Source organism: Drosophila sechellia, chromosome 3R, assembly GCF_004382195.2.
Source record: "Drosophila sechellia strain sech25 chromosome 3R, ASM438219v1, whole genome shotgun sequence".
Taxonomy (NCBI): Eukaryota; Metazoa; Arthropoda; class Insecta; order Diptera; family Drosophilidae; genus Drosophila; species Drosophila sechellia.
In genome coordinates this window covers 1,603,291-1,730,536 of record NC_045952.1, presented here as the reverse complement: position 1 = coordinate 1,730,536, position 127,246 = coordinate 1,603,291, and the positions used below count along the sequence as shown (strand labels likewise).

At 38.8% G+C, this 127,246-nt stretch overlaps 1 protein-coding gene and 1 long non-coding RNA gene across 5 annotated transcripts; one reads left to right on the top strand and one right to left on the bottom strand.

The window, feature by feature from the left end:
* Positions 1-8,748: 8,748 nt before the first annotated feature.
* Positions 8,749-40,576, bottom strand: LOC6620772. Of its 4 annotated transcripts, none has more exons than XR_004362220.1 (2): positions 40,473-40,576; positions 8,749-9,870 (listed from the first exon to the last, which is right to left on the bottom strand). It is a non-coding gene; the product is annotated as an uncharacterized LOC6620772 (long non-coding RNA). The 4 variants fall into 4 exon arrangements; XR_004362219.1 differs by lacking the exon at positions 40,473-40,576 and adding an exon at positions 37,553-37,837; XR_004362218.1 differs by lacking the exon at positions 40,473-40,576 and adding an exon at positions 37,687-37,837.
* Positions 37,949-126,946, top strand: LOC6620331. Its single transcript, XM_032723202.1, has 7 exons — positions 37,949-38,432; positions 67,752-68,723; positions 68,777-69,077; positions 98,374-98,505; positions 98,558-98,745; positions 107,371-107,557; positions 126,594-126,946. Exons 1-7 carry the CDS (start codon positions 38,176-38,178, stop codon positions 126,783-126,785), a joined length of 2,229 nt encoding a protein of 742 aa, XP_032579093.1. The 5' UTR covers positions 37,949-38,175; the 3' UTR covers positions 126,786-126,946.
* The last annotated feature ends 300 nt before the right edge of the window (positions 126,947-127,246 follow it).

Here is a 127,246-nt window from a genome sequence, read left to right as displayed (position 1 = left end):
TTTTTTTTTGGAAAACTTATGTTTCAAATTACAGTAGTTATAATAATTTCCTTTGTATTTGCTTTAATTATTTAGTATATTTGTTAAGTCATTTGACTTAATATGATGTGTGTAAATAAAGAATTTTGTATTATTTAAAATGCACATTAGATTCAGTTGTTTTTCAGTTTCGGTTTTTCTTTTTATATTCCAATTTGATATTTTTTAACAAGCGCGCAATTTCATCATATTGCTACGAAATTGGCCAAAACTCCAAATATGTAAATTCGTTTCTTCGATCAGAATTGATTTCGGCCCGAAAATCTAGCACAACACGCACACATATACGCGTTCTCGTCTCTTGTTTTTACTCACACAAGCAAGCAAATTCTATTTTTACATTTCTTACGCTCTCAGCGTCAGCGAGCGGAAAGAGAGCAAATTTGGCCTTCACCAAAAAAGTGGCTGCATAGTGCCAAACCAATGTATGGCCGTTACGCATCTTGTTATTCTAGTGTCTTTGCACTAACCGAGTGCATCTAAGATTTTCTCACACCAATTGTTTCAGTCTTAAGGCGACATTACATCAATAAAAACGCAAAGCGGATTCAATCGAAATTTTTTCTTATATCGGCGTTGATCTTAGTTCAAATACGGAAAAAAAATACATATAAGTCAACATATAATTGAAGCAGAAAAAATCAAAACAATAACATCTAATATTGCCGCACCACAACTCGTAACCCTAAACGAAATCAACCTTAGTGAAGCGCGAAGACAACTCAAAGACATTTTCCCATTTCATGGAGATCCCTCAGCGCTTTATACGTTCATTAGTAGAGTGGATTACCTCCTAGAACTCTACCCAACTAACGACCTGCGACAACAACGCATTCTACTCGGAGATGTGGAACGAAACATTATTATTATTAAGTGGGTTTCTATGTGTACTGCCACCCATTCTGATCTATTGTACTACCCCTTCATGACTCAAAGTTCTCCCTGAAGTCCAATGTACTGTATAAATGCCAGAATTCTATTGGGGTTCAGGGCTGCAATTGTTTCCCGTGGGACTACATACATGCCCAGGAGTCTGTTCCTCCTGATAGAAAGCGCCATGCAGTCACATATAATATGTGCAGAGCTGTCCTCCTCCATTCAACAGAAGCGACAGAGTTCACTGTCTGCAATGCCAATCTTATGCAAATGACTGTGAAGTCGGCAGTGCCCTGTAAGAAGGCCAGTTAAAATGCGCACGGTGTTTTTCCCGTGTGTTATTAAGGTCTTGAATCTTTTATGGTTATATTCGCAAAAGAGAATCTTAGACTGCCTAAGTCCTGGTAGGTATTGACTTAAGTAAGCCCAGTACTCTGTGGTGACCAACACCACAGAATGGTTCGGGACCAATTAGAGGGTTCTCTGCCCCTTTCCTGGCTAGGTTGTTCGCTAGCTCATTTCCCGGGATGTTGTTGTGTCCCGGGACCCACCTTATTGTGAGTTTGTTGACAGTTGACCTTTAAGGCTGCTTGACTATCAGAAAGTATAACAATGTCCTTGCCACAAGAGTTCTTTTGCAGATTAAACTCCGCACAGCGTCCAATAGCACAGACTTCAGCTTGAAAAATGCTGGTGTATCTACCCACGGAACGAAACATAGATAGACAAGTAATAGGATCATTAGGGCCACCAAACACCGAGGACTGGCACACCTTGAGGTCAAGGTTAATTGGTGAAACCCAAACGCCAACTTACAAACTTCTGGAAAATTCCCGAGAGACACCATACAAAGGAACTTTACAAACATTCTGCGAGGAAGCTGAAAGTCGGCGTCAACTCTTAATATCTAAACTACATCTAGAAGGGACATCTAGACATCTACATGCTGACCTCATAATTTATTTGCAAGCAATTAGGGACTCTATTAAGATGCTTATTCGAAAATTACCAACTAATTTGTTCTGTACTTTGGCTAATCGTGAAATTCATGATTTAAGAACCCTAATTAACGTAGCGCAAAATTAGGGGACTTATAAAGAACACGCAAGTGCTTATACGAAGCAAAATTTCAAAAAAAATAATAATACAAAAATTTAAAATAATACTCCACTACCCACCATATAAACAACCATTGCAGCCTTTTCCTAATCCATATTAGTGTCCATTCAATTAAATATATACCCATTCAAACCCAACAACGACAAATGTTCAAAAGACCACCCATGAGACCTGGACAAAATCAATTCGGTGCAACTAGATTTGCAAACCCACAACCTACAAACTATAACTTACAACACCAATTCCAACATTAAAAAAAACTTTTAAACGTCCTAGACCAGCTGACAGCGATCAATCAAAAATGTCTATCGACAAACTTAGACTACAAGATTCACAAATTAATTGGCAGAAAATTACTAAGTGATGGGCAATCCATAATAAATTAAAAAAATTCCAGTTTCAATTTATAATAAAGTATACCCATTAGTTAAATCAGACCCAAATACATTCAAAAACAAAATATACCAATATCAGATAAGAAATTAATTCCGACTTTCATAAAAAAAAATAGATTTTAAATTGTTTCGATTAAATCATCATAAATAAGGAGGAAAGTTCTAAATTACAAATTGCGAGGAGTCTTAAAACTGCCTACAAATCTGGGTGCAGGGGAGTGGCCTAGCAACAGCGAAGACGGCTGCGATGCAGAAAGAGTCAAGGGCGGCCAGGTCAAAAGGTACCGCGCTGGACCTTGGCCCAAGGGCGAAGAGGTCGTCCAGGAACGGTGCGTGACCCACCCTGAATTAACGGAACCCGGCAAAGCGGAGAGAACTAACGGTACAGCGCTGGGACTTGAGGCGGCTAAGGGCAAGGAGGTGGACCGGTAACGGGACATAACCAACTAACGGTACATGAGTCGGACCTTGTACCCAAGCGGTCCGTGCGAAAAAGTGGAAATAACGGGATCCCTACGGCCTATAAGGGGACGGCACACGTGAAGCCCGAGGCAGTCAGTCACAACACGCGAGGAGCCGTACGTACGCGAGGATAGTCGAGGAGAGTCCGGCACGAGTCGTGCGGTCAGGACGCGGCCGGAGTCTGAAGGCGGAGGAGTGGATCAGTCAGCCAGGTCGCGCGTGAGATTAACTAGTGAGACGGAGCGTGAAAGAAGGAGTTCGGGAGTGAGAACGCGCGGACAAGTAACGAAGGAATAAACAGTGGAAGCGTCGGGCAGCAAGTGGTCCGCAGGCAGTGAAGGACGAGCGCTGCAAGGGAAGAGTGATCCTGGGAGTCGATGAGAAGTTCCTGGTGTGTCTGAAAGGGTCAGTGGAGTCAGTGGTCAGCAAAGGTGGTCTCAGGCCGAGAGTTGCCTCGCCCGTGGACGATACTCCCTGCCCCATAACATCCTAAACCCGTTCCAGCCGGCAGAAGGACCTTCGGAAGGGAAGACAAGGACCTGACTTGTTCGAAAGGGTCAGTGGAGTCAGTGGTCGGTACAGGTGGTCCCAGGTCGAGCGTTGTCTCGCCCGTGGACGATACACCCTGCCCCATAACATCCTAAACCCGGACGGGCCGACTCGTCGTCCGTTGTCAAGGAGTACACAGGACAACGGAGACAAAGCGTTGCAGGAGAAACGCCGCAGGAGCAGCGAGAACGCCGGAGGAGTTATTCATAATATTGTAGAATAAATCGACTATAATAAGAACACTCTTCTTTTCCTTGGTCGGGCAATCACACAAATCATTAATTTTGGTGGGACGAACGCACAAACCCTCTGAGCTAGCCGTTGCAATTCGTAATGAGCAAAAATAGAAAATTAGATCGTTACAAAATATTATTAAATAAATTCAAGAATCTTCAATATCAAGAAGGATATCCTTTAACACTAATACAATAAAACACGTAATAAACACAACACACAATTCTCCTATTTATTCAAAGCAATATCCACTTTCTCATATGCAAATTAAAATTGTTACTATTTTTTTTTATTTTCACTTATACTATTACCAGACACTTTATTACTAGCTTATCATTGGCTTGAAGCTGTTCACGATCTCGTCCCGATTCAGACTGATCTTCTAATTCTTTATCCTGATCCAATTAACCTCGGCTAAATGCTTTTCATTCAAACTTTTTAAACTTTCAGTTATTTGCTGACTGATGCAGTTTGGTTGAAGCGCAATAAGTTGATTATGGCTTGGTCTCCAAGTGGAAGTTGTGTTTACCTTAAGTTTGATTATTTATCGGGTGGCTAAGTGTTGTCGACAAAAACATGGACAAAGGCAAAGCTGCTGAGATTGAAGTTTGAAATTTGTTTATCAACTGGGGCAGAGTGCTATATTTACGTTGTAAATATACGTTGCTATATTAGTGTTGTCAAGAGTAAATTTAAAATTTTTGATTTTATAAAATCTGATATTTCCAGATTCGTACAGTATGTACAAGTATTATTATTGTTTTCTAAATAAGTGTATTTATTATTTTATTATTATATATTATTTAATTTAGATGTGCCGTTGAATGATAATTTATATGTATGTCCCATCTAAATGAGAATTGTTTACAATATTATTTCTATTTATTAGAATGACACTTTCTTGAATGATATCAATGTTCATATATTTTCTCGTATTTTGGTGCAAATTTATTTGGTAAAACCAGTTTCATCTTTACTTAAAATACCATAGTTATTAAAAAGTTCGTTAGTAATTTTCCATCATTTTGTGAAATGGATCTGGCACAATAAATTTCGCATCTATTTGTTAATTCAGGGTATTTGACATAAATAATTAAGAGTTCTTTATGTGGTACAATTTTGAATACGGAGATAGCCATTATATCTGCAATAATTATATGCTTTTGCTGGTGATTTAATATTTCTTTAATGTCTTCATTATTTAACATTTTTGTGGTAAATACATCAATTTTTTCCAGTGTAATAGTATCAATTATGTTTTGCAAGTCGATTGTTAACAATCGTAAACAATCTTAACGGCAATTCTTGAACAATAAAAATATTTTTAAAGTGTTTGGAAAGTGATTTTATCTCATTAAGTCGTTTATTTTATTCTGTACTGTAATGAAATCATCGTGATCCGTAGTTCCAGCTAACCATTTCCACACAGTGCCTAACTTATTTATTCCCCTTATTGATCTAGATGATTTCAGATGTGACAAAATTAATTCGATTAATTACCTTAATGACAAAGGCAAGGGCGTCGCCAAAAACAACTTCCCGTTGTTTATTTACACTGTTCTTATTCTCTTAGTCAATCTGTCTCCAATTCTATCGATATGCTTCCCATACATAAGCTGTTTGATAAGTGCTTTTACTAAGAGTTTCCAGTGTTGGAAGATGAATTCTACTATCTATCTACTATCTACTCAATCTCCGACATATATAAATATGAAAACGGTAGCTAATTCGAGCCGCGATTGTAACAAACCAATTTAAAAAACTTTAAAATTACAAGAGTCACATCATATGGCTACGAAATTGGCCAAAACGTTTCTTCGACCAGAATTGATTTCGGTCCTTCTAGCCTTCTAGCTCAAGTACGCAAACATACACACGTTCTTGTCTATTGTTTTTACTCACACAAGCAAGCAAAATCTATTTTTAAATTTCTTACGCTCTCAGCGTAAGCGAGCAAACAGAGGGCAATTCCGTCACCGAAAAACTGGCTGCATAGTGCAAACCCAATGTATGGCAGTTACGCTTCTTGTTAATTCTAGTGTCTTTGGTAGCACAGGGGACTAACCGAACGTTAGTTGAGGTGGCCCGATGCTTGCTGACGCAATCTGGCCTTATGGAATCTTTATAGGAAGAAGCTGTATGGTAAAGAGGTTTTTGTTTTAAGTCGAATAAATGATCCGTATTTGAACTAAGACCAACGCCGAAATAAATAAAAACTCCGATGAAATCCGCTTTGCGTTTTTATTGATTAAACGTCAGCTTAAGACTGAAACAATTGGTGTGAGAAAATCTTAGATGAACTGGGTTAGTGGGTTGTTTAGTTGATCTGCGTGAGAGCGCTCCTTGCTTATGCTTTTGTGCATACATATGGAAAAAGAATTATTATGTACTGCGTGGCTATGTGCCTGCCTAGTGGCTGGATTTTGGTTACGGCTTGAATGGATGCGCAATATCGAGAAATGTTTGTTTATTTAACGAGCAATCAATACTAAAACTATCAATATCTCATTTTAAAGTTTTTGGTTCTTTCGCAGTTGCATTGGATAAAGGCCACGCAAGGAGTTGGAAGCAATGAATCAAGAGTACGAGGCACTTATGAACAACCAGACTTGTTAGATAGTAGATCATCGGAGAACACAACGAACTATAGGCTGCAAATGGATATTCACTGTGAAGAGGGATGCCAACGGGCAAGTGCTGCGATGCAAAGCACGCCTAGTAGCCAAGAGCTGTTCACAGCAATATGGAATTAATTATGCAGATACTTATTCACCTGTTTGTCGGATGGAAAAGTATATTAATAACATTTTCAAAAAGCTGAAAGATAGCCGACAATTTAGAGACCCTGTATCCACCTTTTTATGGAGATCGCAAAGGACTCTTTCAATATATGGGGAAAATGTGAAAGTTCCTTAGATAAGGTAAACAGTTTCAGAAGAGCCTTACACACGGCGTCCGCACAGAATCTAAACACACAGCCAGGGATTCCGTCGGGACTTGGCGAATAGATACGCGTAAAACGCTGAAGATCGTAAAGGATCAGGGGTTTGTTTAAAGTGTGATAAAATATTAAACTCAACTTTGATATCATATATGGTGTTAACGAAAAAAATAAAAACTGTTACCGAACCTGTGCGAACTGGAACTTACAACGGCTTAGTTCTTGTAACTCTGAGCATTAGGCACTGTGAAATTTAAGCAAGCAGTTCAGCCGTGGAGACCTGATGATCATTTGGTAGTGGCTGCGGGCGTTCTTCTTAGGCAGCTTACCACCAGCGGCGTTCTTGACAGCTTAAGGCTATCAGAGCTCGACGAAAACAATCCTAGCTACATCAAAATTGTTGATCAGTCCTTTCAAGGCACCTTAGGCCTGGCGCATAAACGATTTCATCTCGTTCGCAACCTAGGTAATAGTATTTTAGATTTGGGCACTTAGCTAGGTCATCACTTTCTGCCGCTAAAAGCAGCGCACTTAGTGTGCACCATTTTATCACACAGCCAAGAAGTCATTGTTGGCTGCTCAGGTTTTATAATCTGGCTGCATTTGTTTTGAAAGCAGACAACATTAGTTTGAAGTGTTTGCGATTGCTTATATCTAATGACTACTGTACTCCAGTACGGCATTAAAGAATAGCAGCCAAAACATTGTAACACTTTCTTGCTGGACTTATATCCAAGTGTTATATGATCATCGATTTCTGAAGATTTTAATATTTCCAATGATTTTCTACCGCATGCTGAATTTACAGAAAGTAAGTTTGCAGAACTAGACGAATCACAAGCTATAATTCACACTGAATCCGACAGTGATAGTGATTTAAAGTCTATAGTCGAAGAAGACAAAATGTCTATTACACCGACGATACATCCTGCCCCATAATATCCTAAGCCTGTTCCAGCCGTCAGGAGGTCCTCCGGAGGCGACGAAAAGGACTTGGCGTGCTCCAAAAGGGTCAGTGGAGTCCGGGGTCGGCAAAGGTGGTCCCAGGCCGAGCGTTGACTCACCTGTGGACGATACGCCCTGCCCCATAACATCCTAATCCCATCCCGACCGACACGTCGTCCGTTGTCAAGCAGTACCCAGGACAACGAAGGCAAGGCGTTGCAGGAGAAACGCCGCAGGAGCAGCGAGGTCACCAGAGTAGTCAGCTACAAAACAGTAGAATAAATCGATTATAATAAGAACACTCTGCTTTTCCTTGGTCGGGCAATCACACAAGCCATAAATTTGGTAGGGCGAACGCACAAACTCTCTGCAATTCGCAGCGAGCAAAAATCAGTTCGTTTCAAATTGTTGGATTAATAATAATGTTAATTATGCCCGTTACTCGTAGAGTAAAAGGGTATACTATATTCGTTGAAAAGTGTGTAACAGGCAGAAGGAAGAGTTTCCGACCATATAAAGTATATATATATATACATATATATATATTAGTGATCCAGGATCAATAGCAGAGTCGATCTGGCCATGTCCGTCAGTCCGACTCGAGATCTCAGGAACTATAAAAGCTTGAAGGTTAAGATTAAGCAGGTTGAGATTACAGATTCTAGAGACAAAGACGCAGCGCAAGTTTGTTGACCCATTTTTTCACGACCACTCTAACTTCCTAAAGCCGCCAAACCGGTCACGCCCCCTACACTTTGTACAAATTTTTAAATTTGTTCCCATTTTATTCCCCAATATCTATTGATATCCCACACTGGATGAGAACGGGTATCTGATAGTCGGGGAACTCGACTATAGCATTCTCTCTTGGTTGAATTGTATAGTTTAGAAGACGAATTATAGTGTCAAGGCGCATTCAAGCCGTAATTCTTCCCTTTGCAGAACATTCACACGTGAACATGACTATACAATATAATATTGTTTGCCTCACACCGTAAATTTAAAAATAACAATTGTAATCTGTAACACCAAATTCCGGTGAGCGGTTGTAGCATAATTTAAAGATAAGTGCTATTCATACATTCCCACGCTGGGATCACCTTATTGCCCAGCGACGAGTTGATTTGTGGATAAGTAATTTTACGATTATGCTGTTAGCTTGTAAGGATAGGACTTATACACAATAAATTCAGTTTCAAATTATAACTCAGCAAATGCAGTCGTATTTTATTTAGACCGTTCAAACAGAGCTGTTTAATGTACAGCAAGAGCGTAATTCTTGAACATTAAAATGGTGATCATGTAATACAGGACGCACTGCATCAGGGCTATCTTCTTCCTATATTATCCATCATCCTCGTGATCGGCATGATTCTACTAATGCGCTTTTCGTGTTTTTTTCTGGTTTTCCCAAACGATCCTTTGACTTACCACCAGCGGCGTTCTTGACAGCTTAAGGCTATCAGAGCTCGACGAAAACAATCCTAGCTACATCAAAATTGTTGATCAGTCCTTTCAAGGCACCTTAGGCCTGGCGCATAAACGATTTCATCTCGTTCGCAACCTAGGTAATAGTATTTTAGATTTGGGCACTTAGCTAGGTCATCACTTTCTGCCGCTAAAAGCAGCGCACTTAGTGTGCACCATTTTATCACACAGCCAAGAAGTCATTGTTGGCTGCTCAGGTTTTATAATCTGGCTGCATTTGTTTTGAAAGCAGACAACATTAGTTTGAAGTGTTTGCGATTGCTTATATCTAATGACTACTGTACTCCAGTACGGCATTAAAGAATAGCAGCCAAAACATTGTAACACTTTCTTGCTGGACTTATATCCAAGTGTTATATGATCATCGATTTCTGAAGATTTTAATATTTCCAATGATTTTCTACCGCATGCTGAATTTACAGAAAGTAAGTTTGCAGAACTAGACGAATCACAAGCTATAATTCACACTGAATCCGACAGTGATAGTGATTTAAAGTCTATAGTCGAAGAAGACAAAATGTCTATTACACCGACGATACATCCTGCCCCATAATATCCTAAGCCTGTTCCAGCCGTCAGGAGGTCCTCCGGAGGCGACGAAAAGGACTTGGCGTGCTCCAAAAGGGTCGGTGGAGTCCGGGGTCGGCAAAGGTGGTCCCAGGCCGAGCGTTGACTCACCTGTGGACGATACGCCCTGCCCCATAACATCCTAATCCCATCCCGACCGACACGTCGTCCGTTGTCAAGCAGTACCCAGGACAACGAAGGCAAGGCGTTGCAGGAGAAACGCCGCAGGAGCAGCGAGGTCACCAGAGTAGTCAGCTACAAAACAGTAGAATAAATCGATTATAATAAGAACACTCTGCTTTTCCTTGGTCGGGCAATCACACAAGCCATAAATTTGGTAGGGCGAACGCACAAACTCTCTGCAATTCGCAGCGAGCAAAAATCAGTTCGTTTCAAATTGTTGGATTAATAATAATGTTAATTATGCCCGTTACTCGTAGAGTAAAAGGGTATACTATATTCGTTGAAAAGTGTGTAACAGGCAGAAGGAAGAGTTTCCGACCATATAAAGTATATATATATATACATATATATATATTAGTGATCCAGGATCAATAGCAGAGTCGATCTGGCCATGTCCGTCAGTCCGACTCGAGATCTCAGGAACTATAAAAGCTTGAAGGTTAAGATTAAGCAGGTTGAGATTACAGATTCTAGAGACAAAGACGCAGCGCAAGTTTGTTGACCCATTTTTTCACGACCACTCTAACTTCCTAAAGCCGCCAAACCGGTCACGCCCCCTACACTTTGTACAAATTTTTAAATTTGTTCCCATTTTATTCCCCAATATCTATTGATATCCCACACTGGATGAGAACGGGTATCTGATAGTCGGGGAACTCGACTATAGCATTCTCTCTTGGTTGAATTGTATAGTTTAGAAGACGAATTATAGTGTCAAGGCGCATTCAAGCCGTAATTCTTCCCTTTGCAGAACATTCACACGTGAACATGACTATACAATATAATATTGTTTGCCTCACACCGTAAATTTAAAAATAACAATTGTAATCTGTAACACCAAATTCCGGTGAGCGGTTGTAGCATAATTTAAAGATAAGTGCTATTCATACATTCCCACGCTGGGATCACCTTATTGCCCAGCGACGAGTTGATTTGTGGATAAGTAATTTTACGATTATGCTGTTAGCTTGTAAGGATAGGACTTATACACAATAAATTCAGTTTCAAATTATAACTCAGCAAATGCAGTCGTATTTTATTTAGACCGTTCAAACAGAGCTGTTTAATGTACAGCAAGAGCGTAATTCTTGAACATTAAAATGGTGATCATGTAATACAGGACGCACTGCATCAGGGCTATCTTCTTCCTATATTATCCATCATCCTCGTGATCGGCATGATTCTACTAATGCGCTTTTCGTGTTTTTTTCTGGTTTTCCCAAACGATCCTTTGACTCGATTGGCATTTCTGAAATACCCCGGTATCCTTTTTCACTTATAATATGTTTAATGACACGTTAACGTTGCCTATTGATCAGCTAAAAAACCCATATATATATGTATATGAATTCAAAGTTTTAATACGAAAAATATCTGAATTTCGGGACTAATTTCACAATTTGTTGACTATAAACATTGTTGGGTCATGCAGCCGCCAAAACTGCGCAGTAGACTAATCTCATATTCTTTAATATTATAAGCCAAATTAGTCAGTGGTTGCAGTTGCGATGCCCATAGTGCAAACCGCTGCTCTCGCACGCATTTATCTGTACGGCGCTCATTCCTTGTTTGTTGTTGTTAGCTACCTACGTTAAGCTTGGGCGCTGCATTTCGGCTGCCTGCCCGCCAATTGCCATTTCGTCGTGTTTCGGAAAAGACTTAGCTTAGGCCTTAGCTGCCTTAAACAATTCGCAAAATAAACAGTGTCGTAATATAAACAAACTTTCTTCGATTTTCTTTATTTTTTGCAACAGCTATTGAAAAAGCTCAATAGCTAAACATTGGTGACCCCCACGTGATAGTGTTAATTTGCATGCATTAATTAATGCACTTATCCCGTTTATAAATAAATATAAATACATTAAATCGCAATCGGTTGGACAAGTGAGTGGAGATTTCGGTGATAGTGGCTGTGTTTAAGCGAGCTAGCATTGCATATATGGTATACATACATTGCTACATATATCGTTACGTGCATTGACCCCGCTTGCATTTTCGGCATCTATTTTGTGCTCATCTTTTCGCTGAACCGAATGAAAGGCGATTTGTTGCTATGCCCGCTGAAGGTGAAAAAAAACAGGGTGACCTTTTTAAAGCGCAAAGCCAATGCGCTGTTCAGCAGGTTGCAAAGGCTACAAACGTCGCTGTCTAATGAGGCGCTAAGCGGATACGACGAACCAGATTGATGTGCTGCAAAGTGCCTTCAATGTTCTGCATACAGAACTGGAGGAATTGGACTTCGACGAAATTGGCAGTGAAATGAGCGAGTCTTTCGATGAATTCATCGTTGAATTGAAGGCTAGTCTGCGCGCGGAAATAGCCAAACGCAATGTGCAAGTTATCCAACCCATGAACATAGCTCCCTTCCACAGTTTATAAACAAATTTCAATTCTCAATCTCGTCGGCATTTCCTTTGTCTTTGTTTTTGTCATTGCCTTTGCCAGCACTCAGCTACCCGCTAACATAAGCAACCCAAACTTAACGTAAACACAGCTTCCGCTTGGAGACCAAACCACGGCCGACTTATTGCGCATCAATCAAAAACTGCATCGATCAGCATAATTGAATTTCACAATGCAGTGGAAAATTTCCAGCATAAAGCTTTTATCGAAAGTTCGGTAATTTTCCGAAAGAAAAGTTTCTGACCGAGGTTGATTGGATTAGGACTTAGAATTTGAAGATCAGTCGGAGTCGGGGTCTGAATCTGAATCGGGACGAGATCGTCAACAGCTCGAAGCTAAAGATAAGCTACCAACAAAGTGTCTCGTAATAGTATAAGTGAAAAAGTTTATCACCAAATAAATGTTAAATAATAAAAAATAAAATTTATTTTTTTTTAATAAATAAAGAGTAACAATTTTAATTGGCGCCCAACGTGGGGCGGCGTATTTAAAAGTTCTAAATAAATATTAACAATAATAAGTTAAAAATAAAACGGAGCTCGCGCCGCCAACAATCCATATTTTTAGTGGAAAAATTAAAACATCCACAACAATCCAACGACATCTAACTACTGTGAAAGTGATCGTGATAAAAACTTAATTGGAAATCAATTAATGCAATAATCCAATTAAGAATTTAACATAAAAAGGTGTACTGAATACTTAATACAAATTACGAGAACATAATAATATTAAACATAACATAAACATAACATAATAATAAAAATTCAGAACTCAACTACGAACCCAAATAAATTCAAACAAATTTAAAAAAAGGCTATATAAAATTGAAGGAAGAACCCAATAAATAATAATCAAGACGACCCATTTGAAGGAAGACTCCAACAAAGAATTATTAAGACCAACCAATTGAAAGAAGACCCCTACCCTCCACCAACTACTCTGAAGAAAGAACTCCCACGGAAAGTATCGTGAGCAGATAAAAACAACACTAAGTCTCTAAATAAAAATTAAAAAAATAAGATTAAGATACAGAGTGTACTACATTAAAATTAAATATTACAATATCAATTTAATTTAAAACAATCTGGAAGATTTGATAAATAGTTTTGATAATTTAAATTTAACAATGGCAACCGGAGGTTCAGTATCAATCCTTTCTGCGGGCGGGATATCCAGCGCCAGCAATCTGACAATGGAATTAATAAACCGATTAATAAATGTACAGTTGAGTGAAGTTAACAGAAAACTTGAAGGGTTAGAAGAGCAGTTAACCGCTAACAAAAATGAGGTAGAAGACTATAAGATCCAAACAATTGACCGAACCATAAAATGCGAAACTACATTAGAGGTAATTAAATCCTTACCAAAGTTCACAGGTGAAATAACCCAATATGTAGGCTGGAGAGAAGCGGCGGAAACCGCAATGAGTCTATATAAAATTGAAAGTGAACAATATTTTATCGCTTTAACAATTTTACGTAATAAAATCATGGGAGCAGCACACGATGCTCTAACCAACCATGGTACCGTTTTAAACTTTCAAGCAATTCTTTCCAGATTGGATTTTATTTATAACGATAAAAGACCAATCCATATACTCGAATCAGAATTAAGCATCTTAAGACAGGGACGCGTGACCATTACAGAAATCTACAACGAAGTAAACAAGAAAATGACGATACTCATAAATAAAACTATAATGACTTATGGAAAGGACATCGTTATAACCAAGGAAACAAATAAAACAATTAGGAGCAACGCTCTAAGAATTTTTATTTTTGGATTAAACGGTTCAATCTCAGAAACACTCTTCTCTCTTAACCCACCAGACTTGCCAAATGCTTTGGCAAAGTGTCAGGAATTAGAGTCTAACAACTTTAGAGCTCAATTTGCAAATAGGTATAATGGATTTAAGAATGAAAACAAAAATCAAGGAAACAACCTTAGATTTGCCTCTAGACAGATTTATAATACACCAAATAGGATAAATAATAATTGGCCGCAAAACGGGAACTTCGGAGCGAATAACAATTGGAATTTTAATAATAATTCCAAAGTTCAACCACCACCAGAACCTATGGAAGTAGACGGCTCCATAAGAGTTCAAAATCGTCCGTATAAAAATTATATTCATCCTAGGAATAATAACAACCAGTGGAATTATAATAATTACCGACACAATTTTAATAATAATTTCCAAAGAAATAATTATAATCAATACCCAGCGCAAAAACACAACACAAGCGCAGGTCATGTAAATCAGTCCGAAACACACCCCCCGATAAAACGGGAATCAACGGAAACAGTCAACCAGCCAGCTCAAAAAACAATGAGGGTAAATAATATCAACGAGAACCATTTTTTAGATCAGCACCCTACAGAGGAATGCCTCATATAACAAGGGTAGACAGAAAAACTAAAAGACAACTCAAAATATTAATAGATACAGGAGCCACCGCGTGCTATATAAAAAAGGGTGTTTATGAGAATAAAAGGGAATTATCAATACACAAAAGAGTATCTACAGTTCATGGATATTCAATCATAAAATATTATCATTTAATAAATATATTTGAAGAACAACATTTATTCTATGAAATTGAGGGTTTAGAATCTGATCTATTAATTGGATTCAATTTGTTAAGAAAGATTGGAGCTAAAGGAATCATGTAGTATAAGGGAAATAAAGAGAAACTCGAATTTTGACGAGGATAAAAACGATTTGTGTTTAATTGAGGAAAAAAATATTCTTCCATTAAAAGAATATATTATTAAAAAATATTTAGATGAGCAAAAGGTGTATAAAACCGAAACGGTAATTGCTGAAGGCAGTTTATATAGCTTGGGATCAATGAATCCTGAGCACAACGACGTTGAATTATCCGTCATTAATAAAACTAATAGTTCGGCATTTGAAAATCCTGAGCCAGCGTAGATTTATCCGCTAATAAACAATATATCAGTTTGGGATTTGAAAATCCTGAGCACGCCAGCGTAGATTTATCCGCTAATAAACAATATATCAGTTTGGGATTAAAAAATCCTGAACAAGCCGACGATGTTAATTCCGTCAGTTTTAAATCAAATAGCTTGGAATCCACAAATACCGAGCACGCAGTCGTTGAGTTTTCCGACAAAGAAAAAATTCATAACCTAAATACAATTTCAAATCAAATAAAAGAATTTGAAAATAAAGTTATGAATAAAATTGAAAAGGACCATTCTAAAATAAATACGCAAATTCCTTTTCGTACCGATATTCGAGGAGAAATAAATACAGTCAATGACAGAGCAATTTATAGCAAACAATATCCTTATGCCATGTCGGTCTCAGATTTCGTTAATAATGAAATCGATAGAATGCTAAAAGAACAAATTATAAGACCAAGTAGGAGCCCCTACAATTCACCAGTCTTAGTAGTGCCCAAAAAAGGTCAAAACGAAGATGGATCTCCAAAACATCGACTAGTTATTGACTATAAAAAATTAAATGAAAGCACAATACCTGACAGATACTCGATGCAAGATCCGTCTGTAATATTATCTAACTTAGGGAAGTCAAAATATTTCTCAAAAATTGATCTGGAATCAGGATTCCACCAAATTTTAATGAAAAATTTAGATATTGAAAAAACAGCTTTCTCTATAAATAACGGAAAATTTTAATTCTTACGTATGCCATTTGGGTTAACAAACGCCCCTAGAATATTTCAAAGAGCAATGGATGACATACTGAGAGAACAAGTCGGAAAAACTGTCATGTTTATATGGATGATATAATAATCTTTTCTAATACAATTGAACAGCATTACACAGATTTAATTCAAATAATAAATATTTTACAACAAGCAAATATGGAAATTTCTCTACAAAAATCTAAATTCTTTAAATTAGAAACAGCATTTCTAGGTTATATAGTATCTCACAATGTAATTAAAACAGATCCTGAGAAAATCTCCACTATTATGATATATCCGATTCCACAAAACATTAGAGAGCTTCGAAGTTTTCTAGGCCTCACCGGCTACTACCGTAAATTTGTCCGAAATTAAGCAAAAATTGCCAAACCTTTAACCAAATACCTAGGAGATAATGGAAAAATTTCTAGGAGAATGTCTACAAAAATTACGATACAGTTAGACGACCCAGTTGTTAAAGCTTTTAAAGAACTTAAAGATAATTTAATAGCACAAGTGGAATTAGTTCAACCAGATTATAACAAAAAATTCACTTTAACGACAGACGCATCAGATGTAGCTATCGGAGCAGTTTTATCACAGGATAATAAACCAATTACTTTCATATCCAAAACTTTAAATAAAACCGAACCGCTTTATGCCATAAATAAAAAAGAATTGTTGGCAATAGTTTGGGCTCTTAAAAATCTCAGGAATTACTTATATGGTGTAATTGGTATAGAAATACAAACAGACCATCAATCTTTATCTTTCACAATCTCAGATAAAAACCCGAACGTAGAAATGAAAAGATGGTACTCCTTTATAGAAAGTTTCACCCCGAAAATAATATATAAACCCGGAACAACTAATGTCGTAGCCGACGCATTATCTCGAATAAAAATAAATAATATTACTAACAGCGACTTAGAACAATCAAACTCAGATCAAAATACACAGCATTCTGCCGAAAGTAGTTTTGAAAATGTAATACAAGAGACCCGAAAACCGTTAAATCAGTTTCAACAACAACTGTTATTAACAAAGGGGAGGTATACAATACATGAGTCATTGAATGTTTTTGATAAGACAAGACATATAATTGAATATGATACGCCAGAAAACTTAATAGAAATATTAAGGGAGTATCTAAAACCAAACATAACGGTAGGAATTCATTGCACTTTAGAAGATCTTTTTTATATTCAATTACCATTAAAAAATAACTTTACCAACAAATTTCTTTATACTAAAATATTTCTACAAGACGTGGAAAATAATGAAGATAAGGCTATCATAAAAGAAGAAACACATAGTCGTGCTCACAGAGGACTAGACGAAAATGAACAAATCAATAGATTATCTTATTGGCCAAATTTATATACCAAATTAAAGGAATACATAAAAAATTGTACAATTTGCAACGAAAATAAATACAACCGGCATCCTATTGGGGAAGCTCCTATTCCAACTAAAGAAGGAGAGAATTTACACATCGACATTTATTACGCGCAAAGTCTTATTTTCTTAACATCCATTGACGCGTATTCATAATTACTTAAACTATTTCTCCACGCCAAAGTAATTATGACTGATAATGAACCAAGCTTGACCTCTGCTCAATTTGAATCCTTTGCACAAAGATGTGGTTTAACTCTACATTTCGCCGACCCCAGACTCAGTACCTCGAACGGACAAGTTGAAAGGGCACATTCAACATTAACAGAATTAGCTCGTTGTATAAAGGAAGAATTTAATCTCACTGACTATTCTGAAATAATTATTAGAGCCGCAAAAGAATTCAATCAAAGCATTTATTCTACAACAAACCAAAAACCTTTTGATATTCTATATAATAAAGTTGATCACGAAATCATTTCAAGAATTCTAAAGAACACACAAGAAAAAATGTTAGTAACACACAATGAAGGTCGTAAAGAAAAAGAATATCATGTAGGTCAAGTTGTTTATGAGAAGAAACACGGAGAAAGAAATAAGCTAAAAACTAGATACAAAAAACAGGTTGTTAAGGAAAACTTACCTAACAAAGTTATAATCAATAGTAGAAACAGAACAGAAAATGCATTTCTTATTACTTCTAATAACATTCGTAATGATAACCACTTCAGAAATAATTGATTACTCCAATCACGAATTTTTCCTGTTCAAGGACAAAAAGGATGTCCTTACCTATGAATCATATGCTGACTTATTCCACGTAACTAACTTAAGTTTTTATAAAGAAATAATCAATCTAGAATCAGGATATGTAAGAAAAGATAAAAATATACGGACACAATGGGAAATTACTTACGAAATGCAGATAATAGAATTAATTTTGTCACAACTGATACCAACTAGATCAAAAAGGGGAATATATGAGTTAGGCACTGTTTGGAAATGGTTAGCTGGAACTCTGGATCACGATGATTTCATTAAAATACAGAATAAAATAAATGATTTAATTGAAAACAATAACCAACAATTTATTATTAATTCCAAATTGTTTAAAGAGATAAAATCACTTTCCGATCATTTTAAAAACATTTTTATTGATCAAGTGCCATTCTAATAAATGGAAATAATATTGTGAACGATTCTCATTTAAAAGGGTCATATTTTATAACATTTAACAGCACAACTACAATAAATAATATTTCATACACCAATTCAGAAAACAAAATACTTGAGTACATAACTACCAATCACTTTAAAAACTTAGAAATATCAGACTATATAAAATCCAACAATTCAGAACTTTCTCTTGACAACATTAATATTTGAAACCCATTTATTGAAATTTACAATTGGAAAATTCCAATTTCATTTATATTATTAATTTTAATCATTTTGTATTTCATTACTATATTAATAATAAAATTCAGATATTATATATTTGTAACCATACAAAAACGGCCAGAACCAGAAAAACCTAATAATGATGTAGAATTTTTAACAGAATTAAATGAGCGTTTGAACGAAATTAATAATGAAGCGGGACGCGTCATTTTAGAAGGGGGAGAGTTATCCAACCCATGAACATACTAAGCTCCCTTCCACAGTTTATAAACAAATTTCAATTCTCAATCTCGTCGGCATTTCCTTTGTCTTTGTTTTTGTCATTGCCTTTGCCAGCACTCAGCTACCCGCTAACATAAGCAACCCAAACTTAACGTAAACACAGCTTCCGCTTGGAGACCAAACCACGGCCGACTTATTGCGCATCAATCAAAAACTGCATCGATCAGCATAATTGAATTTCACAATGCAGTGGAAAATTTCCAGCATAAAGCTTTAATCGAAAGTTCGGTAATTTTCCGAAAGAAAAGTTTCTGGCCGAGGTTGATTGGATTAGGACTTAGAATTTGAAGATCAGTCGGAGTCGGGGTCTGAATCTGAATCGGGACGAGATCGTCAACAGCTCGAAGCTAAAGATAAGCTACCAACAAAGTGTCTCGTAATAGTATAAGTGAAAAAGTTTATCACCAAATAAATGTTAAATAATAAAAAATAAAATGTATTTTTTTTTAATAAATAAAGAGTAACAATTTTAATTTGCATTTCGCGCCGCACTCAACGCTTGCGGAAGGTGTTGTGCCCCACCAATGTAGTGGTCCTCAAACGCAGCCGCGGACGAGGCCGATGCCGTTGCCGGCTGTGCAGCTGCCAACGTTTGGCGGAGGCTACGCAAACTGGGCGGATTTTTACTCCGTGTTCACGAGCATAATCGACAGCCATCCGGACCTCTCCAACATTGAGAAATTTCAACATCTGCGGTCATGTTTGAGGGATTCAGCGCTGGAAACTATCCGATCATTGGAGATTTCAAACAGCAATTACGAAGCGGCTTTAGAGTTGCTTCAAAAAAGGTTTGATAATCGGCGTCTCGTTTTTCAGGCGCACATCACCGGGATTCTGGGTTTAAGGGTAGTACGGAATGGTTCAGTGGCATCGCTTCGGGAATTATCGGACAAATTTAACGCTCACATTCGTGCGTTGAAGGGTTTGGGCACCACTGAGCAAATCGCTGGCTGCATCATAGTGCAAGTGCTGCTGCAAAAGCTGGATGCGGCGAGCCAAGCTAAGTGGGAGGAGCGCTTGGAGGATCCGGTCTTTGCCAACCTTATTCCGTCGTGGGAATCGATGGCTGCATTCCTGGAACAGCGATGTAGGACTTTGGAGGCCGTGGATTGCGCCATGGCAACCTATGCGCCAGGCGTTCAGGTGGGCAGAAATCGTTCAACGCTAGTTGCTACCACCCAAAATTCGCTTGGTTGCATGCTTTGCCATAGTGCAGAGCATGCCATATATTATTGCCCGTAGTAGCGCCAGTAGATCGTCTGCGCGAGGCAAAGAGACTAGCACTTTGCCTAAATTGCCTAAAGGCAGGTCAATAGCTACGGCAATGCAGCTCGAGCCGCTGCCGCACCTGTGGAATCAGGCATCATACGCTGCTCCATCTAGATGGTCGGCCTTCCTCGCAGCCACGTGTTCCGGTGTCTTCAAGCTCCCACACTGAGCCTTCTGCCCCGCTTTCGACTTCTTCTACTCTAATTGCCCAGGATCTCGGTAGTGACCTTGTGCTGCTAGCCACTGCAACCGTTCTAGTGCAGAATCGATTGGGACTGTTCGTTCCCTGCAGGGCCTTGTTAGATTCTGGCTCTCAACTGCACTTGATCACCTCTCGGTTTGCAAATCAACTGCAACTTAAGAGGTCGAGGTCGTCCGGCTCCGTCACTGGAATCGGGGATTCCAATTTCGCGACTGATGGATTCTCGGTAGGAATTGCGATTCGGTCTGTCACTTCGGACTTCTCAACGAGCATAACAGCAGTTATCGCTCCCAATATCACGGATCGCCAGCCAAGTTCTAATGTGGACATTGGGGACTGGAAGATTTCAGAAAACCTGCAGCTCGCCGACCCGGAATTTCATAAAGCTCAGCGTGTTGACCTGTTAATAGGAGCTAGCCTGTTTTATGAGCTGCTGTGCGTAGGTCAGATAAAGTTGTTGCCAGGACTGCCCCTGCTTCAAAAAACTCGTCTGGGCTGGGTCGTGTCTGGAGGCTGCGCGCGCCCTTGCGGTAGCGCCTTAATAGCTTCACGCGTTCCTTCTTCAGCCAGCAAGGAAAACATATTTGTGGCAAATAGGGTTGCTGCCATTCAGGAGCTGACAGATGTCACGGCTTGACGTTATGTTCAAACAGCTTTAAATCCGGCTGACATCTTATCCAGAGGATCCCTGCCGTCTGAGCCTAGCGAATCGTCACTGTGGGCGCATGAACCCTCCTATCTTAAGGAGCCTGAAAAAGATTGGCCAACAGCTGTTTATCCTGACAAAACAATTATTCCGTTCCGAGGCTCCGTTCAGAATTTTTGCCTTTCGGAGACGATTGACTGGCGGCTCATCCCTCCACGGTCGCCCCATTTCGGTGGACTTTGGGAAGCAGCGGTGAAAACGGCCAAACATCATTTCTACCGCGCTGTGGGTACGGCGGTTCTGACCTTCGACGAGCTGAGGACGCTGGTGTGCCACATCTCGGCAGTTATTAACTCCAGACCTTTAGACCCTGCCGATCTGGATGTCCTCACTCCGGCGCGTTTTCTCAATGGTGGTCCGCCTTCGTCGTTTGACGAGCCAGATATAACGGGCCTAAACTATAATCGGCTTGACTCTTGGCAGCGCATCTCCTTTCTTCAGCAAATATTTTCGTTGCGATGGAAGGAAGAGTACTTGACGTTGCTCCGTCGGCAGCGGCAGAAGAGCAGCGTATATATATATGTATAAGAGAGAGAGAGCTTATGCGCATATATGGCCCGCGGCCAGCGTGGGGATGCTGACTTAGCTTGAAGCATAAATGGGTGATCTTATATCACGCTCACTTGAGTTATTTATTTATGCAATGCAACTATTTTCTATCAACTATATTATCATTATAAAATAAAAATTACTTAAATATTATTTTTAATGAATTCACAATATTTATGATATAGAATTTTTAAATGAATAAAGAAAAAATATTTATGTATTTTGAATTAATAAAAATTCGATTATATCTATGTCTTTGTTATATTGTTTTGGCTGATCAGGCCGTTATTTAAGTTTTATTATGAAAGGTTTGGCATTGATTGCCCTTTTTTTTCATTCTATTTGTGCTTTTTTTAGCCTATCTTTATGTACTATTTGTTGTTTCTTACTTCCTGTTTTAATGGTTATATTATCATTTATTCCTATATCTACTACGTCATAAGGACCTTCGTATCTTTTCTCTAACTTATGACCTGTTTCTTTTCTAAGTAATACTTTATCTCCTATTTTTAATTCTAAATTATTTGTATTCCTATCATATCTTAATTTTCTATCCGCTTTTGCTTTTTCTAACATTCTTCTTGCTCTGTTATACGACATTTCTAGTCTGCATTTAAGCTCTTTAGAGTAGTCGTCTAAGTTGTATATTGGGTCTATTTTGTTTATCTTACTGAAATCTTTGAATTGTCTGGGTCGTCTGCCAAATACTAGTTCGTATGGGCAGTAGTCATGGACTATTGAGGGTGTTGTATTGAAGCAATAAGTGAAATATGGTAACCAAATGTCCCAATCACTTTTGTCAACCGATATGTATGAACGTATATATTCATTAAAAGTTCGGTGGCTTCTTTCTATTGTTCCTAAAGTTTGATGATGGTGAGCGCTAGATGTTAGATTTTCTATATGCATATATTTGCATAATTCATTCATAAGTGAATTTTTGTATTCCGTACCTTGATCTGTAATGAACGTCTTCATTGGACCGTACTTCAGTACAAATAATTCAAATATAGCCTTTGCAACTGTTTTAGCACTTTTATTCGGTGTTGGAATAGTGACTAAAAACTTGGTTAGATCGCATATGATTGTAACTCAAATGCTGTTGCTGGCGTTGGCATCAATGTTAATGGAGTTTCCGTATGTGTTGTAATTTTGGCTTGTTGACATTTCAAACAAGTCTTTACATACTTTGAGATTGTCTTGGTCATCTGGGGCCAATAATAAAATCTTTTGATTTTTGACTGGGTTCGCGAAATACCAGTGTGGCCTCCTTCTATAGGATCATCATGGAATTTTGTCAAAATTTCTTTAATCTGAGCTTCGTCATTTTTGTCTATAATTATCACCTTTTGTAGAATAGCTAGTTCTACTTTTTCGAGTACTCGGTTGCCCTTTATTTTAAATTCATTTAGTGATACAAATTGGAACATCTGTTCACTTGGTGATATTCGCATTTTTGTTATTTTATGCATTCCGGCTTTTGAAGTAAGCCTTTGAAAGAATTGATTTAGATCAAATGTTTCATTAGAATACAAGTCATCAACATCAAAGCGTGAAACAATTGTTTTTCCTCGTTTTAATAAACACTTGTGTTTATCTATTTTGATTAAAACATATTTCTTTGTGTCATTATTATTGACAACTTCATAGACTTTGGGCTTTTCTATTGTTTGCTCTTTTTCCTCTTGTATTTTGACTATTGCTTCGTCCTTACAGGAATTTTCCTTTTTAGCTTTTGATCTGGTGGTAACTTTTAATATTTCTCTGTTGATTGTTTTCAGATCTTTTATTGTTATGCGAGATAAGGCGTCCGCAATATGGTTATCTTTCCCCTTAAGATATTCTACAGTAAAGTCATACTCTTCTAAATCCAGCCTCATACGAGTGAGTTTTGAACTTGGATTTTTCATAGAGAATAGGTATGACAGTGGTCTATGATCGCTTTTTACCATGAAATGCTTGCCATATATGTATGGTCGAAAATGATTTATGGCCCAATGAATGGCCGTTAATTCTTGTTCTGTAGTGGACTTATTACTTTCACCTTGAGTGAACATTCTTGAAGCGTATGCCACTGGAAGTTGTTGACCATTGTGATCTTGTGTAAGTACCGCTCCGCATGCCTGTTTACTAGCATCGGTTGTTATGCAAAATTCTTTGCCGAAATCTGGGTACTGTAGTAATTTTGGTTTCATTAATTCTCTTTTAAGATATTCGAATGCATTATTGCATTCTGCTGTCCATTCGAATTGGACATTCTTCTTACAAAGCCTCGTTAAGTGGCGTGAATGATCAGAAAAATTTTTAATGAAACGTCTGTAATAATTACAGAAGGCTACGAAACGCCTAGCACTGTCGGCATCTGTTGGTATAGGATATTTTTCTATAACTTCATATTTGGTGTCATCTGGGAGTATACCTTTATCGGTACATTTGTGACCCAAATATGTTACTTCTTTCATAAAGAAAGAACATTTCCCTGGATGTAGTTTCAAATTATGTCGTCTACATAGCTCGAATACGTTAGTCAAATTTTTGAGCATATGTTTTTCTGAACAACCTATTACTACTAAGTCATCCATATATAGAAATGCTTGCGATGGTTCAAGACCAGAAAATGCAAGTGTCATCATACGTTGGAAGGAGTTTGGTGCTACTTTCAGTCCGTATGGTAGTCGCGTGAAGCGATATGAGCCATTGGCTGTTGAAAATGACGTTATATCTCTATACCTTTTTTCTAGTTCTATCTGGTGGAATCCAGACATTAGGTCGAGACATGAAAAATACTTTGCTCTTCCTAATTGATCAAGAATATCTTCTATTCTTGGAAGTGGAAATTTGTCTGATAATAGTTTCTTATTTATTTGACGATAGTCAACTGCTAATCGCCATCTTTTTTCCGTCGAATTCGGAAGTGGTTTCTTTGGAACCAAAAGTAACGGACTATTATATTCAGACATTGATGGTTCAACTATTCCATCATCTATTAATTTTTTTACCTGTCTGGCGATTTCTGGTTTTTGGCTATCTGCCATGCGATAGTTTTTTATATAGACCGGTGTTTTTTCCCCTAATCTGAGTTTTTGTTTGTAGAAATTGTTAGCCGATATTGGTTCTGTTTCTAGACCAAAAATGTCGCTAAACTCGGTGCATAACTTAGTTAGTACATTATTGAATTGTTTAGGGAATCTCAATTGTTTTAAAATTTCTTCAGTTCTATTTTCCTTTTCTACTGGTGTTGTAAAAATGTCATAGTCTTTCATTGATTCGCATTTGATCTTCGCGCCATCTATTATGGCGTCTTTATTATTTGTATTTATAATGCGAATCAATGCGTTTTTGCTATCGGCAATGGTGCTTGCTACTATTATACCCGGTTGCAGCTCCTGATTTGGTACTACCACCGTTTTTTCGTTAGTGAGTAATTTAACTTGTCTGATTACTTCACATCTAGCTGGCAATAAGAGTGTGTTGGAGTCTAAGTTATGTGTAATTGGTATACTAATCTGTCTACTGAAGTTATTGGGTCTTATTGTGAACCAGTCTTTGTTATTTTGAAACTCTAATACGCAATTGTATTTCTTGATAAAATCTATACCGATTATGCCATCGCATGGTATCGGAAAATTCTCAGGTACTACATGAAATTCATGTGGCACTAGAACATCCTGAATGCGTATGTCAAGATCTACTGTTCCTATAGACTGTATGGTTCCTTGCCCAATACCTGTAATATTTGATATATTACTGAAATTTATATTATTATATTCCTTTGCTTTGGCTTTTAGCAATGAAATTTCTGCACCTGTGTCTATTAGTAATGTAAGAACTGTGTTTGTTTCCTGGTTTTTTGTCTTAATGAAAATACTCAGATTTAGGTTTACTTTAAACACTTTTACTGTTGATCGCTTAAGGGGGTCTGGCTGTTTTCCGATTGTACGTTACGCACATTTCGGTTGTTATTATTATTCTGACTTTGGTTACCCCTTCGGTTACCTCCGTCTCTGTTATTACCGTGGCCACGGTAGCCTCCGCGACCTCTGTTGTTATTATTATAACCTTGGTTATAATTCTGGTTATAATTATTTCTGCCTCTACCGCGATAGTAGGCATTATAATTACCACGTCTATTATTCCCATTATAGAATAAGACTGTGTTTGAATTGCCGGTTATTTCTGTACTGCAACGTAGGTATTTTTCCATTGCGTCGTTGAATGTACTAAATGTACCTGCAGTTAAGATCATTTTAAGTGCCTCGTTGGCACAGTTTTTGGTCATTGCTGATATCGACTCTTTAGTCGCGAATTTGTCAGCATTATCGGCGTCTAATCCGCCGTCTATGTAAGCTGCCTCGAGCTGCTTACGCATACTGTCTATTTCTGTAACGTACTGAGACGCGGTCTTGCCTCTTTGTTGGACATTTATTAATTTGGCCTTTATAACGTCAGGCGATTCGCCTTTTACGTTTGCCTGCAATATGGTAATTATTGCCTGTATCGTTGTCGCATGTTCTACTTTATAGTTTAATGGGCCAATAATTTTGGTCTTTATGACCTCTACTGCTAATGTTTCTTGATCTCCTTTAGTTAGATCCGTCAACTTTAGTGCTGTCACAAACCTGTTTAAATGGAGTTTCTTACCATCGAATTCAGGTACTGTGGCAGATACCTTTTTAACGTATGCTCTCTGAGCTTCTAATGCGTTGGCCATGTTTCTTGTATTTGGTTGTACGGTATTAAATTTTAATTCTTCTATTGATTCGATATCGCTTTCGATATCTAAATCTTCTAGCGGCTGCGACTCGTCCAAGTCTCTTAACTGGCTTTCGTCGAATTCTGCTATTTTGGTTAGTTCTGTTGGGACTTCTATTATAATACTGTGTCTAACACTGGTATTATGTAGTCTTTTACCAAATGAACTGAGAACTTTGAAGCATTGGACTTTATGTTCTTCAGTGAGTTTGCTTTTGTTTGTTACTATTAGGTTTTGTAATGTGTTGTATTGTGTTATCAATACCTTTATGTGAAAAATAAGCGTCTGAGTTTTTATCAGCGCGGTTTTATTAATACATTTATAGGATTTATCAAAAGCATCTCTAATATTGTTTATGGATATGGTTAAGTTTAGCCATTCCATGTATGTACCTTTTAGCGATGTAATCGCACTTGTACCTTTTTGGTGTAGTTTCTATTAGATTTTGTCTAAATCATAATTTCGACTGTTTATGTCCCATTTTGATATGGGGAAAATTAGTCTTTATTTGTATATCAAAAGTACAAATAGAATTTTAACTTTGAAAATTGGTCAATTATTGTTATCTCGATCAGATATAAATATAGTTCGAAATTTTAATAGGTCTAAACTGTTGTTAAACATATTTTTACTTGATGGATGAATTCATTATACTCAGTTTACATCGGTTGCAATTTGCAATTTTACAATATTATTACTTATTTTAAGTTTAAGACTGAGTATAATGTGTTAGTTATGAAATGGGTCCCTGATAAGTTAGTAATTTTGTTGCAGCGGAAACCGCATCGACAACATTAATATAAGATTTGGGCGGTTGAGGCTATGGCGTATAAGCAGCCCGCCGCTTTACTTCGCACCACGAAGTTGTTTATTGATGGCTGCAAGGCGCTCTTGGTAGCGCTGCCGGTCTTCCTCATTAGTTGCCGTCTTCAGTAGTTCGATGTTGAGCCTCCGGGCGCTGAGCAACTTAATCCGGCGGCCACCCCTCTTCTTTTTAGGTGGCTGCTCCCTCGCTGCAGTCCGTGCCTTGTACTCCTGTATGGTCATGGGCTTTGGTCCCGCGGACGGATCTACCTCTATTACCTCTTTGAGACTTGGCAGATCCCTTTGCTCGACAGGAGCAGGGTGTTCGAACGTCTGCTTTGTAGACATTCGCTGTTGTCATGTGCGGCGCGCCGGTGGAATCCTTTATCCTTTATCCTAATCCTTTATATTTTTCCTATCCTCGCAGGATGCCGTGCTAATTGCTGTTGCGGCGTACAATGGTCGAGGGCAGTCGTTCGGGCAGACGTCGGGTCTTTTCGGCTTGGGAGATGGTGAATTTTCGGTTATTTCTTCATTGATTATTTCTATTTTTGCTGAGTGAGTTGTGGTATTCGGCTTTCTTTCAGAAAGTCTAATTCGGCAGTTAATTTCTGTGCCGTTGCCCATGGGGCGGTCTTTTATTTGTATATGATAGCCACTTAATATGTGCTATACCTTTATTTATTTTGTTTTTCTGACATCCGCGTTTGCCCATTACCACACTCTACTCACTCAGTATTTTTTTTTTGTTTCTTTTTTCCATCAGTGTCCCGTCTCTAGGTCTCCCGCACTGGTGTAAGGGGCGGCCTGCCTCTCACACTTGTTGTCGTTGTTTCGAATTCTTAAATCAAATCGGCAGTATTAGCAGCATTTCCTCAGTAGTCCTCAGGTCGCAGGCTCCTGCCTCACGGTCGCCATGTAATAAATCAGTAAACGCCATGCAAGTCCAGTTGAATGCAAGGTAGAATAGTTGTAAAAAGAGGTGCACCAATTGAAAACACGTGGTTCCCTTGCAGTTGAGTGCAGCCGTCAGGCCACCTTTTTATTTCTTCGATTGTCTTATTATCTCTTCGAGTCGGCAGAAACAGTTCTGCCAGCTCAAGGTCTACAGCGTGTTTAATCTTACCTAAATGCATAAGAAAGCTGTCGACTGCGCCGCCGTCGGCAGCGGCAGAAGAGCAGCGTATATATATATATGTATAAGAGAGAGAGAGCTTATGCGCATATATGGCCCGCGGCCAGCGTGGGGATGCTGACTTAGCTTGAAGCATAAATGGGTGATCTTATATCACGCTCACTTGAGTTATTTATTTATGCAATGCAACTAAGTGTTGCTGTGTACTTATAGGTACAGTGTACCCTCGATATATGCACATACTACAGTACAGCTGTGTTCATTAAAATAGCTGTGCTTGGGACCAGCGAGTTTAAGATAAAAAAATCTATGACTTACAGTTCTAATGGGCAAATTTTTTCTATAATATAGTTTAATCAGTGGTCTATTGATGTTAATTCCACATCACTACAAGATCATGCTGCCACGTAGTTATTTTAGAACAAATGTATTTCTGACTCCACCTCAGACTTGACATTTTGCGGATGGCAACAAACATTTTCGATGTAAGCAGAGCACCTAAAATCGAAATCGAAAGATTCTGCCCAAATCGAAATCGAAAAAATTCTGCACCATATAAAGACATTCGTTTTCTTAACTTCCTTATTAGTGAGACAATTTAGAGAATTATCTTATCGTATTTAAAATGTAGGAATTTAGTTTAAAAAATAACAACTTTTTGTTGATTCCTAAAAAATTAAGAACGCTGTTGGGTCATGCAGCCGCCAAAACTGTGCAGTAGACTAATCTCATACTTGTTAATATTTAAGCCAAATTAGTCAGTGGTAGCAGTTGCGATGCCCATAGTGCAAAACGCTGCTCTCGCACGCATTTATCTGTACGGCTCTCATCCCTTGTTTGTTGTTGTTAGCTACCTACGTTAAGCTTGGGCGCTGCATTTCGGCTGCCTGCCCGCCAATTGCCTTTTCGTCGTGTTTCGGAAAAGACTTAGCTTAGGCCTTAGCTGCCTTAAACAATTCGCAAAATAAAAACTGTCGTCATAAAAACAAACTTTCTTCGGTTTTTTATTATTCGCAACAGCTATTGAAAAAGCTCAATAGCTAAACATTTGGTGACCCCGACGTGATCGTGTTAATTTGAATGCATTAATTAATGCACTTATCCCGTTTATAAATAAATATAAATACATTAAATCGCAATCCGTTGGACAAATGAGTGGAGATTTCGGTGATAGTGGCTGTGTTTAAGCGAGCTAGCATTGCATATATACATACATTGCTACATATATCGTTGCGTGCATTGACCCCGCTTGCATTTTCGGCATCTATTTTGTGAACCGAGGAGGAATTGGAGGAGGAATTGGACTTCGACGAAATTGGCAGTGAAATGAGCGAGTCTTTCGATGAATTCATCGTTGAATTCAAGGCTAGTGTGCGCGCGGAAATAGCCAAACGCAATGTGCATTTCGCGCCGCACTCAACGCTTGCGGAAGGTATTGTGCCCCACCAGTGTAGTGGTCCTCAAACGCAGCCGCGGACGAGGCCGATGCCGTTGCCGGCTGTGCAGCTGCCAACGTTTGGCGGAGGCTACGCAAACTGGGCGGATTTTTACTCCGTGTTCACGAGCATAATCGACAGCCATCCGGACCTCTCCAACATTGAGAAATTTCAACATCTGCGGTCATGTTTGAGGGATTCAGCGCTGGAAACTATCCGATCATTGGAGATTTCAAACAGCAATTACGAAGCGGCTTTAGAGTTGCTTCAAAAAAGGTTTGATAATCGGCGTCTCGTTTTTCAGGCGCACATCACCGGGATTCTGGGTTTAAGGGTAGTACGGAATGGTTCAGTGGCATCGCTTCGGGAATTATCGGACAAATTTAACGCTCACATTCGTGCGTTGAAGGGTTTGGGCACCACTGAGCAAATCGCTGGCTGCATCATAGTGCAAGTGCTGCTGCAAAAGCTGGATGCGGCGAGCCAAGCTAAGTGGGAGGAGCGCTTGGAGGATCCGGTCTTTGCCAACCTTATTCCGTCGTGGGAATCGATGGCTGCATTCCTGGAACAGCGTATAGGACTTTGGAGGCCGTGCATTGCGCCATGGCAACCTATGCGCCAGGCGTTCAGGTGGGCAGAAATCGTTCAACGCTAGTTGCTACCACCCAAAATTCGCTTGGTTGCATGCTTTGCCATAGTGCAGAGCATGCCATATATTATTGCCCGTAGTAGCGCCAGTAGATCGTCTGCGCGAGGCAAAGAGACTAGCACTTTGCCTAAATTGCCTAAAGGCAGGTCAATAGCTACGGCAATGCAGCTCGAGCCGCTGCCGCATTTGTGGAATCAGGCATCATACGCTGCTCCATCTAGATGGTCGGCCTTCCTCGCAGCCACGTGTTCCGGTGTCTTCAAGCTCCCACACTGAGCCTTCTGCCCCGCTTTCGACTTCTTCTACTCTAATTGCCCAGGATCTCGGTAGTGACCTTGTGCTGCTAGCCACTGCAACCGTTCTAGTGCAGAATCGATTGGGACTGTTCGTTCCCTGCAGGGCCTTGTTAGATTCTGGCTCTCAACGGCACTTGATCACCTCTCGGTTTGCAAATCAACTGCAACTTAAGAGGTCGAGGTCGTCCGGCTCCGTCACTGGAATCGGGGATTCCAATTTCGCGACTGATGGATTCTCGGTAGGAATTGCGATTCGGTCTGTCACTTCGGACTTCTCAACGAGCATAACAGCAGTTATCGCTCCCAATATCACGGATCGCCAGCCAAGGATTAATGTGGACATTGGGGACTGGAAGATTCCAGAAAACCTGCAGCTCGCCGACCCGGAATTTCATAAAGCTCAGCGTGTTGACCTGTTAATAGGAGCTAGCCTGTTTTATGAGCTGCTGTGCGTAGGTCAGATAAAGTTGTTGCCAGGACAGCCCCTGCTTCAAAAAACTCGTCTGGGCTGGGTCGTGTCTGGAGGCTGCGCGCGGCCTTGCGGTAGCGCCTTAATAGCTTCACGCGTTCCTTCTTCAGCCAGCAAGGGAAACAGCATTGATGTTGATCTTGATTCACTTCTGCAGCGCTCCAAGTTGCGCACCCCAAAGCCTGGCGTAGCCGTGGGCAACGTCGTTCTTGTTAAGGACGAGAATCTACCCCCAATGAGATGGACTTTGGCGAGAGTCATGCAGTTGATTCCTGGCAGAGACGGCGTCGCTCGAGTTGCAGAATTGAGGACCGCGTCTGGAGTAATAAGGCGGGCAGTGAACAAGCTGTGTCTGCTTCCCCTTGAGGACTCTGTTGGAAGCCAAGCTTCCAACGGGGGGAGGATTTTGGGTCATGCAGCCGCCAAAACTGTGCAGTAGACTAATCTCATACTTGTTAATATTTAAGCCAAATTAGAAAAGACTTAGCTTAGGCCTTAGCTGCCTTAAACAATTCGCAAAATAAAAACTGCCGTCATAAAAACAAACTTTCTTCGGTTTTTTATTATTCGCAACAGCTATTGAAAAAGCTCAATAGCTAAACAAACGCGACTTTTATTTTCCTATTGCAAGAAATAAGTTGCGAGTCAATGTATGTGTGGACCGGGTGCACTGTGCAGCTTATGTATGTGAATCCAAAAAAGAAAAAATAACTGCACTGCGGACAACGAAGGAAAGACAGAGTACACAAAACACAAAGACAGAAAAACAAAATTTTGTTCAAATTCGGGAAGCGAACGGATTTTGTGTAAAAATAGAGTTTTTAAAGAATTTATTGCCCAGAATTCTATTTTTTTTGGCATAAAGTCTAAAATGGTTTCTCCGCACTGGCGTCACTAACGCTTTCATACAGCGAGAGAGACATGTAAGTTTGGTAAATTTCATGCGGAATGGAAATTATAGTTTTCTTTTTGAGATTATAGAGAAGAAATAACTATTTGAGAAGATTGGTGGTGTTGGAAGAGGTTGGAGATAGATAAATACTTGAAAAGTAAGTACTTTTAATGCAAACATTCAAACAGACTCGTTCGCGTACAATGTGCATATGTGTATTTATATACATATAGAAACAAAATATGCATTTACACGTGTTTCAAATTTATACTTAGTAACCAATATGTTCTTGATTTCAGACCCTTTAACAACTGTGGATAACACGACTCCAAAATGGGATCACTTAAAACGTGCAGGTCCCGAATATCTGGAGGCTGAAAAGTTCCTTCCACTAGTTTTGAAGTTTTTTGGAATTGAAGTTGCAGGAGGATTTCAGTTACGTTGACAATGTATCCATTACTACTGATTGTTGGACCTCGCGTGCTAATGAGGCGTATCTCACTATAACGTAACACTTCATTAACGAATGCTATGAACTTAAATCAGCAGTTTTCTCGACGCAAAAACTTGTAGATGCAACTAACCACTGCGCTAGTAATATTGCGAACTCACTCAGCGCCGTTTTGAATGAGTGGAACCTTTTAAATAAGGTAGTAACGATTGTAAAAGACAACGACGCGTCTATGAAAGAAGCGTGCGAATTAATGATGATAATATATGAAACATTTACCTTTTGTCTCGCAAACTATTAATGAGTTAGTGCAAGATCTCCTGAAAATAGATTCTATAGTGCCCTTACTAGCAAGGTGTAAGAGAATCGTATCGTTTTTCAAATCGAGTTCAATCGCAACAAAGAAACTTAAAAATGCAAAAATTTCTGAATCACGCTATGGACTTGTACAAGAAGTTCCAACGCGTTGAAATAGCGCGTACTATATGATTCAACGGATTATTTTAGTAAATGACTCGATTTCTGCAGTGCTTCTAAACTCAACCAAAGCTCCAAGTCCAATATCAGCGGACGAAATGATCGTTCTGGATGAGATATGCCAGATTCTAGCTCCGTTTCACAGACTGCGCTTAAAAAAGGATTGCCAGAGCGTTTCTCGCATTACGAAACTCAGACTGTTACTAGAATGGCTACATTACTGGATCCCAGATTTAAAAAGGACGGTTTTTTGTTTTCATCGAACTCAGAGCAAGCCGCGAAAGCTTTGCAGTTAGAGTTATTTTCAAGTTTGTCCCGAGTTCCTTCCACACGTGATATTTCAACACCACCAGACACTCCACGAGAAAAAAAAAAACAGATTCTTTACTTTTTTAGGAACGAAAATTTTAAATAAAGTTCACTCGGAACTCAATAATGCTATTGAGGACGTATTTTGCGAGACCTAATGAGCCGGAGGATAAGGATCCCCTTGCTTATTTGATGGTAAGAATATCATTTTTACTTTTTAAATTTAATATTCATGACTTTATCCCTTTTCAGGAAAACAGGGAGAGTCTCAAGCCAATAACTAAACTTTGTAGAAATTACCTGTGCATTCCGGCCAGTCCAACAGAATCTGATAGAACCTTCAGTAAAGCTGGTCAGATTCTATCTGACCGCAGAGCACCGCTTAAACCAAAAGTAGTAGACATGATACTTTTTGTGAACAAAAACCAGAAACAATGATCTCTTGTTGTCTTATTATGAATATAAAAAAACATTATTTTGATATTACTACATATTTTGAATACAGTGTTAATTTAAATAATAGTTACATTGAAGCAAATAAAACGTTTTTGGTTTTGTTTCAAAAATGCATTTTAATTGCTTTGCAGGCCCTTCTGCATTTTTCTAAAGGGCTACTGTAATATATTTTTTTTATTCTGCAAGGGTATATAAACTTCGGTTCACGTTAAATTATAGTTCCATTTTTTTTTAAACTATCGATACTATCTATGTTTTCTTAGAAAACCATCGAAACCATCGATAGTGCCAACCATCGATGGTTTTCTACAAAGTCACTATAATAACAAGATGCGTAACGGCCATACATACATTGGTTTAGCACTATGCATCCAATTTTTTGGTGACGGCCACAATTTCTCTCTGTTCGTGCGCTTAAGCTGAGAGCGTAAGAAATCTAAAAATTGATTTTACGTGCTTGTGTGAGTAAAAACAATAGACGAGAACGTGAATATGTGTGCGTACTTGTGCTAGAAGACGATTTTCGGGCCGAAATGAATTCTAATCGAATTTACATATTTGGAGTTTTGGCAATATGATGAAATAAAATAATAATTAATAATTTACGCCCTGAATATTTTAATTTAAAAGTTTTTTAAATTCGTTTGTTTAGATCGCCCTAAACAATCATTTTCTTATTAATTTTTCACACGTCGCAAGCTGAATACTCTAATGACAAATATTCTAATATAAAGTCATTCTGGAAATTTATTTTATGATATTATTTACATAGATTCGGCTATTACTATTTCTAAGCTATTACATTAGGGAAATGCCAAACAAGAATTTTTCACATGGTGCCAATTGATCAAAAATAATAAAGATTTAAAGTATAAGAACTTCTATGGTGAAGGGCATATTTTGTCAAATTTACAATGCATGACGACATCAGAACGCGCCTACGTGCTAAGGTGGCGAAGCACTACTGGCTACTTTGTTCGCGCAGTAAATTGTCGCTATCCAACAAGCTGACAATTTACAAACAGATCTTAGCACCAAACTGGAAGTATGGGTGCCAGATCTGGGGCTTGGCATGCGATAGCCAAATCAAAAGAATCCAGGCTATTCAAAATAAGGTAGCAAGACTCATCACCGGATGCGAGTGGTTTGTTCGAAACACCACTTTGCACAGAGACCTGAAACTAGCAACGGTATTTGACGAAATAAACAGCACTCGAGCAGATACCATGACAGGCTGGAGCGCCACAGAAATCGACTGGCCAGCGCTCTAAACAGATCTCGCCCACCAAGGAGGCTCAACAGAAGGCAACCGAGGGATCTCATTTCCCGATCTCCTTTGACAAGGGTCAGCAGAAGCCGACGCTTATCTTAAATCCTATTTGTTATATGTGATTGTTATGTAATTGTAGAAACTACTGTAAATTTGAAAAAGCTAACCATAGTTAGCCGGCGAGCCCAAATGGGCTGAATTAATAGATAAGAAGGACACAAAGGGGCTTCAAGACTTCCCCGTATGCCTTAATAAATAAATTAATATATAATATATAAAACAATGCATGAGCATACGTGGGCACACATACAGTTGTCTGCTATCACTGTATGCGCAGAAAATAGCTGTTCGCTGTAGCGCTCTCCTCTCTCTCTCTCTCGAACAAAAACTCGAGAGAGCCTGGAGCCACCTCTAGAGCCAAGGCGAAAAAATCGTGTGCCAAAAAATCGTATGGCGTTACGCATCTTGTTAATCTAGTGTCTTTGGTATGACTCAGGAGTCAACGAAATTTTATTGTTTTTTTTTTAAATTTAATAAATGTGCATAGATATATTGTTTTATGAATAATCGCCCTCTTCTTCTTCTAGTTCTACTTTAAAAATTTCCGAATCTGAACTCGTATCAGAATCAGAATGTGAATCCAATATTTTGTCTGATGGATCAGGTTTAAAATTAGAGTGTATTTCCAAAAGACTTATTACTGCCTTCGGACAATCGTATTGGTTTGACTATTTTTCCTGGCATGTAATAGTCGATCCCTTTTGTAAAGTTTATTTCGGGCTTCATTCGCATTTTCGCCTAGACATCCAAGTGGAACCAACGCCGAATTATTGATTTGAAATCCGTGGACCAGTACTTTGTGGATCGTTGGTGATATAGAGATTTTGCAATAGCACTTGTGCAGTATTTTCCATTACTTCTATACCCTCTGGTCGGCACTGTAATTTTGCTTCGATCACTTCATTATAGGGCAGATATATGTTGCTGTTATGCCTTTTATATAAAAGCCTGGTGCTTATATATTGCTGTGCTGTCTTGGAGTTTTCAAAATCACTAATAAGAATTTTTCTCTTAGACGCCATCCACTTAGTGTATATTTGGCAATATATATCGGTCAAGTTGTCTGTTACACTCGGGCAGTTTTTTTTAAATGAATAATTCAAAATTTATTTTTATTTTTGTCAATCTCTTCTGTCTTTTAAGACTCCAGATTATTGTTGTTGATTGCGGAATAAACGTAATCTGAAACATAACTTTGCCTATTGTTAAGCCTCCAAATGTCCAGGATGTCGCTGTGTCTGAACTCGAACTTGCCAATTATATAAAATGAAATAGTTACAAAACGAGCAAAAATTGGCAAAAGATATTACATTACTGTCAAAGACAATAGTTAAAGGTACAAACTGAAGTTTTTAACTTTTATCAGAAATTGTCTGAAAATTTCTTATACTCCACGAAACACAGGGGACACTTTAGAATTATCTCTTAAAATACACATAAATTGGATGTTACTCAACACAAAAACAGGACACCTACACATATATTAGCTACATACGTTAAAAACAACATACCTTGGATTTTATTTTTTATATTTTACTATAATTTATGGATGCTAATAATTTGGCGGGAACCTTTGCACCTTTCAAAGCTCATAAAAAGATTTAGTGAAGCTTTCGGTAAATTTTGTTTGTGTTTTTTATTTATATAATATATTTTGTTTTAGAAAATAATTGCTTAAGGACGATATATTGAAAAAAAAACGAATTCTGTACACCCTCTTATTTTACGAGTAACGGGTATAACAAGAGAGACTGCTAAAGTCGAGTTCCCCAACTATCAGATACCCGTTACTCAGCTAGTATTAGTACTAGTATGCGAATTCGAAATTTCAATAATTTTCTGGGATATCGATAGATATGGGGGAATAAAATGAAATTTTTTTTTCAAATTACGGTTGTTTTGGTATTTTTGCTGGTGTAAGGAGGGGTGTGTTTTTGGTACACCGATAAAAATTGGAAAGACAAACAATAAAACAAAGAAAAAAATTTAAAAGCTTGGGCGTGGCAGCCTTGGGCGGCTAATAAAAATATGAATAAATATCAAAACATTCAAATGTGTGGACGTGGCAATTTTGGGCGGGTTCTGAGCGTGGTAATATTTTGAAACAAACTTGCGCTGCGTCTATGTCTCTCAAGCTGCATGCTTAATCTCAAGATTCTAGATTTTATAGATCCTGACATCGTTTCATTCATACGGGGAGACGAACATGGCCTTTGATTCTGATGAAGAATATACTTAATATAATCGGAAATGCTTTCTTCTGCCTGTTTTACTTAACGAGTAACGGATATAACAAGTAAATGAAATCTATTTCGATATGAATATGGAAGTTAATGTTGGTATGTATTTGAAATCAAAAGGGTAAAATATCTGAAGCAGCTGCGTGCTGAGAAACGTAAATATGTACCCGAAAGAAACTTATTTTATGAGATTAGTAATTTGCAAACTTCGCTTTTTAGCCCATTTGAAAGTACTATTTTTTTAATTGTTTGAAAACTTCCAACTGGGTTCCCACTTGAATAGAAGATATGTATTGTTTACTTTCTTTAAATAAAGGATTCGGTGAGATACACAGTTGTAAATAATTCTTCAATTTGTTGAACGCTAAGTCTGTCTTATGATTATTGAGTACAACAAAATAAATTCACATATATCTGTAGACTGCTTGTGTGTCTTTATGATAAACAGAAAAGCAACTCTCACTTTTAAACATAGTAAACAAGTTCCTAAGTATCTATCACTGTGGTGTGTTTCTGGGCATGTTGGATAATAGTTGCTCGTGGTTGATTGTTGGTTCCACTATTAAAAATTTTCTATTTTCGCTGTCGCGATCGTCTGCTGCAAAAAATCAGAGATTAACTGTAAAATATTGCAAGGAAATAGTTAATTTAAAGTTTTTATATTATTAGGAGACATGTAATAAATAATCAAAATAATAAATGTTTACATTGTGCGATTAAACGGGAGCTGTTTGGACTCAGTTTCAAACAAATCTACATTAATAGGCATATACTAAAATATCTTAAAGCCATGGTGGCACTTCGAAAAAAGATTAGCCGAATGGCTCTGGTAGTAACGTGCTATTACTTTATACACATTTCTTATAAATACGCCCACGCTACTAGCGCTAGTGATACCTCGCGAACTCCTGCAGGAAATGGAAACGTAAATCATCGTTTGCCTCGTACAAGTGCCAGCTATTTTGGTGGTGGAGCAAGTGCAAACACAAATTTTAAAACTGTTACAAAATCAAAAAATTCAACGAGATACGGAAACATACAGATCAGGTAAGAAATTATATTGTTGTAAATAAAACAGTTTCTGGTTGCAAAATGGTTAACTAATAATTACACAGCGAGAATTGTATTTATATTCAAAGTATTTTAATAATGACGAGATTTATATGCATTATTATTGGTTTTATTTGAATATATATATATATATATATTATTATATATATATTATTATATATTATTATATTATTTTATATTATATATATATTATATATGTATAAATTTCTAATAATAAGGATTCATTTTTTGTAATACCCTGTTTTGATGTGCAAGCATATCAGGCAAAGGGGACCGTACCAAAGGGGATAAAAAATACGGCAATCAAAAGGTTTAGCGGATTCTTCTTCTGGTTGGGGCGCTCCATTACATTATTACATACGATTCGATTTTGTGAGAAGTAACAGTTAAATTTCTTTTTATTTTATTTATTATATTTTGAAAAGTCACAGCATTTTCGCATTCAATTCCATGTTCGTTTTTAATAAAAAAAGCAACAAATAAAACTCACATTACAAAAACCTACAAACTAACAATAGGAATGAGTTATATCATCTTTACGCAGTCAACTCTTGTGTATATTTACAGTGGTTGTATAAAATATATTGTAGCATGTTGTCTTAAACTGAAAAAATATTATATAATAAATTGAAAAGGTGCGATGGGCGGTTTCTATCGATTTGCCAAAAAACTTATTGCCATGCCCACTCGAAGCCCTTACACCGCCCAAAACTGCCGCAACCACACTTTTGAAAAATGTTTAGATTTTTCTTCGTTTTATTGTTTGTCTTGCCAATTTTTATATGTATACCAAAAACACTTTCGCGACGCCCCTCCTTTCACCAACAAAACGCACAAAAAGGTCACGCCCACACTTTGAGAACAATTTTTTAATTTTTTCTTTTTTTAGTCTCTAATATCTATCGAGTCCCAGAAAAATGATTAAATTTAGCGTTTGCATTCACACTGGCTGAGTAAAGGGTATTTGATAGTCGGGGAAGTCGACTATAGCATTCTCTCTTATGTTTTGGCTTATGAAAGGCTTTTTTCGTAATACTTGAACCTTAAATTAGTAATTATATAATTACAGGGCGCAATGTATCAGAGCTGTCTTCTTCCTTAATTTTTCAACATCCTCGTGATTAGAAAGATTATATTAATGCGCGTTTAGGCTTTTCATCTGGTTTTCCCAAACGTTTCTTTGAACTCGATAGGGCTTATTGGAAAAATTTGTCCATTACCCAGCTGACTTTTTCCGCATATAATGGGTTTAAGGAAAATTTTTGTGCCGACGGCAAAATGTTGTTTGTCAAATCTGAGGTGGAGACAAAAATACCTTTGTTATAAAATAACTAAGTGGCAGAATGATGATGATGATGATCTTGATTGAGGTGATGTGGAATAAACGTCAATAGACCACTGAGTAAACTATTTTTTTCCCCTTAGTAAATAAGATCTGATTTGATATAAAAAAGTCATTTACTTTTCATTTCGCTCAGGCAAAAATGCCCGTTTTACAAATCGAAAAATTCAAACGAATTCGAAAACCACAGCACCGGTTTTTATACCCGTTTCTCGTAGAGTAAAATGGAATACTAGATTCGTTGAAAAGTATGTAAGAGGCAGTAGTAAGCGAAATAGCCGAATTGATCTGGACATTTCCGACTTTCTGTATAAACGTCTCGATCTCAAGAACTATAAAAGGTAAAGGATTAAAATTCAGCATACATATTCTAGAGACATAGACAGAGCGGAAGTTTTATGTTCCCACGCCCACGATTGCGATCTGCCACGCGCACTCTAACGCTCTAAAGCCGCCAAACCGGTCAGGCTCACACTTTTGAAAATTGTTTGGATATTTCTTTATGTTTTTATTAATCTTGTAAATTTCTAAATTTGTCACGCCCGCACCACGAAGATACAGAGGCTGTTTAAGGTCCCGCAAGTGATAACTAAGATCAGTACTAAATAGCGGGAAAATGGAAATTAATTTTACGGAAAGGCAAAATGGGTTTAAAGAAGCTGTTAGTTGTTTACCGTACGATCAGGACAACCGTTATGTGCTTCTAGACCGACCGAGCAAATAAACACAAGAACGTAGTGGTGTAGTTGACGGTTTAATTGAAACTGAGTAATAGGAATTTCACAATGACTTCTTAAGCTATAATTGAGCGTTGCCAGATCAAAACATATAAAGCTTATTTAAATTATAACGTAATTTCAACACTTCCTCTTAAGCTATATATATGTGATGTAAAACGAAAATTAATTTAATCCAAGCAACTTAGCAAAAATCTGTTGCTTTTGCTTACACAAGCCTTTCGTTAGTACATCTGCAACATTTTTATCAGTGGGTACATATTCAAGAATTATTTCATTACATTCTACTTTTTCACGAACAAAATGATACTTAATATCTATGTGCTTAGTGCGTTTATGGTGTACTGGATTCTTCGCAATATGATGAGAACTTATGTTGTCGCCACATATGGTTATTGGTCCATCTAATGACCATCCAATCTCTAAAAGCAAACGGCGAAGATACACCGCTTCTTTTGCAGCCGTGGATAAAGCAACGTACTCTGCTTCTGTGCTGCTCATGGCGACGACGCTCTGCTTAGCTGAAGTCCATGAAAACGCACTGCCTCCAAGGAAGAATGCATACCCACTGTATGATTTTCGATCTGACAGGTCGTTTGCCCAGTCTGCGTCGGCGAAGCCCTTTACCTGTTCGCCGGACTTGCTGTATGTGATTTTGAGATCAACCGTGGCTGAAAGGTATCTCAAAACATGTTTCGCTGCAGTCTCGTCTTCACTGTGTGGATCAGTATTTCTTTGCGACAGTTTGCTCACTGTATGCAAAATGTCTGGTCGGCTCAAGACTGCCAAATACATAAGGGAACCGATTAATGATTGAAATTGTGTTATATTAACCTTGACACAATTCTCATTTCTACAACCCATTTTATAACCAGGGTCTAGCGGCGTAGCTGCGGGACGACAATTTTGCATGCCATATTCATCCAATAGGTTTATGATGAACTGCTTCTGGCATAGCGAAATCGACCCTCTTGTACTTTCTCGTTGGATTTCCATGCCAAGGAAATAATTTAGTTGGCCGCCATCATGTATGTCGAATTTATTTGCGATCTTCCTCTTAATCGCGGTGATTTCGTTCTCGTCGTAGCTGATGATGATTAGATCGTCGACATATACTGCAATGTAGCTGTGTTGTTGCTGCTGCTGCTTTGCGTACAGGCACGCCTCATTTTTGCTGCGCTTGAAACCAATGCTCTTTAAACCTTCGTCCAATGTGTCATTCCAGACACGCCCAGACTGTTTAAGTCCGTAGATCGCCTTTTGAAGCTTTAATACTTTGTTTGGATGCTTCTCATCAATGAAGTTTTGTGGTTGCCTCATATACACTTCTTCTTGAAGTCTGCCGTTTAAATATGCGTTTGATATGTCAACCTGGTGCATGCATAGCTGTTTTTCTGCTGCTATAGCGAATAGCATTCTGATGGTTTCGTAGCGGATTACTGGAGAAAACGTTTCCGAATAGTTGACGCCCATCTTTTGCCCACAACCTTGAGCAACAAGTCTTGATTTAAACTTTTGTATATTTCCCTCTTTATCCTTTTTGACGCGAAAGACCCACTTGGATCCTATGGCCTTCTGTCCTGGAGGTAAATCACACAATGTCCATGTGTTATTTGAAATGAGAGCATCATATTCTTTCTGCATTGACGTCTTCCAGTCTTGGGCATGCTCGCCCCGTAAAGCGTCTCCAACGCACTGTGGCGTCTCAATGTTTTCAATGTAATTGAGGCTGTTGTATTGTTTTCTGGGTCTACCGGACTTACCACTGCGAATAATTTTTTGGTCTGCCGGGTCCACGTCTAGGTGCGTTGCTTTCTTGCTCTTGTACGTCTGGTACGTTCTCCTCCTCAGTGAGAATTTGCTTTTCATCGCTTGCGCTTACAAACTCCTCCTCCTCTTCACCGGAGTCATAGCTGTCGTAAGGATTACTGCTCTGCTCGACCACCATGGGCATAGCCGGCCGCTGCTGCTCTGGTACTTGGATGATTGACTCAAGGTGAATGATGTTTGTAGCGAAGTCATTATTTTGTTCCGAAATAGTGCATTTTTTAGATTCAGTGTTATCAAACTCACCCTCTACAAATTTGACATCACGACGTGCAACAATGATACGTTTTTCCCGATCGTATAAACGGTAAGCTTTAGCTGTTGAAGAGTATCCTACAAATATATACTCTTTTCCTTTTGCCTGGAACTTGCTTTTTCTTGTCTTATCCAGTGCAAACGCGCGAGATCCGAACACTCGCAAATGTTTAACGGATGGCTTCCTATTTTGCCATATTTCGAAGGGTGTAGCGCCCATGAGTGCTTTGGAAGGACACCTGTTACGCAAATATGAAGCTGTGGACACGGCCTCGGCCCACAAAAACTCCTCTAATTTCGCATGAATCAGCATACTTTTGGCCATCTCGACGATCGTTCGATTAGCGCGTTCCGCGACGCCGTTTTGTTGTGGTGTATACGGAACCGTTAATTGCCTTTTTATGCCGCAGGTGTTCAAATACTCTGTAAACTGCCGGTTTACATATTCTGTCCCGTTGTCACTTCGCAAAGCTTTTATTTTCTTGCCCGTTTGGCACTCGACATATGATTTGAACAATTTGAATTTATCAAACACTTCGTTCTTCGCATGCATAAAATATATAAATATTTTCCTTGAATAGTCGTCTATGAACGTGACGAAATACTTGTTGCCGCCTAAAGAACTAACATTCACTGGCCCGCACACGTCACTGTGAACTAGTTCCAGTATACTTTGCGTAGCTCTCTCGCTATTCTGTGGGAATGGCAATACGTGTATTTTTGCCATATTGCATGTGTCGCAATTAATATTCACCGACATATTTTTAACGTCCATGCCAATTACTAGCTCTTTTTCCTTGATTTCTTTTAAACATTGAAAATTTAAATGACCAAAACGATTGTGCCATGTTGCCATGCGAGAAGAATCATTCAACAAATGAACCGCACCGTTTTTAGAGCTACTTGTAAATAAATACAAATTGTCTTCTTGCATTGCTCTCATCATCACTTCACCTTGTTTGTTTTTTATCACCGCCGCCTTTTTATCAAAAGTAGTTATGTTTTCGTACTCCGCGGACTTGCTCACTGATAAAAAATTCATATGCAATGATGGAACGTAAATTACATCTCGTAATTCAATGTTTACATTTTGTGATTTAAACATAACAGTCCCGATGCCGCTCGATTTCACGAATTTATCAGCTGCTAGCATAATCGATGTTTCCTTATTAACGAAAGATGTAAACAATCCCTTGTCACAACACATATGCGACGTGGCACCACTATCAACACACCATATGTTTTTCCTTTGAGTGGTAGCACTAATATGCATCAAGCAGTTTGATTTCTCCTTGCTTTCCCCTAGTTTTTTATGCCTCTCTTTGTTCGGGCATTCTCGTGCTCGGTGACCGAATTTCTCGCAAATGTAGCATTTTCCCTTGAAACTATGTTTTTCAAGGTTATTTTCTTCGCGTTGTTTTTGCTTTGCAGTTCCATGTAATTTTGTATGTACATACACGGCTTGGACAGAACTTTCGCGATCGTCCCTCTCTTGCTTGCGCGCTCCTTCTTCCAGAAGCTTCACTTTTACCGTTTCGAACGTCGGCAGCGTGTCGCGTGTTTCGATCGCTACAACGAAATTTTCCCACGAATTTGGTAAACTGGATAACAACATGATGCTTTTTAATTCATCATTAATTGTTATGTCCATCTCAGCTAATTTGTTGACTGTTTCAGCAAATTTATTGACATATTGAACAACGTTATCCCCTTCAAGCATTCTCAGCCTTGATAGTTTTTGATATAACTGCACTTTTCTGATCGGGCCACCTGGCAAATGTACATCACACAATTTTTTCCATGCGTCTGCTGCTGTTGTGCATGCCTTTATATGCATTAACTGCGTTGCTTTTAAATTTAAAAACAAACTTGCCAGGGCCTTTTGATCGAGCATATTCCATCTTTCGGAATCTTCAGAGCCATCTTCTGGCTTTACATATTGGCCACAAACGACTTTCCATAGATCTGCTGTTATAAGCACACTACGCATTAAAATGCTCCATACGTCGTAATTGTCGTCGCCTAATTTTTCTATTTGAATTGACACACTCATTTTGTCGAATTCCGTAAATTAGTTTTTATTTATTTCGAGTTTCAACCGGACGCGTGTTAGTCCATTTAATTTACTTTGAATTATTCAAACCGAAAACTTAGCTTGCTAAAGGCCCATAACCAACTGTTAGTTATTTACCGTACGATCAGGACAACCGTTATGTGCTTCTAGACCGACCGAGCAAATAAACACAAGAACGTAGTGGTGTAGTTGACGGTTTAATTGAAACTGAGTAATAGGAATTTCACAATGACTTCTTAAGCTATAATTGAGCGTTGCCAGATCAAAACATATAAAGCTTATTTAAATTATAACGTAATTTCAACAGAAGCAATATAATTATGTTGTAGAGGTGCTAGTCCATTAAATAATCTTTGTTTCTGACTAAACAGGTCGAGATGTCCTAAAAAGCACCTGTAAGGGAAAACGTCTACAGAAACTACCAATTTGGCAATAGAGCTGGTTGGCACTATCGATGGTTTTAATGGTTTTCTAAGAAAACATCGATAGTCTCAAAAAACAAAAAAATGGAACTATAATTTAACGTAACATATTACAGTAGCCCTTTAGAAAAATGCAGAAGAGCCTGCAAAGCAATTAAAATGCATTTTTGAAACAAAACCAAAAACGTTTTATTTGCTTCAATGTAACTATTATTTAAATTAACACTGTATTCAAAATATGTAGTAATATCAAAATAATGTTTTTTTATATTCATAATAAGACAACAAGAGATCATTGTTTCTGGTTTTTGTTCACAAAAAGTATCATGTCTACTACTTTTGGTTTAAGCGGTGCTCTGCGGTCAGATAGAATCTGACCAGCTTTACTGAAGGTTCTATCAGATTCTGTTGGACTGGCCGGAATGCACAGTTAATTTCTAAAAAGTTTAGTTATTGGCTTGAGACTCTCCCTGTTTTCCTGAAAAGGGATACTACTCCTATTTAATTTAATACTAGCCGAATATAGACTGGAAAGACTATCAATAGAAAATTATGGCTATGAAAGTTTTGGTAAAGCGAAAATACATCCGCATTGGAACCTGAGAAAGAGACTTCTTATAAAATTGGTTGAGAAAGGCGATATTCTGTACAACAAACTTTAGTATTAGAACATCCGGAAAATAATAATATTTTTTGAAAACGTTACTGGAATAAAAGTGTAGCTTCAGATTATTTTTCCTACACAGTTCGAAGACATTGTTTAAGTTTTTGGTCATGTGTTGCTCTGAACATCCAATGACAATAAAGTCGTCCATATAAAGGAATCCTTGGAAGGTTCTGAACCTGAGAATGCTATTGTCATCATTCTCTGCGATGAATTAGGCTATTAAACCCAGCTATTTAACCCAATAGATGGTCGCGTGAAGCAATATGAGCCATTGCTCGTTGGAAATGACATTGTATCTCATGAACTCTCTTCAAGTTAAATTTGGTGAAAACCTGACATTAAGTCAAGGCATGAAAAATGCTTCGTCTAGTTGATCCAAAAAGTCATCAATTCTAGGAAGTTGAAATTTTTCGGATAACAGTTTTTTATTTATTTTTGTCTATAACTAATCTCCATTGTTTCTCTTCGGAACCAGGGAGTGATTTTTTTGGTACTAACAAACGCGAGCTATTACATTCAGACACAGAGGGTTCAATGATATTATCTTGTATTCATTTTCCCACTAGTTTCTTAGTTTCTTTCTGATGGTTATAGTTTTTAATATATCCATTTTTCTTTATTGTAAATGGTTGGGTCGAAGTATTAACTAATCATCACATGGCTCACAATCTAGTTTGCAATTAAATTTTTTTTAAAAATCCAGACCAATTATTCCATCGCAAGGTATTGTAAAATTGGTTACTAGATGGATATTATAAGGTATTATTTACCTACCTTTTCGTGCCTCAACCTTATGAATTTTCTTTGAATACATCAGAATTTTCTTGAATCTAGGAAATGTCTGTTGCTGTATCGGAAAAAATTTAAGATTTGTTTTGTTACTTGAATTTTTCAAATTTTTCATCGAATCTACTAAAGTCGGAGAATTTATGAAACTTATTAAATTTTCAGCCTTTCCATCGAACACTGTGATGAGTGATATGGCTAGTTTGGAAAATTCAGTCGGTGTAATAGACATTTTGTCTTCCTCGACTATAGACTTTAAATCGGATTCAGTCTGAATTATAGCGTGTGATTCGTCTAGTTCTGCAAACTTACTTTCTGTAAATTTAGCATGCGGTAGAAAATCATTGGAAATATTTATATCTATATATCTTATAATACCAATGTTTCTTTATATATTATTAGAGAAAGTAACAATTTATGTCACTGATTCTTATAATCTGATGTAAGGCTATCCTTGTATTTATCGACAATGTCGACTAATTGATTATACTGTGTTACTAGCGTCTTTATATGGTTTATTAACAGATAGGGTATTATTACAGTCTCTTTATTAATGCATTTATATGCTCTATCAAATTTGTCTGTTAATTTCCCTTGACAATTCTACCCATTCCATACCTTTTGGGAATTTATACTGATTAAAAGTTATCTTGTATAAATGTTTTGTGTGTATAAAAAAATGCTTATTTTTTTTGTATATTTATTTATTTGACATGTTCAACATTTGTTTAATATTTCTTTTGTGTTGTTTTATTTAACATATATATGTCTCGATATTGTCTAGGTCGTTTGCTCTACCGATATACATATTTCGTTTTTAGACACTTATTGTGTGTCTTGTATATTTTCGTGAATGCATATATAGCATTCAAATAAGAATTATACCTAATAAAATATTACCTATTTTTATAATCGGGTGCTTCCACCTCTACTTCATTAATTACGTTTGCGGTGTCCACCGTTGTCCACCGTGGAGTCCACCGTTTTGGAATCTATTAAACCCATATTTGGGTATGAATATTCTGAACCGATATTTTCAACCGACTTACTTATTCGGCTATCGTTCATATGCTCAATTTTTGCGTTTTTTTTTACAAAAATCCTTGCCTACATTTTTACGTGACTTTACAGGTCACGCGACAAATGGACAACTTTAATAATGTCGCTCAAAAACGTAGAATACTGTTATTTTATTGTTATTTTTGTTGTGCACTCCTTGTAGTGCTGCCGGATCTACGCCCTATATGGCTGCTATACTTGCGGTGCAAGTATACTCATAGTATAGCGAACAAAGCGGTCCTTTACAATCGTCTGGGCACTTCTTTTCTAGCGCCGGAATCTTCTTCTCCTCCGGTGATTGAATTGAATTGCGCGTCTTCTTTCTGTGACTTTCTTTTCGATAGTAAATTTTTTACATTCCTAGGTATGTTTTCATTGTTTAATAAATTTAGAAACGTTGCCTTTCCATTTTTAAGGCGATGTACCACACCGCTTCTTTTTCCACACATACCACTCAACTTACTGGGACTTATTGCAGGAGATGGCGGTTCTGCTGCATTTGTTGTTCGTGGTCGTCTCCATTGGAAGTTGAATTGGAATCCACAATAAGGGAAGTCTGCATCGATGGCATCCAACTACTTCACTGCCTCTGATCGAGTTGTAGTTAATCTCTTTTTAAGATCCTGTGCGCTTCCATCCTACGTCCATTCAGGACCCATTTCACGGTCGCCATGTATTATTATTAAGTTTTAAAGCGACTCTACTGTTCGCTTCTCTGAATTTTTATTGAATGAATTTATAATAATAATGAATTTATTATAATAACTTGCTTAAAACAAAGCCTTAAATTGATGGGTTGCTCTGTTGCTGAATACAGAGGCTGCAATCTATATGTAAGAGAGGAGAAAAGCAGGGTCCAAGCAAGAAGGCGACCAGAGTAGCAAAAAAAGTAAATCACCAGAATTTGGGTTACAGTAGTCATTAGATATAAGCAATCGCATAAACTTCAAACTAATGTTGTCTGCTTTCAAAACAAATGCAGCCAGATTATAAAACCTGAGCAGCCAACAATGACTTCTTGGCTGTGTGATAAAATGGTGCACACTAAGTGCGCTGCTTTTAGCGGCAGAAAGTGATGACCTAGCTAAGTGCCCAAATCTAAAATACTATTACCTAGGTTGCGAACGAGATGAAATCGTTTATGCGCCAGGCCTAAGGTGCCTTGAAAGGACTGATCAACAATTTTGATGTAGCTAGGATTGTTTTCGTCGAGCTCTGATAGCCTTAAGCCGTCAAGAACGCCGCTGGTGGTAAGCTGCCTAAGAAGAACGCCCGCAGCCACTACCAAATGATCATCAGGTCTCCACGGCTGAACTGCTGGCTTAAATTTCACCGTGCCTAATGCTCAGAGTTACAAGAACTATTAAAGCCGTTGTAAGTTCCAGTTCGCACAGGTTCGGTAACAGTTTTTATTTTTTTCGTTAACACCATATATGATATCAAAGTCGAGTTTAATATTTTATCACACTTTAAACAAACCCCTGATCCTTTACGATCTTCAGCGTTTTACGCGTGTCTATTCGCCAAGTCCCGACGGAATCCCTGGCTGTGTGTTTAGATTCTGTGCGGACGCCGTGTGTAAGGCTCTTCTGAAACTGTTTACCTTATCTTTCACATCTTCCCATATATTGAAAGAGTCCTTTGCGATCTCCATAAAAAGGTGGATGCAGGCAATTACAGGGGAGTCTCTATATTGTCGGCTATCTTTCAGCTTTTTGAAAATGTTATCACTTCTCATTTGCAGTAATTATATCAGCATGTCAGAAAGATTTTATGAAACGCCGATCAACAACCACTAACCTTTTGGAGCTAACTTTCTTAGTAATACAGGGCTTCAAAAATTATCTTCAAATTCTAAGCTTTCTATTATTTTTTATCGATATATATAAACGCCTTCCCTTAGTAATAAATCATTCGCGTATACTTATTTACGCGGACGATATTATTTTATGCTTCCAGCATTAGGACATTTCTTGACATTTGGACTTACAATCCGATCTAGATAGCTTTCAAATATGGTGCCGTGATAATATATTAAACTTAAATGGCTCAAAGTGTAAAGTTATGACCTTTCGTCGTGTCAACTCAATATACACGTCTTACACATTAAGGGGCGCTCTTTGGATAGAATAATACGGTTTAATGATCTTGATGTTCTTCTGGACCCTAAACTTAAATTTTCTGACCATATTTCGACTATTGTCAATAAGGCCAGGGCTGTGCTTGGTTTTATAAAAAGGTGGTCAATGGAACTTGATGATCCTTACAGGACCGCAACATTATTTATTTCCGTCCGATTTTTGAGTATGGATCACCCCATTGGAGTCCACAATACGCAGTTCACTGGGACCGCATTGAATCGGTCCATAATAATAATAATTATTGAAGATTATTCCCGCTTGAGTAAAAACAGGTCCGCTTTGATTGAGTATATGCGTATGGAAAGATATTTATTCGATAGCGACTCCTGTATGTACTATCGATACATGTTATGTGTTCGAGATTACAGTGCTATCTGATAGTTTCAATACCTTTCCTCAATGTAAGCTCTCATATTCTATTCTAGTGTCTTTAGTTCAATGATATTACCTTGTATTAATTTGCCCACTAGTTTCTTATTTTCTTTCTGATGGCTATGCTTTAGTTTTTAATATATGCATGGTTCTTTATCCTTAAGTCTTAATTTTTTTAATTGCTTGTTGTTATTGATTCGGTTTCAAGTCTGAATACATCGCTGTATTTTGCGCATAATTCACTTAATTGAGATATAAATAGTGACGAAAAATTTCTTCTCAGTTGAGCCATGACTTCTTCTTTTTTTTTTCGAATCACTGTTAGTTTGGATAACTTCGTAATTTGAAAGTGATTCGTCTTATAAATTGTTTACGTTAATCAATTGGTCGGTTCTTGCTGTATTCAGTAACCGGACAAACGTATCTTTGGATGTTTCTACTGTGTTTCACACTTATATACCAGGTGTAATTTCCTGGTTTGGAATCAAAACACTATCTTCAGTACAGTTCAATTCTAATGTTCGAAAACCTGCGGATCTTGCTGGTAATAGTATTGAATTATTGCCAGAAATTAATTGTATTGGAACATGAATTGTTTATTTTAAATTGTTGGGTCGAAGTATTCACTAATGATCCAATGGTTCACAATCTAGTTTGCAATTAAAATTTTTTTAAAAATCCAGACCAATTATTCTATCGCAATGTATTGTAAAATTGTATGTTACTAGATTGAAATTATAAGGTATTATTTACTTATCTGTTTGTACCTGATTATACCGTGTTCAATTTGTATGTTAACAATATTTTCCTTTTGAATTTCTTTGAATACATGAGAATTTTTGTTAATGAAGGAAATGTCTGCTGCTGTATCGGACAAATGAAATATTTATTTTGTTACTTGAAATTTTAAAATTTACAAACATATAAAGACTAGTACTAATCGTGTATACTTAAGAATTATAGAGTTGCTATTCGCCACGCCCACTCTAACGCCCCAAAACGGTCTCGCCCACACTTTTGAACAATTTGAAACAAGTTTTTTCTCATTTTATTCCCCAATATCTATCGATATACCAGAAAAATATGGCAAATCGATAGAAAATTACAATTCTAATAAAAATGTTAAAAAATATAAACACGTTTTTCAAAAGAGTGGACGTGGCAGTTTTGTGCGGGAAACATGGGTCAACAAACTCGCGCTGCTTCTTTGTCTATAGAATCTGTATGCTGAATCTCAACCTTTTATCTTTTCAAAGTTCCTGAGATCTCGATGTTCGTACGGACAGGCGAACATGGCTAGATCGACTAGGCTTTTTATCCTGATCAAGATTATATATACTTTTTATAGTCGGAAACGCTTCCTTCTGTTACATACTTTTCAACGAATCTAGTATTCCCTTTTACTCTACGAATAACGGGTATACGAACTATTGAAAAGAATTTGATATTTTAGAAGATAAACGAGATGCTATTATGGCCATGGCTTCCCAAATGTCAAAGACTATAGAAGATGCTTAGTTAGTAGAAATGCTTACCTGGAATCTGTTATTTGAGATTAGACAAGAAATGTTGCATGTGGCGTGAGTATATATTGCAAAGAAATGGCGCAAAACGTATTGGGGTACCCTTGAGAGCAATGCTTCCCCCTTGAAGCACAATGGCTGAAATATGAAAAGAGCCCGGTGACAGTGCGGAAAACGAATCCAGGTTTCGAGAAAAGTTTATCGGTGCAGGAATAATATTTGTTTAGAAATTATTTTCAGAAAGAACCACTTTTAGTAGCACAAACAGAACAGATATATAAATTCATATGCTTTTGGACAATGGGCAAGTATCAGCTGTCAACCAAAGATTTTATCTAGTCTCACCTAAAGTTGAAACTCTATTATACGCAGAAATCGATTTAATGGTTGCATTAGGCCTTATAGAGAAATAAAGTGAAATAGAGTTATGCTTATGCTGACTGCACCAAAAAAGAAGCATAACCTTTGACAAACAAACCTTTGTTTGCCTAAAGCAAACATTACATATTTCAAAAATCGATTTGAAATACGCTATTGAAAAGTGCCGCTAGAAAAATCGTCAAGAGGCATTGTAGCTTTTACGAGACAAGGTCGACTACTTTAACAGTTTTTGGTATTGTCATTTGACCTTTGTAGTGCACCTCAAACGATGGATGACTTCAATTTTCGGATACCTTGCTGATTTGTGTGTCGTTTCCTCGGTCATTTAAGCGCATTTTGCAGTTTTACTCCGTCTGGGTGAACAATTTCGGAAGCGAAATTGTACTCTGTATCTAAACAAAAGCCAATTTTGTGTAACTGAGATTAAATATTTTTGATATGTTATCGGTCAAGGTGGTCTTGCAACAGAGCCATCCAAGGTAGAATCTACTGAGTAAGTAATCTACTTTGCAAGTATTGCAGAGCCCGTTAGAGAGTTTTTGAATTTTACTCGTTTGATATGCTGAAACTTAAGTTCCGGTGCTTCACAACCCAAATTTCGCCCAGACAAAGAAAAGTTTCGCTATTATTATAGTACTGAACACGCCAGTTTGAGGAGTAAGCCATCGTAAAGGTCGTGATCATATAGTAACAGATGCTTAATCTCGTATGTATGCAGGGTGATTGCGTTAGTAGACAGTTGTGGTCCGAAAATAGATTTAACACCCGACTCCTTTAAAGACCCATAACATTAACATTTGATAAAAAATATATAAATACCCATATTTCACATCTGTGGTAATGGACTTGTGTACAAAAAAAACTCAACAGGATGATGGTTTAGCTGCTTTTAAGTGTAATCAATATCAATAGCAACGACCATTTCAGCGCCTTTACTTAGACATCCTTATTCATCGACCTCGAAGTTTTAAATCATCTGAGTAAATTTTATTGGCAAACGAAACAGAAAGAAAGAATGGGTAAAGCCATTGAAGAGTATTTGTTATATAAGATATATAAGAGTATATATTCCAATATTTGGATTTCCGGTAATACTAGTCAGTAATAATGTTTTACAGTTTTAAGCCAATGAACCCAAATTAATTTGTAATTAATTTTGAAATAAAGCATAAATACACAGCAATATTTCACATCAAATCAAAGAATAATGGATACAATGCATGCAATTAGTTGTGTATTAAGGAATGGTCATCATTTAAGTATTAAATGGTCTAAATATGATAAACCATGAAAGCCTGTTTTAATTGCTAAATACCCTGCAGTGGGAGACGAACCGTTTGCACAGTTGAATAGACATGATCATCTTATGTTGTTCCAACATTATTTAAGGGAAAATATGAAAATTACATATGAAAAACAGGATTTCTGTCATGGAATTGTCTGGATTGTAATAGGATAAATGAATGAGTATGCGATAGGATTGGATATTAAAAACATCTAACCACGCGACCTCTTGTTACAAATTGGCATAACGAATGTATTACGCTTTCCTTAAGTTCTGGCCCTACTTGGTTTATACTTATTATAAATTAATTATATTAATTATAAATTAATTTAAGAGCTGGTACAAGGATACAGCTTAGCCTACTCAGTTGAGGAGGTAATAGAAATTCTTCGTCAGGTGAAGGAACTACTGACGCGTGGCCACTTTCCAATCCGTAAATGGTGTTCGAAGGAGTCAGCAGCCCTGGAAGAAAAGTCTGACTGCGACAAGGAGCAGTTATTTAAGTTTCCTGATGGATCGGATATCGCCAAAGCAATGCGTTTAGTCTGGGATCCGGCTTCAGATAAACTTCTATTTTTTTTTTTTTTTCTCAAATACCGTCCAATCATCGACAAACCAAGTGGATTGCATTGTCAACTATAGCCAAATTCTGTGATCAACTTGATCTAATAACCCCAATTGCCACAAAAGCTAAGATCTTTCTGCGATCTCTACGGAGTGCAGTCGTGGATTGCGATGACGCATTGCCAGAGCCAATTCTTTCGTCAGGGGGGAGTTGACAGAACTAAACTTTCTACGATTCATAAAGCATCCAAGGTCTTCCCTTGCGTTGCATGGATTCTGCGATACTAGCATATCAGCTTATGAAGCGTGCTTATACTTGCGATCGAAGACTGGATCTGGAAATAATGGAGAATCGAAAGTCCATCTCCTTTGTGCCAAGTCAAGAGAAGCTCCACTAAGGGACAATTTCAAGATTATAGCTTTCCGCAGTGCTTTATGGGCTGAGCTAATCGTAAACGTCATGGAATCCATAGATTACGATTGCGCCTTACATTGTCGACTTGTCTATTGTGTTGGCGTCGCAGGATGGCAAGCGACGGAGTTCAACGTATACGTATCAAACAGAATCGATAAAATTCAGGAGATGGCAAAGACATAACATGGCATCACGTTCCGATGGGTTTAAATGGCAGACTTCGCGAAGATGTACCCCGTCGAGCTTTCGCAAAGCTCTTCGAATTAGCCGTCCCTGTTGCATGCAGTAAAGGATTTGCTCTGAGGCTCTAAGTGGAACCGTTTGCATAGACAATTCATCAAACTTAAAATTCCTAAACTCTTTCCATAAGTTGCAGCGCGTATTTGCATATATTCATCGTTTCATTTCAAATTGCAGAGCCAAGTTTACGCAATTAAAAGGTCGACTTTCAGTGGAGGAGATCATCTCAGCTTGCTCCTTCTGAGGAGCATTCAGAAGGTCCACTTGGCAAAAGGGTGTGGATTTCTGAGCCAGGGTAAGCTGGTTCCACAGAAAAGCAATCTGGCTTCGCTAAGGCCTATAATCGGTTCCGATGGGTTACTTACAGTCGGTGGGAGACTTCAGTTTTAACTACGATTGAAGGCATCCAATACTTTTACCAAAGGATCATCCAGTCACCAAGGCACTCATTGTTTATTATCAGAAAAATTGACATGTAGGGCCACAGGCGTTGCTTTTCTACAGGCAGCTCATTTGGACGTTCTCTAGTATCTCACAACGGATTCTTTTATCGCAGCGCTGAACAGATTCCTCAGTCCTCGAGGCAGCCCGGGTACCATTTGGAGTGACAATGCTACAAGCTTTGTCGGTGCAAAGCGCGAGCGTACCGAACTACGAAAGCTATTTTTGATCGAACTTCACACGGCATTCATACCTTCGACCTGCATAGCTGATGGGATCGAAGTTCATCCCTCCGCGTGCCCTGCACTTCGGTGGGAGGCTGCTGTTAAGTTAGCTAAGTTTCACATCTACAAAGTCGTCGATGATTTCACCTTAGCCATCGAAGAATTAAGAACTCTTGCCTATGAGATTTCTGCCATCCTTAACTCCCGTCCACTCTGTCCAATTTCAGAAAATCCTGAAAGCCTTGAGGTGCTAACTCCGTCGCAAATCCTAAAGGGTTCAAACTTTAAAAAATTACCTGAGCCCGACATCACTCTTCTTCGCGAAGGCCGCCCCAGCAGATGGCATCAGGTGACCCAGATCCAACAACACTTCTGGAAAAGATGAAGCTGCCCATACTTGTCCCTACTGTAAGAAAGGAGCAAGTGGAGCGTCAATACGATTTGGAAGCATAGTTTTCGTGAAAGAGAACAACATTCCGCCGTCGAGATGGAGGCTGGAGCGCCTCCAGAAAGTCATACCCGGTGGGACGGCGTCATAAGAGTAGCTATAGTCCGTACAGCTACGGGTCTAATCATGAGAGCCGTCGCGAAACCAGCCGTTCTGCCCATTTCTTTTCTCCCTTCTTTCTTCTCTCACTGAAGCTGTCGCATTATCTATTCATCTATCGTATGCCCATAGGTATATATGTCTAGGCCAAGCTTTCGCTAAGTCAGTCTGCATATCCGAATAAAAGTGAGCATAAATATATTTTAATACAACCAATTTGAGCGTGTTTCTTTTTATAAGTGGTGGCTTATTAGTTGTCTTTCCAGAAACAGTACCAATTACTCAAATATACTGTAGGAGTTGTATGTATTACTACTTACCTACATTAGCACGTCATTTTGATTCGCAACAACTGTTAGTTAGTTAGTTAGTAGACAAAGCTGAGTATGTATATTTGAAAGTGTGGATAAAAAACTAATTTAAATAAATTTCTGAATCTTGTTATGGAATATATCAATTGTAAAATGGAAGTTTGATCATTTGTTTAATATTTCCCCTAACAATAACAAAAGAATTCGAATACGGGAGTCTTCGCATTCGGCATTTTTTCGGATATTTTTTTATAATTTTATTAGTCTTGTAAATTTTTCCGTTTTGCCAAACAATTTTTTGCCACACCCACATTTTTAAAAAATTGTTGGATATTTTTTCATATTTTTTTTAGTCCTGTAAATTTCTATCGATTTGCCGTAACACTTTATGCCACGCCCACTCTAACGCTGTTAAACTGACCAAAACTGCCACGCCCACATTTTTGAAATATTATTGGTAATTTTTTTATAATTTTATTAGTCCTGTAAATTTCCATCGATTTGCCGAAAAACTTTTTGCCACGCCCACTCTTTCGCCTAAAACTGCCACACTTTTGAACAATTGTTAAATTTTTTAACTATAGATATTGTAACTATATTCCTGAAAAAATATGAAATTGCTCGTTCGCATTTACATCAGCTGAGTTACGGGTATCTGATAGTCGCGAAACTTGACTATAGCTTGTTTTTTATTTTATTGAATACCTTAATATTTGATTGGCGCATCTGGTGGGGAAAAAAATCGTTATAAATCCATAGTTCTTTGACAATAAAGTGAATATGTACCCAGCCTGACCAAGTTATTTATTAGATTGTGCACGCGAATTTTCCGCAACAAAGTGAATCGGTAGTTTTTACAATTATTATATCAAATATTATATTAAATACCTATTATATTAAATACTTATTATATCAAATACCTTATTTAATCACCCGCTTTGCAAATTGATACCGCGACTAAGGTATAAAATAATATATCGACATCCTGTAGCAGTTTGTGAACAAGAATCGAAGCTACAAACCTAAACTAAAGCTACAAAAACTAAAATGGCATTATCCGTTGAAAATATATCCCAACATCTTCGACAAATTCGCCAAGTGCCGCAGTTCTCTGGAGAGCCAAACAGACGTAGTTCGTTTATCAGACGAATTGAATACCTGCTAAGCCTATACCCAATAAGCCATACCCGACAGAAAGCAGTAATTTTTTGAGCCATCTGTAGTTCGATGCCGAGATGCCGAGAGGGTCTGTCAACTAGAATTTCACAACGAGGTAAGCCCTCATCGTCGAATTTAAATCACAAACCGCCATGGAGGAACTTTTGTGACGTTTGTTGTGAACATCCTACAAAGGTATAATTATCTAAATTTTATAAAAAAGGTAAGTTATGTAAATTTCGTGAACAATTTGTGAACAAAAAGACCAGTCAGCTATTAATATTAAAAAGTTAGACAGAAAACAACCAAAATAATTCATTCGCAATAAAAACAAGAAAAAATGACTTTATAGCCGAGTTTCCCGACTATAAGATACCCGTTACTCAGCTAGTGAATGCAAACGCGAACTTTTACCAATTTTCTGGGTTTTCGATAGATATTGGGGAATAAAACTCGGCGGCTTAATGGCATTAGAGTGGGCGTGGCAAAAAGGGTTTTTGCCAATCGCTAGAAATTTATAAGTCTAATAAAATTATAAAAACATTGAAAAATTTTTCAATAATGTGGGTGTTGGGTCATGCAGCCGCCAAAACTGTGCAGTAGACTAATTTCATACTTGTTAATATTTAAGCCAAATTATCAGTAGCATGCCCATCGTGCAAACCGCTGCTCTCGCGCGCATTTATCTGTACGGCGCTCATTCCTTTGTTGTTGTTAGCTACCTACGCTAAGCTTGGGCGCTGCATTTCGGCTGCCTGCCCGCCAATTGCCTTTTCGTCGCGTTTCGGAAAAGACCAACCTTACCATTGTCGCTATCGTAGATTATCGCTATTTCGCAAAATAAAACTGTCGTAATAAAACAAACTTTTTCGGTTTTTTATTATTCTCAACAGCTATTGAAAAAGCTCAATAGCTCAACATTTGGTGACCCCGACGTGATCGTGTTAAGTTGCATGCAGTAATTAATGCACTTATCGCGTTTATAAATAAATATATATACATTAAAGCGCAATCGGTTGGACAAGTGAGTGGAGATTTCGGTGTGTTTAAGCGAGCTAGCATTGCGTACATACAAACATTGCTACACATATCGTTGCGTGCATTGACCCCGCTTGCATTTTCGGCATCTATTTTGTGTTCATCTTCCCGCTGAACCGAATCAAAGGCGATTTGTTGCGATGCCCGCTGAAGGTGAAAAAAACAGGGTGACCTTTTTGAAGCGCAAAGCCAATGCGCTGTTCAGCAGGTTGCAGAGGCTACAAACGTCGCTGTCTAATGAGACGCTAAGCGGATACGACGAATCCACTCTTACGGTGAGGCTGGAGCAGATTGATGAGCTGCAAAGTGCCTTCAATGTTCTGCATACAGAACTGGAGGAATTGGACTTCAACGAAATTGGCAGTGAAATGAGCGAGTCTTTCTATGAATTCATCGTTGAAGTCAAGGCTAGTTTGCGCGCGGAAATAGCCAAACGCAATGTGCATTTCGCGCCGCACTCAACGCTTGCGGAAGGTATTGTGCCCCACCAGTGTAGTGGTCCTCAAACGCAGCCGCGTCCGAGGCCGATGCCGTTGCCGCCTGTGCAGCTGCCAACGTTTGGCGGCGGCTACGCAAACTGGTCGGATTTTTACTCCGTGTTCACGAGCATAATCGACAGCCATCCGGACCTCTCCAACGTTGAGAAATTCCAACATCTGCTGTTGGTGCAGCGCGCGCATTTATGGGAGGACCTGCAGTCCCTAAAAACGCTGGGAAGAGTTTCCTCGTCTAGTCCCATATCATCGCTCTCGCCGTTCCTGGATCAATTTGGACTTCTTAGAGTTGGCGGTCGCCTCCGGAATTCGTCGTTGGACTTTGATGGCCGCCACCCGAATAACTGCCACATCTCGGCAGTTATTAACTCCAGACCTTTAGTTCCCATTTCAGAGAACCCTGCCGATCTAGATGTCCTCACTCCGGCGCATTTTCTCAATGGTGGTCCGCCTTCGTCGTTTAACGAGCCAGATATAACGGGCCTAAACTATAATCGGCTTGACTCTTGGCAGCGCATCTCCTTTCTTCAGCATATATTTTGGTCGCGATGGAAGGAAGAGTACTTGACGTTGCTCCAGCAGCGTTCCAAGTGGCGCACCCCAAAGCCTGTCGCAGCCGTGGACAACGTCGTTCTTGTTAAGGACGAGAATCTACCCCCAATGAGATGGCCTTTGGCGAGAGTCATGCAGTTGATTCCTGGCAGAGACGGCGTCGCTCGAGTTGCAGAATTGAGGACCGCGTCTAGAGTAATAAGACGGGCAGTGAACAAGCTGTGTCTGCTCCCCCTTGAGGACTCTGTTGGAACACAAGCTTCCAACGGGGGGAGGATGTTGGGTCATGCAGCCGCCAAAACTGTGCAGTAGACTAATTTCATACTTGTTAATATTTAAGCCAAATTATCAGTAGCATGCCCATCGTGCAAACCGCTGCTCTCGCGCGCATTTATCTGTACGGCGCTCATTCCTTTGTTGTTGTTAGCTACCTACGCTAAGCTTGGGCGCTGCATTTCGGCTGCGTGCCCGCCAATTGCCTTTTCGTCGCGTTTCGGAAAAGACCAACCTTACCATTGTCGCTATCGTAGATTATCGCTATTTCGCAAAATAAAACTGTCGTAATAAAACAAACTTTTTCGGTTTTTTATTATTCTCAACAGCTATTGAAAAAGCTCAATAGCTCAACAGTGGGCGTGGCTGTTTTGGACTATTAAAAAATTGAAAAAATATGAACACATTTTTCAAAAGTGTGGGCGTGGTTTTTGGGCGAGTTTTGTGATGCTTGTGGGCGTGGCCACATGGGTCAACAAACTTGCGCTGCGTCTGCCTCTAGAATCTGTATGCTGAATCTCAACCTTCTATCCTTTTATAGTTCCTAAGATCTCGACGTACATACGGAGAGACGGACATGGCAAGATCAACTCGGCTATTGATCCTGATTAAGAATATGTATACTTTACATGGTCGGAAACGCTTTCTTCTGCCTGTTACATACTTTTTAACGAATATAGTATACCCTTTTACTCTACGAGTAACGAGTATTATAATAACGCTCAATCCCTGATAGGTTGCTCATGACCCTAGCAAGGCTTGACATTTTAAGGTCAAAAAGGACTCTATGAAGACACAAAAAAACTAAACTCAAACACTAATACAACTACTAATATAAAAAAACAACACACTCTCACACCAATTAACAATTCGTTATCCCCTTTAATCCTTTCATAAGTCCCACGCAGATCCAAAGACCAAATAGAAACAATCAGTCACAATAACAATAAAGAACCTTTTCCGTATAGACAACAGCAACTCGATCAGATCAGACTTTATATAATGAATTCGGATCAGGCTTAAATCGCGACTGGCAAAGCGACACCCGAAAATACTATCAACGTCCTCAACAACCAAGAGTGTCGAATAATAGTTTTAAGGAAGGCAGCGGACAAACAAGCATGCAGACAGATAACAGTTACCATCAACACGAGTTAGATTATTGTTATTGCAAGACTTGAGAAAGCAAGACTTGAGAGAGAGAAGACTATTGAGAGCAATGAATAATACCACGATGATAGTTTACAATATAAACAAAACGAGATGTATAAGGTAACCCAGCAGAAATTTATGAAATAGAAAATATAGTCGTACCATTGACCATTACCAATTCAGCCTTAATTATTCTAAAAGAGGTCAGCAAACTGACTAAAGGCACAGTGATAGGGATAGTAATTCAATAACTCCCATACAAAACAAAAACCAAGCGCCAGGTGCCTACACCGCGCAAGCCTAATCAAAGTCGACTCAACAAGCGCATCCAACGTTCATAATATATAACATATATAATATATAATATATATAAATATATAATATATAATATATAAGCAACAACGGTAGACATCGAGCCGAGTAAATAAATATTGCTTATAAAAACTGATAAACATATATATCATTTTAATAGATTCTATAAACCAAGTCGACATGATCAAATTTTTCACTAAATTTAAAATCATGTTTACATAGATAATGTAAGTGTAACGTAAGTAACGTAACCATTTTAAAAAGTATAATTGAACTAAATTACATTAACTCTTACGCTGAAATCAAGGAATTCATTATTACTGAACACATGAAAGTATACACCCCGGTATCGAAAAAGTGACACTACTTTCCAGACTTCCAGACTAAAATAAATCTATTAAAAATATCATTAATGATTGCGAAATCTGGAATTTTGTAAAAACAGAATATAGACTAATGAAACTAAATTTTGAAACAAGAATGAATGCTTTAGTCGAGTCAAGGAAATGCGAACGCGAAATTTCATAATTATTTCTGGGATATCGATAGATATTGGTTAATAAAGTGAGAAAAGAAATGTGTGGCCGTGGCAGTTTTGGGCGGTTTGTGGGCGCTAGAGTGGGCGTGAATTAACAAACTTACGCTGCGTCTATGTCTCTGGAAACTGTATTTCTCCGGCTTCTATGGTTCCTGCGATCTCGATCTTCCTGAAATCAGACCGACAAGTAGACGGAAAGGGTCAGATCGACTCGGGTATTGATATTCCTTTTCCCTGTTACACACTACGGTACACGGCAGTCTAGTCTCGTTAATGATAACCTTAATAAGGGTATTGAAATGATAAATACCTGTAATAAATCAACAGTTTTGTATAATATTAGATGTCTTATATTGAATACCCAAACACGTGGTTTCTAATACAACTTTTGTTAATCTGCTTCCTTTGCCAACTCTCAGAAGACTATTGCTCTCAGGCTACTGTTCGCTCTCAGGTTCTATCTCAGTGAGTGAGCGTTTGCCTATTTCAGTGTTTGGGGGAGGGTCGCTCTCCAGTCCCTCTCGCACCGGTTCCCACAATACCCACTCAAAATCTTAAGGAAAAGAGCCTTTTAATATTAAACATTGAAACCTTTTTCTGAATATTTAAAAAAGTTGCAATAGGGTCACAACAAACACGAAGGAATATTTAATCCAAAACTTCTAAAGCACGACAACCTTGGTAACTTAAGCTACTTCTGCCTGGTATAACACCGCTACCAACTAAATAACTTATTTAAAACAGCCAGAGCCCTTTACCACGACAATAATGGACAATAATGAAATATATTACAAGTTCGCAACATTCAATGTAAAAAAATATATTTTTATTTAACTGAATAATTACAAATCTTTATTTTGAAGAACATCAACCATTTTTATTTAGGTCTCAAACTGAACTTGACTTATTGATCTAGACTGATAGACGTTCAAGCCTCGTTCTCGAGCTTTTTGAATATGGACTTTGGACTTTAGAATCACAATTTTTTGGAGTTAGTTCCCATGGATTCACGTGCATTCGGTCTTGGATACAAGCGCTCTTAGATTTTTAAGATTTTATTTATCTACCGGTCATAAGGTCATGACTAAAGTTGAACCAATGTCACACATTAAAAAAATAATATTGTTAATTTTTTAATAACATTATAATAACCTATCTAAAACCTAAGGTATGTAAAAAGGTGAACAACAATATTGAATTAGTAAAAGAAAAAAATCGGAAATAGTAGACATTGAAAATTGACATGACATATTCATTCTTCATCTGAAAAACTTAAACCGATATTTTGAAAGCATCACTCTTTAAAGACACAACCCATTAAACGAAAGAAAGCGTAAGATATCGCTAAGCAAACATGTAAAGCTCCGTAGATATTTAAGGTCCGCCTGTCCGTATGAACTCCTCGAACTAGTAACCATGGACGCTCTTGAACTATCTGTCTGGGCATATCTTTTCGCCTGTAGAGTATCTTATATTGGCTTTCCGAATATATGTAAGTGGAAGTTGTGCTTTTATTAGACTCTGCCTGTATCTTCTTTTTACATGGTTTCGTGGTATAAAGGGATTAATCTGCAAAGTTATTTAAGAATCGACAGCAATAATTGCAAAACTCAATTTGTTGATCTAATAAAAAGTCTAATTTTATGTGGGGATTTCGAACGATTAGATTTTGTTGGTTTTAATGAGCGAGATTGCGCATCGATGCGCGCATGTGTAGTAGCGACTAAAGAGCCCAAGAGGCATGCTACAGATAATAAAAGCTTTAAGCCAAGCTTTGGGTGTATGGAAAAACGTAAACGTATGTCAGCTTAGAAGCAGGCAACCTCTCGCTTCCCGCATCCAAAATTTTAAATAAGTGCTAAGTTCACGCGGACAAGATATAAAGTTGTGATAGAAAAGTGTTAGCCGGAGCCTAAGCAAATTCAAGTGAGTAATTAAAAGCTGACTGTGTCTGAGTACAGTGCGTAACTCTTTGTTGCCCAGGTCACGGAAACCGAGGGGCGCTGCCGTGTATCGTTCGGTTCTATTTGCGAGAAGATAGACGCGATATAGAAAAGAGAACAGAATCGAGGAAACGAATATAATGTAAAATAACTCTAATATATATTAGTGTTAGTAGGATCTAATTATGTATTAAGCAAGTTAAAATTGATTGCTTTAAGAGCGGCAGAGAGTCAAGAATATAGATAATAGTAAGAACGTAATACTCTGTAAGGGTCATGCAACTCATAGTTACATCTACAATGATTTAAGATAAGGGGTATATAGTTTCTAGTGAATCTACTTGGAACCGAGAAGTTAAGCAGACTAATCAAGTTGGGAATCTCAACATCCCCACGAACAAGCTTACAAATAAAGACTGTTCCAAGCATAGTTCTACGGTTAGCTAGGGGAGGTTAATTTATTAAAATTAGTCTACTGGAATAAGGAGGTAATATACGGTTTGCATCCCAATTTAGGCACCGCAAGGAAAAAGTAAAAAGTTTTTTTTGAACGATTCAATGCAGTCCGAGTGGACTACGTATTGTGGACTCCAAACAGGTGATCCGTACTCGAGAATCGAACGGACTAACGAAATAAATAAGGTTTTAGTCAAGTAAGAGTCATCAAATTCCTTAGACAACCTTTTTATAAAACCAAGCACACCCCTGGCCTTATTGACAATAGACGAAATGTGTTCAGAAAATTTTAGTTTTGGGTCCAGAAGAACACCAAGATCATCAACTCGTGTTATTCTGTCCAGAGAGCACCCACTTAGAGTGTAAGTCGTGCGTATTGGGAATGAAGACCACTATGGCTATACTCCAGGAAGTAGGTATGTGTCCTAAAGCTAGGCTGCTGATCAGTATTTTTCGGATTGGTGTTGCGAGCTGACTTAGCGCTAGTTGAAGCAGGATTGGCTGAATGCCATCTGGACCCGAAAATATGTAGGGCTGGAATGTACCAATTGCCCATTTTAATCTCTCCGTTGTTACTATTGATTTTGCTTTGGCCCAATCAGTAGCACGCAGTCTACTTTGTGCCGTTACTGGGGTATTCTCACCCGTTTGAAGCGTGCTTCCCGGAAAGTGAGTTGCCAGTAGTAGTTCAAGTTCCTCCTTACTTCCTATAGTATAGGAGTTATCCTCCTTTCGTAGTGCCAGCATTGATTCTGGCACTCCTTTGGAGATAGCTTTGTGAAGTCTAGCGCCTTCACATGTGTTTACTATTGCCTGACAGAAGGTACTATAATTCCTTCGTTTGGCTTTCCTCATGGTTATACATGGCCAGTTTATTCCGGTAGGCATCTAAGTTCCCTTCTCTTTTTGCTTTGATAAAGCGACGCCTGGTCGTTTTCTGCAACTTCTTCAAAATTCCGACCAAGGGAATAGTTTTCTCTGAACGCGTTTGTAAGACGCGAGTTAATGTCTTCTACGGTGGCCTCCAGTTCTAGAGTGGTATGGAGTTTCCCGGTTACCCCAGTAACTGGATCTCGCAGTAAGGAGGCATTGAACCTTTCCCACTTCGTATTCCTGGGATTGCGCTTACGCTCGCTACATTCTAGATTTAGCCCTATGTTAAAACGAATAATTCTGTGATCTGGCATTGACTCCTCAGGAGATACGTGCCAGTCGCTTATATGCAAAGCCACTGATCTGCTGGAAAGTGTTATGTCCAGAACCTCAGATCTTACCCTAGTATCAAATGTCGGATCATTGCCGACATTTAGGATTTCTAGATTATTATTTAAGATAAATTCCTGGAGTGACTCACTTCTTTGGTTCACGTCTCTGCTACACCATATCACGTTTATGTGCGTTTGCATCACATCCAATGATGATGGGTGCATCCTCTTACAGTGTTCAACCAGTGAAGTGATTATGTGCATCTTCACCGGCAAAGTATGCCGATGCCACCACAGCCTTCTTGGCTGCTCCCACATCTTCTACCACGATAGGTACACAGTCCCGAGTGAGAAATTCTGTAAGTATATAATAATTAATGCTTCTACATGCTAGGATACAGGCTCTAGGGCTAGAAGCCCGTTGATCGCAAATTACCTTGGCGTTCTTCACGTACAGTCCTTTTATTCCCTGGTTATACCAGGGTTCCTGTACCAGGGCTAGCCCAAGATGTTGTTTGGTGAACATCCTTGCTAGCCGAGGCCGCCTTGGCGCGATGGCTGTTCACCTGAGCTATCCCTGTACTCCCGACCATTAGATATACGGCTCCATCATCGGCATTTTTCGTCTAGAGATGCCCAGGTCAACATCTGTCGGTACAGCTTCTTCCTCACTCAACAGGTATAGTTCCATGCCTAGCTCCTGAGAGGATATCGGGGTCTGATCCCCCATCTCGATGACGGTCGCATCGAGATCCTCATCCTCCGCCAGATCCTCTCTGTATTCGCAGAGCTTATTGGGCTTTTCCTTCTCCGCGGAGACTGGTGATTTTCGAGGAGTCTCGACCCGTCTTGTGCCGGCTTTAATCGCAATGGCCTTCTTTAGACCACAAACAGAGATGTCCCCAACCCGGAAGCTCAGCATGTTGTCGCTAGAAATAATCTTTGCACATGAGTTGTCATCAATGCCAAGGCTGAGGAGCGCGCCACCACCCTCAATCTTCCTTGACATAAGACGCCAGTTCTCAGTATCCAAGTCATTTGGTATTTTAATCAATTCCATGATCCAATTAAATTCGTTTCTTCGATCAGAATTGATTTCGGCCCGAAAATAGTCTTCTGGCACAAGTACGCACACATATACACGTTCTCGTCTATTATTTTTACTCACACAAGCAAGCAAATTCTATTTTTATTCTATTGGCCGTTACGCATCTTGCTATTCTAGTGTCTTTGGTCTGTCCGTTAAAAGTCGAGATCTCAGGAATTATAAAAAGATAGAAGGTTGAGATTCAGCATACAGATTCTAGAGACAAAGACGCAACGCAAGTTTGTTGACCCATGTTGCCACGCGCACTCTAACGCCTATAAGCCACACAGACTTTTAAAAAATCTGTTGATCTGTTATAACTTTCTATCGACTTGCAATAAACTTTTTGCCACGCCCACTTTAACGCCCTAAAACCGCTCAAAACTGCCACGCCGACATTTTTGAAAAATTTTTGGATATTTTTTCATAACTTAATTAATCTTGTAAATTTCTATAGATTTGCCAAAAAAAATTTTGCCACGCCCACTCTAACGTCCACAAACCTCACAAAACTGCCACGCACACACTTTTGAAAAGTTCGCTGATATTTTTTCACATTCTTATTAGTCATATAATTTCCTATGATTTGCAAAAAAACTTCCTCATAATTCTCTTATACAAAAGACCGACCGTGGTGGTCCGTGGTGGTCCGTGGTGGTATCGATTCCTCGTTAAATAAACAAACATTTCTCGATATTGCCCATCCACTCAAGCCGTAACCAAAATCCAGCCACTAGGCAGGCACATAGCCACGCAGTACATAATAATTTTTTTTCCATATGTATGCACAAAAGCATAATCAAGGAGCGCTCTCACGCAGATCAACTAAACAACCCACTAACCCAGTTCATCTAAGATTTTCTCACACCAATTGTTTCAGTCTTAAGCCGACATTCAAAACGCAAAGCGGATTCAATCGGAATTTTTATTTATTTCGGCGTTGATCTTAGTTCAAATACGGATCATTTATTGGACTCAAAACAAAAACTATTTTACTATATAGCGTGTTAGTTGAGTTTGAGGATTGATAAATGGTAGTGTGAAAGCGTGTGTTTATGAAGTGGCAGACTCAGCGACTCTTTACTTTTTTGTCCTTATGAACAGTTGAAAGCTTCCAAAGGAATGGAGTGATACGGACAGTTTTTGCTTTTTTATAAATAAAATAAAAATATTCAATAAAATGCACTACAGAATTTTGTTATTTGTTATCCTTACAGTAAGACAGATGTGAGTAAGGAACATTTATAAATAGTTTAGGAAACAATAACATTGAAATAAAGTTATATTCTCGAAAGTTTTAGACCGACTGATTATAGCAATTTAACTCATATAATACCCAAGAAATCGACGAGCTTTCCGAAAGAAAGGGATACTTGAGTCATGGCAATTATCCTGACTAGGGACTTAAACAACATCCCTTTAGCTGTTACGTAATCCTGTTTACAGAATATTTTTTTTTGTCTTTTTATTACAGAGAACAACAATTGCTGAATATATTTGAAGTTATTATAGACACCCTTGAAGGAAAACTAAAACGCATTGACAGTCTAGATAATACAGTTGATCTTCTTATGAAAAATATGGAAACGCTGCAAAATCGGGTAGTGAATAACTTATTGAAAACAGATTTTATTATATCTCAGCTAAAAAATATAGAAAAAACTATTTCTATAGAAATGCTTCAAGGTCAATCATCAAACTTGGATGTCGCTTACGAAAGCACAAAAATACCACAAAATTCTTCAACGTTTCTGAAGCAACAAATCGTTAATTTGGATCGAAAGGTATCTGATATTGATAATAAGCTGGAATGTATGAAAGTCCAATTAGATAATAACTTGTTGCACGTTGAAGACTTTAATGCCGAAGCTAGTGAGAAAAAACCCGTTACAATAAATGAAAATGATGTCACAAAGGCATTCAGCTATGTAGCTATGACACAAGTAACATCTGAATTGAGTGAACTTCGCGATTCAACTGACAACATTGATAAAAAGTTACAGTTTTATATAAATATCGCTTCTGAAAATATCGGAAAAATGACAAGCATGATGCATGAGATTCATTGTGCTGTAGTTGATCATAACAATCAATTAAAATTTTTGAATGTGACAACACCTACAAATTCAAATAAAATTAATGAGCTCGTTAAAGAAATAAGGCCAATGGGTGTATCTGAACAAAACGATAATGTTTGGGATGTCTGGGTAGACACAAAATCAACTGATGGTCATCTTCTCACCAAGTCCACTGCCCCATTGAGTCAGACACAACGTCAAGAACGTGCAATAGATGAAATCCACCATGACAAAAAATCCAAATCCTACTTGAGTATTAATAACTTAGATATGGTTAAAAAACAATTTGAAAAACAGGAAAGTTATATGGCCCCTGAAGGAATAACAGAGACAGGAATCAAAAGTATTTTGGAATATGAATCGAAAAAGTAAATTGGTATTCATTTTTTTACTATATTTTCTAATCAATTTATATTTTAAGCTACTCTGACACGGATGAAAATTCAACAACGGAGATCTTACATTTATCACTTTCTAATATTCAACCAACCATAGTAAATAAAACTTTAACTACACCGTTTACTTCCACACCCGGAGATGTGCTGGGTCTACTTCATTCGCCGTCGTTAGGCACCAACCGAACTCACGACGACGGACCTGTAGTCAATGGATTGAAATCTGCAAATCGCAAAGATCGAATTATCTTTCCAAGCATAAAGAAAAAACCAGCATTTCTAAACACAACGATTGCCAATGATTTTTGGGCGCTCAAGGATGTAAAAGTAAGTTCTTAAAAACCATAAACAAAACAAATTAATCAACGATGTAGTCAAGTTTCTCATTTTTATATTGTATTAAATTAACAATATTCATGCAATACAAAAATCTTTTAGTTCTCGTAGCTCCCGAGAACTTTACGTTTATAAGGGCACGTGTTAGCGGGAATGTTTTTTGAACTCAATCCCCCATCAGCAATCACCTGCATCTGAAGTTCGTATCTTGTTCAGAGAAGAGCGTTTTAAACAAGAGATAATGCTACAGTCTAGTTCCCTGACTACCGTTACCCGGTGTTCAGCTAGTAGCGATAAAAATTGGCAAGACAAACAATAAAAACAAAAAAAAAAACTTTTCTTAAAAGTTTGGGCGTGACCCGTACATACTTTTCAACGAATATTATATACTCTTTTACATTTCGAGTAACAGGTATGAACACACTTCTAGTACGTGTTCAGCTAAACACTGTTAGGTCCGGTCTATTTAGCAATAAGGAGTTAAAGGCACATTCCGGAGCAGTTTTTAAACGATTTCCTTTTGGAACAGCAGCAATAAAGGATTATATGTACACGGCCGACCTTCTACGTGGAGCCGATAGCATCAAACTCGAACTCAAGGCGGAAGATGTAAGAGCAGGGTAGACCTTTTTAAACGGAAGAGAAACAACATACTAAGCAGTTTTAACATAAATACCTCGTGTTACCTACGTGTCCAAGTATCACTCAAAGATGTATATATTTTGTTTATATGACTTATTTTGTCTCGTATCTACTGTAGTTATCTCCAGATCGTATCTCTAGTAGTCATAATGTGTAAGACATTAGCTCTAGAGTTGTGAATGCATCGATTAAATTAATATAATACGTTGATAGGCAACGGGGTCGAACTACAGTGAAAGTAAATCGAAGGTGATCCCCACAATCTATAAAGCATTACCTTTCCCAGATATGAAGACTCTTCAAAAACCAAACCAAAAATGTCATTTATATCGCTCAATCTACCTTTGCTCTTGTCGATTTGGAAAGTTGAAATCATTGTTTGTTAATCGCAACGTACGTAGTATAGAGTTAAGCTGCTCAACGGTTCAATTTTCGAGTTTGAAGAACTATAAACTCATCCCAATGGCCTAATCATAAGCCAAAACCACCACTGTAGCGAAACCATTAGTTTCCTGCCGGCGTATAGTTTGGAAAATCACAGCGACACCTTCGGGGATATAACTCAAAAGTTCGTGGTTCAAAAACATCCAAACAATTTTTATGCTAGTTATTGATCATAATGGACGCGCTCTAGATGCTACTAAATCTTTGGAGATTTAGTTACTAAATCTTTGCTACTCCAATTTTAAGTGCTTGTCTAAAGTACAATCACTAATTCTCGGAATTTTGCCAAAGTTTAAAATGGGTCTTTGTGGGGAAACTGCGAGGGTTTTGTATTATGATAAATTCTCACATGGGAACAGTTAATTCTATAAACCCCATTGTATGCATTCTAATTGACACCAATTATTATACTCGTTACTCGTAGGGTGTACTAGATTCGTTGAGAAAGGAAGTAGAAGGAAACGTTTCGGACCATATAAAGTATATATATCCTTGATCAGGATAAAAAGCCGAGTCGATCTTGCTATATCCGTATGTTCTTATGATCGTCAAGATCTCAGGACCTATAAAAAGATAGAAGGTTGAGATTAAGCACAAAAATTCTAGAGACATAGACATGTTGACCCTTGATGCCATACCCAAGAGTCGCCCAGAACTGCCGTCCCCACACTTTTGACAAATGTTTTTATTTATTTATTTGTTTTAAATTTCTTCTGATTTTACAAAATAATTTTCGCCACCCCGACTCTTACACCCTCGAACCACCCACAGAAAAATTACGAAATTTCTCGTTCGCATTCTCCCTAGCTGAGTAACGGGTATCTGATAGTCGGGGAACGCGACTAAAGCCTTCTCTGTTGTTTGTTTTCAATGTGCGTATCTTGTGATATCAAAAGCCACACAATCAGTAATGTTTTAAATCTGTCTCCATCGGAATACGGATTGCTATTGGAGCTAATGGAGCACAAGCCATGACATTATGTTGCGATCCCGATACTTGCAATATTCAAAATGCCACGGCTGCTACTTAAGCACTAGTTACATTGGCTAGCTCAGAAATTTATATTAAAAGTAATCACCCTGTTACCAGTAACAACCCTTAGTTGATTTCGTGCTAGGAACCTCCTGTCCTTTGCTCTGTCCCGGTCGGGCAATCGCCTTCTTTACGCCGCAGTCCCTGTAGCAAGACGCTTAGAGAAAGACGAACGTTCCACCCTAGTCTTTCCTCAAACTGGCGCGGACGTATCTGGATGGGTTTGATCGATGGCCTCGTTTCCACTGGCCTGCCGCTCTCGTCATCCTGAATGGTGCGGACTGCACTTATGGGTGGAGACTAGAAATTGCTTCCGCACGCTGACTTATGGTAGCCAACGGCTGCGTCTTCCAGACAAGCGCCAGGCGAAACAACAACACGTAACCTTATGTCTGCTCTAACCGTTCGCGCCGTACCACGCCTGCTCGGTTCCTGTTCCTTTTCCTGTTTTCACCACAATTCCACCACGCAAGAGGGTCCTTGCTACAATTGGAGTCGAATGCTCGGACTCACCGGGCAAAGCCAGGTTCTGGTCTCGATTCGTGGTGTAGTGAGGCGTCCTAGCTGTAGTCCCCTTGCTGCTAGCCTTGCTTCGCGTTGTTGCAGTGTAAAACTTTTATGTATTGATGTCTCCAGTATCCACATCTAAAGTTCACGATTTTACGCTTAGCCGGGTCCAAATGGTAGAGTTTTTAATTTTTTGTCTTGTATCTTAGTTTTTATACCCGTTACTCGTAGAGTAAAAGGGTATACTAGATTCGTTGAAAGGTATGTAACAGGCAAAAGAAGGCGTTATCGACCAAATAAAGTATATATATATTCTTGATCAGGATCAATAGCCGAGTCGATCATGCCATGTCGGTCTGTCCGTCAGGTTTCATAGGAGCTAGGTTGAGATGAAGTATACAGTTTCCAGAGGCATAGACGCAGCGCAAGTTTGTTGACCCATGTTCCCACAACACGTTGTGGGCGTGACAAACCGCCCAAAACTGTCACGCACACACTTTTGAAACAAGTTGTGATATTTTTTCATATTATTTATAGTCTTGTAAATTTCTATCGATTTCCCAAAAAACATTTTGGCACTGTCGGGGAACTCGACTTTATCATTCTCTCTTGTTACTTTTCTTTTGCACACATTATGATGATTAATTTTAAAATTAGTTGATTTCGTTTAATTTTTGCGTATTACCCATTATAAATATAATTCGTGTAAATTAAATAAATTATTAGAATATAAAGTATATAAATTTATAGAAATACATTTAGAAAAACAAAATAAGACAATTTTTTTTGCTTCCATATATAATTATCTGTTTCACTTTATACCTCCCTATTTACCATTTTTAGCATTAGTATTTATTTTAATAGAATAAATGTGGCGATACGAATTGAAGTTACTAAAATTGCCTGATACTGAAAATTGAAAAAATAGAATAGATAATTCGGGTAATAATTACATCGGAGGGGGGAGAGAAATTGAAGTAGTTTTTTAATTTGGAACGTGGTGATCTTGGTAGGGTGGGCAAAAACTAAAACATCTGCTAGGTAAAACTTCCCAGCTACCCAAGAGTGTCATCTCTCAATATAGGGTAAAAAGAAAATATATAATACCCGCACCAATTTCCTTATCTTTTTTTTTTGTACTTCCATTTGATCGATCCAACCTTCGGCACTTGGTAGAGACTCTCCACTAATTTACCGCCCCAAAAGTTGTAGTGCCAGACAACAGGAGGGGACTATGTGGCCAAAAGTACTAAACTACCTGGGCTACAGGGTACACCAGGGTGACGGTACATAAGATACATAAGATAGACACGATATAGAAGAGAGCACAGAAACGAGGACATGAATATAATATAAATATCTCTAATATATAGTAGCACACATATAGTAACACTTGCCTACATACACTAGTGGGCATAAGTATTTAGACACCATTAGCTTGAAACTGCCGGGCTATCCTTTTCATAGTACAGTCAAATAAATAAGTAAACTATTGATGATAAAAAAAGAGTGCAATTGCAGTTACACGTGAGAGTTATGTTTTGCTTTTTTACCTTTTAAATTTTCCTTCTGATGATAATCAGAAATGATCATTTGAACATTTGTTCTTGGTAACGTGTTACTGCCTTTTTTATTTTTTTTATTTTATTTTTATTTTATTCATAAATTTGTTAAACATGGGGAAAACAAAGGAACTGAGCGAATTTATAAGAAATGAAATAATAATTAAGTATAACTCTGGTATTTCGGTACAAAATATCATTGATTTATGCAAAATTCCACGGGCAACGGTGTATTACCAAATAAATAAATATAAAAAAAATCACACAACTAAAAACGTTGCACGCAATGGCCGACCACGTAAAACAACTCAAAAGGACGATGGGTATATTTTACTGATGTTTAAGCAGAATGTTCTACAAAGTCCCCGATCGGTTGCCAAACAACTAAAAGAAGGAGCAGAAATCGATATCAGTGAAAGAAAAGTTCGCAGACGTCTTAATGAAGCCGATTTTGGAACATATTTTAGCAAAGTTATACCACTAATAACTCCACGAAATGAGTTAAAGCGCCTCGACTTTGCCAAAAAATATGTTGGTCAGCCTGCATCATTCTGGAACAATGTTTTGTGGAGCGATGAAAATTCTTTTGAGTTTCACTGCTCAAAAAAAAAAAAATTTTGTTAGATTACCGAAGCAATATCAGAAAAAAGTGGCACCAGTATGTCAGAGAGTAAATCATTCAGGAGGGTCTGTTATATTTTGGGGATGCGTAGCCTTCACTGGCTTGGGAGATTTGGTTCCTGTTGATGGAACCATGAATCAAAGAAAATATTTAGATGTCCTTAATAATCATACATTCCCCTCTGGTGATAAATTGATTGGAGAGTCCTTCATACTCCAGCAGGATAATGCTCCCTGTCATAAGGCCAAACTGATTACGAAGTTTCTGAAAGATGTTGGCGTAAACAAATTGGATTGGCCACCTCAAAGTCCAGACCTCAATATAATAGAAAACCTCTGGTCATATTTAAAAAGAAAAAGGCGTGCAAACTTATCTAGATGTCGCGAAGAAACGATTTTGGAAATTCAAACCTTATGGAAGGATATTTCAATAGATTATATCCACAGCTTGGTACAGTCTGTACCAAAACGTCTTCAAAAGGTGATAGACGCTAAGGGCGGGTATATTTTTTATTAATTTGTAATAATTTTTTAGTTCACTTTTTTTATTCAATTTATAACATTTAAATAATTTGTCCAAATACTTATGCCACTGCTAATTTGTAAAAAAGTAATTTTTGTTAAATCAACAATGAAGTTATCATATGTTTATGTTACCTATACCTATTTACTAAAATTATTAAACAATTTTGCTTTAAGTAAATAATGAGTTACAAACAAATATATTAAATATATTTCTTGTCCAAATACTTATGCCCACTAGTGTATACTTATACAGACTTTACTACGTACAACAAATTATAGAATAAGAACCCAATTTTTGGTGACAATAACAAATCCCTAATGTAAACATCAACTTCCACCGCCGCATTCGCGACTTCCACCAAAGGGTCTAAACCGCTTACGCAGCTCAAATTCTCGGCTCATCCACTCAAGAAAACGCCCAATTCATATAAATACAAAAGAGAGCCTCTTTACGCTTAATATAGAAAGAAGTAAATAAGTCTCAGCCAAGGGTTTGATAAGCTTTTGCTTCGCAACTTACAATTAGATATAATTCTTTCTCCTACAAATAAGACGTGAATTGTCTCCGCTTCCACACTTGTAATTTTAGTTGAATAAAGATTATATTATTTTCTTAAATTACCGTGGATTCGTTATTATATATATATATATATATAACTTTCGGAAGAAATACAGAGTGGCGATTCCGATGCGATTCCCAACGTACACATTCCACATCCTCTAGCTGTATACAATCAAAATCCCAAGCGGGCTATCTCGCTCCATATCTAATGTTAACAAAAGCCATATATAATCTCTTAAGCTGAGATCAAAAAGACGGTAAAACAATTTCTCCAATAATTTGGTATTTCTCAGCGTTGTTCTTAGTCAACTGACGGGAATAAAATACAAACATTTCACTGGCGCAGTCGGTAGGATACATAAAGTAAGCGAAAAAAAGTACCTATTATTTATTATTTATTCAAAATCACACAAATTCAATACAAATATCCAAACTCAACATCGACCAAGTTATCCACAATATCCACAACCGTTCCATCTAATTTTAATCAATACAGGCAACCATTTAGACCCACCTATCCACTGCAGATGCCTAACAACCAACCTATGTGGCACGCACCAAATTATTTCAAACCCAACCCATACATGAACATTCAACCAAGTATTCCCAAACGTCCCTTCCAACAACATTCCAAAAAAATCCTCAAACAGCACATTTTAGAGGAAATACATTCCCCCAACTACAACAAGCTTCCACATCTAAGAAAACTAACTTAGCGATTACCAAATGACTAAGATCATAGGACAGTGGACAAACAAAAATGTCTATTGACAAATTGAGATTTCAAGACTCACACGAATAACCCAGTTATTATGAACAACAGGTACAGCCCGCCCAAATTGACGACGAGCAAAATCAAACTATTTCAGAACCAAACGAAAATTTTCGGTCAACAGCCCCGGACATCACGAATACATAGAAATAGAATACAGAGGTTACACATACAAATGCCTAATCGACCCAGGATCCACGATAAAAATGATCAATAATATTATATTTTGTCATCCCATTCAAAATACAAGATGCGAACTTGTATCATCAAATGGCCCCATTACGTTGAAAAGCTTGATTATCTTACACAGCATTTGTATTTTTAAAATAAATCAACCATTGTATGTAGACAGTTTTTCTATTAATTACGATATGCTAATTGGCAGAAAATTGTTGAAAATGCACAATCATTTCAGGATTCAATACAAAAAATAGATTTTTCCATGTTTTGATTAGATCACCTAAATAAGGAGTATATTTTAAAGATGAAAGGTTTATTAAATAATTTTAAAAATCTTTAAAATAAAGAAGGAGACAAACTAACAAACACAAATACCATTAAACACACCCTAAATACAATACATAACTCCCCAATTTATTCAAGACAGTACCCACTGCTCAAGCGTTCGAAATTGAAGTCGAAAACCAAGTACAGGATGGGAAAGTTAGGGAAAGTAATTCTACTTGGGTAGTACCAAAATAACTGATGCTTCTGGAAAAATTTAGTATAGAATAGTAATGAATTAAGTAATATCCCTGACAGATATCCAATACCAAACATAGACGAAAACCTTGGTAAATTAGAAGAAATGTCAATATTTTACAATCATTGATTTGACAAAAGGATTTCACCAAATAGAATTAACATTCTCCACCAAAAGCGGTCATTACGAATACCTTCGAATGACATTTGGCCTTACGAATGCACCCGCTACCTTTCAAAGGTGCATGATATCCTTCGACCCTTGCTTAACAAACACTGTCTAGTGTATTTGGATGATTTTATAATTTTTTCCACTGTAAATTCATTACAGCTAGTCTTTTCAAAACTCGTAAAATCAAAATTAAAATGCAGCTAGATAAATGTGAGTTCTTAAAAAACGAAGCTAGTTTTCTTTGTCACATCGTATACCCTAATGGTGTAAAACCAACCCTAATTATGGACAGCTTTAGAAAAAACGCTATGCAGCTATGTATGCATGCGGACGTATCTGTAACAACAATTTATCTTCCGCTAAGATTACTCAAAGAAGCAGATTTTAAGAATTTTTTTCAAAAACTTGGACCAAAGTTTACAGTAGGAGGCGACTTCAATGCTAAGCTCCCCTGGTGGGGCTCCAGATTGAAAAATCCGAAGGAAAGTGAACTGTACAAATGCATAGTAAACAACAGCATAACAACACTTTCAACTGGTTAGCAAGTATGATGGCCTTGTTTAGGGTAGCAGTCGTTGTGTAGATGTCCCCATCGATGGCGTTCACCCTTGTGATAATCTCGTTCATCTTTGCGATTGACTCGTGAGTGGCGTCAATTCTTTGTTGCTGATCGGTGTTCTTCGAGGCCATCTCCTGTTTCGTTAGGATCGCGTTCCAATCAGCTTCGTCAAGGGGATATTCCGCCAGGGTCGGAATCCTCCTGTTCGCTGGGTAATGGCTTTCTGAGCGAATTCCTCTGTAAGTTGTCGCATTTTGGACAAGTCCGCGATGTGGGCTAGCTTAAAATCGCCGTTGATCCTCCAAATGTTTCACTGTTGTAAGGGCACTACGGGATGATCGTACTTGTAGATGCTGATGGCATTTACTGCGCAGGCAAAAATCAGGCTTACGAAAACAACAGGTTTTATGTGTTATTGTCTGTTACTATTGCTATTTTTCTCTTAACTTATATTTTCACCCTGACTTACTATTAGAGTGTACACATTTTTATTAGTAGTGTGTAATTTGTATAGGTTTGTTTTGTGTTTGAAATTGTTTAACTATGAAAATGAAAGGTGTTTTTGGAGTGCTCGTGGTCTTATTGTTATTTGTGTAGTGTTTCTTTGTGTTTTTTCTTATTTATTTTTGTATTATAGTGTCATTTGTTACAAAATAGGAGTGAATGAAACGCATTTGCCAATTACTTCTCAAAAGGATTATTAAATTAGGTTTGTTTCTTAGAACAGACGTATGCAAGATCTTGCTCGATCTAATTTTAACTGTCACCGTGTTATCCTCTGCCACCTCCTCGACCCTAAATCGTGGCTTTTTTTGTCTTAATTTGCTTATTGGCCACATTCACCCTCTCCCCCTGATCATAACTAACAGGTTTCTGTCTAGTTTTATTTGAATATAAGTTCGACAAGGCCTGTTTTCGTTGGATTAGCCCTCTAATATCTTCCAGCGATTGTTTCCTGAATTCCACTATGCCCAAAAAGTTAATTTTATTGGATCTATCAAAAAAACATCGACTGGTTTCCTATTTGTCAGTGAGTAAACAGAGTTATTGTATCTGTCTACCGCAATAGAACCCAATTTGACGTCCTTAAAAGTTGACTGATCATTTTTAAGACATCTGTAGATTTCTAAGAAGGTAAAATGAAATCTTTCGATCTGACCGTTTACCTCGCTTTTTTTGTGTTGGCGTATGATATAGCTCTATTTTCAACGTGCGAAGGTAGTTTAAAACCGTAGGACACAAGAGTCCCCTCTCGACATCAGACACTATTATTCTTGGCACAGTGAAGTAGTGTAGAACTTCTACTCATTTTTCACGCAAATGAACCGAGGATTTGGACTCAAGAGGAAAAAGCTTGGCAAATTTCTTGAATTTGTCTATACAACCCAGGTATATATTCTTTTCCAGTGTGAGTGGAAGTATTTCGCACGGATAGTTTGGAACGGGAGTCGGTTCCAGTGCGGGGTTGTTTGGGTGTCTCTCGTATTTGTAGAGTTTGCAACACTCTCAAGAAGACAGTTGTTTTCGTATTATACTTTACTTTCTCGGGAAATAGAACTTTTTCAAAAGCGTAAGTAAGCGCATCTCTCTAGGACCCCTATGAAGCTCCTTCTCGATAACCTCGCATATTTCCTCTACCCCTGACAGGTCTACCACTAATCTTTGCGTTATTCAAATTTTAAATAACTGAAATTCTCAAAGCAAAGATCCTGCAGGCTCTGTAAGTAAACCTTAGGGATTTTGATACCATTGATGATCGATGGTTTTAGGTAGTTTCCCAAATCATCTTTCATCTTGGATATGGCAAGATTGTCAATTGGGATCAAGTGACGCAAGTATCCTGAATGAGGATGTTCGCAATAGTATTTGTTTAGCTATTGAGCTTTTTCAAAAGCTGTTTCGAATAATAAAAAGACGAAGAAAGTTTGTTTATATTACGACACTGTTTATTTTGCGAATTGTTTAAGGCAGCTAGGGCCGACAAAGAGCTATATCGAATGCACAAGTTTAGTCTTTTCCGAAACACGAAGAATTGTCAATTGGCGGGACAGACAACCGAAATGCAGCGCCCAAGCTTAACGTACGTAGATACAAAAAGAAGGAATGAGCGCCGTACAGATAAATGCGTGCGGGAACAGCGGTTTGCACTATGGGCATCGCAACTGCTACCACTGACTAATTCGGCTTACAATATTAAAGAATATGAGATTAGTCTACTGCACAGTTTTTGCGGCTGCATGACCCATCAGTATTCATTCTGCTTTGGGCCGAACACTAATTGATTCCTAAAGACATTGATTAGCGACTAGACCTGTGGAATGAAATGCTTTGCATTGAAATTTCTGTTTCCCAATGCGTAAGTGAGAGGTTGATGGTCGGTGTATACTTTGACAGTACCCGCCCCGTATAAATACGAACGGAGATTGTCTAGTGCCCAAATTATGGCGAGCATTTCCTTTTCAATAGTCGCATAGTTTTCTTCTGTTGCGTTGATAGCATCAACTTTTTTAGAATCTGCCTTAATTCTCTCAGCTGTTTTAGGGATGTCACTTTCCTTCATGAGGATTTGGTGAAACCCGAAGTCAGATCCAAGGTGGTGAAGTATTTCTCTCTACCAAGGCTAGCCAAAGTAGAGTTAATGTCGGGTATTGGGTAAGTATCAGATATTGTGACAGCGTTAAGACCCTTAAAGTCTATCACCATCCGATACTGTTTTTCCCCATTCGGTTTGCGTTTTTTTGGAACTACACAGATTGGGGAAAATAAGGGCTATTTGATGGTCTTATGACGCCCTCGCATAGAAGTTCCTTAATTGGTCTGTCTACCTCGCCTCTCATATTAGCAGTTTACGGTTAACTTTTGGAAAAAATTGCTTGGCCGGTCGTGGTGTGAATTTCGGCTTTTACATTCGTGTTAATCGCCTCTTGCGATGAAAGTGGTTCCTTGATCAAGTTGTTTAGGGTTCTTTCTACACTGTCTGGGTGCATCTCGTCTAGCAGCAGGTACACATTGGAGGATTGTTTTATCAGAAGTGGGATCGTATATCCCTTTGGAACACCCGGGGCTTCCCGAGTAGTATGTGGATTCCTTGAGTCACAGTCCCCCTCCAAGGTCAGTACCCTGTCACTAACCTTAAGTTTAAAGGGGAACTTTGGCCAAGCAAGGTGTTTAAAGTTTCATTGAACTGAGTCAAAGTCTCCTTGATCTCTTCCAATTTCCTGACAAGAGTACAAGAACGGGTGTAGAAATAAGAATCAAACAGTGTCAAAGAGGTTGGTACACAGTAAGACTATGGAGTTATTGTTAAGTGATGGATAGTATCGACAAATAATATTTTTTATTATAATTTATATTATTTTTTCTTTGCAAAAATAAGTATCTGGCAGCGTTTCACTCACCCGGTATGCCTCTATGACTTTCTTGTTTCTGTCTGTGTTTGTACATTTTGTGTTGTGACTTCTTTCTCTTATGTGTGTTTGTAAGTGCTTATAATTCAGTTCCCAGGGATGAAAAGATACAGTCTTAGTACTGTTGCGAACCATTTGGTTAATTTGCACGGGTTTTTTTCCTTCTTTTTTTTATGTTTTTTTTTTAATATTTTAAAATTTTTTTGAAAAAACCAATGTTGGGTTTTGGTTTTTATTGATTTTATTCTAGGTTTGTACAATGTGTGGTGTGCAAATGGTGCAATTATATCGCGTTTTTGTGCTCACTCATTATTTTATTATTAATTGGGACTTTAACATTCGCCACTGGGCACAGTATTCCGTAGCGATCCCCTTTATCAATCGCCTACTAAGGTACGGATTGTCACACAGCCCACCATGTAGCTTTATTGAACGCATTCCACGTTGCTTAGCATTTCTGGTAGGCTCCCACACGGCACTCGTTAAACAATTTTTTGCTTTCCCACAGTACTTAATTATAACACACAACTGTTTGCACTCGCAAATAAGGTCACTGACCATATTGCCGCAGTGGGTAGTTGTTGCAATCCACGCAAAATTTTTTATTTTGAGTTAGTGTGTAACTTTTCTTATTTTAACTTGTTTTATTTGTTTTTTGCACACAACCGTTGGCTGCATACGTGATCATAACGTGCTAAAACGCGCGATACAGTGGAGGGTGAATATTTTAATTGTAGTTGCAATTTTGTTTAGTTGACTTAGCCGTGAAAACAGTTGATATCGCTGCCAACTTGTCGCAGCGATCGAGTTCGAGTGGCGTTGCGAGATCAACAGCGCTGCCAGACTTGGTGTGGTGGAACGGTTGCACGCAAAAATCAACAAAGTTCAAATTTAAATTTGAATTTATAGGATATGCCCCGAAAGAGCGGAATCATTTAATATAAATTTATATTTAAATACTGGAGTTGACCGTTTTAGAGAAGGAAAGGGCATAGAGGTCGTGGACAGACCAATAATCATCCTCTTACTTCTTTGGTGCCTAAGTAGAGGCTCTGGTGTCCGAGTAAAGGCGGATTAACCTTCATCAGGCGAGCTTGGGAGAAATCCAGCCAATCTAGCTTGGTCTCGGCAGCATCCATAACAACAAGTCAGAGGATTGATCTTATCATAGTGCTGACGCAAAAAATAGCGTCGAAATCTCCACCTGGTTCGCCAATACGGCCTTTTGACCTGTCGGCATACCAAAACGAAGGCTTGCGGGGCATTCTGGACATGATGAGTGAGAGATGAGAATCGCTCTGGAGCGATTCAGCCACAAAATGGGGCTGGTAAATATGCTTCTTCCCGGGATATCGCCACCCAGACGGAGGCTCCGCCGACGAAGGACCGTATAGCAGTGGCGCCAAAAAACGCCCCAGTGAAGCCACATTCAGAGTTGCCAACCAAGCCTACCAAAACGGGTAATTCTAAGGTAAAGGAGCTAAAACCGGTCAGCTACGCGACTATTGACAAGGACGCGAGTACGAGGGAGGGGCGAAGCTTCGTACGCCGACATGCTCCGTACGCTGAAAACCGATCCCAATGTAAGCGACTTTGGCAAACAGGTCAAAAAGATAAGAAGGACCCAACAGGGGGAGCTACTGCTCGAGATAGAGGGCAAAGCCTCTGCCAGCGTTCCCGCATACAGAGGAGTGATGGAGGAGGCCCTCAAAGAAGTGGCTGCGGTACGCATGGATGCACAGAGAATGGCGCTAACATGCAGTTGAATGAACGAGGCAACAACAGCTGAGGAGCTCCACAGAAGTCTTACCTCCCAATTCGCAAAAAAAGCTGACGCTAGGTGTGAACGACGCGGTCACGGTTCTTAAACGTGGCTCGGTAACTGTAGGATGGTCACGGTGTCGCATGGTCCAGGACATTCGTCCATCAAGATGCTTCAGGTCCCTGGAATACGACCACCGGGCTTCCAACTGCAAGTCAGTCGATCGCTCGGACTGCTGTCTACGGTGCGGCGAGCATGGACATAAGGCAAAGAGCTGCACACCGCCGCCCAGATGCCTAATCTGCAGCTGCGACGTGGACAAGCACCATGCGACATGGAAGGAGCTAATAGCCGCCATAATGATGCTAAGTCAAAGTAACGTCATACAGATAAATGTCAACCATTGCGCAGCCACACAGAACCTTTTGTGTCAGACATCGAGGGAGCGCAATGTGGACGTAGCGCTACTAAGTGAACCATACCTTCCTGGTGTGGAACACTTAGGGGTGCTCCTTGATGAGCTAGGTAAGGCAGCTATCAAATGCCACACTAACCTATCAAAGGAGTCACTGCTGGATGGCAACCAGCACTAGAACCACCTGCATCCGAATTTCCGTGTATCACATCATGCGAAGTCGTCGAAGCTGCAAAGAGAATTAAGAGCTCCTGGCATTGACGGCATACCGGGTGCAATTGTTAAAGCAGCTGCCACGGCAAGACCAGAGATCTTTAGGGACACGTTCCAACAGTGTCTTCTGGACGGAGTCTTCCCCAAGCCTTGTAAAAATGATGAAGCTAGTCCTTTTGCCGAAAGGTAAGCGGGCTGCAAATGCAGGCCCGCCCCGTATGTCTGTGAGCAAACTATTTGAGCGCATACTATACGCGCTCATTGAGTTTATCGCCAAGAGTCCCACAGGCCTTCAAAGCCAGCAGTATGGCTTCCGGAAGGGGAGAAGTGCGCTAGACTTACTGTGCTATCATTACGCTCGATGTCAAGAATGCATTCAACACAGCGAGATGGCCCAAAATACATACGGAGTATAACTGGCAGCTATTTCAGGGGCCGCGTGTTATGATATGTAACAGAAGCTGTTCCAAGAAGTCAACAAGTCTCCGGAGGTGTCCCTCAAGGGTCGGTACTTGGACCGATCTTGTGGAACATTATGTATGATGGAATTATGAGCAATATTAAGACCAGTAGCGTGGAGCTGCACTGCTTCGCTGACGACGTTGCGGTTACAGCGGTCGCCAAGACAATACCGGAGCTACTGGACAACTGCAATATCGCAATCAGGACGATCACGGAGTGGCTAGAGAAAGTCGGTCTAGGAATTGCTGCGCATAAGACCGAAGTGGTCCTCTTGAGCAGCAGAAAGACCGTTGAAAACATGCAGGTCGTAGTTAAGAGAGAAGCTATAGTCTCTGCAAGATATCTGAAGTACCTGGAAGTCCTAATAGACCGTAGGCTCTACGATGGGTGTTATACCCATCGATCTGGAGATAAAGGGATTATACCTACCGCGAGAAAGGGTTACCCAGACTGAAATCCAAGAGTGGAGCCGAGGAGCCTGGCAAACCAGGTCGTTGGACGTACGGGCTTATTCCGGACCTAACTACATGGGCTGAATGTGAGCACAAAGTGGTGGACTATCACTTGACCCAGTTCCTCACGGACCAAGGATGCTTTCGCGGGTACCTATTTAGGTTTCACAAAGTGGATACTTACCAGTGCCTCTATTGCACAGATGCAGTGGAAACAGCAGAACACATTCTTCTGTACTGCTGCAGGTTCGCCGCGAAGAAGGCCCAGCTGGAGTTACTCGATGGGGCACCTCTCGGACAGAGAGGCTGCTTGCTGCTATGATGGCGGGCATATTCGTATGGGAGGCGGCACACGAGATAATCGTCACTATGATGAAGCGTGTCCGTATGGACGAGATGGCCAACAGGACTGTTGGATAAGGAGTACCCCGTGTGGTGGCGGGGCAAGAATACTACCACAGTGCGGTCGGCTTGTCGTAAAATGCGACTAAAGAGTGAAGAGTCAAGGAGGTGGACCAAAAGGGAAGGCGAATAAAAAGCGGGAGTGTGACTTGCCTCAACGCCCTGCTCACCGATGTAATACCTTGACTGTCAGTCCCGGTGAGTTTGACAAGGACATGAGACCGAGCTGAGGTTTTTGGTTTAGTACGTAGGCATAACTCTACTATGAGGGTTATGAATCGTGCATGCCATCTACGGTACGGTAGGTGGTATCTTTAGAAGATTTCATTTTCCTGCCGCATATATATAATAAATAGGGCCCGTGGCCAAATTGCCGTAGTGTGTAGTTGCTGCAATTGTACACATAATTTGTCTATATGTTGTTGTGGGCACAGTACGCACTTTACACATTCCACATCACACATTACATTTTACACTGTTCGGGCGCCACTTAAGGCAGTCTGAAGGACTACCGGAGGGAAATTTCCATTAGGATATTCACAAGGATTGGTTTAGTTGAAAGAACTTTATTATTTCGTTGAAAGTTAAAAAGTAGAAAACTTTATTATTTCGTTGAAATTTAAAAAGTTTTATTTAAATGGTATTCAATTTTACAGGTTGTGATTGCTTGCTTGTCCCAAGTTCGACTGCCCGCCTAATTTCGTTGTTAATCCCAAGTAGCCTCCGTCGGTCATGCGACGGCCTCCCATGTGCGGCCGTCTCATATTGCAGCGACGATTCCGCTGACTCCGGCACTCCGAATTGCAAAAGTGCAGCTGCTGAAGGGCCGATCGTGGGTCTATCGCTGGATGTTGACCCACTTAAGGCTTAATGACCGACGACAAGTGTTGGAGGGGGGCCATCAGCCGCGTGTTAACTTATATAATATAAGGGTAATAATACTGATAGTTAGATCTACAATGGTTTAAGATTAGGGGTATGTAGTATCTAGTGAACTTGGAAGAGAGAAGTTTAGTCGACTAACCAAGTCGGGACTATTAACATCACCACGAATAAGCTCACAATTAAAGACTTTTCCAAGCATTGTTCTATGGATAGCTAGGGAAGGTAAATTAATTAAAAGTACTAGAAGTAATAAGAAGGTAATATAAAGGTTGCATCCCAAATTAGGCGCCGCAACAGTATGAAGTTTTTTTTGGACCGATTCAATGCGGTCCGATTGGGCTACGTATTGTGAATTCCAAACAGGTGATCCATACTTAAGAATCTGACAGACTAGCGAAATAAATAAGGTTTTAGTCATGTAATCATCAAATTCCTTAGACCACCCTTTTTATAAAATCAAGCACACCCCTGGGCCTTATTGACAATAGTCGAAATGTGCTTTAAATATTTTGGTTTACGGTCCGGAAGAACACCCCCTTAGAGTGTAAATCGTGCGTATTGGGTTGACAATAATTCAAGCAGCACGGGAAACAGGCTTTAAAATCATATGTAATTAGAAAAACAAACGAGTGTATTCTATAGTCGAGTTCCCCCGACTATCAGAAACCCGTTACTCTGCTAGTGGAAGTCAGAATTTGAAAATTTATACATTTTTGTCATGTCGATAGATATTTGCGCTCGTCTGCCCGCTGAAACCTAATTTCGAATCTTTGTTCTGTCAGTTACCATGTCTGCTGACTATTTTGGTAACCCTTAACGCAAGCGTGTTAAACAGGTCTATTCGCCACGTCCCGATGGAATTCCTGGCTGTGTGCTCAGATTCTTTGCGGAAGCCTTGTGCAAGCCTGTACTGAAACTGTTTACCTTATCTTTGGAATCTTTACAATTCCCTCATATATGGAAGGAGTTCTTTGTGATTCCTCTTCACAAAAAAGGTAGCAAACTGGATGCAAGCAATTACAGAGGAATCTCTAAATTGTCGGCTATCCCAAAACTTTTCGAAAATGTTATCACTCCTCATTTGCAGCACCTTTGTAGATCAATCATATCACCGTGTCAACACGGTTTTATGAAACGCAGATCTACAACCACTAACCTCTTGGAGCTAACTTCTTTCGTAATACAGGGTTTCAAAAATAATCTTCAAACAGATGTCATCTACACTGATTTTAGTAAAGCATTTGACTCTGTTAATCATTACCTTCTAATAAGAAAACTTGATCTTATAGGTTTCCCTGTTGATCTTCTAAATTGGATTTCAAACTATCTGAATGGCAGGACACAACAAGTCCCCTTTAAAAATTCTTTATCTTCTATTCTCCGAGTCACATCCGGTGTCCCACAAGGGAGCCATCTTGGTCCGCTTCTTTTTACCTTATTCATTAAAGACCTCCCCTTAATAATAAAACATTCGCGTGTACTTATGTACGTCCGATTCTCGAGTACGGATCACCTGTTTGGAGTCCACAATACGCAGTCCACTCGGACCGCATTGAATCGGTCCAAAAAAACTTCTTACTTTTTGCCTTGCGGCGCCTAAATTGGGATGCAAACCATATATTACCTCCTTATTCCAGTAGACTACTTTTAATTATTTTACCTTCCCTAGCTAACCGTAGAACTATGCTTGGAACAGTCTTTATTGGTAAGCTTATTCGTGCGGATGTTGAGAGTCCCGACTTGATTAGTCGGCTTAACTTCTCGGTTCCAAGTAGATTCACTGGAAACTTATCTTAAATCATTGTAGATCTAACTATGAGTTGCATGACCCTTACAGATTTTTATGTTCTGGCTATAATAGACTTTATCCTATTATCTGTAATCTTGACTCTTTGACGCTCTTAAAGCAATCGATTTTAACTTTTCTATTACATAATTAGATCCTACTAACACTAATATTTAATATATTTATTTTACATTATATTCATTTCCTCGTTCCTGTTCTCTTTTTTATATCGTGTCTATATCTTCTCGCGATTCGAGCCGTACGATACACGGCACCGCGCCTCGGTCGGTTGGGCGGGAGGTGTGGACGTGGGACCCGTGCGAAAAAAAAAGGGAAATAGACAATCCGCAAAATTTAGCAAGCCCCTTCAATATGTAAGCGATCCGACCACCTTGAACAAGAGTATTGGTTTCTCCAACTGCTATATTCGGACTTCAAAGTTTGGTATCACAGAATATACACAGCCAACTCTGATGCTTTTTAAACACCTGTAAAATAACTAAATAAGTTGATTTAGTTCAATTCTGGCATCATCAAGTAAAATAAGAAAAACCATTCAAGGTAGTGATCAAATCAGGTTAACGACGATGATAACGAAGTAACTTTAAAATTAAAAACTAGACCAAATTTATTCTTTATCAATTTAAAGCAAGGCGCAAATATTACAGTCTCTAAAAATAACGAATCTTGGGAGATGAAGAGTCGCGGTAGAGCGAGCTACACTAAGAAACGAGTTACTACAATGTCAAAGATGCCAAACCTTACGACACTCTAAGAACTATTACGCCCGGGACCATTGTTTTGGGAAATGTAGTGGTCCCCATTTAACAGGATCTGCTTTGTGTACAAGCGATAGATGTCTGTGTATCAGTTGTGGTGGTGAAGTCTCGACGGACAATAGCTTCCCTGTCAGAGCAGAGAAGGGCTAGGCTAGCGGGCTTATTCCAGCTGAGAAATTAAGAACAAACATTTCGTACGCTGATATAGCTCGAAGTAACATGAGTCAATGAATGCTCATGTAATTGTGCACGCTGGAGAAATACCAACGTCTGTGCATAGCTTTAACAATAAATTCATGGCGATAGACATCTCCATTCGGCTCATCAATTCGACATGATACTGTAGAGGCCAAAAAAACTTTCAGAGAACTGGTTCATTTTCTTATTACAAGTCTTCCGAAATTACCCATTTAACAGTAGAGGTGAGTCGGCAGTCATCATAAAATCTAGACTGTTCGCAGCTCTCTGACACCTACCTCTAGTAATGACTACCTATTAGTGCTGTAATACTGAAAGAAGTGAAGGAATTTAGGGAAGAACTGTCACCCAAGAAAATAACTGTTCTGAGAAATTTTTTGATTTCTATGTACAACAGCATTCTTGATGTGGTACTTTCCGAAAGCCTGGAAATCGACGAGTATTATAATGATACTTAAGCCCGAAAAACCACCTAATGACTTTGACTCCTACAGGCCCATAAGCATACTCCCTTACCTGGGAAAATTATGGAGAGACTGACCCTTAACAAGCTGCTTATTTGCTAGAATTTTGCCAAAGCGATTCCGAAGTTCCAACACGGTAATCCTGAGCAACTACAAAATGTAGTCAAACTGTTTCAGCATGCTCGACATATTGTTGAGCAGAAGGTTGTACTCGAACATTTGAAAGGAGCTTTAATCAGTTTTGCAAATGTATGATCCAAAGTTGGCTTCATACATACGGACGCGTTTTAGTTTGATTTGACTCATGAGTCGAAAGACAAAGCCGTGTAAGAAAAAATATCACTCATACGAACCGGAAGTTCATTGCAACATTGGCAAAATAGTGTGTGTCCTGAAAACCAAGTTTTAATTCATCACAGATTGTAACGCGTTTGCATCGATCGGGAACAAAGGTGAAGCAAACGCTCTCAGTTGAGGTGCATGTTTTGTTTGAATATTAGGGAGCTTAGTTGGCAGAAGATTAGATAAAGAAGTCCGATGTTAGTTAAAACAAAGGGCCCTGCATAACATATCGTCGTTCCATCTCAAATGGAAACTTAAATCATTCAGATTGCTCTTAGAAAATGTATTTTTGGAGAAGAAGATCGGACCAATTAAAGCCAGCTATAAATTATTTAGCCTTAGAAAGTTGCCTTGCGAAAACAGTGAATACTCATACGCTTGATTGGCTTCTCTGATTTCTCTTATATACACATCTCTTATATTCTTGTATATTTTGTCTACAACAAAAACTCGTCAAATTATTATGGGGAACTCAACGGAAACTGTAAAATTTTTGCTATGTGTAATCATGATTGGCACACAAAAAAACAGGAAATAGGGACAACCCAGATACCATCGTAAGCCCGAAAAATGTTGCATGTTACAATTACAATTAATTACAATTAATTTGCTTTAATTTTGTAGATCGCAAGAGACCGTTTATTGTAATTGATCACTTGAAACTAAAACTAACATACAAAATATTTCCCTAAGTCCCTAGCAATCAAGTGAAGTCGTCGGCAGCGTCGCAGCGGAGAAGTGTTGATGTCGCACTTTAACCGTTCGATGGCGTTGATGGCAGCAGACCTCTGGTCAGCATTTTGGGCACTTGTGTTTACCCAGAAACAATGTAGGAACACAAGATGTCAGGAAATCGATTGTAGGGCAATAACTTACTATATATGTTTACTCCACCACCGGTAAATATTTTCTAGCTTGCATTGACAAGTTTTCTAAGTTCGCAATAGTACAGTCTATATATACGGTCTCGCGAAATCATAGATATAAAAGCTTCTGAACATGTTTTCGAAAACCAAAGCGATTTACTGCGACAACGAGAATTCAAAACAATTAAAGCAGGTCGAACGGTTCCATGGCACTCTAGCGAATTTAGTACGATCTCATAATTTTGAATCACAGGTAGAGGATACTGTCGAAAATATTCTCCTTGCTACGATAAAGTGCAACACATTAATCCCCTTGGTGACACACGATAGACCCATAGATGTAATGCACGCAGCCTCCATTTATAGTCGACGGAGATGTGACAATCTGGGACTCGTACTCTTACATGGGACACACGACGAACTTGACTTTCTTCGAAACTTTCGTAGACATGGAAATTGATAGATAAACTACTCAAGGGACCACATGAAACGTGTGCTGAAAACTGATGTACAACACATTGCCACCTTTATGCTTTATTGACCGTTCACCAACGACCAGAACGTAGCATTAACATGAAAGGTAGTGCCCTTAAGGCAATTTCAAGAAACCTAGATTTTGATGACTGGGAACATACAAATTTCAAACAAAGTCAGTTATTAGACTTTAAGAGAAATCAGATAGAAATCAAAAGTAAATTTGAATTTTGAAACCAGACGCTGAGGTCAAACATTTTTATGCTACAATTTTGCCAAATTACAAACATTCATGACTTAATCCTCACGGATACACTTGCGTAAATAAATTTATTCAGCCCCGTATATTAGACAGCATGATCCCGTCTCACAAAATGGCACCCGTTCTGTGAACAACAGATGCATCCTGAAAAAGAAGCCTGATGTAACCATGTCAGCAGTGGTCAACGTCACCCTCATCAGAGAACATGAGCCTCCCATTCCTACCTGACATAACCAACAACCTCCGCCACAACGGGGAGCTTAGAACGGTATTATCTTAACAATCATATGTCAACTCCACACTCATCACCCTATTACTACTCATCGCCGCCTGGAAATTGTACCAGAATAGAATGAGAAAGGGGGAACATGCTGATCGCCCATAGGAGGCGCCGACAGCGGTTAGGTGCAGTCTGTCCTAGAAGCCAGTTTAAACTTTCTTCTCTTATGGGTCTAACGAATTTGAATTACAAACATATTATAATAAATTGCCCCGACCATACTTTGAAAATTATATTTTCAAAATTTCAATAATTTCTATCGATTTGCAAAAAAACTTTTTGAAAAGCCCCTTCTTACGCCCACAAACCGCCCAAAACTGCCACGCCCAATATCTTCGTTATCTAAGCTTTTCTCTCTCGCGTTCTTTCGAGTACTCTGGCACCAACACCTCTCTCTTAGCGTTCTGTTGTATTGCATTCACTTGCGTTGACTTGTACATATCACATTGATGCACAATCTCGTTCGCTAATCCCAATAAAAATATATCACATTCGAAATCGCTAAATAAGCCTCGTATTGTCATTGCTTTAATATAGCTAATTAAAAAAAGGTTAGTAGCTCAACAGTTGTATTGACAGAGAACTTTCCAATTGACTTTTTAAAGCATTATTAAGAAAAGGGAGAAAGCTTATTGACAAGACTGAGTTTAGTAAATAATATGACTCTGTTAATCAATCTCTTCTAGCGAGGAAACTTAATTTATTAGATTTCCCTGTCTTCTGAATTGGATTTTAAGTTATCTGAATGGCAAGACGCACGCAACATGTCCTAGTTAAAGGTTATCGTTCTTGTATTCTCCGAGTCACATCCGGTGTCCCACAAGGGAGTCATCTTAGTCCGCTTCTCTTTACCTTACTTATTAACGACCTTCCCTACCGACCTTAAAATATGAAAAAATATCTAAGCATTTTTCAAAAGTGTGGGAGTGGCAGTTACGGGCAGTTTGTGGGCTTTAGAGTGTGCGTGGCAACAAACTTGCGCTGCGTTTATGTCTCTAGAATCTGTATGCTTAATCTCAACCTTAAACCTTCTCCGCCTTTATAGTTCGTGAAATCTAGAAGTTCATCTGGATTGACAGCCGACATATCCATTTCGGCACGGCTGTTGATCCTGATCCAGAATATTTATACTTTATATGGTCGGAAACGCCTGCTTTTCAACGAATCTAGTATACACTTTTACTCTACGAGTAACAGGTATTAAAAGTAGAAGTCATGGCTTTAAGAAGAGTGCAGGTGCAGGTGGCGGAAAGCATCCATCCGCATCAAGCACCCAGACAGCCGGTAAAAACTAGGGTCGGCTAAGATGATGTTGGTGAACACCGATCTTGCGGATATTGGGGGATAAAAGCGAGGATACCATACGATGGCACGGTGTCTTCTTTGAATGGAATTTGTCACTTGCTCCTCTTCTGAAACTCTTCCAGGTATCCAGCTTTCCATCTCGTTGCGAAAAGCTATCTAAGGGCTTTGAGTTGCTGCCACCGGTTTAGGATAGAATTCGCTTCGAAGGTGATGAGAGATTCGGCAGAGACGAGTAAAAGGCCGCCTTTCAGAAAATGTCCCGAAGTTAGGATATCAGACAGATCACCTGACATCGCGGAAATTGATCTTGAGTTGCCTCGATACGACACAGTAGAGTGGATAACTCCACAAGGGTATAATTAAAATTAACCGTCGACCTGTAGAATTGAGTCTTGAAACTCTTGACCCCTGCTTCCCACAGGCCTCCTATGTGGGTGGCGCCAGGAGGGTTGAAATGCCAGGATATCCCTTGATGGGTTAACGACGAGGTAACCTGTGACTTAAGATCCTTCCGATTTCAAAATAGAGATGAAGAGGACAACCTCCTTTGGCCACTCACCTTGAGGAGGCTCCGAGAAATTTCTCCGTGGTCAAGTCAGAGGTGGCTTCTAAATGAGTGGCCTTCGTACAGAAGCACACGAAGACGCACACACAGCTTTTGGTAATTCGACAGACGCGACCTGAATAGCTCTTGACATCACAGTTAAGTTATCTGCCCATTACTTGAGCCTGCACCTTTTTACGGTGAATGATACACACCGTGCAGGTCGTTGTCGGCCGTTTTATCAGGTTCCGTAGCTTTGGAATCCAGTCCAGAGGAGACGAACCATGACCTTATGACGCTATGAGAATGCTGTAACGGATTAAGGTTGAGGATAGAACTGGACGTGGAAGGCAGTTTCTTGGATCGCAGTGGGTATATTCCTCCGGATAGTCAGCACGTTGAGTTTGCCTAATAAGCACGAGTAAAATCTGTGCGATTTCTTTACTGCTTAAGTCTGTAGGATATGACGTAGAGATACGTCACATTGGCCATGACTCGCAGCATGCGATTCAAATTTGAAAAACGAAATAGCAGGTCCCATGATGGGCACGTGAAATGGCATCGCACAGATCTTTTTTCGAGATCAAGATCCGTCGCCGCTTCGTGAGACGCAGACCAGGAAACTTGTGACTGAGTTAGCAACGCAAGGCCACCATAGTTCGCTACTAGATAAGTCTTCAGCTGTTACTACACGACTGGCTAGATCTGCAGGGATGTGTTCGGAACGCATATGCGACCATTGGCTGGCATCGGTATTCAGAGCAATTTTGGTCACTCGGATTGCTACGAAGGTTGTGACAACAATAACAATACAATAGTGGAATCAGTACAGAGAAACGTTTCCATTCGACCGAAAGGGATGTGGGGAAGACTTTCAATACACAGGTCTGCAAGAATAACTGCACCACACAACTCTAAACGCGTGGGCGAGACGGTTTTGTCTGGGGAGACTTTAGTCTTTTACGTTAGAAGATCTGACGAAACGCTTCCGTCATGTTGTGCTCCCGGGCGAAATTGCACCCAACGTGGGACGCGAACTTTGTGGAGAGAACTATGGTTGCGAGCTAGCATGATTTTCTATGCTAGCATTTTAGTAGTTCTGCAGAAAGGAACTCATCCCATCCAATGGTGGCTAACCAAATATGAATCAGTAGGATCTTGGCCTGAACCACAAATGGAACACCCACCCAGCGGGATCGAAAAGCTTTGCGATTTGCGATAGTACATCGCGTTTTGAGTAATTCGCATTTACGTGAGCTTAGTTGAGCAAAATAAAACTCATTTTATTTTCCCAGCGTTTTGGTGGTGTTCAAGTCTTCAACGTCGAGGAAGTCACCCATTCGCTCTCCACTTGCGGAGAGGAAATCCATATGAGCTCAGAGCTGTTCTCTGCCTTAAATAGATCCGTTCTTTTTTTGCGCTTTTGCTAGCACATCATCAAGATACCTATACTTCGAAATTATTTTAGACGCACAGGAATATCGATTGTTGACATCTTCGGACAATTGCTGCAACGTTCGTAACGCCGAAATAGAACTCCAAACGTGACCGTCTGAATTCCATAGTCTGTCCCCCAAAACGCCTTATAATTTGCTTGTACATCTTGGTGATATCGGCATTAAATTCAAATTTGGATATCAGTCACTTAAAGATCTAAAGGGCGAGATCATACTGAAGTACTGGCCCTGGATGAAGGATGTTCAAGCTGTTTCCATTCCTCGTCAAATGGATACATCTTCAACAACTGGATGCGTTGAATATCACACGGACTTTTGTACTTTCGTGTACTACAAGTTTCCCGTCAAGAGATCTGGTGGTCGTTCAAGTCGCCGCAAAAGATGTCAGACTCCAATACTACCCACGGTAACCATACTAGTGGCTGTAGAAACTAGGCCGGCTAAAATCCACCCGAAAATGGTCTCTTGCCCTCGCAACGACCCACATAAGTTTGGCTTCAAACCTAATAGGGGGACAGACGGAAGAATATTCGCAAATCAAAAGGTCAATCTGGAAAGGCTGGAAAAAGGCAGAGAACGTGTCATATTTAAAAGCTTGATGTGAAAGAGTTTTATCAGCAGTTTAAAAAAATATATAGTTTAAATTATAAAGCATAGTATTACAGAATTACAGACGGCATAGATTGCAGAACATACATAAAGCAAACAGAGAAAGGAAACAATGATGCACTTTAAAACTGCCGACAAATCTGTACACATAAATGTAAACATTATTGCCACGCCCACTCTAACGCCCTAAAGCCGCCGAAACTGTCACGCCCACACTTTGGAACAATTTTTAAATTTTTTCTCATTCTATTCCCCAATATTTATCGATATTTCAGAAAAATTATAAAATTTCGGGTTCGCATTCACACTAACTGAGTAACGGGTATCTGATAGTCGGGGAACTCGACGAGAGTTTGCTCTTTCGCTTGAGGTAAATCCGAGAAGACTTTGGTTTTAATTTGTGCTAGGACTTGCATCCAACAGCTTGATAAGTATGATTTTTGTTCATTTCAAGTATTTCATGATTTACTACGTTTTTTATTTTGTTAGATACTCCGTTCTTGTCGACTCTTAATCCATTAAAATTACTTATTTTCTTATTATTTAAAATTGGTAAATTTTTTTTTTAATTATTAATTCATTCACTCGATCATTGTTAAGTAATTGTTGGAACTTATTTATTTGAATTATTTTTATTTTTATTAATTTAAGTTTAATGTGCGCTTTGGACAATGCAATGCATTTATATACTCATTTAAATAATTTAGATGCGCTTTAGTTACTTTATTTCCTTGTATTGTATTTAAATCTATTTCTACTTTATTTCCTTGTATTGTATTTAAATCTATTTCTACTAGTTCATTATCACCATTGCTTATAATTGCCTTCCGTGGTTTGTTGTTGGCCCTTTTGAAAACATACATTACATGTTTGTTCGCTTTCAAGCGACTTAGGATCTTTTTGTAAACCATTTTCGTCTGAATAGCACACTGTATATTCCGAATTAAAAATGTCTGACTTAAATCTCAGAGATCGTTTATTCCCTGAGTGAGATCAATAAGAAAATACCCGCGTGGTTGCTCTGTTGCTTGTTTATATATTCTAAATAACATAGATTTGTATCGCATAAATTTGTATTGCCAGACATTGAAATTGAAGTTTGTTGTGAAGATTTTGCAATTATAAAGTTTAGTGTTAAGTGAATATTTTTGGTATGCAATGATTTGTGAAATATATTTGGAGTAACCACAATAAAAAAAAAATTTCGGTGGTGGGAAATTGTTAAAGGAGGTATAAATTGTCGAAACATTTTTAATGTATATTTACTGATTTATTTTATACAAGATATACTATAAAATGTATATTTTTTCAGTAATTTCTTATATATTTGCTTTCAAATATACTATGCTTTTTTATGATTTTACTCTTCGCGTTTCTTGGCGCAGTTTTCCTCGAAATGCTCATATCCACAATAATAATAATATATAAGTCGAGAGTATCTATTTATAATATATTTATAATATTTATAATATATTTATAATATTTATAATATATTTATTTATAGACATGTATAAGGAATACCTCCAGCTGACCAGTCCAATCCGTTTATTTTCTGATGTTGCTTAAGAGTTTCATTATTCAATTCCTTAATGTTATATGGTGGTTTAAAATGAAAGAACTTAGGTATGACAGTTCCGGCCGGCATAATCGCTAACTCTTTTACAAAAATTGTTTATTGTTTCCACGGAGATATTGAAAGTCTACTCTAATGCTTGAATTTCGATTTACAGTACTCATGATAGTTTGTTAAGACTTTTTAATCAACTAAGGGTGAGTTTGGAAGGGTTTCCTCCCCTATATACCGACAAATTATCGTAATTTTTGGGCTATTTTTTGGATGCGCCAAAGTAAAAAAAGTTACGTTACGTTACGTAATAATTAGTATGACTTTGTGATGTCAGATACTTGATCATTCTTGCATGAGATTTAGGAAATCAGATTAGCAGTGCGTTTTGTAATTAATCAATATGAGTTCGATTGCGAGTCCTGGAGATCTTTATTAAGATCTGGTATCCTTTTTCAACATTTTTCTACTTGACAACAAGTTATTTATCTATATCACACACATCTAATTTCTGTGTCTGATTAACAGGACTCCTATGACAAAGATGTGAAAATTGATTTAAATCGATTATGTACTATATAAGCAATCACTTTTAACTAAACAAGCATTGTCTTATAAAACAATATATAAACAATAGAGACTGCAATAGTCGATATCCACGACTATCAGATACCCATTACTTAGCTAGTGTGAGTGCGAACGCGAAATTTTATTATTTTTCTGAAATATCGATAAATATTGGCGAATAGAATGAAATTTAAAATTTAAAAATTGATCCAAAGTGTGGGCGTGACAGTTTCGACGGCTTTAGGGCGTTAGAGTGGGCGTGGCAAAAGGTTTTTTGGCAATTCGATAGAAATCGACCAGACTAATGATATTTTGAAAATAAGAAAAATGGTTCAAAAATGTGGGCGTGGCAGTTTTAGTCGTTATTGAGTCACATGGGTCATGGGACATGGGTCAATAAACTTGCTCTGCGTCCTTGTGTCTTGAATCTGCATGCTGAATCTTCTTGCTTTTATCGTGTCTGAGATCTCGACGTTCATACGGGCAGACGGACGTGGCTAGATCGACTAGGCTATGGACCCTGATCAAGAATATATATATTTTATATAGTCGGAAACGCTTCCTTCTGCCTGGTACATACTTTTCAACGAATCCTTTTACTCTACGGGTAACGGAGAGTTACTATCTATCAATGCCTGGAAGCATCTAAATAAAACTAAATAGACGTACGGAACGACTTAAGTCCCCCTCTAATTTAGAAATGAATAAATGGATATCATATTTAGATAAATTATGGAAAACTATAGGTTAGAAAGGGTCACTTTTACGTAGGCTTACAATTCATATGCAATAGAACCTACGTATTTTTCCAGATCGCTCACATTTATCTTTTGGATGCAGGTAAATAGCCGCTTGACTTTTTTGATGATATGTTCAAAGAGTCATAAATATTTGATTTTATGGGGTCTACTTGTTTGTATGAAAATGGACATATAATCTGAAATACATTTCTCTGTAGGGAATTATTTTGGATGACCGCAGTCAGGGCTCAGGAAATTATCAATGAATATTACCAATGAAATACATTGTTACTGAAGTGAAATTTTGCAAGGCACAAAAACGTGGGTAGCCTTAAGCTGAGAGTCGCTATGATTGTTGAGGCTTTCTTCTGGACGGCTCCATAGCTTTGAGCTGAAAGTAGGTGGAATATACGGGTACGGTCTTATTCAATATTTTTATGATTATATGCCTTTTTTTATATATACGTATACAAGACCCTGTAACCAGTTTGTAAATATTTCTCATCAAATGTTCTGACCACCCCTTATCTTTCGAGAAAATTGAGGACAGAGTAAGGTGCAAACCCTTGCGACCACCCTTAGGACTGCTTGTGCGCGCAGATAAAAATGCTTTCCAATGAAACCCACCACCAAACGGAAAATTAGCTAGAAAGGTCACTTTTAGGCCCAAGTACAATAGACAGAGTCAGTAGGGTATACTAACCCTATGAAAGCAGAGATTTAATAGAAATCATTTTTACAAAAATGAAGCCGGCTCCAAAGTTTCATATCCACATAAAAATTATAGAAATTAGAATATCACAACACATTTGTAATGAATTTCGGAATAAGTTAATTAAATAAATATAATTAAATAAATCTAGTCAACGCAAGCATTTATAAGAAGTACTTAGAGCAATGTGTATTATTATTATTATTTATTTATTTACAACTTATATATTTTAATTTTAGGGATTTTCCTGTGTAGACATTTTAAATGCTGGAATGAAACAATCAGGAGTATTTTATTTACAAATTCGTGGTACGACGTATTGGTTTTTAAAGGTATACTGCGATCAAGAAACGACGGATGGAGGTTGGACGGTAGGTAATTACTTACGGCTACAATCATCTATAAGAATTTTAATAATTTTAGGTTATTCAAAGACGCGACGATTTTAAGGACTCCCGTGAAAACTTCAACAGAGATTGGGCGGACTACAAAAATGGATTCGGTGAACCCAGCAAAGACTTTTGGCTTGGTAACGAAAACATATATATGCTGACCAATAACGAGGAATATTCATTACGGGTAGAACTAGAAGACTTCGAAGGCAACAAACGGTAAGATATTGCAATTTTGCAGACTCAGGCCTAGCTCTAGTGTAGGTATTTAACTATGCCATCGGCCCTAAATTGTTTTTGAATTAAATTTCAATTTTATTAGTTGTTATAACTCACCCGTTTGCTCGAAATGGTCTTGTTTGAATCCTGATGTGTACAATGTTTGTCAACAAAATTTGCGAAATGGCTCAAAAAATAAAATAATGAGCACGCCTCGCAGAAATAACAGAGAATGAGTCCAAGCCGGACAGCTCTGCATCTATCGCCAAGAACGGTAGCACGGGCGCAGAGTGGGCAAAGGTGAACCCTCAGCGTCTACCAAAAAAGCCAGAGGCGCTAAAGGTGAAGAAGACGCTTCCTACGCATTGACGCTATGGAAATTAAAATTGGACCCGATCCTTAGCGAACTGGGTAAACATGTCCGCAAGATATGAAGGGCTCAGCAAGGTAAGCTCTTGCTGGAAGTGAAGGGAAAAGCCTCGGAAAGCATTCCCAAATTAAAGAGTGTTTACGGGTGCACAAAGAATAGCACTCTCTTGTAACGGAATGGACGAGGCTGTCACATCATTATGGTTGTTCAATTCCAGGGCGTACTGCTAAATCCAAAGGATGTCAATGGCATTCGCAGAATGCGGGATGGGACGCAGATAGCCGCAGTGCTGATGAACTGTAACCGATAGATGGTCAGGGTCCGCATCACCCAGGTTGTCCGACCCACGAGATGATACAGATGTCTGGGCGATATCGGGCATACAACTGTCTGCAATGCAGTGAGTTGGGCACAACGCAGCGAGGTGGACAGAAAGCACCCGACGGGTAGCTTTGTGTGCCCGACCTACAAAGCGAGCCTTAAAAAAGCTAAGAGCCATCATAATGCAAGCCGAAATTAACATAATCCAGCTCATTGTTAATTATTTCGCAACTGGTCAGAGCCTCCTGGCTTAGACTGCGGCGGAGCGCAACGTAGACTTCATTCTCCGAAACAAACCCTTCTCCACTGGATGGAGACACTCCTTAATGATCATAGAAGAGTCATGAAAAGCCCTCAAGTTGCAGCCCTCTCCACATTCAGGAACTAGCTGCATCAGCGATGCGTGGAATTGCATATGCGAAGGTAAAATACCTGCATATGTACAACTGCTATGCCCCGGATAGTGACAGCCCCGACCAGTTTGAGGAGATGGTGGAGGTGCTTGCGCGCCATTCGAGATTGCCGGAGATTTTAATGCCTGGGAAGTGGAATGGGGCAGCAGTGTATCCACCCCAAGGGGTTGAGCTGTGATATACGCTATAGGTATGCTGGACCTGATACTTCTGAACGACGTAGAAAAGCCGACGCTTCACAATGATAGGGGTATTTCATTTATTGACGATACCCATATCAGCAGGGGCCACTGGCTTATTCTAGCTGGATGGTTCATGACGTTGTAACTCTGAGCGACCACGCTCTTATTTCATTTACTGGTGGGACCGACTTGGAGTCGGCAAGGGGGAATTGCCGGTCAAGCATGGTACACCAGAAAGATCGATAAGGACGAAATAGATTCCCTGAAAAGCACACATTGGAGTATGGTGGCCTCATGAATTTGCGATGCAACCATGACAAGAAAGAAAAAGGTACAGCGCAAAACACCTGTATATAGGTGGAGTGCCACCCTAAGTCAGCCACGGTCTGAAAGCCTCAGGGCTAGGAGAACGGCGCAACGAGCCGGAGACAGTACTCACCACGTGGAGCTCAGGGAGGCTTTTAGAAGAAAACGCTTAGATATCAAACTCGTCCAAAGCGCATGGCTATAAGGAACTGCTGTATAGCGTAGACAGAGACACCTGGAGCATTGCATATAAGCTGGTAACCAACAAGCTAAGAAAGAGTGGGGTAACCCCATCGGACCCTGGGGGCTGACCTGGGGGTAGACCTGACATCCTTAGGGTCACCTTTCAGCAATGTCGATTGGACGGGGTCTTTCCAATGAAAAGCCAGAACATAGTCCTGTTACCGACTTTATGCCAGCTGGATATGGTTGGAAAATTAATCGAACGAATTCTGTATACCCGAATACAGGCAATCACCGAGAGCATCAACGGCCGAGGAAGTCAGCAATATGGCTTGGGGAAGGTCGTGGCGATAGATGGATAGGAGGCAGGAAGTGATACTATGACTCTGGACTTAAAGAACTCCTTTAATACCGCTAGGTGGCCAGTAATCCTGGGAGCCATGAACAGAATGGGGATTCCGGAGAATCTGAGGATCGTTGCTGGCAGTTACTTTAGGAAACGAGTTTCGGCCCTTACGGTTCCTTACGGATCTAGGTCCAAGATCCGTAAGGATCCGTAAGGGCCGAAACTCGCTGTGGAACAGAATTTATGATGGGATCTTTGGCATCATCAGACCTTTGGTAATAGAGCTGCATTGTTTGGCGGACTACGTGGCAATAACAGCAGTCGGCAAAACAATCGCAGATTGGCAAGACAACTGTAACGCCATGAATGGAGTTGCATGTCATTGTCTAGACTCATGCCCAATGTTGGTGATCCCAGAAACCCAGCCAGGAAACTCCTGGTGCCGGGAGCAAAGGCAACACTGCTATATACTGCACCAATCTGAAGCAATGCTACTAGTAGGCGTCCCTAGCTGGGACACAGAATAATCACTAATATGATGAAACGAGTCCGATCTGACGTGAAGGCCAACAGAGCTGAAAGCTAAAACGAAACACGTTTCCTATGTGGTGGTGGGAGAAGAATAATACCTTGTCGTAAAAGGCGACTAAAGAGCGGAAGGGAGAGCCTTCTGACTTCACATCCTTCTCAGGCAACCACACAAGTCATAAATTTGGTGGGAAGAACAAACAAACAAGCAAGCAGAACTAAGAAAAACTGTTCATTACACACGATTCTTTAATGTTTCCCCTATCGCATTTATCTTCTCAAGAATCGAGTCGTAAGATACACGGCATCCAATCTGTATGTGTTGGCGGATCACACCACCACCTACTCCAGGAACACGAGTTGTTTTTCCTTCCTCAAAGCAGAATGACCATTTCTTGACCTGAGTCCTGAGTCTCCTCCATGCTGAGACCGGCCATAAGGTCTTAACCTCCGCGGTTCCTTCACTTTATACTCGCACCTTTCATGTTTCTTTCTTCAATCTCAGTCCATATGGTTGCGATCTTGTGAGAGAAAGAGAATGGGCATAGCGAGAGGCAGGCGACACAAATTAGAGCAGGACAACAATAGAATAAAGAGTGCGTGCCGGTTTAAAGGAAGCAACAGACTGGGCTAGGAAAACGCCAAGCACAGTAAGCAGCTACAGTCGCTCCGTCAAAAAGGAGCAAGATCGCTCCGGCGGGACGTCCCGAACGAAGCAATTCACCGGCTTGAGACACAGTTAGCTGAGGTCTTTTATGACAACGCACGGTGACCGGTCAGAGCAGACGTGGGTTAAAGTTTTGGTGTTTCGCCTTTTTGCTCTTAAGGCGTAAGATGCCTGGTGAAATACAAACATTCCACCTTAGCCTTTCCTCAAGTATGTACGGATGAACCTAGATGGGGATGTTCAACGAACTCGTTTCCGCTGTCCAACAGATGTAACGAACTGATGTTGTTGGTCTGAACGCTATGAATTACGTGCGGCGAATGTTTGTGAGTCCCACCAAATTTATTTAGCGTGATCGGCCGGTAGCCATACTTTGCAACTGGAATGTTTGGTTGCTTTCCACTGACACTCGTAACTGGTGGCGAGAAGATGGTTTGTTGGGCTTAGGGAATCGTGCAGCGTTACCAGCTTAGAGTGAACAGCACGGCGGCATCGGCCAACAAACAGCAGTAACAATTATTTGTTAAATGACGATCAGGCAACATTTTTAAATACAGAAAAACAAAAACATCCAAAAGAAAAGAATATCAGAGTAAAGTTTATACCCGTTACTCGTGGAGTGAAAGGGTATACTAGATTTGTTAAAAATTATGTAACAGGTAGAAGGAACCGCCAAAACTGTCGTATGTCCGTCTGTCTGCCCGTCCATATGAATGTCGATATATCAGGAACTATAAAAGCTAGAAGGTTGAAATTAAGTCTAAAGCTTTAAGAGACATAGACGGAGCGCAAGTTTGTTGATCCATGTTGCCACGACCACGCAAGCGTTGCTTGTGCATATTTTTTTCATATTTTTTCACATTTTTATTAGTCTTGTACATAAATATCTACATTTGACTATAACACCCTAAATGCGCCCAAAACTGCATCGCCCACATTTTAAAAAAATTTTTGTATACTTTTTCATAATTTCTCACATTTTTGAAAATTGTTAAGAAATTTTTTCTTAATTTTATTAGTCTTGTAAATTTCTATCGGATTGCCAAACCACTTTTTGCCACGCCTCCTCTAACGCCCTAAGACCGACCAAATATGCCACGCCCACATTTTTGAACCATTTTTCGACATTTTTTTCACATTTCATCAGTCTGGTAAATTTCTATCGATTTGCCAAAAAACTTTTTGCCACGCCCACTCTAACGACCTAATGCCGACTAATCGGCCACGCCCACACTTTGTAACGTTATTTAAATTTTTTCTTATTTTATTCCTCAATACTATCGATATCCCAGAAAAATTGTGAAATTTCGCGTTCGCATTCACACTAGGTGCTTGTATCTGATAGTCGGGAAACTCGACTCTCTTGTTTAAAATTCGTTTCGAAGCAAAACCTCTGTACCTTCTTTTGTTACTTTCATGTCTACTACATCTAGAATGGTTCTGCCCAAAATAGCATCGAAACTCATGTGTTCATCTGGAACTATGTGAAATTCCACCACCATGTGTATGTTTCTTTTTCGACGTGTATGATTTACTTCCAAACGTTAAAAACTGACTCTTGCCTATTCCCGTCAAGCAATGTTCCTTTCCAGTGAGGATGCCGTTGCCGAGTTTAATGAAATCAAGCATAGATCTACGCTTGTGTCTATGAGTTCTTTTGAAGGATGATTTATATGCTTATTTCTTTCAGTTCAAGACCTGAAGCTATAAACAGGCATATTGGTTCTGCCGCATGGTTCTCCAAGTGCACCGTATTTGCATTGCTTTCCTGTTTCACCTCGACCTCGACCGTGCATTGTGCAGTACGATGAGCTGGCTGTCCGCGACGAATGCATTAATAATCCTTCTCCTTGCAATCCTCTTTATTATGTAGAACGGGCCCGCATTTGAAGAACTTGAGAACAAACTCTGGCTTGGAAACGAAACTTTTGAACCACTCATATCAACTGCTCGTTTTTGTAGCATACCTTGTATGTGCCGCGTACTTTCAATAGACTTAGCTCTGCACCCTTAGTTTCTCAAACGTCTTAGCGTGGTACAACATAATTTGGTTGCCTTTGCGTCTGGAACTCCATTCACGAAATACTCTACTAAGCTTTATTTGTCTAGATTGACGGTCTTAGCTATTTCTATCATGTAGGGTATCTTCATTCCTTTGTGAACGTTGACCTAACTTGCGAAGATCCTCAGCACACGATATTTTAAGGGACGATAATTTATAATGAGACTTCAAAAGACTATTTGGTGAAAATAACCAAGGTGTACTTGGTCTGTTTTCTCCTGGAAACACTACACCGTGTTCTGTTAACAGTTTAAGGACCGGCAAGAAAATTAATAAAATACTTGTAAACTGTATAAAATTCGGTTTATTCATTGTTTTAATCACAAATTGCTAGAGACAGCAAACACGGGTGAACTTTATTCTGACAATATAATTCGATTGGTATAGGTCTGGGATATCTCGTAAAACAGCTTAGATTATTTTGTGTCGGTTTAGCCCCATTTGGCTTTTATTCTAATAATAAAGATCTGAAAGGGAAATTAGAGCTAAGGCGCCTATGGCCTTGTGCTAGAGTATTACATAGTTTTTATTGCCAAGATAAAGTTATGGTGGATGGACAAAGCTTGTTTTTTCATCTGTAGGTATCGATTCTAAGGTATTGTTAAATATTCAAAAACTTTTTTCCCCGACTCGTTGCAATTCAGACATAAGCATGTTGGGCTATGTGCTAAGTATACTTGGATCTAAATTCTCAAGAACAGTATCTGTTGAATGAAATATCAAAATGATCAGGTAAATTCCTTTTGCTAGGTACTCTGGTGCTCTTCACAAATATTTGATTTTGAATTTCAAGGGAAGCTTTCAAAAGGTGTCTCATGTGTTCGAATCTAATTTCCAAGTCCGGATTAAGCCAAGCACATTATTTACTTTTATTTTTTTTCCCACCAACATTTCATTCTTCAGTCATACAGTTTCTATACATTAAAATTTCTAAAATTTCTATTTTCGTTATTGGGCTACTGATAACTTGAATTGATATTTATAACTACGTTGAACTGAGTTCGCTGGGTCATTAAGCAGATGATTAACCATTGCTGAGATTAAGCTGAGTTTTCCTGAGTTCCATGGATCTGTTTTCGTGGCTTCAATTTGTTATATTTTTCGGAGAACACATTTCCAAGAGATGTGGTATTGAAAACTAACCGTAGGCCGCTTAAGTTTCAGCAGCCTTTTTTATATAAGATCTAATGGTTTCTTTTACTACAGAGTTGTGAGATGGTAGTGGCCTTTGATACGCTATTTTCAGCTTACTGACTTCACGACGGAATATAAATATTGCTTAAGACTTCCTGTTGTTCGGTAAATACCAGTAGGGTAAATTTCAACATTGCACTATGGTCCAGAATTCGTTTTTTTTTTGGCATAAAGTCTAAATTTTTATGTCAGGACGATATATCCTTTAGCAATTATTTTCTAATAGAAAATTAATCATATAAATAAAAACCAAAAACAAAATTGACCGAAAGCTTCACTAAATCGTTTTATGAGCTTTTAAAGGTGAAGTGTTAATCAGCTGATTGAGAAAATGCAATTCCCGCCAAATTATTTGCTTACTTTTGCAAGTGGTACGATCGTTAATACCCATCCATAAATTATAGTAAAATATGGAAAATAAATGCCAAGGTATGATGTTTTTAACGTATGTACGTAATATATGTGTTGTTGTACTGTTTTTATGTTGTGTGACATCCAATTTATGTGTATTTTAACAGAAAATTCTAACGTGTCCCCTGTGTTTCGTGGAGTATAACTAATTTGCTGACAATTTTTGACAAAAGTTCAAAACGTCAGTTTGTACCTTTAACTATTGTCTTTGACGGTAAAGTAAAATCTTTTGCCCATTTTTGCTCGTTTTCTTAAAATTTGATTTTATATAGGCAAGTTCAGACATAGCGACCTCTTGGACATTTGGAGGCGTAACAATAGGCAAATAACTTATGTTTCAGATTACGTTTATTCCGCAATCAATAACAATAATCTGGAATCGAAAAAGACAGAAGAGATTGACAAAAAAATAGTAAATTTTGAATTATTTATTAAAAGAAAACTGCCCGAGTGTAACAGACAACTAAACCGATTTATTTCCAAACATACCAAGTGGATGGCGTCTAAGATAAGAATTCTTGTTAGTGATTTTGAAAACTCCAAGACACCCAAGCAAATTGGACGCCTAAACTTTTTTTTACCAAAATGCAGGAGAAAGATTAAAAAGGAAACTGAAAATGCGAGTGAAGCCCGGAACAAACTTTACAAAAGGAACCGACTTTCACATGCAAGGAAAAAAAGTCGGATCAATAGGATGAGTGATATTTTCCACAGAGCGATTGATTCCTCGGACCCACTATTATCAACAATTTCTTTAAAAGAGAGAGAAAAAATAGGAAAAACCACTTCCGAAGGCAGTAATAAATCTTTTGGAAATACAGTCTATATATATATTGGATTCACATTCTGATTCTGATTCGAGTTCAGATTCGGAAATTTATAATGTAGAACTAGAAGAAGAACAGGGCGATTATTTTTAAAACAACAATATACACTTACAAAAAAAAAAAAAAAAAAAAAAAACAATGAAATTTCGTTGACACCTGAGTCATACCAGTAGTTAATATGGGAGACAAGAGAGGGCGTGGTCGCACAGACTCCAAATTTTGTGCGCAAACTATTTGTGATTTAACAACAAAATGTACAAAGTTTCAAGTCCGTATCTCAATTTTTAGATTTTATGCCAAAAAAATCGAATTCTGGACCACAATGCATTGTATGATCGGTGATTGTGCTGAAAATGTTTTACTCCCATGTGGGTATATGTGTTCAATATTGTCGGGGAACTCGACTAAATCATTCTTTCTTGTTTCTATTCTTTTTATTCTTGTTATTATTATTATTCTTATTATTATTAGTATTATTTTTTTTTAATATTATTATTATTATTGGTTTTATTGTTTTTGTTGTTATTATTGTTATTATTATTATTATTATATTTAATTTTAATATTATTATTATTATTATTATTATAAAAATTATTATTATTATTAAAATACAAGTGCGAAATTACCTTTTGGGTATCAATCTTGTGAGGATCTGAAGGTCAGCATGTACATGGAATAAATAAAAGTATAACAACTAAACACTTCTTCTTATATGCCTTCAAAACTTAGCTTTTAACATTATTTACACTAAAAGTATAATATCGAGAATACGTATCAATCCTAATATTATATTTATATATAAATTTTATTTCTAGATATGCCCAGTACTCACATTTCAAAATTCACTCGGAAGCAGATTATTATAAACTCGAAATTGACGGATATGAAGGTAATGCTGGAGATTCGTTAAATGACCCGTGGTACGGCTCAAATAATAGTCCATTTTCAACATACAATAAAGATAACGATCGGAGCTCGCTCAATTGCGCAAGCATGTTAAAGGTATGTTTTCATTACTATTTTATTCATTTCTATTTTAGTGCTTATTAATATTTGGGCTTTCATATTAAGTTATTGTTTCGGACGCACTTATTAAGTGTTCTACAACAGAATCTGTTGCCCAACATTTTTTTAAATAACCGTTGCCGGGTCACGCAGCCGCCAGAAGTTTCTAAACTTGTTAAGTGTGTACATGCCAACTTTGAAGACATAATTAAACTAAACGGGACATCAGCTGTACACAATTATCTTTCTCATCTGTGCAGAGAAACTGTGGGAGGATCTAATCTCGGCTCTCCCGTTTTTTCTCTCTCTCTTGCCCTTTTAGATTAGCTGCTCAATTAGAACAGGTAGGTTTGATATATCTCCCTTCGTAAAAGGTACTATTAATGAAATCAAACTCCAAACAAAAACGGAGGAAAACTACAGATAGTTCACACCTTCACACAAGAAAACTATAGGCCATCTGAGCAGAAAGAATCAAAAACCGAAGCTGTGATGCAAGCCTGCCAAGAGAGCATTATGGAGTTTATGACATTTATGCGTACCCCCGCATAATACATGATGCGTCACCAAAACATTCGGATACACATGCTTGTATCCCACAAATCAAAATAAATAAAGGCTACCTTACGCATAGCTATGTGGATCGCCCATGACTTTTCACAGCGAAAACTTGAACTAGCTCTATTCCTACCGCATTGCAACACCTAAAATCACAAACGCTCCTTTCCAACTCTTCGCCCACCGACTAAAATCGGTTTTTCCATAAGGAATTCCTTAGGCGGCTGGGCCAGAAGTGATGCAGACATAGTCACCACATTTGCCGCTGATCTACAAGATGTATTTATGCCAAACGAGGCTACTGCCCATTCGCGTTACCGTGTTGAACACGGTTCCAATAGATTTTGTGGATTTGAATCACAACACTTGTATTCAAATTTTTATATATGTCGCAGCGTTGGCATTTTCTTGCGCCTGATCTCCCATGTTGGCAAATAAACTTTTTGAGTGAAGCTTATTCCAACCGGCGTGCGCAATCGTCTGCATGCAACTGCTCGCATTTTCTACGCATCGATCTATCCTTTACACACGCTAGCTGGACTACACTTGGCGACAGCGCGACAACGCCGTCGCCTCACTCGTTTCGGTACTTTGGCGCCAGTCATATTATGCGTCGTAGTCAAATTATAAAATGATTTCACAATATACCAAACTCATTGCGCAGCAGCGTCTTGCAAGCGTAGTGGTCTAACTATGGTAATAATGTGACAGACACATACTGTGGTCAAAATACCTTCGTAATTCGACACATATTTTTATTTAGGGAGAGATTGTAGCAGGCAAGGTCTCGATCCGATGAAAGTATCTTTTGTAAGTGTTCTTAGGATCTACAGTATAAAGGGTTCTTAGCCAAAATCCATGAACAGCGCTGCCGGCATAGCCCGCGCAGCGACGCTTATACATATCTTATATATATTCGAATTGTCGCCGAGCGACGTCGCTGGAGTGGGGGAAGTGCTATAGGCACATATGGTATGCGGTCAGTGCTCTGGGCTAGCGTGAGATCGCTGACTATGGAGTTATGTTTTGTTGGCCATCAAGAAGGTGGGTGGGATATGTGTGCGTACCGTGTATCCCTCCTTTTAAAAAATAACGTAATTTATGGAGTCATTTTAAATTGATTATACTATTTATATATATATTTTTTTTCATATCGTTTTTTTTTTTCATTATCTTATCTGTATTTTTTTTAATTGCTTCTTTTTCATTATCTTATCTGTATTTTTGATGAATTGCTTCTCATAAAAAAAAAATAATAGGAAGGAAAAGGCATTATAAACTTTTTTGTTTTTTGTGTGTGTGCGATTTTTCATAAATTTTTTTTTATAATAAATAAAATATTTTTAGCCCATCCTTGGAACTTGTTTTTTTTTTATTCTTTTTACCTGATATAATTATATTATTTATGTCCTCTATACTTTCTCTCTTATAGGGTCCGTATATTTAGCATCTATTTTTACGACCTTCTACATTTCTTAATAAAACTTTATATCCTACTGCCATTTCTATATTTGTCGTTGTTAAGTCATTGTTTTTCTTATTTGGTATTTTATGATCGTTAAGCATTTTCCTTGCTCTTTTATAGGCTTCTTCTAATCTCAATTTACTTTCTTTAGCATAGTCATCAATATTATTAAATGGTTCTATGTTATTGGTTGTAATGAAATATTTTGGTGGATGATTACTTCTACCAAAAAGTAATTCGTATGGACAATAATTATGTGCCATAGAAGCGGTCGTGTTGAAGCAGTATACGAAGTATTGAAGCCAAATGTCCCAATCAGTTTTGTCAACCGATAGATAGGATCGTATATATTCATTAAGAGTTCTATGGCTTCTTTCAACTACTCCAATTGTCTGGTGATGATGTGCAGTGGATGTTGTATTTGTTATATTTAAGTATTTGCACAGATCAGATATTACTGAATTCCTATATTCTGTTCCCATGTCCGTAATGAACGTCTCCATTGGACCGTACATCAGAATAAAATATTCAAATATCTCTCGGGCTACGGTATTTGCATTTTTGTTTGGTATTGGTATGGCAACTAAGTATATTTTTTTTGGGTAACATATGCCATTTTCCGATTTTGGTAGTGGGCCAAATGCCTTTACTGGTGTTTCTGTTATCGTCATTGGTGTTTTGATACGTTTAATTATTTTTGATTTTTGGCATGATGGACATTTGTTTCTGCACTCTTTTATGTACTTAGGCATATTTTTCCAATAATGATATCATTGCATTTTGGCCAAGATTTGCAATGCCGGTATTTTCTCCTTGTATTGAATCATTATGTAGTGTAGCTATAATGTCTATAGCTTCTTTTTCTATTTCTTTTTCTATTTTGCTCACCGGGTTGAGTAGCGCTACTCTCAATGCGTTTAATTTTTCATTGCCCATATGGTTGAAAGTATCTCTTGAAATATTTTCAAAGATATTTTCCCACGGTGCCATTTTAACTTGGTTTTTTTGTGTATGCTGCTTTTCAAGCCTTTGTAAGAACTGATCTAAATCAGAATTTCCATTAGTGTACAAATCACCAATTTTATATCCTCCAATGTTTTTCTTTCCATGTTTGAAAAAACATATCATTTTTTTCACATGCACGCTACATTTCGTACTACGTCGTTTTTAATGACTGTAAACTCTATAATTTCATATTCTTCTCCTGCGCAGGTATTTTGTCAATTTTGAAATTCGGTAGTGACATTAAGTATTTTTCGGTTTTTAGTTTTCAACTCGTCTATAGATATTCGTGATAATGCGTCGGCAACATGGTTATCTGTCACCTTGAGGTATTCAGCCGTAAATTCATATTTTTCTAAGCCCAATCGCATTAGAATGAATTTGGAACTTGGATTTCTCATTGAAAATAGGTATGTCAAAGGGCTGTGGTCACTTTGAACTAAAAATGCCTATAAAGCAATCACTCCTATTAATTTTATTCAGCAAAAACGTGGTCAGTGCTATTTTTGTTACCGCCTCATTTAGCGCCCTTTTGCAGAAAGTGCCCAAAAACAAAAAGAACCGTTACATTGAGAGAGTCAAAATTTCTTGCATAGAGAAACAATATATGGTACTTATTATTCATGCAATCAGACTTTAAAAAAAATAAACATCCAATACCTTTTTTTAGGAAATCAACTTTCCACCTGCAGTAGTGCTATTATTTTAACCGCAGCTGTATATGATCTGAAGTGATTTATTGCCCAAATGTTCTTGAGGCGTATGCCACACACAGGCTGTTGACCGTTATGCTCTTGCGATAGTACCACTTCACATGCATGTTTACTAGCATCTGTGGTCCAAAATTCTTTGCTGAAATCTGAGTACTGAAGTACACTTCATTTCATAATTTCCCTTTTAAGATACTCGAATGCTTCTTCGGACTCAGTCGTCCATTCAAATGGTACGGTAATGGTAAGTGGCGTGATTTTTCTAAACAATTTTGAATGAATCATCTATAATAATTACAAAATGCAACGAATCTTCTAGCTTCTTCTGCATTTCCTGCTTTGGGATAGTTTTTGATTACATCGTATTTAGGATCATTAGGAAGTATACCTCTATCATTACACTTGTGACCTAACTATGTAACCCCTTTCATAAAGAAAGTATATTTTTCTGGATGTAGTTTTAGATTATGCTGTCTGCATAACAACCGATTACTACTAAATCATCCATATATAAAAACGCTTGCGAAGGTTGTAAGCCTTCTTTGGCAGGAATTTTGTGCTATTTTTAAACAAAATGGTAATTGCGTGTAGCGGTATGCATCTGTTGAAGTTGAGAATGATGTTATATTTCTTGACCTTTCTTTAAATTCGATTTGATGGAAGCCAAACATCAGGTCTAGGCGCGAGAAATATTTTGCTCGTTCTAATTGATCAAGAATATCTTTTATTCTTGGAAGAGGGAATTTATCTGCTAGTAATTTCTTGTTTATTTGGCGATAGTCAATTACTAGTCTCCATCGGTTTTACGTCGAATTAGGCAGTATTTTCTTGGGTACCAAGAGAAGTGGGCTATTATATTCTGATATAGATGGTTTTACAATACCGTCTTTTATTAGTTTGTCAACTTGCCTTTGAATTTCTGGCTTTTGACTTTCTGGCATTCTATAGTTTTATATGTACACGGGAGTATTATAGTTCAATCCCCATTTTTTGTTTATAAAAACTAATTTCTGATATGGTTTCTGTTTCGAGACCAAAAATATCGCTTTAATACTTCTTAAGTTACAATTTGTTGTATTAATTATTCGAATCATTGCATTCTTAGTGTCTTAGTTATTTCCCTACAAGTCGTTGTCCCACATCTTGTAATTCAACATTGTTTCTGCATAGTAGTTTAGTAAAATTTTTATGTATGTTACATGTTTTTGTGTAGTTGTATCGTGTTTTGTTTATGTACCTTTTTTACAGTCAACTTAACAAATGTAGCTGTGTTTCGTGGAATACAACTTTTGTATGGCAAACCACTTCATAAGAATTTTAACGGCAAGTTATTAACTAACATGTGTATAATATTATACAACTAGTTTCATATTCACCTTTTTGTTCCTTTTTGAAAAAATTACGTTTTTGTAGATGAATACTTGTTTGGGCATGCAGAGCTGCTAGACATTTGGAGCAACAATAGTCGCTCTGAGGATGCAGTTAGACAGCATATATTTAAAAAAATTGGTCAGAATAATTTAAATGAATGTTGTATTTCATTGATAAATAAAAAAGTTAAGTCCTTTGATTACATAAGGAAATATTTGCCAAGTTGCAATAGATCGTTGGAGGTTGAAGAAAAAACACTTCAAATGGCTGGCATCTAGTATTAGTATAATCGCTGATTGGAAAACTCCAAACAAAGTTGGTCTTCCAAAACTAGTTTATGAAAAGGCTAGTGCCATTAAAATTAGTAGACAATGAAAAAAAAATAATTTGGATCAACAGATCGCTACGGTTTTGTCGTCCTTTAAAAATTGAATTTATTAAGGAAACTCGAGAGCTTATATTAGCAGAAAAAGAAAACTTGGATACCCAGATTTGTAATCTGCACATATGTTTGCATAAAATAAAGAACATTAAAATATTTGTAAAATATGTCGGTCAAATGACACTAATAGACGGCAAAGTCTTAAACATATTAACAGGATGTAACTCTTGCCAATGTTGCCCGATTTGCGGAGCAAAGTCAACGCATTAATGAATGTGAATAATTTTAATTCAGATATTCTTGATGCTAAATATGATGCTAATATAATATAATTAAATATAGATACAACATTTTTTTTTTTTTGGTAAGGTAAATATTTTTATGGCATATCGGCCAGATCGTTTATATGGCAGATATATGAAAGCTGACCAAATCACTTGAAACTTTGTGAATCATCTTGGGGGAAGAAAAGTGTAACACAAACCAAATTTGGTGAAGATAGGTCATCATTTCGAATTTCTGCCAAAAAAAACGCATAAAAAACCACAGTGCACTGCCATCAACGTCAACGAACGGCTAAAGTGCGATCATCAGTACTTCTCCGCTGCGCCGTAGTATGTATCGTAGTTTCAGTTTCAAATAAGCATTTACAATATACGGTCGCTTGCGACCTACAAAACTAAAATAAATAACTGTAATTTTTTACTGGCGCCCGAACAGGTACCAGCGAATAAACGCGAACGACAGACAAAAATTCTAAGTCGCGGAGCAAAAACAAAAAAGAAAAAAAATATGTTGGTCAAATTGTGCTGAGGATACTCCCATTTTCCGGAACAGGAATATATTCATCGGCAAAAGCATTGCCCATCGGTGGATCACATTTTCTGTAAGGCCAGGCCCGCAGAAAACCTTCTTTGGAGTGCGTGTATTCCCCAGTAGCACAGGCAAAACTATTATACTATTTAAACTATCAGCATCGCCATCTCGCAGTGATCGTTTCCATCTACGAGGATCCCGTTCAGCCCCAGCAGGCCGCTTCCGTGGTAGAGAAACTTGGAGATTATCTGATTACTACGGGTACTAAGAGAATAGATCAACACAAACACCACCATAAACCAAAACAACTACAACAACAGCAGCTACAAATTTCATAAAAGCAAGCCGTTCAGTTGTGTTTAGGTGTCGAGCAGTCAGGGTGTTCTGACTTCCATTTACCGTTCTAGTGTAAAATTCAGGGGACACGCTTAGCTGTAAAAAAACCCACACATCCACGCACAATAAAGTATAGGGGGCCAAATGTTTCTTCAACCCGGTTCCTAGAGATCTTCTGATAAAACAATTCCCTATCTACTGTTCTTATTTTCCTTGTTATCTTTTCTCAAAGCGTGCTAAATTTGTATTGTGTAGAAATTGTTAAAAAAAAAAAGAAACCGAAAGAGAAATAAGCAAACACATACACACGCATTCCGCATTTTTCTGCCCACAACCTTTTTAAGTTCGAATTGGTATAGGTTTATGTTCGTTTTGTGTAAGTGTTGTCCGAATTAAAAGCCAACATGGCAAACGCTTAGATAATCTAATCTAAGTTCAAATGAGAGACCGGTACCCTCAGAAAGACCCGACCCGCATGAAAAGCAGCACACAGACATGAGTCGAACAGTTGACAGGCTTAATTCGCCAAACGGCGGCCGAAGTTTCTTGACGCGAGCGATCAGGTCGTCGAGCCTGAATACAGAAACAATTTAGTGGACTTTGAGAGGGTGCCTGATATCGTAAAATCTATCAGGGAATTCCATGGAAATCCAGCAGAATTCGGCTCTTGAAAAAATTGCGTTGATAGAATCATGGAGACTTATACCCGATTTGCGGGTACTCCGAATATTATGGTATATTCATACCATAAGAAAAAAAATTGCCGGAAGTGCTGACGTGGCACTCGAGTCCTACAGCATTCCGCTGGACAGGAAGGCCATGTCGAGATGTCTCACTCTACATTACAAACGAGACATAACTACCTTCGAATACCAAATGCCAATTTCGGTACAAGGCCACCAGCAGTCGGTGGAAGACTTCCACCAGGACACATACAAAAATCTGTTTCTCTTATTTTAGATAAGATCGACTGCATACAAATGAGCTGAGAATACGAGACCTTTGTTACAAATATGTACAGAGAAAAAGCTCTAGATACTTCGCCTTCTGGCAATAAAAGAGCCAGGTGATCTCCTCTCAGCTTTACATTATTGCCTAAATTATATGAACAGCCCACATTTTGACGCCGGCAAACAATCGCAACATCAGACATAAACAAACGACAAAGAAACTACAACATCCAAACAATGGACATGGGGCAGACAAGTGTTGAAATAGCTGGGTCCAGTTCAAGCATGGTAGGCTATCAACGGTCGACGCAAGAATATGAAACCCAGAACGACATAAACGGCACCATGAATGAATATTGTGATGGACAAACAGACAATTTGGACGGCGGGCAACGAGACCACGTGTTGCATTCTTTACAGTAGAAGACCCCGCCAAGAATGCTAGCACGGGTGCAGAGTGGACCAAGGTGAAGCCTATGCGCCTGCATACATAACCTGATATACTGATCGTAACAAAGACAGGTGAGGCTTCGTACGCAGAGATGCTTCGGAAGCTAAGATCGGACCCGAGCTTTAGCGAACTGGGCAGTCACGTATGCAAAATCCGAAAAACGAAGAAAGGTGAGCTGTTGCCTGAGGTAGAGGGAAAAGCATCGGAAAGCGTTCCCAAGTTTAAGAGCGATCTGGAAGCGGCGCTCAATGACTTGGCCTCTGTGCGCACGGGAGCGCAAAGAATAGCACCATCGTGCAGTGGACTGGACGAGGCTACGACAGCAGAGGAGCTCCACAGCTGCAAGGTCGCCCAATTCCAGGGCCTGCAGATAAATCCTGAAGATATCAGGGGCCTTCGCAGAATGCGGGATGGGACGCAGATCGCCTCAGTGCTGCTGAACGCGAACGATGCGATAGCAGTCCTTAAAGACGGCACCCTAATCGTTGGATGGTGAAGGTGTCGCATTACCCAGGACGTCCGACCCACGAGATGCTACAGGTGTCTGGGCTACGGTCATCGATCAGCCACCTGCAATGACACTGACAGGGCAGACTGCTGTCTTAGATGCAGTGAGCGTGGGCACAAGGCAAAGGGGTGCGTTGCAGCACCAAAATGCCTGATCTGCAGCAGCGAGGTGGACAGAAACCACCCGACAGGTAGCTTTGCGTTCCCGACCTACAGAGCGAGCGGTTTGGGCAGAGTGCCAACACAAATGCTTGGACTACCACCTAACCCAGTTCCTCACGGATCATGGCTGCTTCCGGGCCTATCTACCGGAACCGGATTCCGTCACGTAGAGTCAGCCCAATGCTTGTTCTGCGTCGACGGTGAAAAAACAGCAGAACATGTGCTAATGCTCCAGGTTCACGGCGGAGAGGGAGCAACTAAAGTAGCTGTCAGGTACCCCGTTCAGCCCAAGTGGCTTGTTCGCGGCTATGCTGGCGAACAGCGGGGCATGTGAGCTGGTATACAGCCTTATCATTAATATGATAAAGCGTGTCCGATCAGACGAGATGGCCAACAGAGTGGGTGTCTAAGTCCAAACAGGCGTCCTGGGTGACGGCCGGCGAAGAATTCTATCTCAGCGATCCCGGCTCGGCGTAAAAGGCGACTAAAGGGTGGAAGGAGGAGCCCTCATGGACTACACTGAAGAGAGGGAGTGCGACCTGGCCTCACATCCTGCTCACCGAAGTCATACCTTGACTGGCAGTCCCGGTGAGCGAGCATGGGCTGAAGAGCACGCGGAGGTTTTTGTTTTAGTACGTAGGCATAATTCCAATAGGGCTTATGAATCGTGCATGCCACCTACGGACGGTAGGTGGTATCTTTAGAGGATTTAAATTTTCCTACCGTAAGTCGAATAATAATACAAAAAAAAAAAGCAGTAGAAGACTCCTCACTACCATACTTCGAATGTAGAGTGGGGAGTGGGAACTTTAAGAGTGTTAATTGACATGGGCTCTAACAAAAATTACATCCAGCCCAATTTGTGTCGAACGCGATAGCAAATAACAAGCCTTAAGTAGCTGACACTCCAGGCGGCGATGTGAAAATATCGCATTACAAAAGAGCAAACGTTTTCGAATTTGAATTAAAATTCTTTCTATTACCATCGCTGAAGGCTTTTGAGAACATACTTGGCAAAGATACAATGAAGGGATTGGGAGCTCAAATTGACTTTAAAAACCTAACCATGACACTGGAAAATGGGAAAAGAATCGTCTTCAAAGAAAAACAGTTCGAGGCTGTCACCAAATTAGTCCCAGTGTAGAACACTTAGAGGCAGGACAGAGAAGAAAATTAAATAAAATAATTGATTCTCATCCGGGTCTCTTCGCAGACCCCAATTAAAAATTAACCTACACAACCAGTGTAAGGGCACCAATCCGAACCACATCGGATACACCGGTGTACTCAAAATTCTATCAGTACCCAATGTTTCTTTAAGACGAGGTACACAATCAAATAACAGAACTCTTACACGATGGCATTATTCGACCCTCAAGTTCACCATACAATTCACCCGTGTGGATTGCACCAAAAAAACTCGACTTCTCTGGCAAAAAAAAATACAGGGTTGTAATTCACTACCGAAAATTTAATATGGTAACTGTAACGGACAGATACCCTATCCTTGATATTAATGAAGTGTTGGCCCAATTGGAAGACAACAAGATTTTCTCAGTGCTCGATCTGAAAAGTGAGTTTCATAAGATTCTTTTAAAGGAATCTGATATTGAAAAGACCTCCTTCTCCATCAATAATGGAAAATACGAGTTTCCCATTCCCATTCGGTCTGAAAAATGGACCGTCAATTGCCACGAACATATCGGTAAGATATGTTTTAATTATATTGACGACATCATAATCTTTAGTAAAGATTCTGGTAGGTTCTGGTAGTGAACCTTGACACCAATTTCAGAACTCTTCAGCAAGCCAACATGAAATGTCAACAAAATTTGTCTCCCTTAATAGTGAAGCAAATGAAGCCTTCAAGAAATTGAATATCAGTTTGGTTTCTCCACTGCCCAGACTATAAAAAAGAATTTCACCTAAGAACGGACGCATCCAATTTCGCAGTAGGCGCTGTTCTTTCACAAGAGAACAGACCCATCTCATTTTTATCGAGAACACTCTTGAGGGCGGAAGAATGAATGAATACCACACATGAGAAAGAAATTTTAGCCATTATCTGGGCTATAATTTACTGGGCTGGCTGGGCTCAGAATTTACCTTTACGGTAAAGAAAAGGTGAAAATCTTTACTGACCATCAGCCCCTCTGACCCATTCTCCTAGTACTTGAAATGGGAATGCGAGGATAAAAAGATGGAAAACATACATTGAGGAATATGACTATGAGATTTTCTATAAACCAGGCAGAGAAAATACTGTAGCCGACGCTCTGTCCAGAGGACCGACAGTTGAACAGGTAAACTCAGTAGCCTCAACAATGCACAGCTCCGTCAGGCGCTCAATGACTTGGCCTCTGTGCGCACGGGAGCGCAAAGAATAGCACCATCGTGCAGTGGACTGGACGAGGCTACGACAGCAGAGGAGCTCCACAGCTGCAAGGTCGCCCAATTCCAGGGCCTGCAGATAAATCCTGAAGATATCAGGGGCCTTCGCAGAATGCGGGATGGGACGCAGATCGCCTCAGTGCTGCTGAACGCGAACGATGCGATAGCAGTCCTTAAAGACGGCACCCTAATCGTTGGATGGTGAAGGTGTCGCATTACCCAGGACGTCCGACCCACGAGATGCTACAGGTGTCTGGGCTACGGTCATCGATCAGCCACCTGCAATGACACTGACAGGGCAGACTGCTGTCTTAGATGCAGTGAGCGTGGGCACAAGGCAAAGGGGTGCGTTGCAGCACCAAAATGCCTGATCTGCAGCAGCGAGGTGGACAGAAACCACCCGACAGGTAGCTTTGCGTTCCCGACCTACAGAGCGAGCGGTTTGGGCAGAGTGCCAACACAAATGCTTGGACTACCACCTAACCCAGTTCCTCACGGATCATGGCTGCTTCCGGGCCTATCTACCGGAACCGGATTCCGTCACGTAGAGTCAGCCCAATGCTTGTTCTGCGTCGACGGTGAAAAAACAGCAGAACATGTGCTAATGCTCCAGGTTCACGGCGGAGAGGGAGCAACTAAAGTAGCTGTCAGGTACCCCGTTCAGCCCAAGTGGCTTGTTCGCGGCTATGCTGGCGAACAGCGGGGCATGTGAGCTGGTATACAGCCTTATCATTAATATGATAAAGCGTGTCCGATCAGACGAGATGGCCAACAGAGTGGGTGTCTAAGTCCAAACAGGCGTCCTGGGTGACGGCCGGCGAAGAATTCTATCTCAGCGATCCCGGCTCGGCGTAAAAGGCGACTAAAGGGCGGAAGGAGGAGCCCTCATGGACTACACTGAAGAGAGGGAGTGCGACCTGGCCTCACATCCTGCTCACCGAAGTCATACCTTGACTGGCAGTCCCGGTGAGCGAGCATGGGCTGAAGAGCACGCGGAGGTTTTTGTTTTAGTACGTAGGCATAATTCCAATAGGGCTTATGAATCGTGCATGCCACCTACGGACGGTAGGTGGTATCTTTAGAGGATTTAAATTTTCTTACCGTAAGTCGAATAATAATACAAAAAAAAAAGCAGTAGAAGACTCCTCACTACCATACTTCGAATGTAGAGTGGGGAGTGGGAACTTTAAGAGTGTTAATTGACATGGGCTCTAACAAAAATTACATCCAGCCCAATTTGTGTCGAACGCGATAGCAAATAACAAGCCTTAAGTAGCTGACACTCCAGGCGGCGATGTGAAAATATCGCATTACAAAAGAGCAAACGTTTTCGAATTTGAATTAAAATTCTTTCTATTACCATCGCTGAAGGCTTTTGAGAACATACTTGGCAAAGATACAATGAAGGGATTGGGAGCTCAAATTGACTTTAAAAACCTAACCATGACACTGGAAAATGGGAAAAGAATCGTCTTCAAAGAAAAACAGTTCGAGGCTGTCACCAAATTAGTCCCAGTGTAGAACACTTAGAGGCAGGACAGAGAAGAAAATTAAATAAAATAATTGATTCTCATCCGGGTCTCTTCGCAGACCCCAATTAAAAATTAACCTACACAACCAGTGTAAGGGCACCAATCCGAACCACATCGGATACACCGGTGTACTCAAAATTCTATCAGTACCCAATGTTTCTTTAAGACGAGGTACACAATCAAATAACAGAACTCTTACACGATGGCATTATTCGACCCTCAAGTTCACCATACAATTCACCCGTGTGGATTGCACCAAAAAAACTCGACTTCTCTGGCAAAAAAAAATACAGGGTTGTAATTCACTACCGAAAATTTAATATGGTAACTGTAACGGACAGATACCCTATCCTTGATATTAATGAAGTGTTGGCCCAATTGGAAGACAACAAGATTTTCTCAGTGCTCGATCTGAAAAGTGAGTTTCATAAGATTCTTTTAAAGGAATCTGATATTGAAAAGACCTCCTTCTCCATCAATAATGGAAAATACGAGTTTCCCATTCCCATTCGGTCTGAAAAATGGACCGTCAATTGCCACGAACATATCGGTAAGATATGTTTTAATTATATTGACGACATCATAATCTTTAGTAAAGATTCTGGTAGGTTCTGGTAGTGAACCTTGACACCAATTTCAGAACTCTTCAGCAAGCCAACATGAAATGTCAACAAAATTTGTCTCCCTTAATAGTGAAGCAAATGAAGCCTTCAAGAAATTGAATATCAGTTTGGTTTCTCCACTGCCCAGACTATAAAAAAGAATTTCACCTAAGAACGGACGCATCCAATTTCGCAGTAGGCGCTGTTCTTTCACAAGAGAACAGACCCATCTCATTTTTATCGAGAACACTCTTGAGGGCGGAAGAATGAATGAATACCACACATGAGAAAGAAATTTTAGCCATTATCTGGGCTATAATTTACTGGGCTGGCTGGGTTCAAAATTTACCTTTACGGTAAAGAAAAGGTGAAAATCTTTACTGACCATCAGCCCCTCTGACCCATTCTCCTAGTACTTGAAATGGGAATGCGAGGATAAAAAGATGGAAAACATACATTGAGGAATATGACTATGAGATTTTCTATAAACCAGGCAGAGAAAATACTGTAGCCGACGCTCTGTCCAGAGGACCGACAGTTGAACAGGTAAACTCAGTAGCCTCAACAATGCACAGCTCCGTCAGTTTGAGGCTGATACGTTGCATTGAAGCCCCGATAAATGCATTCAAAAATCAAATTTTCTTCAGGAATTCCGAGTCAGAGAATTACTCATTCAACATTCCAATCCCGACATACCACAGGCATTTACTGGATCATATATTGTTCACACCAGATAGCCTCTTGTCAGATTTGAAGAAATATCTTAACCCACCCGTGATTAACGTAATTTCCACATCTGAGGATGTAATGGGGAAAATACAAATTCTCTACCCATCCATTTTCAGGTTTTCAAGATTAGATTCTCTCAAACTAAAGTCAAAGACCTTGTTAACGAAGCCGAACAGGAGCAAGAAATACTTAAGACACACAACACTGCCTGCGGCCAATTGCTGCCCGACGCTTCCACTGTTTATTCCTTCGTTACTTGTTACTTTCACGGTCCGTCTCACTACTTAATATAACGCGCGGTCTGGCTGACTGATCCCGATCCGTGCTTGCGCCGACCCGTTATAGGCAGTAGGAATCCCGTTATTTCCCTTTTTGCGCACGGCCCGCTCGGGTGCAAGATCCACTTATTGTACCGTTAATTCACGGTGCGTCCTCTTTGTGCACGCACCGTTATCGGTCGACCTCTGCGCCCTTGGACAATTCGAGTCCAGAATCCAGAGCGGTATCGTTAATTCACGGTGCGCCTTTTTTGTACATGCACCGTTACCGTACGACCTCTTCGCCCTTGGACAACTGGAGTCCATGGTCCAGAGCGGTACCGTTAGTTCACGGTGCGTCCTCTTTGTGCATGCACCGTTGCCTCCCCCGTGGACGATACACCCTGCCCCATAACCTCCTAATCCCGGCCGGGCCGAATCGTCGTCCGCTGTCAAGGAGTACACAGGACAACAGAGGCAAGGCGACTGCAGGAGAAGCGCCGCAGGAGAAGCGAGATCCCCGGCGGAGTTATCCATAAGATTGTAGAATAAATTGACTATCATAAGAACCCTCTGCTTTTACTTCGTCGGGCAATCACACAAATCATAAATTTGGTGGGACGAACGCACAATCTCTTTGAGCTAGCCGTTGCAATTAGTAAAGAGCAGAAATAGAAAATCAGTGGGAAACCATGGAAAGCACCAAATACGAACAAGCTAGACTGGACAATATAGACCGACTTAAGAAAAAACTGGAAACTGACATTGAATACCACAACTGGACAAGAAAGCCCATAAAGACCTATATCAAGGGCAAGAAATTTTCGTTAGGGTTAATACAAGATTAGGTTCTAAGCTATCAAGTAGATTTAGAAAGAAACTAGTTAAGGAAGACCGAAGTACTACAGTATTAACAGAATCAGGGAAATTAGCACATAAAAGTAACATTAGATCATGATTGCTTTCAGGATACTTACTGTGGCCACTGTGGCCCATAGACAAGTAGAACATAGAATCAACATAATGGCTAACGCGACCAGGAGAATACAGAATTCAATTTGAAATGCTTCTACTTTGACAGATCAGTTGGCCATAGGTTTGCAGAATTAGATTGGGCTAGTGAAAGAAGAGATAGCGTTGTGAATGCGTTTCTGCTGAGCGAGTTTAAATTGAATAAGATCAGTAGCCTACTTGAGAAGAATAATATGCCGACTTCTGCCTTTACGGTCGATTAAATGTTAAAACTTTCAGACGTTCTCGTTTTACACAACGGAACTACAACTTTGTTTGTCATTACAATCCCCATTGTATCGCATTATCTGTAATCTTTACTCTCTGCCGCTCTTAAAGCAATCAATTTTAATTTTTTTAGTACATAATTATATCCTACTAACACTAATATTTATTAGAGTTTTGTTACTATTTAGTTACATTATTTATTATTATGTATTACATTATGTTCATTTCTTCGTCTCTGTTCTCTTTTTTATAACGCGTCTATCCTTTTGCGAATCGAGCCGTACGATACACGGCAGCGCCCGCACGGCGGAACCGTGCGAAAAAAAATAAAAAAAATAATTGTGTCTTCGATGTTGACAAAAAACTAAGACATATATTAAGGAGCTGCTGGCGGCTGCGAGAACAGACAATTATTATAAGCATAAAATCGACTAGAAATTAAACGCGCGAATTATTTTGAAGTTTTTTTTGATTCATTATTACACTTATTGAATAAAAAGAATCACCGATTTTAAACGCGCGACTGATTTATGTTATGTATTTTAGATAAAAAGTTGTTCAATGATAATAACATATTAATGGGTCCGAATACGCTGATATAACTGCAATAATTTTGGGCGCTTTGCGTCAAAATGACCAAGGTGAAAACATCGTCAAAGGTTGCTCAAGTGCATGAGTAATAACTTAAGGAATATCCGCCAATAATGAAAGCAGTTCTGATGGAAGGTCAAAAGTTTGAAGCGCTTATCGACATGGGTAGCGATAACAAATTCATTAAAGAAGCAGCAGTGCCATTTGGAGCAGTACGGCAGCCAAGGATCAGACGTCTGCAAGGCTTTGGAAATTCTGTGGTCGAATCGAAGAAGTGCATCTTATCAGAGTTTGTCTGGGGAACACTGATGAAAATTTAGGTGGTACCAAACGCGGATATCCTGGTGGGTAGAGATAGCATCTGCCACGATCAGCCAGATCACGATCCAGTGCTGGTTGCCAAAGAATCTGGATCGATGTTAACGGCGGTGGAGCAGGTCGGACCTAATGTTAATACGGACTGCCGGCTACCACGAACAGGCGAGCAATCTGTTAAAATGAAATGAAGAATGCATTGCCGAAGATTTGTCAAAAATGGCCGTAAGCCCAAAGGGGGATGAACGCTAATTAGCGACTTACTGAAGTACGGGATAATTAAATGTATGAATCTAGTGTCATGCCCTTTCGGCTGGTGAACGAACTAAAGGAAGCCTTAGCATCGATGCCGTTGTTGACCCTGTACGACCCAACATAATATCATGAAGTACACACGAGTAAACTTGAAATAGCAGGAAGGCGGCTATTTGGCGACGCAGAGAACAGTTACTCAAGCTATGGCTTAGAAATATTAGCAATTAAGAAGACACTGGATAGATTCCGTGTATATTTACTGGGATCTACTTTTCTGGTGGCAACAGATTGGGACGCAGTGGTGACTCTGAAAAAATGGACAGAGCTACAGCCCCCAATAGCAAGATGGTGGCTCAAGAGATCGATTTTACTTGTAAAAATCGACCAGGAGCGGATATGCCACACGTGGATGGCTTGAGCAGGCAATCAACGCTGCCACACGGAGAAATATCTCACATAGTGGCTGACAATGTATTAGCGATTGTACCAACTGATGAAGATTGGGTGTATGCGATGCTAAGGCAAGACCCAAGACTATCAAATTGTCTTTCAAAATGTCTTTAACTCAGTTAATTTCCCGCGTTAATTCTACCTATTCCATACTTTTTGGGAATTTATACTGATTAAAAGTTATCTTGTATAAATGTATTGTGTGTATATAAATTTTTTATATTTATATATTTATTTTTTTGACATTTTCAACATTTGTTTAATATTTCTTTTGGGTTGTTTTGTTTTACATATATATGTGTAGATATTGTCTAGATCGTTTGCTCTACTTATATATTAATTTTTTAGACACTTATTGTGAGTCGTGTATATTTTTGTGAATGCATTTATTAGCATTAAAATAATTATTATACCTAATAAGATATCAAGTAATTTTAATTCCATATTTTGGTATGAATATTCTGAAATGTGTCTTCCGGTCGGTACCAGTTTATACTCGCAGTATAGCGAGCAAAGCGGTACAATCGTCTGGGCACTTCTTTTCTAGCGCCGGAATCTTTTTCTCCTCCGGTGATTGAATTGAAGGTTTAATATTTGTATTTTAAATTTTAGTGTGGGTGGTAGTGTGCACGGTTTTTCTGTGCTTTTCTTTTCGACCATGTCGAGCTCAGCGTGAAGCTTTACCGGTGTATGCCAAGGTATTTTTTCATTGTTTAGTAAATTTAGCAAAGCTGCCTTTCTATATTTATGGTGCCACACCGCTTCTTTTTCCATACATACCATTCAACTTACTGGGACTTATTGCAGGAGATGGCGGTTCTGCTGCATTTGTTGTTCGTGGTCGTCTCCATTGGAAGTTGAATTGGAATCCACAATAAGGGAAGTCTGCATCGATGGCATCCAACTACTTCACTGCCTCTGATCGAGTTGTAGTTAATCTCTTTTTAAGATCCTGTGCGCTTCCATCCTACGTCCATTCAGGACCCATTTCACGGTCGCCATGTATTATAGTCGTCATATGCTTAAGATATGCTTAAGTTTTGAATTCTATATTTAACGAGAGATCGAATCTACTCGTCGCTGCTTTGGATATTAATTGAATGAATTTTGTCACATTACTTGCTTAAAAAAAAGCCTTAAATCGAAGGGCTGTACCGCAGCTGTACCGCTGTTTGCATATGCTTAGTCCATTTATGTATTCATGTTTGTGCCTGTAGCTGGGCAGCGTAGGAATGCTAACCATTCATTCAGAAATCGAAAATCAAATAAAACTTGAATTAAAGTCCAGCGTTTATATGCGCATTGCAACAATGTGTTACAATGTTTTGGCTGCTATTCTTTGTAACCGTACTGGAGTAAATATAAGAAACCGCATACACTACAGTGTTCATCTTCATTACTTTTACCCCTTGAACCAAATGAATCAATGTGATAGAGAAGGTCTCTAATATAACGAGTGGTTTTATCAAATAACTTATAACTTATTCTCTTTTCTCCCTCGTGGGAGAAAATTTTTTTATTTTGGTTCGCAAATGATATTTCTTAAGAGATGGTTTAATTGTTAATGTTGAATACAGTTAAAATAGTGCAGTGGTGTAATCTCGCCATGGAAGCATCCGAAATTTCCATTACATGCCGTAGGGTCCCCAGAAAGGTGGCGAAAGACTTCCGCGGCTTTTATTCGTGGTGACTTCAGCTTCATTGTCAACGTCGACAAGAATATTACCTCTGCTTTCGAGCTTACCAAGGAAGGTTAACCTAAATCTATATGCACTTTTTATTAATATTCACCCATTCTTTGTTAATATTTCTTAGTCATTTTTTGTGATGATATACATTTTCAATTCACTTAAGTTAAGACTAATAAAATTAGTTTTATAATTTGTATAATTATAGAGAAGTAACAAAACTATGTTAAATATTTTATTATTGAAAAATTAATCAATGTATTAAACTTTCTAGGGCGGCTGGTGGTGGAAGTCCTGTGGACGGGGTCTAAATGGTCTTTATCTTCATGATCCCCAAGATATAACTGCGCGGCAAGGAATAGTATGGTTTCGCTGGAGAGGCTGGGACTACACATTAAAAAAGTCCAAAATGATGATTCGACCTAGGATACCACCACAACAGACAATATCTGGAACGTCTTTATAGAGATCTTACGAATCGAAACAACTTTTGTTTTTCTAACTTCTAGGTTTTAATTATGAATTAGATTAGTTTTTAAATAAAATAATTAAATTTTTCTTCATTTTAATGATTATTGTGAACAATGATACGATCACAAATGTGAATAATAAATAGCTTCGAACGAATTATCAGGCTTTGTCGATTTAAAAAAAAAAACTTTGAAAGACTTTTCGGTAAAAATAATCAAGGAGTACTTTAACAGCTATATGGTTTCCTGAACGCAGTACATAGTTTTCTGCAACGTGAACAGTTTAAGGACCCGCAATAAGACTGATTCTTTTTACAATAAGAAAATTAGTGAAATACTTGTAAACTGCATAAAATTTATTTTATTCATTGTTTTAATCAGAGAGAAGCAACGATGTGTAATAAATTGCTAAAGTGGTCAAATACAGGTGAACAATATAATTTAATTGGTATAGACC

Excerpts from the sequence above, each read along its gene's own strand:
- LOC6620331 (XM_032723202.1), top strand. The coding sequence starts at position 38,176 with ATGGTGGCACTTCGAAAAAAGATTAGCCGAATGGCTCTGGTAGTAACG. Across the intron at positions 98,746-107,370 it reads GACTTCGAAGGCAACAAACG|ATATGCCCAGTACTCACATT; the intron begins GTAAGATATTGC and ends TTTTATTTCTAG. Across the intron at positions 107,558-126,593 it reads ATTGCGCAAGCATGTTAAAG|GGCGGCTGGTGGTGGAAGTC; the intron begins GTATGTTTTCAT and ends TAAACTTTCTAG.